Source organism: Lygodium microphyllum, chromosome 28, assembly GCF_053477565.2.
Source record: "Lygodium microphyllum isolate KBCC chromosome 28, Lygodium_microphyllum_v1.1.10, whole genome shotgun sequence".
NCBI lineage: Eukaryota > Viridiplantae > Streptophyta > Polypodiopsida > Schizaeales > Lygodiaceae > Lygodium > Lygodium microphyllum.
Window position 1 is genome coordinate 79,727,545 of NC_141162.1, and position 112,267 is coordinate 79,839,811.

Below are 112,267 nucleotides of genomic sequence, written 5' to 3' on the forward strand. Positions count from 1 at the left end.
TTTTTTATTTTAGCTTGCAGTTTTTATTTTTCGTATTGTGATTAAAAGTAATCATAATTAGCAGCTACTAATGTGTTTTAGGGTTATCATTTGGTATACTAGTGTAGTAGTGTTTAAACCTTTTCATAAGTGCACTAGCCAATGTTCAAACTTGTTATGGCACATCAATATACCAAGTTTGCAAATAGATCAAATTTACAAAAACTTTCAAATTTTTGTATTCCTTTATATTGAAGGTTTTTAAGCCCCTTAATTTAACCCAACTTATATTTTTAAATATACTTAAGACTTGATATTAGTAAAGACAAGCACCAAAATAAATGCTTATATATAGTGTATATCCTAGTAACTCATCAATAATTTAAACCCTTATTATATCCTATAATAATTCAAGATCACCATGTTATACCTTGGTTGCATGAATCATTCTCTTAGATAGAATAAAAAGACTTGTACAAATCCTAAATGTCATTAGCATGTCCACTACCACCTACTCTATATTACCACCTATGAGATCCTAAATGTCATCACCGTGTCCACCACCACCTATTCTACAATCTTTTCGTAGCAACTCCATTAGCTTTGCAATAGAACCATGTGCCATCATTAATTAAGTAGCCTCTTATAGTGTCCTCACCTACACAAGGTCATATAGTGACAAGACCCCCTATCATAACTTCATCAACAAACCTGCTAAGTCATATTTGATAGAGAGCAAGGGAAAGTTAGCATGTCCACCACCACCTACTCTATATTACCACCTATGAGATCCTAAAATGTCATTAGCATGTCCACCACCACCTACTCTATATTACCACCTATGAGATCCTAAAATGTCATCACCGTGTCCACCACCACCTACTCTACAATCTTTTCGTAGCAACTCCATTAGCTTTGCAATAGAACCATGTGCCATCATTAATTAAACAGCCTCTTGTAGTGTCCTCACCTACACAAGGTCATATAGTGACAAGACCCCCTATCATAACTTCATCAACAAACTTGCTAAGTCATATTTGATAGAGAGCAAGGGCAAAAAGTAGCCTTTCATTCTAACTTTGCTAGAAAATATTGACACAAATTCCTATTCACTAGAAGTGGTTGTAGACAATGATGGCACAAAGAAAAAGGACTATCTACAAGGAGACATCAATACCACCATTTTTCTCAAGCACTGTGAGCAATAAGTGCATGTGTACAAGGGAAAATTTTACACTAAGGGTTATGATGTGGTAATAAAAATATAAGTGATGAGTTGAGCACTATCTTTGCACTGGATCACATAAAAAATAGAGTAGAAACTCTTTGAAAAATGTATAAGAAGGAGGAGGCCAAAGCATGCACCATTGGAGGGGGTGCTCCATCGACATGGAAATGTTATTTGGGGGGGAGGGGGAGGGGGAGGTGGGGAGGCTAAGGAAGAGGGAAAAGGGGGAGTGATGACAATTTATTGGTAGGATACATGTGCATGTGCATGTTGGGTATTGTCTAAATAGCATTGAAAAGGGAGGGCAGGGGGGAGTGTGGGACAGAGCTTCCTAGGTGACAATCTCAAAACTCTACTATTATGCAAGGTTTGATTCCTTACAAGCTCTACATTCACTTTCTAAGGTTAATTACTTTGTAAGTTAATAAGTAAAATTGATCATAAGTTCAGTTAGTGAGCAAGTAAATTAATTGCAAGTTAAGAAGTTTGTAATTTACAACTAAATTAGATTGTTAAGTTATTTATTATAGGGTTAATTAATTAGTAAGCCTAATTATCATAGGACTAAAAAGTGTGTAACTTGATTTGTTAGTTCATTAGTCTATACAGTAATTAATATCAAGGTAAGATACTCTAGGCTTAATTAGTTTAATGGATAATTATTATGGGATTAATAAATATATGGACTAATTAGTTGTAAGTTTATAATTGTGTAAATTAATAAGTATGTTTTTTAGGTTAATGTGTGCAAGTTAAATTAGTTAGTAAGGTTATATGGTTGTAGGATTATTAATTAGTAGTTTCAAACATCTACCCAACCATCCATGTGCTTCATGTTGAGGCGAGTCAATAGTAGACTCTAGTTTCTCTCACCCTAACATTCATGTAAAACTATCATGTGTTTCCTCTGCTCCACTTTTGTGAGATTGTTGCCCACCCTCATGCGCGAGGGCTATCTACTCGATACTCCCCCACTCCAATCCTCTCCCCCTTAATATCGAAACACATGAAGCTTGCCATCAACTACTACATTCCATCCCCTACGCATGCCATAGGGCAAGTCCATCACCTTCCTTAGGGACACAGAATTAGTTCACCTTCTAATTAGTAAGGCTAATTACCATAGGACTAAAGAGTGTGTAACTTGATTTGTTAGTTCATTAGTCTATAAACCAATTAATTTCAAGGCAAAATACTTATTGGGGGTAAAGGCACCTCTGCCTAGCCGCCTGTGTATTACTTCTCAACCTCCCAACTTCTCGAGCTTGGTTCATGGCATTCTTAGCTTCCATTCAAATACCTACAGCATTGGGTCTCCTTCCCGACAGCCATAGCCGACCTTCCCAAGCTCCCGTCACTCCTCGGCTTCCCGAGCACCTTCTCGGCCTATTGAGGTACCCTCATGGCATTGCTATAGAGGTATTGAAGTGTTCTTTTAGTGTTTTTCTTCAATTCTTAGGTTGCAGTCAATCAAGGTAGCCATAGCTCAAACCCTTGGAGCTTCGATGTAGCTCCCTCTTGCATTTGGGCACTTGAGACTTGTTGTGGGCCTTCCTGGGCACCCCCTAGAGCCTCTAACCACTACCATTGAGGCCATGTGGATGCACAGGAGTAGAAGAAGGGATCAGCAAATTTGTGCCATTTTTTTGGTTGTTTTGGACAACACACTACAACAGCTTACCTACTCCTCATTGATGGCTATGCAATGCTTCTTCGGGCTTGGCAATGCACTTGGCAATGGTCTCTAATTTCGGTTGAAGCCTCCTTGATAATTGGCATCAAATTTGGGTCTAATCTGTACATTCCCAAGACTATCTACAATAGTCCCACAGTCATGTTATGCAGAAGTAACATTGGCATCTAGTGCTATGCTTGTTTGGGCACTTCAACTTAACTGGTTTGGGACCTATTGATGCCCGATTATTTGGGGGATGCAAGGCACATGTTATGCCATCATTTTGGACTGATTTTCTTGCTGAAATACTCAGTTTTGAACAGTAAATCACTACTGTACCACAATGGGTTGAAGCCTATTACTTCATGTTTGGTTATGCCTATTAGTTTCGCGCTATGTCTTTGGGATATGCAATGAAGTATTGATCTTCAGGGTACGACATCGAGCTTGTCTTTGGTTTCAGATCTTCATTTAAGATTGAGGTCGGTTTTGGAAAGAATTTGATGCTTTGTCTTGGATGTACATATGGCATGTATGTTACCTATGTTTGGCCGGTCTTGGCATGCTTGGCCTATGCCACTACTACATGCTACTTACATTGTTTGGAGCCGATTGCTACTAGTGCCTTGTCTTGGCTTGCATCTGGCTTCTGGGAACTTACTTGGGATATTTCTTGGCTTGCGAGAGTTGTATTTGGGATACAATTGATGTCTATGGATGCTCTAATTGGAGGCTACAAAGCCTATATGCTCATGATGTCTGGTCTTGGATCTTTCGTCACTGGTACTCTCGTATGCCCTTCTTGAGCTTCTTGGCTTGATCCATATGGCTTTTGTACTAGTGGGAGCATCGTTGGATGTTTGACAGACATTGAGTAGGTGGTTTATGTTATTGAGATTTGAGTCTTTTGAGATTGGAATCTTCTTCACTTGGATGTTGCATGGTTGATATGCCGTGGTCCGGATACATGTACTTGGGCTGATTTGGGCTTCATACTCCCTAAGCATACACCTCTTTGTGTCAGGTCTTGCCAATGTTGTGTATACTTTGCCCTATTACACAGAGGGTGTGCCGGCTTACTAACGGATTCGTTTGATATGCTTGGGTGTTTGCTCGATGTCCGTATGATTGTTATACGTTGATTTATGCCCACTTGATGTTGGTTATGCTTTGACAATCTGTGGTTGACTTGGTGCATTGATTTTACCTACAGTTTGCTCTCATTGTACTTGGCTGTAATTTATTACAGCAAGCAATTATATATGGATTGATGTGGATTTTTCATGCTGAATAATCCAGATTTTATGTAGTTTTGATGGTAATTGGTGGGCAACATCATTAGCCATTAGTTCATGGTCATTTTGCCTTGGTTTTAGTGGTATTTTGGCTATTTACAGCAGAAAACAACAAGCAGTTTTGGACTGTTTGCACTGTTTTGGACTGCATTATGGGTTCTTCTTCCACTGATAGTGCTATCTTCAACATCATTAAGCTTGATGGTACGAATTATGCCTATTGGAAGACCCAAGTTTGGCAAGTATTGGTGCAAAAAATCGCAGATAAAGCCACTAAGGATGCATGGCGAGCAGCCTGAAACTATGACTGATGATGAATGGGATGAGCTTGATGAGTTATGTAAGTCCACCCTCATCTTGTCTCTCACTGAACACGTGCATTACAATGTGGTTGAGGAAGCACAGAGTGCTTGGTAGCTTTGGGATAAAATTAAAAATCTATATGACAAGAAAAGTCTAGTAAGTCAGATGTATTAGCTGAAGCAGCTTATGGACCTGCCCATGAAGGAGAATATGATAATTTTTGCTCATTTAAGCCAGTTCCATGTTATTCTCAAAAACTTGACTTCTCAAGGTATTACCTTTAATGATGAGGTTACTCCATTGTTTTTGCTTGGGACTCTAAGTGAGTCATGGGATGTATTCCACACTGCCTTATGTGCTTTGCTACTATTTTGAACTTGCCTGATGTAGAGAGTGCTCAGATTAACCTTAAGAACTTGGATGCCTCTCGTGTGTCACATACTTTGACTGTTAGGGGCAGAGATGATAATAGTAAGAATGATCGTGGGAATGGCCGTGGCAGAGACTCACAGAAGTCTAGGTCTAAGTCACGTGGTAAGTCGCGCAGCAAGTCTTGTGGGAGAAATGCTAATGTGACATGTCATCATTGCAGCAAAAAGGGTCATATATGCCTCCAGTGTCATGAGTTGCGCAATGAGAAGTGCAAAGAGAAGGGGAAAGACAAAGTACAGGAAAAGTCCTCTGATCGCAGTATGATACTTGCGAAATCCAGTGTGAAAATCAAGGAGATAAATGTCATGCAGACTAATGATTCCGATGGAGAGTACATACTTGCAGCTAGTTCTTGTGATGCTACGCCATTAACCGAGGTTCACTCTATGTATGCGCAGTGTTGACTTTTGAATTCTAGTGCTTCATTTCATGTTACACCATGCCGTGAGTGGTTCTACTCCTACCGCACTGTCTCTGGTTCAGTTCGCTTGGGTGATGACAGGTCACTTGTTATTGTTGGCATTGGAGATGTACAGCTGCAGTTCTTTACTGGCAGTACCTTTCTGTTACAAGATGTACGTCATGTACCTGCACTTACACGCAGTCTTGTGACTGCAGGGCAGCTTGATGATGCTGGGTTTCATGTTTCATTTGGGGATTCTGCCTGGAAGATCACCCGTGGTAGACTTATGCTTGCTAAAGGTGCCAAAGCTGGCAGTCTCTATCCTCTTGTAGTTGATGTGCCCTTTGTTGACCATGTTTTGTTAGTGGGTTCCATCCCACATGTATCTCTTTGGCATGCCCATTTGGGCCATATGTCCTTGAAGGGAATGAAAATGCTTTCTGGTTTGCAGTACTTACTACCCCTTGACTACGCATGTTTTGATTCATGTGAGCATTGTCTTTATAGCAGACAGACTAGGAATACACATAAGAATTCTGGTAGGACACGCATGAGTGAGCAATTGGCATTGGTACATTCATATGTCTGTGGGTCCATGCCCTGTAAGTCTATGGGTGGTGCAAAGTATTTTGTGACGTTCATTGACAATTTTTTGTGTAAATTTTGGGCTTACCCCATTAAGCTTAAGTCTGATGTCTTGGCTGTATTTCAAAGATGGCTTGCATTTGTTGAAAACTAGACTGGGCACAGGCTGAAATGCCTTAGAACTGACAATGGGGGAGAATATGTGTCACCTGCTTTTGAGCAACTATGTAACAAGAGGAGTACTAAACGTCAATTAACCGCCCCCTGTACCCCACCCCAGAATGGTTTGGCTGAGCGGATGAATAGAACCATCCAGGAGCGTGTACGCAGTATGCTTAGCCATGCATGCTTACCACAGAGCTTTTGGGCTGAGGCAGTCAGTACAGCTGTGCATGTCATAAATAGATCCCCTTCTAGTGGTTTGGATTTCCACGTTGCAGAGGAGGTATAGACTGGGAAACCTCCATCTTATGCGCATCTACGTGTCTTTGGATGTGAGGCATTCTGCCATGTGCCCAAAGACAAGCGTACTAAGTTGGATCCTAAGAGTGTCAAATGCATTTTTCTTGGCTATGGGGATGCAGGCGAGATGGGTTACCGCCTCTGGGATCCACAAGCGCGGAAAGTCATCCGCAAGCATGATGTAGTCTTCCATGAAGACAAGATGCATAGGCAGTTTGAGAATGTGGTAGAGATATGCATGGTTATATTCCAGGAGGAGCCACGTGCTTCTCCATAGCCAGTTAGACAGTCTGCAGTAGTAGTTGATACACATGGCCAGGGTGTTGGACTGATCGCAGAGCCTGCCATAAGACAATCTATTAGAGATAGACGTCCACCTAATAGATTTGAGCCCTTGAGGCATTATGTCTTGGTGACAAATGCAGGAGAGCCTCTCACCTATGATGAGGCTATGTGCAGGGGTGAGAGTCACTCCTGGGAGAGGGCTATGTAGTCTGTGATAGACTCCTTGCACAAGAATATGACTTGGGATTTGGTTGCACTACCTCAGGGCAAGAAGGCTTTGCCATGCAAATGGGTGTGCAAGTTGAAAAGTACCCCTGAAAACCCCAAGCTGGCTTATAAGGCAAGACTTTTCACTAAGGGTTTTAAACAAGAGCATGGAGTTGACTTTGATGAAGTCTTTTCTCCTATGGTCAAGATGACCACCCTACACTTGGTTTTGGCCTTAGTTGTGCAGCTTGACTTGGACTTGTACCAGATGGATGTCAAGACTACATTCTTGCATGGGGATTTGCATGATGAGATATACATGGAGCAGCCTAAGGGCTTTGCAGAACCTAGTAGGGAGCACCTAGTGTGCAAGTTGAAGAAAAGTCTTTATGGCTTGAAGCAGGCACCTAGGGAGTGGTATCATAAGTTTGATGCCTTTATGTAGTCACAAGGCTACAACAGGAGTGTTATGGATCCGTGTCTTTACACAAAGAAAGCCTGCGATGGCTCCTTGCTTATTTTGGTACTTTATGTGGATGATATGCTGATAGCAGGGACAACTCATGATGAGCTAGATGCTCTTAAATCTCAGCTGAAGAAGAGCTTTGAGATGAAGAATTTGGGACAGGTCTCTCACATTCTTGGTATGCGCATTAAGTGCGACAGGCATCATGGACTACTCTACCTCTCACAAAGGGAGTACATTCATAAAGTCCTTGAGCGTTTCCACATGCAGGACGTAAAGCCTATTGGATGTCCATTGCCTTCTTAAGTGAAGGTTTCACAGGCAGATTGTCAAGAGATGGATGAGCAGAGGGCCGAGATGGCCAAGATCCCTTATGCATTAGCCGTGGGCACTTTGATGTATGCCATGATAGCCACTCGTCCAGATATTGCCTTTGCAGTTGGTGTTGTGGCACGCTATATGGGTACACCTGGCAAAAAGCATTGGGATGCCATAAAGGGTATAATGAGATACCTGAAGGGCACAATAGATATGTGTATTTGCTATGGTAGCCAGGATACATGAGTTGTGGGCTACATAGACTCTGATTATGCAAAGACATGCAGATAGTAGGAAGTCCACTTCCAGCTATGTCTTTACCTATATTGGAGGTGCTATTTCTTGGATGTCCAGGGTTCAGAAGTGTATGGCTCTCTCTACCACTGAGGCCGAGTATGTTGCGGCCATTGAGGCTTGCAAGGAGGCCATATGGTTAGGCCATTTGGTTCATGACCTTGGGATTGATACTATACCTACGCTGCATTCGGATTCTATGAGTGCTATTCAGCTAGCCAAGAATTCGGTCTTCCATGCGAAGACGAAACACATTGAGGTGAGGTATCACTTCATACGTGGGGTTGTGGAGGACAAGTTTGTTGACCTTGTCAAGATCTCTATTGATGAAAATCCTGCACATCTGCTCACGAAAAGCCTCACTATTGATTGCTTTGCCTTCCTTAGGAGATTGATAGGCATTGGATGAGATGGTCTTCTGCATTTCATCCCCTATGCATGCCATAGGGAAAGTCCATCCATGCACCTTCCTTAGGGACACAGAATAAGCCCACCATAGGATTAAAAAGCGTGTAACTTGATTTGCTAGTTCGATACTCTATAACTAATTAATTTCAAGGCGAGATGCTCTAGGCTCAACTAGTTTTATGGCTCATTATTATGGGATTAATAAATGTTTAAACTAATTAGTTGTAAGTTTGTGATTGTGTAAATTAACTAGTATGTTTGTTAGGTTAATTTGTGCAAGTTGAATTAGTTAGTAAGGTTACATGGTTGTAAGATTATTAATTAGTCGTTTTGAACATCCACCCAACCATCCATGTGCTCCACATTGAGGCGGGTCAATACTCTCACCCTAACATTCACATAAAACTATAACGTGCCTTAACTTTCCTCCTCTCCACTTTTGCGAGATTGTTGTGCACCCTCATGCAAAGGGCTATCTACTCCATATTCCCCCACTCCACTCCTCTCCTCCTTAAAATCAAATCTAAGGTGGCTTGCCATCAACTATTACATTCCCTCCCCTATGCATGCCATAGGGCAACTTGATTTATTAGTTTAGTAGTCTATGAAGTAATTGATTTCAAGGTAAGATACTCTAGGCTTAATTATTTTTATGACTCGTTCTTATGGGACTAATAAATATATAAAACAATTTGTAAGTTTGTGATTGTGTAAAATTAGTACGTTTGTTAAGTTAACTTGTGCAAGTTGAATTAAGTGGTAAATCATATGGTTGTAGGATTATTAATTAGTAGTTTTGAGCATCTACCCAACCATCCATGTGCTTCACATTGAGGCGGGTTGACAGTAGACTCTAGTTTCTCTCACCCTAACATTCATGTAAAACTATCATGTGCTCTAACTTTCCTCGTCTCCACATTTGTGAGATTACTACACACCCTCACGTGGAGGGCTATCTACTCCATACTCCCCCACTTCACTCTTCTCCTCCTTAATATCAAATCAAAGGTGTCTTGCCATGAACTACTACATTCCATCCCCCACACACACACACACACACACACACACACACACACACACACACACACACACACACACACACACACACACACACACACACACACACACACACACACACACACACACACACACACACACACACACACACACACACACACACACACACACACACACACACACACACACACACACACACACACACACACACACACACACACACACACACACACACACACACACACACACACACACACACACACACACACACACGCATGGAGAGATTTCAATGTATGTCATGCTATCATGTGTAGATTGTGTGATCCTTAAATGTGAAGAATTATGCTTGTAATAACACAACTGGTGGGCAAGTCGATGAGTTATTGCCAACGAAGAGGTGATATAGAAGGGATGAGGCAAAAGCCATGGGGCAAGTCAATATTGGAGATAAGGGATCCCTAGAAGGTAGCAAGAGTCTTTCTTGAGATGTTCAACACCCATACAATGATTATCAATAGGGCTATTCGTGGTAGGGCATGGGTGCTAGCAAGAAGCACAACAAAGGTAGTTAGGTGGGGATATTGGCATGCAACCATGAAGGGAAGTCATTGATACGTGTCAATGGTGTCAATCAAGGGGTTGCAGTACTAACCCATAGTGTGACAAGACCAACCCAATTGATTATGTCATTGCTCCAAGTGTAGTTGGCACTAGAAATTCAACATTAGCATGGCCCCCTTCAATCTCATCTTTTTAATGGATGACTTGACACCTCCTTGTATGCCTAGGATGTGGGGGATCCTCATGGGTGATTTTGAATGCATCACCTTTGAGAGCTTTAGTATGACAACTTGTTTGCCCTCTTCTTCAACCGATTTTTCATTTGCAAGCACTAGGTTTGTGAGGGGGCTATTGTAGAAATCTTGTCATGGTCCCCATACTAGCCATTGCGATGGTGGGCAATAGCAACAAATCCTTCATATCCTTGGGTTCACCATCTTCATCATCCTTGTTGACACCTCTGTGAGACCTTCAAAATCAACCCTCCTCCAAAAATACAAGTGTATCAAGTGAGTTCATCATGAAAAGTATTTTGATAGATAAAACTTGGGTTAATTTACAGGATTAAAATTGCAAAAGGGGGTAGTTTTATTACAATTTGAAAAAAGATCATGTGAGTTGCATAAGAAAGAGGAATCTTTTAATTACCATATAACATGTAAGTGTAGATAAGTTTTTTGAAATACACCTTGAATGAACATGATAAGCAGGGTTGCTTTTAGGTGCACCCATTAAGGATTGACCTAAACCTCCACGTCCCCACTCTACATGTTGTTGATGCCTCCACCTCCAATTAGTAATAAATTAGCATCAATAATCCTCTTTCTTAGTCGTAATAAAGCCCAATGTTTGACTCCTACGATGATTGATTTATTTATAAGCTTTCTCTAATTTGACATGGCCATGTATAACAAAATCTTATTGTGCATTAATCTCGCTACTATTTCACCATACTAACCTAGCTTGTTGCCATGCATCAAGATGCATGTGGTGACACTACCATTTTCTTCTTACTTAAATAAGGCTCCTTTCAATTTTAGTACCTTACCAAATTGTAATTAACAAGATGTTTCTATCAAATCATGGCAATGATGTTGACCCCCCACCATGAATCATGCTCCTTGCCCCTATTGGACTGTCTACAAGACTCTTGTTTTTTATCTTTGAAATGTCTATACAGTTGGATTTTGTTTTGATAGTAGGAATCTTAACATAGTTGTTTTGAAGTTCATTGTAGATTCTCACATGGTGCAACCACTCTCACTACTATCCCTACTCTAAACATCGTAGGAATCTTAACATAGTTGTTTTGAAGTTCATTGCAAATCCTCACGTGGTGCAACCACTCTCACTACTATCCTTGCTCTAAAAACACATAAATTTGGATAGCACATTTGGCAAATCATTGTTGTTGCCATGTATGCCTCCCCTAGTGCAAGTGCTACTCCTTCCCCCCATCCTCTTGCCAAGTGGTTCCACACCCCTTTTGCGCATTACCTCCTCCAAGTTTAGAAGTGCTCACCTAATGCAATTCTCTTAGCCCCATTCTGTCATCATTAACGAGGTCATTAGTACTCCCCCCCTAGAGTCGTTGGTTGAATAGTTCACAGATCTACCTTTTATGTGTTTTTCTATGTCTACAACTACATTACTGTGTATTTATTTATGTAATTTCTATCTATTGCTTATCCATGTGCACGTCTTAAACTTTGTATGTACATGTGTATATAAAATCTTGATATAGTTTATGCATATCTCATATGTATACATGGGGGAGAGAGAGAGAGAGAGAGAGAGAGAGAGAGAGAGAGAGAGAGATTATCTCTATTAAATGAGATCAGTAACACCATCCCATAGTATCCTCTTTAATGTTCCACGATGGGTCCAGAGGGTGCAAAATCGGTAGATTCCTGGATACACCGGCACCATGAACGGAAGTTTAGTACAATGGGGTGGATAGGAAGTTGGTAGATCTTGGTTTGATCTTGTAGACAAAGATCGCCCTGGAAAAAAGACAGCCAAAATATGGTGATGTCTTATGATGTAGATAGATCCCATTAGACCTTTTACACTAAAGGCCCCTTTCAGCCACTTGATTTTGTTGTGGCAAAACGCTTGCAAACAAATTCTGGGATACTCCACACATCAGCTTTGCATTAAGATCGTCGGCAACACCACTATTTTCTAAACCCATCCAAGCCTTTTAGGAGTGATTTTACAGAATTGCCATACCATGTGATACATGTGATAAGAGGTCAATTCCTCCTGCATGAAGAGTAACATCCCCCACTTCTCCGAGCTGGACATCAAAATCCTCTTTATTTGAATGATTTTACACAAAAAATATTTATCTTTCTATGATTGACTTGTTGGATGCAAAAACGTCGTAACAGGAGAGTAAGAAAACCTATACTATATTAGTAGAAATGCTGTCACAGCTAGAAAGTATGCCCGGCACTAAAGATTTGAAAATCATCTGCAGATAAATCTCATAGCTCATTGAACTTAAAATAAATCTGCAAACAAACTTCAATGCTAACCTACAATCCTGCATTGTGAAACGCTTTCAGAACTTAGATGCGCTCCTCATAGCTCATTGAACTTCTGCACGCAACTTCCCTAAACATGAACATTGACAACGAAGAAGTCTGATTCTTTCAACAGATTGAGACTTCATTGTAAGAGAAGCAGGTAGCAATGAGCTTGTACAGCCAAATAGAGTGGCAACAAAAATCCATCCATGTGTACATCCAGAGCCTCCACATTTTGAAAGGGTGCTGAGTGAGTCCAGCTGTACCCTGACTTCTATATCAGTGCCTTGCCAAGAGCCTGATCAGAGACAGAAAGGACCACCTTTGCCCAGAGGGTTCACTACTGCTTTACAGGCTTCCAGAGACTATATCCTTGGAGTTCAATGTACTGTCAATAGCTCCTGCATGTGTGTTCTCCCTGCTCTCCGATCGTGAAAGGATTTTGTCAATTTGAACATCCTCAACAGGGATCCCATTGCATTTTTCAGATGAATTAGAACTAACGTGTTGGTTTGTTGCCTTCAAAGGTTTTTCACTCTGTTCAACAGCCTTGACAGGCCGGCCTTCCTACAATGTACTTGTCACATTCTCTGGTAAAGACTTGTGTTCAAAATCTTTGCTGCCTCGATAAATAACCTGTGCAAGAATGGAAAAAAACTGGTGATGTAAACAGTCGCACCAGGTTAACAGAATTGTAAGCTCTCAAAATGAAAAGCCCATTGGGTACCTGTAGATGTTGCAGGTGGGCTTGCTGCCTGGCTCTTTTCTCCTGCATAGCTTTTTGACGATTTTCATAAAATTGGAAATCATCCAAAATTGACGTCTTAAAAACAAAGTTCTTGAAAATGTTCAGCATTTCCATGCCTTTGCCAAACCTGACCTGCATGAAACCACCATGTTTATAGTAAAAGACAATTCACTTTGTGGCGGCAAAACATCACACAAAACCACATCAATCAAACACTGAATCAGTTGATGATGCACAAAGAACCGAATCTGAATCAAACACTGAATCAATTGAGAAAGTTTGCAGTGGATCAATGTGCTTTGACTACGTTGGATAAATCCTTCACACATGCGCCTCAAATCAATTGAGGAATTGACGCGCCTCAAGCACGACATACAGGAAATCCTTATAAAGGCACACCTTGATCCTAGCTTGCCTAGTGCTGACTAAAAGTTGGAAAGGGAAGGGGGGGAAGCCACACAAACCAAAAGAAACAAGCAGCAATTTTTTTAAATGAAACATAAAAAAGTTTTTTATAGAAAGAACAAGTTATGAATTGTCTTTAAAAACAATATGTTTATGTACACACAAGCATGTTCATAGCAAGTAGAAGTGTTAAAACAAAGAAACAAACACTACAAAGACAATGATGACGCCTTTGAGCTTTTCAAAGAACATCCATTTGAATTCCAATGAAGAGCATGATGCAAGGAAGCCCTCAACTCTATTATCCACATGCGGTAGATAATTCTTGTGACCCTTGCGAAATTGCAATGTGAGGGGTGTGCATGCGCACGCATCTTGGAATTCAAGCAAGGATTGCAATTTACCTCTGCCCATTACAAGCATTACCCATTAGAATCACAATGCTTCATTCTTAAAGAAACTTGTATGAGCATTTAGAAGACCTAAAATTTTGACATGACCAACACGCTCGTGTTAGTAAGTCCAAAACTATTGCAGCCTTTCATTGTGGAGGTAATGAAATAGTATAGGAGCGATGTTGAGGCAAGAGCATCGCACTCTGGAAATAGTATAGGAGCGATGTTGAGGCAAGAGCATCGCACTCATGCTACTATGTCAAAAATTATTGTGGTCTTTCATTGTGGAGGCAATGGAAAGGTTGCAGCAATGTTGAGGCGAGAGAATGCTATGATTGCATTCAAGTGCAAAAATTCTAACAATAAAGGGCTCACTTATCATATTTGTGATTACGGGATATTGCTCATCCTTCATGCATTCAATAAGTGGCATCACTACTTATACAAGAATGGAATGTACATACCTGGATGAATCCATGAACATGCTCAAATTCATTGCACAAAAAGTTTTTAGTATCTCATGGTAGTCATCCATAAGACAATAAACTATCAACTCCATCATGCATAGTAGGGACTACTACAACAATCCCAAAAACGACATCAACTTCAAGTAGTTATGCACACACACACAAGAGCATCCATTTATGTAAAATGGCGTGTACTAAGTTTAATCAAAGCATGAGGGCACAAGCCACTATGGTCACTCCTCTTAGTCTACCATAGCGATACCTAGATGGGTCTAGGAACATCCCAAATTCATCACATAAACAAGTGCTGTTAATAACCTCATGTTAGTCATCCAAAAGACAATAAACCACCTCATCCCCCATCTCTAGCAGGGGCAGCAAATTCCAGCTGCCCCCCTCCCCCCGCCCAATTCAGGCAGGTATAAGGCCCCTTAGATCCACAACCTCTCCTATCAAACACTGAAAACATGGAGATTGGCATGCTTACTAGAGGACAAAGGAGCCTTGTATCTACTTGGTATACTTTCACCTAGCCTTGGATAGCTACCCAGCTACTTCTGGAGTACGTCTTGGTGATTTTTTGACTTAAAAATTGCAGCATTCAGCTATCTACTTCAGTATTTATCGTACACAGTTTTCAACCTTGTTTCAGTTCAGTTTTAATGTAACTGTCTACAATTGTGCTAAATGATATTCAGACATTGCTGGAGTGTTCAGCAGCCCACACTTTATTTCTTAAAAATGACACCAGTGCACAGTCAAGAAAGACACACTGGCATGATTCTACACCCAAGCCAAATGCATGGTCCTAAAGTAGCCACAGAAAACGCAGTACCTAGTATTATTGTGAATCCTTCCTTGGCAGTGGTTATCTATCCCGCATCCTTTCACTGTTTCAATTTCTAGAGACTAGATCATGATGTACACATTGAGATCCTACATTTTTCCCATGTACTAATTTTTTAAAACATTATCTGTCCCAATAAAATTCAAATTCTTCCAAAGAAAGTTTATGCTGTAACTGCCACTGACCTCCTGTGTGTCCCTGCTATTGGTTACTGGTTTGTTGTCATTGTTCTCAAGAATGATAGGTCAAAACTGATTGTTAGGCACATCCTTAATTATGTGGCATTTCACAGGAAATTTACCAGTCCATTTGTCTTGCTGCCAAAAATCCAAAGTTTTATTAAAATCTACAGGTCCAAGCATCTCAACTACTCCACAAAATTGCCCACTTGCGTTCACCTGCAACAGGTTTTGGCACGATGTTAGGTCCATATGCAACAGTGCATTACTTTGCAGTAGCCATAACGAATTGCCCGTAAAGGAAGGCTAATAAAATCAGCACTTGAAAACTCACCAAGAAGAATAGAAACAATGGGCAGTACCCAGAACTTGCTTGAGCTTCCTGATAGGCTGCATCCAACTTCTTATTTCCATTTGCTGTGCTGGCCCAAACACTATATTTAATGCTCTTATGAATATCATCTTCACTATAGGACTTGATTATGAAAAAGATTGCCTTATCATATTTGACTGCAAAATCTGAACCATTGTACTGATCTTTATCTGCCAGTGCACCTGCAGGTTCAACAGTACCATTTGCACTTTGTCCTCGAACGTACCGAACAGCACCTGGAGCAATTCTTTGATTCCGAATCCTTGTTGTCCTTGGCCCTCTGTTTTGTTCATTAAGGATGTCAGCGCTGGAATTCCCATTACTCACCATCCCATTTTCTCTTCCCCACGGCTTCCCCTTGTCAACGGCGATCCAGTTGCCGCCATTTCCTCGAGGCTCTAAGCCATTGGTTCCAAGCCCTTGAGCCACTCTTCCAGGGGTGACTGTACCTGGGTACATTCTAGCTGAAGGCTGAAAAACCCTGCCAAGAGTTGCAGCAGTAGCTGAAACACCAGGAGGAGGTCGGTGATACTGACTAGAAGGGACATAAGGCTTTGCAGTAAAAGATTTTTGCATGTTAGTACAGATGGAAAATACCATTTGTAAGAGCCACAAATGCTCATAATTTCATACATTTTCAAAACATCAAGCAGCAATATCGACAGGCCAGAAACACTCAAAATTACAATGGCAACAAATGTCCCAGGGCCTGCACTTTTCACTGCACAGGGGCCAGAAATTACATGCTGTCCTGACTTCATAGCCATGAAACAATTCAGAAGTAGGCTCCAAACAAAGGGCATATTAGAAAACCAACCTACTTTGTAAACACATCAATGGCTGGCGACATTACAACAAGACATATGCTACACTCTGGGTTTTGAAGATTCTAGAAACTGATCAAAAGCAAATCTTGAAATCAAAGGTGCAATCAAGTATTCCAGATATCCATCTTAGTTCATAAAAGCACTCACCAGTAAGGGAGCTACAGGTCGCACACTTTGCCCAGAAGCAGATGCTGGCTGGGACAAGCCATGCCTTTGCTTGACTTCTTCTTTGGAAGAATCCAACCAAGAAGCACCTGTCCTTCTTCCTTCATGACTTACCCTCACATCTTGGGACTCCGAAGTTGGTACACTTACAGGAAGTATACCCCGACCATATGGACCAGAAGAGTGCATTGTATGACTAGACCTTGCACCTAAAGGCCCATTATTCCCACTGTTGACTGTCCCGGCTGCTCTATCAGTAGAGGATTCTCCAGCACTTGTTGGGGTATCTATACCAACAGGAGCTGAGGATAGAATGAAGGGAGCATTTGGAGGCATCGACTGCTGGTACACATGCCCAGTATATGAATATCCCTGAGCACCATAGAGTTGACCATCAGACCTCATTGCTGGGATGGGTGTTCCTGGAGTATATGGACCATACAGATGTGGACCATAACCATACCCAGCAGGATGATACAAAATTGGTCCGTTTTCACTGTAGACACCCTGCCCAATTTATTAAAGATGATAGTCCATCAATAAATCCAAAAAAGCTTAAGATATCAGGCTATACCGCAACAAACAAAACTTAGGTGTTGCTAGAACCACTTGTTGCACAGAAAATAACAACCTTCATTTCAGAGCCATTGTACAGAGAGCAAACAATCACTATCTCACCGTGTTTTGAACTTCTACTCCATTTCCACTAACATGACCCATGTACTCCTCCCACTCAGCCATTGGATACTCATAGCCTGTGTAGAACCACATTCCAAGTAATCATCCTTAAAAATGACAAAATCCCACTCAAAATATGTTCAACGTGCACAATATGGCATGGGACAAGACAGTTGATTCTCACCTCCATAATAGTACCCATGAGGAGCAGCAAATCCATTCATAGCATAATACATGCATGCGTCCAGCCCAGATTCATAATCTACAGAGGAATTGGTTGCATTTGCACCACCTGCTACAGATGTTTCTAATGTAGCAGCATGGGTGCTAGGGTCAGGGTTGGAGGGCATCTGCATTGAGTTTGACATGCACAAGTGAGAAATATCTGACAGAAAATACATGACCCTAGGCATGTATCTCAGCGAGAGAATTGAGAAGGAAGCAGATATAAGATCACTGATCTTCAAATAACATCTTCCTAGCATACCCACACAACATTGAAGAAAAGACTGCACAGTGCATTATAAATGAGACAATAAAACGATCTCATGCATGCAACTATAGCCTTTGAACAGTCTGGGTCAGAAAGGGAAGCTCTTTGCAACCATCAGGATGGGAGCTTCTTACCTCTATTGAATCTCCAATAGGTGACTGCGAATCAACCTTGAGATTTTGCAGTAGATCTGTCACTTCTGAGAAAGCAACTAAGTCAAGGCTGGCAAACAAACATACCCCGACTATTGGATACCTTGAGAGGAAAACCAGAAACACAGCTGTGTTCACACATTATGACCTCTGTCTGGTTTAATCCGCAAGACACTTCTTCTTCTTCTTGTTGGGGTAGTCCCAAATATACTGTTTAATTTCCATTTTTGTTGGGGGTAAAGGCGCCTTTGCCTAGCCGCCTGTGTATTACTACACTGACAGTCACCGCCACTGCACACTACAGGTGGCGGGCGCCCGTCACCGTCACTTTATTCTTTATTCTTTTAGTGACAGTTTGAATAAAGGAAGGCCCAGTTACACATTGTGACTGTTGGAGTTCCCATTTCTTGTCTCTCTCTTTCTTGCTCTTGCTCTTCCGCCATAGCTCTCGCGTGCAAGCTTCGATCCTTCTCACCTTTCAACTGGTATCAGAGCTCGGCTTTCCGACTCTTGAGCTTGGCTCGTGGCATTCTCAGCTTCCCATCGACTCCCCACTCGCATTGGGTCTCCTTCCTAGCACCATAGCTCATTCTCTTGAGCTCCCGTCACTCACCGGCTTCCCAAGCTTTTTCCTGGCCTATTGAGGCACCATTAGGGCATTGACATTGAGGTATTGCTTCATTATTTCAGAGATTTATTTCAGTCCACATGTCTAGGTAAATAGGGCAGCCACCATTGAAGCTTCCAATCTTCATATCTCTTTGCCACTGGTTGTGGGCTGCTAGAGGCTTGTTCCAAGGCATGTTTGAGCCAGCAAGAGCAGCAGCATCATCACACTGATTTGCGGCTGATTTTTGATAGATTTCATTCAGTCACACACTAGTTACTTCAGCTCCAGCTCCAGCTTGGCATTAAGCACTTGTTTGGGCTCCATTTCAGGCTTTTTGCACATGTATTGATACTTGGCATTGATCCTTTGAGATTAGGCATTGGTTTGGTGGCTGAAAACAGTGTTTCAGGAATGTTATAAACAGTCTACAGACATTTGATGCTAGTGCTACATTCACAGTTTATGCCTATGCTTGTTTGGGCATGACTACATAACTGGTTTGATGCCTATTGCATCCCGATTGATTGGGGGATTGAAGCTATATGTCATGCTATGATTTTGGCCTGATTAAGGGGCTAGAAATACACAGTTTATAATAGTAAATGCATGCTGAATACTCTTGGGCTGAAGCTATCTTTCATGCTTTGACATATGCCTATTGGTTCCGGGTGTATGTCTTGGGTTATGCTATGATGTATTGATCATTGAGGGACGACTTCGAGCTTGTCATTGGATCCGGATGCTTTTGGAAGCTTGAGCTTATTTTAGCTCGTACTTATTGACATCGGTCTATGCTTGACAGTGGCTAGTGCTTTGACAGTTATATGCTCTTTGGGTACATGCTTACCCGATGCCTACGGCTTGATGCATTTGTCTTGGCACAGTGTACCATGTACTTGTTAAGCTTTAGTGCTCTCTCTAAAGACTTGGCTTGGATTCTCATTTGCTATTCCGGAATTTTGTATTTTTTGGTTGTCAGAAATCTTAATTGGGATGTATGTCTTGCTCATGGATGCTACCTACAGTTGCTTTGTAGCTGTCATGCTCTTGGGATGCTATTGAGGCATTGTCTTGGTTACCTGTCTTTGGTACTTTGACTTGGTTTGATTGAGCTGTTGAGCTCGTTTATTCGCCTTTTGTGCCAGTGGGAGCATCTTGTATGCTTGATCAACATTGAGCAGGAGGCTTATGCTATTTGAGTATTTTGCAAATACTTGAGACTTTGGGATCTCTTACACTTAAATGTTGCATGGTTCATGCACTGATGTCTTGGAGTTGCTTTTGACCTGAGCTTGGGCTTTGCACTCTTGTGAGCATACACCTATTGGTGTTAGGTCTTATCAGTGTTATGTATACTTTGCCCTACTGTCCAGGGGGTATGCCTACTGACGGATGCTTTAGTAGCATGTTTGGGTGTTTGCTCAGGGTCTTGATGACTGTTTGGTGCTGATTTATGCCCATTTATGGCTGGTCATGTCTTGGCTGTCATTTATTGACTTGGTGCAGTGATTTGGTTAGCAATTGACTCTCATAGTACCCTGCTGTTATTTATTACAACAAGCATATAACTCCGAACTGACATGGATTTTTCATGCTGAAATATTATGAAATGATGTACTTTCACTAGTAATTGGTGGGTACACTTTTCTCGCTACTTTCTCTCGATTTTGGTGATTTTTTTATCATTTTCTGCAGTAAACAGCAAGTAGTTTTTGAATTGTCTGCAGTCTTTCAGCTTGCATTATGGCGAGTTAATCCACTGATCATGCTATTTTTAACATTACTAAGCTTGATGGTACGAATTACTCTTATTGGAAGAGCCATATTTGGCAGGTGTTGGTGCAGAAATCGCAAATCAAACCATTAAGATTGAGTGGGCAACCGCCTGCAACTATGCCAGATAAGGAATGGCTTGAGCTTAATGAATTATGCAAGTCCACTATTGTATTATCTCTCACAGACCAGGTTCATTACAATATATTTGAGGAAGAACAGAGTGCATGGCAGTTGTGGGATAAAATCAAGAATCTCTATGACAAGAAAAGTCCAACGAGTCAGATGTATTGGCTGAAGCAGCTTATGGATCTGCGCATGAAGGAGAATGTGACTATGTCTACTCACTTGAGCCAGTTCCATGCTATACTCAAGAACTTGACTTTGCAGGACATCACTTTTGTAGAGGATGTCACTCCTCTTTTCTTGCTTGGTACTCTTAATGAGTCATGGGATGTATTCTGCACTGCATTATGTGCCTCTGCTGCTTCCTTGAAATTATCTGATGTTGAGAGTGCTCTTCTGCAAGAAGAGGTTAACAGTAAGAATTTGGATGCCTCTCGTGTGTCGCATGCTATGACAGTTAGAGGCAGGAATGATGGATATGGAAAGCATGGTAGTGGCAGTGGCCGTGGACGGGATTCTCAGAAATCTCAATCCAAGTCTCGTGGGAAGTCACGTAGCAAATCTCGTGGCAGGAATGCAGATGTTACTTGTCACCATTGTGGGAAAAAGGGCCATATTAGGCCACAATGCGATGAACTGTGCAATGAAAGGCGCAAAGATAAGGGGAAAGACAAAGTGTAGGATAAGTCTTCTGATCGCAGCATAGTGCCTGCAAAGTCCAATGTTAAAATTGAAGAGATCAATGTTATGCAGCTTGAGGATGTTGATAATGATTATATCCTTGCAGCTTCTTCTAGTGCTTCGCAAAGGACAGAGATACACTCTATGTATGCATAGTGTTGGCTCTTGGACTCAGGTGCGTCCTTTCATGTGACACCTTGCCAAGAGTGGTTTCATTCATACCGTATTGTTTCGGGTTCTGTGCGCTTGGGTGATGACAGGTCTCTTGATATTGTGGGTGTTGGTGATGTTAGGCTGCAGTTTCCTTCTGGCAACAGTTTTGTTATGCAAGATGTACGTCATGTACTTGCTTTGACACGCAGTCTCATGTCAGTTGGACAACTTGATGATGCAAGTTATCATGTATCTTTTGGAAACTTTGCATGGAAGATTACTCGTGACAGACTTGTGATTGTGAAAGGTGCCAAGGCTGACAGCCTCTATCCCTTGATTGTATCCGCTTCTTCCCTTGATCATGTTTTGTTTGTGGGTTCTACCCCATATGTATCTCTTTGGCATGCCCATTTGGGCCATATGTCTTTGAGGGAAATGAAAATGCTTTTTGGTTTGCAGTACTTACCGTCCCTTGATTATGTATGTTTTGATTCATGTGAGCATTGTCTTTAAGGCAGGCAGACTAGGTCTACGCATAAAAAGTCTAGTAGGCTACGCATGAGTGAGCCCTTGGCATTGGTACATTCGGATATCTGTGGGCCTATGCCTTGTCAGTCTATGGGTGGTGCAAAGTATTTTGTTACTTTCATAGATGATTTTTCACGGAAAGTTTGGGCTTATCCCATTAAGCTGAAATCCGATGTCTTGGCTGTGTTTCAGAGATGGCTTGCATTGGTTGAGAACCAGTTTGGGTATAGGCTAAAATGTCTAAGGACAGATAATGGGGGTGAGTATGTCTCATGTGCTTTTGAGCAGTTATGTGATGAGAGGGGTATTAAGCGTCAGTTGACCGCCCTCTACACCCCCCTCAGAATGGTTTGGCTGAGCGGATGAGTAGAACCATCTAAGAGCGTGTACGCAGTATGCTAGCCATGCAGGCCTATCACAGAGCTTTTGGGCCGAGGCAGTTAGTACAACTGTGTATATCATAAACATATCACCTTCTAGTGGTTTGGATTTCCAGGTTGCAGAGGAGGTATGGACTGGAAAACCTCCCTCTTATACGCATCTCCGTGTCTTTGGATGTAAGGCATTTTGCCATGTGCCCAGGGACAAGAGAAGTAAGGTGGATCCTAAGAGTGTCAAATGCATTTTCCTTGGTTATGGGGATGCAGGTGAGATGGGTTATTGTCTATAGGATCTGCAGGCATGGAAAGTCATCTGCAGTCATGATGTAGTCTTCCATGAAGACAAGATGCATAGGCAGCCTGAGAGAGTTGTTGAGATCCACAAGGTCATATTTCAGGAGGAGCTGAGAGCTCCCGCACAGCCAGTTGGATAGCCTACAGCTGCAGCAGATGCTCATGGTCAGGGTGTTGGACAGGCAGTTGGGCAGGCAACAGAGCCTCCCGTGAGACGGTCTGCTAGAGACATACGTCCACCTGATAGATTTCAGCCCTCGATGCATTATGTCTTGGTTACAGATGCAGGAGAGTCTTTCGCTTGTGATGAAGCTATACACAGGGGTGACAATCACTCTTGGGAGAGGGCTATGCAGTCCGAGATAGACTCCTTGTATTAGAATGAGACTTGGGATTTAGTTTCCTTGCCTAAGGGCAAGAAGGCTTTGCCATGCAAGTGGGTGTACAAGTTGAAAAGTATCCCTGGACACCCCAAGCCAGCATACAAGGCTAGATTGGTAGCAAAGGGTTTTAAGCGGAAGCATGGTGTGGACTTTGATAAGGTATTTTCTCTTGTGGTTTTGATGGGCGTGGGATGAGATGACGTCTTTCCTCATCCTGTTGTACATGTGTATATGTTATACTGTCTTTTTTCTTTTTTCTTTTCACTCCTCACTAGGGCAGATTTGTCTTTAAGTGGGAGGTTGTTGGGGATAAAGGCGCCTCCGCCTAGCCACCCGTGTATTACTACACTGCCAAGCACCGCCACTGCACACTACAGGTGGCGGGTGCCCGTCACCATCACTTTATTCTTTATTCTTTTAGTAACAGTTTGAATAAAGGAAGGCCCGATCACACATTGTGACTGTTGGAGTTCCCATTTCTTGTCTCTCTCTTTCTTGCTCTTGCTCTTCTGCCATAGCTCTCGCGTGCAAGCTTCGATCCTTCTTACCTTTCAATTTTTTCTAAGCCTTTCATCTATCACTTCCACATATTATTCAATATGAGTTTGCGAGCACATCTTTTAGATATGAGGTAATCAACAAAAGAAATAAAGTACGGCAAATTAGACACTTACTAACAAGGAGCTGAGCATGAGAGAGTTAGTTGGGACACAAAACTATCTAGTATCTTTAGAATCTGACTTTTACTGATTAAGATTGTATCAATAGAACTTCCTATGAGATGCTCATAGATACACACATAGAAAGTTTTTCAAATATATGTAGATAGATACAGAGACATAAAAAGAGAGAGAAAGAGAGCATTATACCTCAACACCATCTAGCTTAAGCAAAAAGTAAGCATTAAGAAACTGGTCAGCAATGATGCTTAAATCTCATTAAGGTCAGGATGAGTCACACTTTATTAAACCGAATGACCGAATGGCACACTCGAGTGTGAAAGAAATGCGGACTAAAGAAAGCCAAAAGCAGATTTCTCACGAGGAAGACGCAGATCTACTAGAGGATCTGTGACATTGCTCTCCATGTTCATAGACCTTGAATAAGATATTGAAGACATGGAGAAGCTACAGTCAGATCCACCGACAACACACTGATTTTTGGTTAAATTTCAACAATCAAACCCAAGGAATGGCACGGTATTGGATGAGTGCGCAGAAAAGGAGTGTACGAATTTCCTCTTTTGTGTCGGACGGCAATCCCATAAAAGTGGGCTTCGAAAACCAAGCCCACCCTACAGGTAACACGTAAGGCGTGAATTATATACACTCGATCAAGGCAAGAACTATAAGGATACTTTCTGTCGCCATTATGGAAAAATCCAACACCAATCAGCTTCTGATGAGTGACAGAACTGCAAAATGTTGTTGCCTACTACGGAAACAACTGTACTTCCACTGAAAGTTGTATGGACGTTTCCAAGAATACGCTAAAGCTCAATATTCCTGCTTTGGTGAGTTTGGTCAATCCTCTAGCCCTTCCCACCAACCGTTAAATGGCATACCAAGATGCAGTGTGCCCTCCAAAAAAATAGCTCTAGAACCTTTAGACAATGACCTACATAATGGCCACAACTAGAATGGCAGGCCACACCCATGCCTAGATTTCCTTTCCGGCGACCATTGAGCACAGTGTGAAGAGGCCCTTGCACAAAATAGGCTCAATGAGATACATAATTCAAATGAACTGAAGAAATCATAACCCCATCCCCTCATACACCATGCACTACTTTAGGGCCATAAGGCCCCCACACCTCAAAACTTCACGCAACAAATGATGCAAGCACAGGCACTGCATGCAATGACAATGCCTACTTTCACACCTACCCCAAACTATATTCAACGCTCAATGACTTTGACATACCATCAAGATTATAGGACCCTCTTGAGACTAGTCTTCAACCCAAGGCTATACGTACCATAAACATGTAGTATTGCCCTTGGCAGTACAGACTCCACCATCAACCCTAGGGTTAGCCAATGGATCAGGAGCCCCTCTAGGCTATTTTCCTTTTGGGTATGTGGACCCAAGAAGCTACCCAACCTTCACATCAAAACCTCCACCAACAAGTTTAGGTGTAAGGCTAATGGCCCCACCCATCTATCATACCGTTGGTCCTACCCTTTTAATATATAGGTAGGACCATCAATTCCACCAAGTGTCCCCTGCCAAGGGGACCAATGGTCCCACCTATATATTATGAAGGTTATGGTCCCATTCCATCCCATCTTGACCATGCTATAGAGTTAGAACCAGGCACACGTCCTTATTGTCGGGCTCTCTATAGATTTAATGTGGATGAATTGAAGGAGTTAAAGCTTCAATTGGATGACTTGTTAAAGAAAGGTTTTATAAAGCCTTGTGTTTCTCCTTGGGGTGCTCCTGTCTTATTTCAAAAGAAAAAGGATGGAACTTACAGGCTTTGCATTGACTACAGAGGGTTGAATCGATATACTATAAAGAATAAGTACCCTCTACCTCACATTGATGAATTGTTGACTCAATTGAATGGTGCCACGATGTTCTCAAAAATTGATTTGCGATCTGGTTACCATCAGATTTGTATTAAGGAGGAGGACATTCCTAAAACTGCTTTTAGAACTCGCTATGGCCATTATGAGTTTACTGTGCTTGCTTTTGGCTTGACCAATGCACCCGCTACCTTCATGTGCCTAATGAATGATGTATTTCGTGAGTATCTAGATAACTTCATTCTGGTTTTCTTGGATGACATTTTTGTATATTCCAAGAATGGAGAACAACATGAACAACATCTGAGGAAAACACTTGAAAAGTTACGCGAGCATAAACTTTATGGGAAAAAGAGCAAATGCCTCTTTGCTTAAGACAAGCTTGTGTATTTGGATCGAGTGATTTCAAAGGATGGTATTCATATTGATCCTGACAAAGCAAGACTTATTTCGGAGTGGCCTAGACCGAAAAATGTAAGGGATGCAAGAGGCTTTATTGGCTTAGCACAATATGAAAGAAAACATATCAAAGATTTCTTAAAGATAGCTTCTCCACTTTACTGATTTGACAAAACTTGACAAACAGTTTATATGGACGGAGGAGTGTCAACAAGCTTTTGATACTATAAAAGACAAAGTGGCTGAAAATTGTATTCTCAAGATACCCGAGATGGGTAAACCTTTCGTAGTGACATGTGATGCTAGTGGTACCCAACTTGGATGTGTACTTTCTCAAGATGGTCGTGTAGTGGAATATGAGTCTCAAAAATTAAGGATACATGAAGAGAACTATCCCACACATGATCTTGAACTGGCTGCCGTTGTTCATGCATTGAAACATTGGAGACACTTTCTACTTGGTGTAAAGTTTGAACTTCAAACGGATAATGAAAGTTTGAAGTACCTCTTCACTCAACCATTATTGAACAATAGGCAAAGAGGATGGATGAACCTTCTTTCCGAGTATGACTTTGAGATTAAATGCATTGAGGGAAAGGAGAATAAGGTGGCTGATGCTTTAAGTAGAAGACCTTTCGTCAATGCCATCACTCTTATCCGTTCCGATCTTGCAGGAAACATCAAAAGTGAACTAGAACATGATGTTTATTATGCACTTATTCTTCAAAAGATTGCTCAAGCTCCTTGTGAGAAAGTTGAAGGGAAGTTTCATTTGGTGAATGGCAATTTGTATTGTCATGATAGACTTTGTGTACCATGTGATTCATCTTTGAGATGGAAAATCTTGTATGATTGTCATGATGCTCCATTTTCGGGACATGTTGGATATAACAAATCATACAGCAAGGTTCGAAAATCATTTTATTGGCCTGTACTAAAGCGTGATGTTTGTTGTTATGTCCAAGAATGCTTGCAGTGTCAACAAGTGAAGGTGGAACAACATAAGATGCTTGGTAAGATGCCGCCTTTGGATATACCTTTCAGGAAGTGGGAATCAATCTCTATGGATTTTATTACCAAACTACCTACAGCTCGAGGGGGATATGATACCATATTTGTCGTTGTTGATCGTCATACCAAAATGGCACATTTCTTTCCTTTGAAAAAGATTGATGGTGCTCTTGAGGTAGCCAAGTTGTTTGTGAAATAAATTTTCCGATTGCATGGGATGCCTAAAAGCATTGTATCTGATAGGGATTCCAAATTTACTTCTAAGTTTTGGAAAGCAATTGGAACGGAGCTTAAGATGAGTATAGCTTTTCACCCACAAACAGATGGCGAAACTGAAAGGGTTAATCACGTACTTGAGGATATGCTTCGAAGGTATATTAATGAGAAGCAAACAAATTGGACTGAATTCCTATCCTTAGCCGAGTTTGCTTACAATAGTTCATGGCATAGCTCCATTCAAATGACTCCATTTGAAGTCATGTATGGTCAAAATTGTTACACTTCTGTGAATTTTACATATCCTCAAAAGTGTCTAGACAGATGCTTGAGAGGATGGATGAGGAAGTGAAACCGATTCGGAAGAGCATTCAAAGAGCACAAGACAGGCAAAAGCATTACTATAATAAGAAGCGTTCTTTCCGTGAATTTCATTATTGCTCTACTCGTGAATTTCATTATTTGATTCAAATTCGAGTCTCCATTATTGCTCTACTTGTGATTATTATCTTGATACAATTTTGCTCGTGATTGTGAAAGAACGGTACGTGACACAAACCTTCAGCATATTGGCAGTAGAATAAATATCAAGAGGTGACAAGTTGATTTAGATTTACTAATCTGTCAATGCTCATGGGAAGATTCATCTTCCATCTCCACATCTTTATGGACATACCCTTGAGTCATGTTGGTAGGAGTGTGCATCCTCAACAAAAGAATCCATATGACAATATCTGACCCCACAAGTTGGTTGTTTGACAGTGGTGCTCAACATCATTAAACCTTCCAAACAATTGACTAATGAATCATTCGGAACAAAAAGCAATTGTAGCATTAATTATGGTAGGCCTTCCAGTGTGTAATCTATGTAATGAAGTAATACAAGCCTCGAGAATGCCCTTTGAATTGTGAGAGCTGGTGGCTAGAAACAAGAGGAAATTCCTACTAGGAAAAGGAAAATTCATACAAATACAAGAAGTTTTTTGGGAAGTGGTTAAAGTGTCCAAGGGATGATACACCCACTTCAAAATATTAGAAGTGTAAGACCATAAAATTTTGACATTAATAATTATTGAAAATATAATGTTTGGAAGGTTCATAAATCTTAATAACTTCCATACAAATCCATCAAGGTTCAAAACTCTTAATGAATTCCATCAAACTCAATTGAGATTTTATGAAGTCAAAAGCAATTAAACAAAATTTTGCATGAATAAACATTTTGGAATTATTTCTTTGCATAGAAAGAGTTCTCATACCATTGCTATGAGTCATCAAAGGCCATGTAGAGGAGTATTGCTTAGAAGCGATTTATTTGGTGGTGTCTATAATGTTGTTGTAGCACTTAGCTCCTCATATAGGCCTCCTGGAGGAGTTTGAAAAAGATGATCCATGTAAGGAATAAAACCATGATTTTTGAATGGAGGCTTTGATAGAAAGAGTTGGTTTCAAGATTTGCTCAGTCAGACCTGCAGGTGGGGTGTGGTTAATATTTTAGAGGAGAGAGGATTGAGGGTTGAACAAGTGAGATTGCACACTTCTTCAACAAACTATTCTTGAAATTAGTGGTGGAAAATAAGGCTTGTCCTTAGGTTCAGAGGAATGAAAGCAACCCAAACAATAAACACATAAATCTGACCTTTAGGAGACTCAAGTTTGAAGAGTCTTTCTAGGTTATGGATCACAAACCAAGGAATTTGATCAAACCACATGATCTAAGAACTACACCCTAACCCATCTCGAGAAGTTCAATGACACTTGATGTAAGGCCTATGGATATTCCATATTTGATATCCCTTTCAATAGGGATAGCTTTGGTGCGAAAAAAATATTTTGGCTTGCCCACTTGGAATGGTAAAAAATATGAAGGGAGAACAAGGGAAGAGTAAAGGTGAGATCAATGGAGTGTGAATGTTTACCATGTCAAATAGGAACCTTTATATTGGTCAACCACATAAGAGGAGAGACTACAAACAGTAATGATGGAATCAAGGGTAAAAGGGGCGCATTGTTTGGTGGCCTCAAAAGTTCATAGTTTGTGAGCAAGTCCAATGGAATCTCACTCAAAAGCAAAATTCTTCATGGAGGGGGAAGGCTTGAGTTAAATTGGCTAACACTTATTTTTCTAAGGCATCGAGACCTTCAATATCAATGACTCAGGTCAAGAGCAACACAAGAACTAAGATCAGGTAGTGATATCAAGGGAAAATTATTCACAAAAAGAGGTCTCTTCACAACAGGAGGGAGCGTCATGTGGTAGAACTCCAAATCTTGTTAATCTCCACTATTGATATAATTGAGTTGTCGTAGGAAGGTGTGCAGAGATGCATTAACAATATGCGGTTTTTTTTGGAATACCAAGAGTAGTTGCAACCAATATTAAGGGAGACAATGATCATGGTTGATGGCATGTCTTTTCCTTGTGCATATTCTTCAAATTGGATCATTTTTTAAATGAAATTCATTATCTAGAATACCAAGAGTAGTTGCAACCAATATTAAGGAAGGCAATGATCATGGTTGATGGCGTGTCTTTTCCTTGCGCATATTCTTCAAATTGAATCATTTTTTAAATGAAATCCATTATCTAGAAAGAAAACGAGTATGGTCTGGATCTTGAGTCAAAGGATTCCAAATGTCATCATTGAAGCCTAGATGTCTTAGGAACTTGTTCTAGTGTTCCTATACACATCAACTCGAAAAAATGAGAAATCAAGGCCGCACGATGTTAATCTAGCCAAGGACTAATGGGGTTAAAGTCGTGTGCTTTAGTTTTAAAAAGGCTTGCAACAACTAGCACATGAATACTCAAACAAAATGAAACTCATAATAACTTGGGAAAAAACTCTCATTTTAGTGTTTTGAGTACAAAATGAAGTACACGAGAGAGCAATTTGCAAATTTGTGAGGTAGCACTAGCTTCAAGGTTAGGATCCACTTACCTACTAGCATCCAAATAAACTAGATGTCATAACATAGTAGCTTAAAATGGGTGGGAATTGAATAGACATGTAATGTCTGTGCACCCTAGTTTGTTACTGCTTTTACCTCAAAGTAAGTCTAGCCTTTCTATAGATGCTAAAAGTTAGAGAAACATCATGACAAATTTATGTAAATTTGTGTGTGGACTAACAAGATTTATTAGGGGGATAGTCCACACCCTTTATCAACAATATATGAATAAGGAGGGTAGTTTGCAACAAATAACAAGGTTAGAGAATAACAAGGTATTAAGAATGGAGCAAGTCCTAAGGGGAGGGAGTCTGCACACCTGAGGGGAATATAAGAGGTAGGGGTCAAAAGTAGGTTAAACTACTTGCTTCAACATTAATCGAGGATAGTTAGGTGGTAGTCCACACCCTTTGTTTACAATTTATGATTGAGGAGGTAGTCCACATCCTCCTGTATTGACAAGGATAGAGAGGAATATTAGAAATACATTAGGAGTGGAGCAAGGTCTAAGGGATTTAGTCCATACATCGACTTAGGGGAATGTAAAGGTTAGGGCCGGCCTAAGGGGTGTTTGACAAACTAAGAGAGGGAAATTGTATATGAATTAAGAGTAAGGCCTAAGTGGCACAATCCATACCCTGATGGGAATAGGCTTAAGAGGGATACCTTCATAATCAGTCAAAAGTGGTAGTTTGCTCCCTTATTTTGAAAAACTAAGTACTGAAAGGTCAATAATTAGTTTAAAAAAGAGGACGCTCTCCTCGGACTCACATGTAAAAGCAAAGTGTTATCTTTTATGAGGGGGATAATCCACACCCTCAGACTTGGAAGTTAAGCCAAGATTAGAACATAAAAGTTAAGTTTAATTACACATGACAACGGAGAAACTAAAACTATGTGCACATGACAAGCTTTCGTCCTCAAAGGAAAGATGCAGTTGGGTCTTCTTCTCTTTTTCGAGATAACACTATGCAAAGCAAGATGCTATGAAAAAGGAAATTAACGATATCCCTTTTGTTGCAATTAAGCCTTAATAGGTATTGTGGTGAAGAATTAGGGGATAAAATGTATCAATACATCCCCTGACACAAGTTAACTATATCAAAAGGAATTGAAGTCCCTCTTTCCCAACCATAGATTTAATTGGTCACGTTGAGGCATGTGACACTCACAGTTGGAAACTGTTGTAAATGTACTTTCTTGCCACGTCACAATTTAAAAAAAAAAGTGTAATTAAAATCAGGTGTTTTGGCGTCAAATCAAATTTGACATAAAAACCTGCCATACTCCGTCACTCTAGCTAGCTAGCAAGATCAGAATGCTGCCGTGCGCTTCCGTAGCCAACAATCTAGAAGAGCAAAGAGCTTTTGAGAACGCCATTGTTTGATCTACATTTTCATCACGCCGGAATCTCGAGGAGATCGATCTGCAGGTGAGCTGCTAATGTTGATCATCTCATGTGATGATCCTACTCCCTCCATGCTAATTCAAGATGCATTTCTCTGTAGAGCTCTCTGTCTCTCATCATCGTCAATATCTGCTCATCGACATCATTCGTTCATCATTTCGAAATGCAAGGTGATCAATTTTAGATGAAGCCTTGAATTCCTCATCTTTCAGCGTTGTCTCTAATCATCTCATCTCATCCTTATCCTAATCCTCGTGCATCATTCCTAAATGCAATGCTAGCATTTACTCGATGAAGCTTTAGAAGTTTTGAAATGCAATGTGATCTACACTATCGCAAGAAGTTTGTTTGTTTTTATCATCATTTCAAAATGTAATCTTATATTTTTTACTTTATGAATCTCCGAAACGCAATTAGTTTTACTTGTCGATGAAGCTTTTCGAAGTTTCATATAAGGATCTACAAAGCACTAATTGTGATCTGTTCGGAGCGGTAAATTCATCATCATGGTTTTGAAACGCAATGTTATTGATGAAGTTGGCGAAGTTTCGAAACGCAATGTTTTACTTGATCCATGGTGAAGCTTTTGCCAAATGTTAGGATTCTCAGAGCACTTGCCTGTCCGGCATCGAAAGTTGAAACTCGATCTAATTTGCTTGTTGCTTCATCAGTTGTTCCCTGCATCCGTTAATATTTCTCGAATCTTGATTCCTTGTCCTCATCAATTGTTGCCATTGTTGTCGGAACGTGGATCAAGGCTCTCATCACTTGTTGAAGTTAAAGATCAATGCTCGAATGCTTTGCGTTTAACATGCATGCAACTTGCTTGCTTTTGTCGTATGCTAGCTTTCGACACTTTTCCAAATTCCCACTATAAATTTGGATAGCTACACCAGGACAATGGCAACAGATTTGTAGCATTTAATGGGCACAGATTGCGATCGGAACATGCTGGCAATCCATGATCATGTCGATGATGAGATGGTTTCCACCGACATGATGTCCTTTACGCCTGCGGAGTATCCACCTTGGCGCTGCGTTGACAAGAGTACTTTAACTATGGTTGCTTGCATTCAGCAATTCTTGCATAGACATGCATCGCTATTAGATGAAGAAAATACCTCCATCAGCAAACAATGCAAGGATGCTGCCATCGTAGACTTCGTATTTACGGTGTGCAGCATTGAAGGTGAAGGCCTAGACTCCGTTGAGCAAACGTGAGAGTTGCTCAATCCTTTAACATTCTGCACCAACGACGCTAAAATCAAATGCGCAGGTCTCCCATTGATGGAGTCCACCAAAGAGGCACTTTTCGCATCAAACTAGATCATTGAGGTGCAACAATCCTTTGATGGAAAGAAGCGATCCACGCTCAATATGTTCACTGCCACCCAGCTTGTTCTGAATAGGTCTCTGTCTATCGGCCTACCTGATGGTACCCGCTTCATCAAAGAGCTGCATACCACCCTCTTCGATAACACTAAGGACTGGTTCGAAGCAGGGAAGTTCAGGAAGTGCTCAGCTTTTACATTCTTGTCAAACGGAGACAAGTTCAGCTATATGTCAAGGTCGCTCTAGAGCTCAATCTGTTGGTTGAGCGTGTCAACAAACTGTTCACTCATATTTTCACCAGGATGGCCGATGAAGAGAACACAACTCTCATTCTCTTGAAGTTGCGAGGGACATTCTTTATGCGATTTGAGACAATACACCCCTTTCATGATGGCAATGGCAGAGTTGGGCGTCTCTTATTGGCGTGTCTGTTGTCCCCCCTCACACCATTTGGTGTAAATACCTTTTATGCGGACGGAGACAAAATTCCTATGTTTGTGGATCGAAGCACTTATATCCAGATATTTGAGAGCGATTCAAGAGATCCTTCTGAGCTCACTGCCACAATCATAGAAGGCATCTATGTAGCTTGAAAGCGTTACTTCAGGGAGATCTACTGATTGGGGCCTCTTGGAGGTTTCAAAATGCTCATTTTCCAGAGTCATTTTACATCCAAGCGGCCCCAATCAATAGATCTCCGTGAAGTAACACTTCAAGGCTACATAGATGCCTTCTATGATCAGGGCAGTGAGCTCAGAAGGATCTCTTGAATCGCTCTCAAATATCTGGATATAAGTGCTTCGATCCACAAACATAGGAATTTTGTCTTTGTCCGCATAAAAGGTATTTACACCGAATGGTGTGAGGGGGGACAACAGACACGCGAGTAAGAGACGCCCAACTCTGCCATTGCCATCATGAAAGGGGTGTATTGTCTCAAATCGCATAAATAATGTCTCTCCCAACTTCAAGAGAATAAGAGTTGTATCCTCTTCATTGGCCATCCTGGTGAAAATGTGAGTGAATAGTTTGTTGACATGCTCAACCAACAAATTGAGCTCTAGAGCAACCTTGTGATAAGACATATAGTTGAACTTGTCTCCGTTTGACAAGAATGTAAAAGCTGAGCACTTCCTGAACTTCCTGCTTCGAACCAGTCCTCAGTGTTATCGAAGAGGGTGATATGCAGCTCTTTGATGAAGCGGGTATCATCATGCAGGCCGATAGACAGAGACCTATTCAGAACAAGCTGGGTGGCAGCGAACATATTGAGCATGGATCACTTCTTTCCATCAAAGGAGTTTCCATCAAAGGATTGTTGCACCTCAATGATCTGGTTTGATGTGAAAAGTGCCTCTTTGGTGGACTCCATCAATGAGAGACCTGTGCATTCGATTTTAGCGTTGTTGGTGCAGAATGTTAAAGGATTGAGCAACTCTCACGTTTGCTCAACGGAGTCTAGATCTTCACCTTCAATGCTGCACACCGTAAATATGAAGTTTGCGATGGCAGCATCCTTGCATTGTTTGCTGATGGAGGTCTTTTCTTCATCTGACACAGCGATACATGTCTACACAAGAATTGCTGAATGCAAGCAACCATAGTTAAAGTACTCTTGTCAACGCATCGCCAAAGTGGATAGTCCGCAGGCGTAAAGGACATCATGTCGGTGGAAAGCATCTCATCATTGACATGATCATGGATTGCCAGCATGTTCCGATCGCAATCCGTGCCCATTAAATGCTACAAATCTGTTGCCATTGTCCTGGTGTAGCTATCCAAATTTATAGTGGGAATTTGGAAAAGTGTCGAAAGCTAGCATACGACAAAAGCAAGCAAGTTGCATGCATGTTAAACACAAAGCATTCGAGCATTGATCTTTAACTTCAACAAGTGATGAGAGCCTTGATCCACGTTCCGACAACAGTGGCAACAATTGATGAGGACAAGGAATCAAGATTCGAGAAATATTAACGGATGCAGGGAACAACTGATGAAGCAACAAGCAAATTAGATCGAGTTTCAACTTTCGATGCCGGACAGGCAAGTGCTCTGAGAATCCTAACATTTGGCAAAAGCTTCACCATGGATCAAGTAAAACATTGCGTTTCGAAACTTCGCCAACTTCATCAATAACATTGCGTTTCAAAACCATGATGATGAATTTACCGCTCCGAACAGATCACAATTAGTGCTTTGCAGATCCTTATATGAAACTTCGAAAAGCTTCATCGACAAGTAAAACTAATTGCGTTTCGGAGATTCATAAAGTAAAAAATATAAGATTACGTTTCGAAATGATGATAAAAACAAATAGACTTCTTGCGGATAGTGTAGATCACAAGCAGATGGCTAACATTGCATTTAAGAATGACGCACGAGGATCAGGATAAGGATAAGATGAGATGATCAGAGACATCGCTGAAAGGAGAGCAATTCAAGGCTTCATCTAAAATTGATCACCTTGCATTTCGAAATGATGAACGAACGATGTCGATGAGTAGATATTGATGATGATGAGAGATAGAGTGCTCTATAGAGAAATACATCTTGAATTAGAAAGGAGAGAGTAGGATCATCACATGAGATGATTGAAGTTAGCAGCTGACTTGCAGATCAATCTCCTCGAGATTCCGGTGTGATGAAAATGCAGATCAAACAATGGCGTTCTCAAAAGCTCTTAGCTCTTTGCTCTTGTAGATTGTTTGGCTACGGAAGCGCACGGCAGTATTCTGATGTCGCTAGCTAGCTAGGGTGACGGAGTGATGGCAGGTTTTTATGTCAAATTCGATTTGGCGCCAAAACATCTGATTTTAATTACACTTTACTTTTTTTAAAAATTGTGACGTGGCAAGAAAGTACATTTACAACAGTTTCCAACTGCGAGTGTCACGTGCCTCAACGTGACCGATTAAATCTATGGTTGGGAAAGAGAGACTTCAATTCCTTTTGATATAGTTAACTTGTGTCCAGGGATGTATTGATACATTTTATCCCCTGATTCTTCACCACAATACCTATTAAGGCTTAATTGCAACAAAAGGGATTAATTCCCTTTTTCATAGCGTCTTGCTTTGCATAGTGTTCTCTCAAAAAAGAGAAGAAGACCCAACTGCATCTTTCCTTTGAGGACGAAAGCTTGTCATGTGCACATAGTTTTAGTTTCTCCGTTGTCATGTGTAATTAAACTTAACTTTTATGTTCTAATCTTGGCTTAACTTCCGAGTCTAAGGGTGTGGATTACCCCTCTCATAAAAGATAACACTTTGCTTTTACATGTGAGCCCGAGGAGAGCATCCCCTTTTTTAAACTAATTATTGACCTTTCAGTACTTAGTTTTTCAAAATAAGGGAGCAAACTACCACCCTTGACTGATTATGAAGGTATCCTTCTTAAACCTATTCCCATCAGGGTATGGACTGTGCCACTTAGGCCTTACTCTTAATTCATATACAATTTCCCTCTCTTGGTTTGTCAAACACCCCTTAGGCCGGCCCTAACCTTTACATTCCCCTAAGCCGGTGTGTGGACTAACTCCCTTAGACCTTGCTCCACTCCTAATGTATTTCTAATATTCCTCTCTATCCTTGTCAATGCAGGAGGATGTGGACTACCTCTTCAATCATAAATTGTAAACAAAGGGTGTGGACTACCACCTAACTATCCTCGATTAATGTTGAAGCAAGTGGTTTAACCTACTTTTGACCCCTACCTCTTATATTCCCCTCAGGTGTGCAGACTCCCTCCCCTTAGGGCTTGCTCCATTCTTAATACCTTGTTATTCTCTAACCTTGTTATTTGTTGCAAACTACCCTCCTTATTCATATATTGTTGATAAAGGGTGTAGACTAGCCCCCTAATAAATCTTGTTAGTCCACACACAAATTTACATAAATTTGTCATGATGTTTCTCTAACTTTTAGCATCTATAGAAAGGCTAGACTTACTTTGAGGTAAAAGCAGTAACAAACTAGGGTGCACAGACATTACATGTCTATTCAATTCCCACCCATTTTAAGCTACTATGTTATGACATCTAGTTTATTTGGATGCAAGTAGGTAAGTGGATCCTAACCTTGAAGCTAGTGCTACCTCACAAATTTGCAAATTGCCCTCTCATGTACTTCATTTTGTACTTAAAACACTAAAATGAGAGTTTTTTCCCAAGTTATTATGAGTTTCATTTTGTTTGAGCACTCATGTGCTAGTTTTTGCGGGGCTTTTTAAAACTAAAGCACACGACTTTAACCCCATTAGTCCTTGGCTAGATTAACATCGTGTGGCCTTGATCTCTCATTTTTTCGAGTTGATGTGTATAGGAACACTAGAACAAGTTCCTAAGACATCTAGGCTTCAATGATGACATTTGGAATCCTTTGACTCAAGATCCAGACCATACTCGCTTTCTTTCTAGATAATGGATTTCATTTAAAAAATGATCCAATTTGAAGAATATGCGCAAGGAAAAGACATGCCATCAACCATGAGCATTGCCTCCCTTAATATTGGTTGCAACTACTCTTGGTATTCCAAAAAGAACGGCATATTGTTAATGCATCTCTGCACACCTTCCTACGACAACTCAATTATATCAATAGTGGAGATTAACAAGATTTGGAGTTCTACCACATGACGCTCCCTCCTGTTGTGAAGAGACCTCTTTTTGTGAATAATTTTTCCTTGATATCACTACCTAATCTTAGTTCTTGTGTTGCTCTTGACCTGAGTCATTGATATTGAAGGTCTCGATGCCTTAGAAAAATAAGTGTTAGCCAATTTAACTCAAGCCTTCGCCCTCCATGAAGAATTTTGCTTTTGAGTGAGATTCCATTGGGCTTGCTTACAAACTATGGACTTTTGAGACCACCAAACAATGCGCCCCTTTTACCCTTGATTCCATCATTACTGTTTGTAGTCTCTCGTCTGATGTGGTTGACCAATATAAAGGTTCCTATTTGACATGGTAAACATTCACACTCCATTGATCTCACCTTTACTCTTCCCTTGTTCTCCCTTCATATTTTTTACCATTCCAAGTGGGTAAGCCAAAACATGTTTTTCGCACCAAAGCTATCCCTATTGAAAGGGATATCAAATATGGAATATCCATAGGCCTTACATCAAGTGTCATTGTGCTTCTCGAGATGGCCCTAGGGTGTACTTCTTAGATCATGTGGTTTGATCAAATTCCTTGGTTTGTGATCCATAACCTAGAAAGACTCTTCAAACTTGAGTCTCCTAAAGGTCAGATTTATGTGTTTATTGTTTGGATTGCTTCTATTCCTCTGAAGCTAAGGACAAGCCTTATTTCCCACTACTTATTTCAAGAATAGTTTGTTGAAGAAGTGTGCAATCTCACTTGTTCAACCCCTCAATCCTCTCTCCTCTAAAATATTAACGACACTCCACCTGCAGGTTTGACTGAGCAAATCTTGAAACCAACTCTTTCTATCAAAGCCTCCATTTAAAAATCATGGTTTTCTTCCTTACATGGATCATCTTTTTCAAACTCCTCCAGGAGGCCTATATGAGGAGCTAAGTGCTACAACAACATTATAGACACCACCAAACAAATCACTTCTAAGCAATACTCCTCTACATGGCCTTTGATGACTCATAGCAATGGTATGAGAACTCTTTCTATACAAAGACATAATTCCAAAATATTTATTCATGCAAAATTTTGTTTAATTGCTTTTGACTTTATAAAATCTCGATTGAGTTTGATGGAATTCATTAAGAGTTTTGAACCTTGATGGATTTGTATGGAAGTTATTAAGATTTATGAACCTTCCAAACATTATATTTTTAATAATTATTAATATCAAAATTTTATGGTCTTACACTTCTAATATTTCAAAGTGGATGTATCATCCCTTGGACACTTTAACCACTTCCCAAAAAACTTCTTGTATGTGTATGCTTTTTCCTTTTCCTAGTAGGAATTTCCTCTTGTTTCTAGCCACCAAATCTCACAATTCAAAGGGCATTCGTGAGGCTTGTATTACTTCATTACATAGATTACACACTGGGAGGCCTACCAGAATTAATGCTACAATTACTTTTTCATGTAGAAACTGACGACTTCACAATAAATTATTGTATATTACACTCTATTTTTCATGTAGAAACTGGCAAATCTAACATTGTCGGCACATCCGGGGTAGGCCAAAACCTCCAAATCAACCCTGAAAACACTCAAAATCGACACCCTGAGACTCGTAAAAGGCTCAAATGTGCCTGATCATATATTGTACAAAAGAATGTGACTTGGGGGCTCTGATTATGTCAAAGCCCCCAAATAGCTTTCTTTGACACACTTTCTAGCATGCCCTTTCTCATCCTATTTTGGGCCTCTTGATGTGAGTTTTGAGTGCTTCTGGGTCCTTTAGGGGGTTTTGGCCTACTGTGGATGCATTTGGTGATGTCAGATCTACCAAATTCTGCTACCCAAATGTATATTTGATCACACATCAAACCTTAAATGCTATCAATATCTCAGAAAGATAATTTTATTTATACTCGATTGTTGTTGATGCATAAAATATTGATTACTTCTCTAAGATTCATGAATATTTTCTATTTTTCTAATTCTCTCTACGTAATGTTGGCCCTCATCCCATTGGTTGAGAGCCTATTTTTCCAAACCCTTAAAGGCTCCAAAATGAGCTCCCTTTTTTTCTAATCCATGTACTTGTATCGGTCACCTAGCCTCATAAAAGAGTTTATATTGTAAAGTGAATTTCACATATCTCAATATGTGCCTAGCTACATCCAAATGTGGCCTCCTCAGTAACTAACTCACCAACCTACAACATAGCTCAAATATGGTCCAGTAATAGTCATGTATATCAAACTACCAACTATGCATCTGTACATAGTGACATGTTGAAGAAGCTCCCTTATTTTGCACTGAGCTTCACATTCGGTTCCAATGAAATAGAGATGGACTAACAACCTATCATTCCATATGTAGACAGCATATCCAATCCATATTGCCTCTACAATAGCCATGTCCCACTAGGGGATCTAATAACTTCAATGCTCAAGAAGTAACGCAGCTCCCCCAAATACTTCATTTCAAATTTCTACTTCAAAAGTAGCTTTACTCCATCAATGTCTACATTACTATCACCTGTAACAATTAAGTCATCCACATAGACGACTATCAGCATAATCCCTCTGTCTGTTCCTTTCACATAAGGTGAAAAGTCTACATTGGAAATATGAAATCCAATCGTGACAAGATACTAGCCTATCTTGTCTAACCATGCCTTGGGTGCTTGTTTCAATCCATACGAGCTTTGCGCAACTTGTAAACAAAATGGGATGCATCACCTTGGTAACCTTTTAGATGCATCATATAAGCCTCTTGCAAATCACCATGCAAGAAGGCATTCTTTACATCCATTTGATGCAAAGACATCCTTTTGCAGCAACCATAGCAATTACTTCTCTCACAGTTGCCATCCTTGCAATTGGACTCAAGGTTTCCTCATAGTCAATGCCATATGTCTATGCATATCCTTTGGCAACTAACCTTACCTTATACTTGCTCACAGACCCATCAACATTTTGCTTCACCTTATACACCCAATTGTAGCCAATCACCTTCTTATCATGAGGCAAAGGCATCAATTCCCAAGTGTGGTTTGCATCCAAGGCTGCCATCTCCTCATCCATGGCTGCCTCCTAATTTTTATTTCCAACTACATCCTTAAAGCAAGCTGGCTCTAGTTGTTCTAGAATTTTGGCCATATATGCATAATGATGGGCTGAAAAATCATCATATCTCAGCCTTTCAACAAGATACTTCACACATGTGGACATGCATGTACCTACATCACCACCAGGAGTCCTAACCACATTCTTGCTTTTTCTTGCACCTAGAGTAACAACTGAAGGAATCTCAAGTTCCTCATCAAGGCTCATTTCTAAGCCACTCGATTCTCCATCAACATAAGAGTGACCACATGAGACATCAAAGATAAGTGTAGGGTCCACCTTCTCCTTCGCTTTACGTGATACCTATATACAACTATTTGGACTGCCTTGAGAAGAGCCACTAGATTGCAATCTCCATATCCATGCATTGGATCCATTGTTTGAGGACTCACTAGGTCCACTCAAATTTTGTGGTTGCTACTCTACATTTACAACAGCATTACCATTTCCTACATCTACATCTTTTGTCACTTTTGCTAGTTCATAAGAACAACTAATTTCATCAAAAACTACATCTCTGCTCACTTGCATCCTGTGAGTGTAAGGGTTATAACAATGGTACCCTTTCTTTGAAGATGCATTTTTCTGCCTTTGGATCCAACCAAGTTCTCCTCTCATTAGGAACATGAACATAAGCTATGCAACCAAATACTTTCAAGTGTGAAATATATGGCTTTCTGCCTGTATACTTTTCCTCAAGCATCATGCCATGGATAGTTGTAGTGGGGGTTATGTTCATAGTATACACAGTAGTTGCTACTGCTTTAGTCCATAAATAATCATCTCATTCAACGTAGCCCTTGCGAGTTCTGTAATGTGCTTGTTCTTTTTTTCTAGAACCCCATTTTGCTAAGGGCTAGATCTACATGAGTACTTTCTTTAAATTCCTTGCTTTTTTACATAATCATCAAATTCGTATAAGAAATACTCTCCCCCTCCATCAAATCAGCACTTTTATATGTGTCCCTTTTCCTTCTCAACCATGGCCTTAAAGGCTTTGAAGTGGTTGAAGACTTCACTTTTTTGCTTCATAAAGTACACCCATACCTTCCTTGTGTGGTCATCAATGAAGATTACATAATAGTGGCATCCACCAAGAGAAGTAGCCTTGGTTGTCCACACATCTAAGTGGATCACCTCCAAATCCATGTTGTTTACTTCAATATTGCGTGGAGATGCATGTCTAGCTTGCTTGCCCATTTGGCATGTTTCACATACCTTTTGCATTCCATCCACTCTAAATTTTGGCAACTTGCAACAATACTTTGCGATAGCATAGATTTTAGTCTTTGTGTATACATGTGCCCAATGCACTTGTGCCACATTTCAATCTCTACAATGACACCTCTTCCATGTGCAAACATAGTAGCCTGCACATCCGAGATATCAACATCCAAGCTAAACATTCTACCATTTCTGTTGCCTTTTGCAACCAAGTGGCACAGATTTTTCAAAATCCTCAACAAAGCACCCATTAGGGTTGAATCTAACCTACAAACCCTACTCAACCATTTGGCCAACTGAGACCAAGTTCTTTGTGATGGTAGGAACATGAAGTACATCTGACAAGTACTTTGTTCTTCCATCCTAGATAGTCAGGTGAGTGTGTGCGAAAAGCAAGTTTTTTGAGCGAGTTTTTAGGCGAGTTTTTTTTTGGCAACCACCTAGTTTCTAGTCCACTTAGTACCCTTATTCCTCCCTTGCCCCTCACCCCCTCTCTCTCTCTCTCTCTCTCTCTTTCTCTCTCTCTCTCTCTCACTCTCTCTTCTTTGTGCAAATATTACCCCACCTGTCTCTAGTATACGTTCCGATGAATCTCTCTCTCTCTCTCTCTCTCCCCCGCGCCCTTCTTTGTGCAAATATTATCCCACTTGTCTCTAGTATATGTTCTAATCTCTCTCTCTCTCTCTCTCTCTCTCTCTCTCTCTCTCTCTCTCTCTCTCTCTCTCTCTCTCTCTCTCTCTCTCTCTCTCTCTCTCTCTCTCTCTCTCTCTCTCTCCGCCCATCACGCATCCGCCACCACAATGAGGCCAGATGCACACATCCCCTGAGCAAGCCCAAGAACCGTGAGGAAGGGATGGGCTCGTGCAAGACATCCCCATCACCAGGCAACCGCACAAGAGGGGAGAAAAATAAGAAATACTCAGCGATTTGGAGCAGCATTGACAAGGTGACAGACTACCACATAAGGAAAGGCATGGAGGCCCTCCGAGATGTATGCAAGGCGCATGACCAAGACATCAACAACATCAAGGAAATCATGGCAGCAATGTGCGTAGAAATTGCACACCAAATCAAGGAGGAAATAAGCACGAAAGTGCAAGACTGGAAGAACGAAATCTACACCGAGATCGCATCACACTTCACCTCCTGGAAGGTGGACATTGAAACGTCCCTCCAGGAGAGAAACAGGGTGATTGAAGAACTGAGGCACGAGCTCGATGAATATAGAAACCAGCTGGATCTACTCAAGAAGGAGGAAGGAGAAATCACCGAAACAATGTCCACCAAGGTGCAAACCGAGATCAACGAGCTGAAGACACAAGTAACGAAGGAGCTCAACACATGGGCAAATATAGTGAAACAAGCACAAGCCGAAGTGGCCGAGAACTCCAAATGGATTGAGGTAGCCAAGAAGTCACCAACAAAGGAGGAGGAGTTTGTGAATGCAGCACTGGAGGAGGAGAAAAGGAGAAAGCTTAGAGCGCTCCACATCCGGGTAGTCGGATGGAAGGAAGGGGATAGCCCCCTGGCAGACGCCAAACAGATATGTGAAAAGCTGGGAGTAGTGGACCCTCAAATAGTGGAGAACGCATGGCGCATAGGGAAAGACCTCACCAAGGGAAGGCCTCTTATCCTCAAATTTGCCAACCTAGAATCTAGACGAGCCTTCCTCTCCAAAAGGACAGCTCTAAAAGGGGAAAAAGTCTACCTGGAGGATGACCTCACACCCGCACAGGTGGCACACCGTAAAGAATGCATGCCACAGATCCTGCAAGCTCGCGAAGCGGGAAAATGGGCAGTATACAGAGATGGTCGTGTCATCATCACAGATAAACGCCAATGACGGGGCGCGGCCTATGAGACCCACCTGAGGTTTGCAGTGTGGAACTGCAACGGAGCTATGAAAACAGATGCAGGATTATTCCAGGAGACCTTCACCGGCAAGGACATCGTCCTCTACACAAAAACCCACCAAAGCCCAGGGACCTACTTACCAGAAGTGAGGGGATATAGATGGGAGATGGCATGCCGCCCTAGAGCCCGAACAAAAGGAGGGACCCGAGGGTCCGGAGGGGTGGCTGTGTTGTACAGGGAGGAGTTACAGCCCAGGGTGCAAGTCATGCGGAAAGATGAGGAAGCCCGGTTCATGTAGATTCGGATACACACAGATCACCCCCGAGACATATACATGGCGGTGTGCTATTTCCCACCAGCACACTCCCCATACGCATCACCAAAGGGTGAGTCACCATACCTACCACTGTACGAAGATATCATGCACTACTCTAGCTTGGGGGATGTCATGTTAGCCGGAGACTTCAATGCACGCACAGCACAGAGGCAGACCCCCTTCTTCGAGAGCGAAGACCACATGTACAAAGAGATCGCACTGGAGGAGATATGACTCAACCGGGCATCACAGGACACAGCTGAATGCACCGAATATGGTGAACACCTACTGGCGTTAGGGGGGGCACACGGACTAGCCATCCTCAACGGTCTCGACAGATGGCCCGGGTCGGAGGCCCTCACATGCTTCCCACACAAGCATGCGGCCAATTGCACTGAACGGGGGGCACATGGAGCACCCACACAAAAACTGGGAGCAAGCACAGTGGACTATATCCTCGGCCCTCTATCACTTATCCCCGACATCCAGTCCTTTAAAATATCACCTCGCCCACTCACAGTGGCTGCCGATCATGCCTACCTGCAATTTGACATAACTTGCAGGTATGACCTAACCACCCCAGCAAGCAACCCCCCCCCCCCCCCCCCCCCAAGGTTCCCCAGGTACCACTTTACCAGGCTAACGGCGAGAGCATACTTCGACCATCTCTACTGGAGCCTGCAAGAACCCACGGACCCCTGGAGGAGGTCACAGCACAGTTGGCGGGCACACTACACACCTCGGCTGCCGAATACTTCCCCCACACATCCCCCCACTCCACCCCTCTGAACAAGAAGGTCCCACAAAATAGTTGGTACGACGCAGAGTGCAGGGAAACCCGGCTCTGTCTTCAACAGGACGAAGCACAGGGAGTCACACGCATAAACAGGCAGCTTGATCTTCCGTCCTCTAGTGCGACATAAGAAATGAGCCTACCTCTCCAAAGTGGAACACAAATTCCACTAGCTATTCTTAGGACAGGACATCAGAGAGGCATGGAAGGCGTTTCAGGAACCTCGAGCCCAGACACCCATCACCTCCCCGGACACTTGGCATGCATATGCAACCTCACTATACCAAGTACCCAAGCAGCCCCAGCTACCCCGGCCCCTAGGGAGCAGACCTAGATCATCCACATTCTTCAGCACGGGGCGGGTTCGGGACACCATTGATAGACTCCAAAATGGCCGTGCCCAAGACCACGAAGGCTTGGTAGCAGAGCATTTGACCCATGCCAGAGACATACTCGCACCTCTCCTAGCACACATGTTCAACAGAGCCCTATGCGAAGGCTTCCCTGCCAGCTGGTCAGCCAACACCATAATACCTATCCTAAAGACCGGAGACCCCATGGTTCCCACGAACTACCGAACAATCATGGTTGGCCATGTACTAGCCAAGCTCTATGGATCCATACTGGACCACGAGCTGAGCAAGTGGGCAGAGCAACACCAACATCGGGCAGTAGGACAAGCAGGGTTTAGGAGGGGTTTTTGCACCCTTGACCATATCCTCACACTGAGAGTCATCATAGAGGAGGGCAGAGCACACGGAAGACGGGTGTACTGCTACTTCATGGACTTCCGCAAGGCCTTTGACACAGTCCCACAAGTGAGGCTCACGCAGAGACTACAGGAACTGGAGGTCCCAACTGAAATGCGATGGGGGATAGTGGCACTATATGAATCGGTAACGGGCCGAGTCCGGGCACCAGGAGGGCTATCAAAGGAGATAACCAGCACCATCGGAGTCAAGCAGGGATGCCTACTCTCACCCACCCTATTTGGCCTCTACATTGATGAGATGTCAGAGTACATAGATAGATTGGGCGAGGAGGGATTGAGCCTGGGAGGGACACTGATACCCATCTTACTATATGCGGACGACATAGTCCTCATCTCCAGCACACCTGAAGGGCTACAGCGCCAACTGGACGCACTACAGACCTTCTGCCAAGACAAAGACCTAACCATGAACCTGGGGAAAACCAAGGTCATGGTGTTCAACACGTCAACCCAATGGCTCCGACGGTCGGTACCCCCCTTCACATACGACGGAGAGACCGTGGACGTGGTCCAAAGATACGTCTATCTGGGGACTACATTCTCTGGACCGAGATTTACCCTGAGAAAAGCAGCAGAAGATAGACTAACCTGAGGCTATGCAGCCCTCGGGTCAATGGAGAACCAATGTGCCCGCATACAGTTTCAGGAACCCCAGACAAAGCTCTGGCTTTTTGACACCTTGGTCACACCAGCCCTCCTATACGGGGCTCCCATATGGGGGTCGAGTCTCTACCACACGTGGAGGGTCCCACAGGACCAGCCACTGCCTAAGGAAGAGGCCACCTATGAGGGATGGGAGCAGATGGAGAGACCCTTAATACTTATGATCTCATGGATGATCCGAAGCAAGCCCTCCGTACCACACGAGATCGTTTGCGCAAAGCTGGGGGCACTGCCCCTCGTGGCTGAGGCCCTCTTCCAGACCGTGACCTTCTTGCACCGAATATGGGACCTGCCTCGGCACCGGTACCCCAGACTCGCCCTGGAGTCATCCAAACAGCTAGCAACACAAGGGGACACTGAGTGCTGGTATGCCCGAATAGAGACTTGGCTACGACTCCATGGCCTGCACATGGACCACCTCCCCCCACTACAATATAGCCTAGACTGCCCACACCTGGAGCTCAGCCGAGAGGAGGTGAATCGCATCATCAGAATAGATATCATCCAGACAGACACAGCCAGGACATGGGTGACCCCCATGTCGGAACTAGGAACCAAGAAGGCTTTCTACCGAGAGCACTTCCTGCACATCTCCCCAGATGGCTTCATCACACGCCCAAGCTACATGGACACACACCTGTCTCACGGGGTCAGAAGTGCCATCGGACAGATCCGCACGTCCTCACACCAACTACGGGTCGAAACGGGCAGATACGGGGCCAACCCCCTCCCCCCAGAAGACTGAATCTGTCAGCTCTGCCATCTTGAGCCAGAGACAGAGGAACACTATATCTGTAGATGCCCAGTGTACTACGAAATCCGAGGATGCTTCCACTGCCTATTCAGCGAAGGATTCGGACCACTCTCCAAGGTGATGGAATTCAAAGACTAGATATGCCTGGGGCTCTTTCTACTGGAAATACGACGCCACAGAGACCACCTCCTACGAACCACGGAGCAAAGACAAGGAGCCACCAACCAACGCACACTCAACGAATTCTACCAAATACCAGCTACCCTCCCCACCACCGAGCCCCCACCAGCCCCACCGGCCTCCCGACCCCGGGGGACCACCTTAGAAATAGCCACAGTGAGAGACAAAGCCCGGCACCCACGCCCCACCGGCCCCCGTCCCCGTAGAAGACACATGTCGAAGATACAAGGGATACTACACTGCCATCGGAGGGCCCTTCCCCGTCGCTTCAGTCTCTCCATGTTAGACCGACCCATGCGGGACATCCTAGGATGAACACTCCAGGAGCAGTTCCACACCGCAATGGGAGTACCTCTAGACTGTATCCAGTCTAGATATCATTTTGTACCCACTCAATTTAGTTCAACATATCATAAACGTTAGCTTCACTGGGACTTTTGAAATCTCCCAGACATTTTGTATGCAATGTTTTGGTCTCATAGGCCAACTTGGCCTGTTGTAGACGTTAATATAACTTTCTTTCTTTCTCTCTCTTCATTGTGCAAACATTATCCCACTTGTCTCTAGTATATGTTCCAATGAATCTCTCTCTTTCTCTCTCTCTCTCTCTCTCTCTCTCTCTCTCTCTCTCTTCTTTGTACAAATTACTAGACCGGATGATTGGCATGGATATGCTTGCACACTCTATGATATTCCTAGCCAAGAGCCTATGCCACTCCCCTCAACCTCAAGACCAGCAAATTGTAGATTTTTCACAGAAAAAAAAGTGAGGAATGCCATATGGAAACTGAAAAATGGAAGAGCCCAAGATCATGACGGTTTAGTGGCTGAACACTTCACGCATGCCTGTGATATTTTGGCACCAACGCTGGCTCACATCTTTAATAGGGCAGTTTGTGAGGGATTTCCAACCTGTTGGTCAGACCATATTATTGTGCCGTTGGAACAAGCATTGAGTGAATGGGCCGAGATGCATGGCCTGAGATCAAAAGGCCAGGCTGGCTTAAGGAGGGGATATACAACTCTAGACCATATCTTTACATTGAGGGCAATCATCGAAGAAGGCAAGGCATTCAAGAAAAAGATCTATTGTTGTTTTGTGGACTTTCGCTAGGCCTTTGACACAGTGCCACGTGCTAGACTCATGAGAAGAATGCAAAACATTGATATGCCCGTAGAGATACATTGGAGTATCTATGCCTTGTATGAGACAGTGACGGGCAGAGTACGAACGCCTGAGGGCATCTCAGATATAGTCAATAGCACCATTGGGGTGAAACAAGGCTGTCCACTTTCACCGACACTATTTGGGCTGTATATAGATGAAATTTCAGAATATGTGGATAGGACTGGTGGGGCCGGAGCCAGCCTAGCTGGAGTGCTGATACCATTACTGCTTTATGCCGATGATATTGTACTTATATCAAACTCACCTGAGGGACTAAATAGACACTTGGATGCATTATCAGCTTTTTGCAGAGATAGAGATCTTAAGGTGAACCTTGGGAAAACTAAAGTTATAGTATTTAACACTTCAGCTGCTTGGGTGACAAGAGCTGAGCACCAGTTTACTTTTGATGGAGAGCCAGTGGAGATGGTTAGGCAGTATGTCTATTTGGGGGTCACATTGAAGGGACCATAGTTCTCTTGGAGAGAGACATCAGAGGCTCGTTTGGCAAAAGCATATGCAGCCTTAGGTGCATTGGAGAGGCAATGTGCTCACATACAATTTCATGAGCCGCGCACCAAACTGTGGCTTTTGACACCCTAGTTACATCCACACTCCTATATGGGGCAGCTATTTGGGGTCCGAGTCTCTTTCACACGAGGAGACAGCCTTTGGGAGACCAGGATGGACCAAAGAAGAAATACTATGATGGATGGGAGCATATGGAAAGACCACTGGTCATGATGATCTCACGTATGATATGAGCGAAGAGCTCGACCCCACATGAGATTATTAGAGCTGAGTTGGGAGCATCACCCATGGTGGCTGAGGACTTGGTCCAGGCAATGACTTTCATACATAGACTATGGGAGCTCCCCCAAGATAGATACCCAGAGCTAGCCTTGGCCTCTTCTAGACAACTAGCAGCAGACGGTGACAGACACTGTTGGTATGCTCAAATGAGTACATGGATGAGTCTACATGGGCTGCAGATTGACAGACTACCCCCCTTTGACTATAGCCTGGATTACCCTACACTTGATCTAAGCCGATCAGAGCTAAACCATGTGATCAGAGCAGACATACTGAAGTTAGATACGGTAAGACCTGGATCCGACCCCCCTCCCCCCATGGCACAAGGATGGCACACTACCAGACCCACTTCCTTCAGGTATTTGTTTCATCACCCGACCCAATTACATGGACACACAGCTGCCTCATGGACTATGCACAGTTATTGGTTAGATCCGCACCTCATCCCACACTGTTTGTTTGGAGAGGGTTTTGGACCCCTGAGACGGATCATGCAGTTTGAGGATCAGAGATGCTTGGGATTCTTCCTCTTGGAGCTCTAGAGGCGCAGAGCAACAATTCTACGGAGTAGGAGGCCCCCACAGCTTGGCTCACATAGACAGAGAGCAGTCACTGACTTTTTCACTGATACACGACAGAGTATGGCAGATACCACTACTACTGCCACACAGCCTACAGGAGTACATCATCATTGGACCTCATCTTTTGTAGGTGTCCCTTTGGATAGAGCAGTGGCACTTAGCCGGTCTAGGCGCCCACGTCCACCCGAACGAAGGCCTAGACATCCACACCACAGACAAATTAAAGCCATCATTGAGCGCCACATGAGACAGATGCTGAGACGCCTCAGCCATGCAGAGATACACCTCCTTAGAGAACATACATATCATTGATGGAGAGTTTTCCTTTCTCTACTCTCACTTTCAGATCACTAACATGTTTCCCTTTTATAGGACACTATTTCATTTTTTTCAGTCTTATAGGCATGTTTTTCATCTTTTTCTCGTTCTAGATGAGAAACACACCATCATTGTATGTATTGCTTTGGTCTCATAGGCCACATTGGCCTTTTAGAGACGTTAATATACTCTCTCTCTCTCTCTGTCTCTCTCTCTCTCTCTCTCTCCCCTTTCTTTGTGCAAACATTATCCCACTTGTCTCTAGTATATGTTTCTCTCTCTCTCTCTCTCTCTCTCTCTCTCTCTCTCTCTCTCTCTCTCTCTCTCTCTCTCTCTCTCTCTCTCTCTCTCTCTCTCTCTCTCTCTCTCTCGGGCGCGCCCCCCCTCTATCCCCACCCCCTTTTATGTGCAAATATTATCCCACTCGTCTCTGGTATATGTTCCAATGAATCTCTCTCTCTCTCTCTCTCTCTCTCTCCCCCCATTCCCTCATATATATTAGATAGATAGATAGGTATATATATATATATATATAGAGAGAGAGAGAGAGAGAGAGAGAGAGTGAGAGAGAGTGTGTGTGTGTGTGTACATATAGATAAATATATAAAGATAATATATAGATAATAACATATATAACATATATAATTTAATCTCTCTGGCGGGCGCCGAGGGGGGGGGGGGGGTGTGTGCAGGGCGACAAGGGGTGTCTGGGGGAGGGCAAGGCGACGACCGGGGGGCCAAGGGGTTGGGGGCAGCAACGCAGTTGGGCGACGAGCGGCGATAGGAACGGGGCACGAGCAAGGCTAGGGGGTTTGACCTGCGAGCTCAGCTCTTTGCCAACACCAAAGATATGAATTCATTGAGTCTGCAAGGCCAATGCAGCAACAGTTAGGGATCATTATCCCTTGCCATTTACTGAACATGTGCTTGAAAGAGTGGCACGCCATGAAGCATACAGCTTTCTAGATGGATTCTCTAGATACAACCAAGTGTCCATCGATCCCAAGGATCAACATAAAACAGCCTTCGCCACAACTTGGGGTGTGTTTGCATACCGCAAGATGCCATTCGTCTTGACTAACGACCCAGTAACTCTTCAAAGACTCATGAGTACAGCCTTTAAGGAGTACTTGCGTGTTTGGCTAGAAATCTTTCTAGACAATTTATGCATATACTCTCGATGGCTAGAACATCTTAAATATTTACAAATGGTCTTTGATCGATGTAGGCTGTATAGGATTTCACTCAACCCACTGAAATGTCAATTTTGGGTGAGACATGGTGTCATCCTCAGCCATGTAGTGTCCAGAAATGGAATTTCTATGGACTTTAACAAGATTAAGTTGATCTTGGAATTACCCCCACCAACGAATTTCAAAGGTGTTCAGCAGTTCACTGGGCACACTGAGTATTATAGGAGGTTCATCTATATGTACGCGGAATTAGCTCATCCGCTGTACAGGTTATTAATTACTTTTGAATGGACAAATGAATGCCAAAAGACATATGACGCCTTGAAATGAGCCTTAGCATCAACACCAATCTTACGCGCACCAAACTGGGATTTAATATTTCATGTTCATATTGATGCATCAAACTTTGCAATAGGGTGTGTGCTAGCTCAGCCTGGTGAACAAAAGCTTTGAGAGTTGCCACATGAATGATGTAGAAAGGAACTATACCACTATAGAGCTAGAGGGGTTGTCAATGGTGTATGCAATGAAGAAATTCGGGCATTACCTATTAGCGAACAAATTTGTGTTTTTTATCGATCACCAAGCACTCTTGTACCTCATGAACAAACCTTGTCTTACAGAAAGGATTACTCATTGGTTGTTGATTTTGATGGAGTTTGACTTTACAATCGCAGTCAGGAAGGGAAGAACACATGTTCTTGCCGACCATATGTCTCGAATTCCCAATGGAGAAGCACCAACAAGGGTGGATGACGATCTACCAGATGCACCCTTGTTCCTAATAGACTTAGTTCCCGAGTGGGCAGATGAAATTTGTCATTACTTAACAAATGGACTTCCCACTGATAGACCTCTAGACATGGTGAGAGCAAGAAGGTTGATTAAGGATTCATCTCCTTATCAACTTATTGTAGGACAATTATATAAACAAGGGAAAGATGGAATTATACGCAGGTGCATCAGAGAAGATGAGTTTATTCTCATTTCGGACGAAGCACATTCAGGGATCGCGGGAGGACATTTCGCAGCCGAAATCATAGCACGAAAGGTACTTCAAGCAGGCCTTTGGTGGCCCACTTTATTTAGTCATGTGGCAGAATTCTTGAAAAGGTGTGACCCTTGTCAAAGGGCCACGAAGCCACAAAATTGGGACAGAATGCCCCTGTCCATGAACCTAGCGATACAACCTTTTGAAAAATGGGGAATTGACTTTGTTGGCCCCATTAGTCCGGCTGCCATTAATAGCTAGGCCAAGTACATGTGGCAGTTCGAGAAAGGTTAACAAAGGAATCCTTAACAGAAAGACTAGTGGATCTAGAGCAACTCGAGGAGACTTGACTCCATGCAGCTTATGGAATGAAGGTGGAAAATCTACAACAAAAAACGTGGTTTGACCGAAACCTTAAAAATAAGGATCTCAACGAAGGGGATTTATGGCATTAGAAACACGAAACGAAAACTAAAATATGAGGTATGGGACCCTATCAAGTGGTGGAAATCACGCCATAAGGTGCAATCAGGATTGCTACTCTTGATGGGGTAGTAATGGAAGGATACATAAACGGGAGTAAGCTAAAAAAGTTTTAAGGACCTTTGACCTTCCAAACACTTCAAACGATCCATAGCAACCAGAGGAGAAAGAATGAGGAAAAATTGGCACAACTGCAAGCTTGCCAGGAAGCAAAAGAAAGAGAGGTGAAGGAAAAGTCCAAAAGGATGACCTTGTACAAGGGCACCCTCGAGGATGAAGACTTAGGGGATGGTGAGCCACAGGTAGAACCTGCTAGAATTCCCTTAACTTTGAAAATCATCAATGAAGCTACATTTGGGTTGGACGCATTGCTAGATCCAGGCACAAGCCATAATTTCACATCATTTGAAGCTTGGCAAACCCTAACAAAAGGAAGCATGGTCCCAACCAATGCGACAATTAGAGGGATAAATGGCACACGAACGAAACCAATAGGCCGTGTGACTTTGGATATAGTCATTGCTAAGAATGTGTTGTAGGTACGCTTTTATGTATTGCCTGCAAGATCAATGGAGGAACATGTGGTCCTTGGACGCACATGGTGCTATTTGACCAACTATAAAATCGATTGGCATAAACAAGAAGCCAAAATGGTGTATAAAGGACATGCAACTCAAGTACCATTGATACAAGGAGAATTACTGACACAGTCTTCAATGCAGAACAGTAGTGAGTCCACGATTGGAAAAGGTAAAGGTAAAATTATCCCATTAAAATATCCACCATCGACAAAAGCCTCTCAACCTCCACCTACATCCTCAACTACATACCTCCACACTCCACAACCACGCTCACGACCAACACCTTGTTCGCGCAATTCCATGACAACATCATCAATGACAAGGTGGGTTCCCACCAAATTGCTACATGCTCAAGGATACTTCCAAGGAGTAAAAAATGTTTGGATACCCTGTGAACCTCGACATCAAACACCAATACTTTCTTCGCATTCCAAACCTCGCCAATCCAAGGTCAGGAGAGTTCAACAAAGAAAAAGAACACATCAACAATGGGTGCCAATAAAGTTACTGAAGGCCAAGGTTTTTACCAGGGTAATAACTAAATATGGATACCCAGGTAAAGGAAGGTGGCTATCACAGAAACATCATATGCAATCGCACCACAACCATGAGCACCACAGAAGACTAAGCTGGTATGGGTATGAAAGACAAACGAATCCATAAGGGAACCATGCCCATCACAAACAATATTTGTACCACGCAAAAGAGCAGAACCAAAAGAACCTACCTGGAGGAAGGTGATTGCAACACCCACACTTCAAAAGGTAGCTACACAAGAACCTGCTCTAAGAGACAAAGGCAAGGGGAAAGAGATAGGTGTTGCCAATATTCCTTCATCATCGACATCTATATTCTTATCACTGGTAACACCCCCAACCACAAAGGTGATTGGACCTAAGGTAGTCACACGAAAACCTACCATGGGTAAAACTAGTCTTCCCGAGGACGACACACAACACATGGGAACGGGAGCAGACACACAAGAACCTACTTCCACCACGGAGGTAGGAACACAATAACCTGTTCTCCACCCTATTGATACAAGGATTGAAGGGCATTCTGAAGCGAGGAAACCACGACCATGCTCAAGAACCTTACAAATTCGGTCATCGCCATGACATCGCAAGTCAAAATACCGCCAGCATTGGGGTAATCAGCCACAAGGTATGCCACTTGGATCTTCAATGCACTACCTTGAACCAAGTGTCTCACCTCAATTGTTCAATTAGATAGGTCAATACTTAAGCTAGGGCACTATCTAATTCAGCCAACACTCTAGGGTCCTTAGTCAAAATACCTCACAAGGGCAGGTACATTCACGCACAAGCACTCACAATTCCCAGGTCAAACCCATGTCCAAGTAAAGGTGAATCACAAAGTTAGGTGCTAGGGGCACGGCACACTCGTCAAAAAGGCTAAGCACTAACTAGGGTCAACACATTCCTAGCACTCACATCTGTCCTAATTAGGTCAATAGAATGAAATGCACACAGCTACAAGTTCAAAATCAGGTATGAAGACCACTGCAGATCAATCGCAGGATTTCAAGCCCTAGGTTATTGCAACATGCTGCAATAATCCATGTCCTCCAATATCAACTCCAACTTGCTCTGACAAGTAAATACGTTGGGAATTGAAGGGCTATCACAATGGAATGTCAAAATCAGCTTAACAGGTGCCAGAATTGAAGGCGCTGCAATAACACAACATTACATCGGGATTATGAAAATTGCTACCAAATGTCATCCAGAGGGCAGGCAAGCCATACACCATATCTATCAAGTATGCCAGGGCCAATCAATCACTAATCTCAGTCAGTTATACATTATGTGTTCATCTTGATGCATTAATGGTTAATGCATCGGCAGGCTCAATTCCACATATCAGAGGGCAACCAAACATCTACAATGGATATACTTCATCTCCATACTGCAATGAAACCACTCAAGAGGCAACAGGGTGTTTGGTGCAGCAGGAAATTAGGGCGTTGCAATAATAGGTTAATGCATCAGGAACCTGAGGTGATTTGAAACCCAATCCCATCTTCCCGGTCAGTCTGCAGACGACGAGGTGCGAGAGATAGAAGAAGCCCTCAGAATCTCAGCGCAGGAGGCAGTCGAAAGGCAAAAGAGAAAGGGAAAAATCACACAGGTGGCACCACAAGAGGTTGGAGAACCCTCAACAGCAAGTGCAATACCACACAAACGAAAAGCTAGCTCCGACACAAGCACATCCAGCCCAATGATCAAAAGAGGAATTACAATTACAATGCATTCACCGTTAGGACAAGAATGGGTGGAACAGTTGGGTGGCATGGTAGTACATTCAACCTACATGCTAAACCCCACCACCCGATTCAAAGTGACCTACCATACATCAGAATGCTACCAAGCACTTTAGGACCCAGATGTTATTCCACATCTAGATGCGTGCGGGCTAGGTAGGATGAAATACAAATTGCCATGCAAACTGGACATGCGTTACATAGTTCAATTCGTAAAAAATTACAACCGGAACACCAAGCAAACAAAAGTCATCTCTGATGATAGACAGGAAAAGGTGCTCACAATCAGTGTGGATGCCGTACAAAATGCTTTTGGCTTGGAAGTGGTCGCGGAACCATACGTGGATTTACGGAAGCTTGGCAATAAGCTAGAAGGGGCCGCAAATTACGAGAGCCACAAACAAAGAGGCGGTGTAAAATTTGTGGACATTACACCACATCTACAAAATGCAGCACGAGTTCTTTGATTACTCACAAGGGTTGAGCCGTCAGATCATCATAATATCATTCCGGCCAATCACTTGTTGAGACTACATAAGCCACTACAACATGTGAAAAACTGAGCTGACTATTTCTATCAAAAACTAGATAAAGTTTGTGCGTAGCATAATAATCAGATCTAACATCCAATGTTGCTAATGCCACTCATATATCACTTGGCAGCTTGGAAATCGGAGAGGATAAATTTTGGGTTCGCAGATAAAAGTAGTGCAGAACTCCAAGAACTGGTACCACAGTGTGAACCAAAGAAGCTGAGAGTGGATCCCACGGGTAGGATGACCACAAGGAGCAAAGGCAAAGGAGAAGCCACAGCAGAAGTGGCTGAGGAATCAAGGAAACAATAGGAGGAAGCAGTAACCCAACAATGGAAAGAAATCACCGAGCAACACCAGTGTGACAAATATTTCCAAACGGTAGGGTTGCAGATTTTCGAAAGAAATCAAAGCCAACTGCAACAACTGCAAGCCCAAGTAAAAAGCCAGGAGGAAATGGAAAGAGCTTTAGAAGTTTCCTTAACTAAGGAAAGGGTGCTGCAAAAACAGGTACAAGACCTCGAGCAACAGCTACAGGAAGTTAAGGAGATACACAATAAGGAAAGGGAGGAAGATAAAGCAGCAAGACAAAAGTTACAAGAAGAAAAAGAAAGAATTGGTCAAGGACAAAGATAGAATCACGCAAGAGCACATCCAGCAGGCTTATCAGACAAATCTGCAACTCCATCGCAGAACAACAAAACTGGAAGGTGCGTTTCAACACAAGGTAAGGTTGCTCAGGCAAAAGGAACAACAAATCCGCGAGCTGGAAGAAATTCCAAAAATTCCAGTCTCGCCAGATGACGAGTTAGAATCATAGCACCAGATGATAATGGCAGCCTCTTCAAACATTGTGGGTTTAGCTCTGGAAAACCGTACGCTGGACCAGACGCTAACCTACTACTTCAACGCCATTACCGCTTCGTCTGTATAGTATTCTATAGACCTCACCCAACCTCTCCCCCCTCTTCAATTCACAACCCTCCTCGAAAAACATACGTATGACACCCATCCAGTTTTTGCTATGTCATTTTTCCAAGGTGATCTATGCCTCGAGGATCAAACAAAGCTCTACCAATTACCTATCCATCCGGTAGTCCTCAATTTCTGTTCATGGTGCCGATGTCTACAGGAATCAAATGATTTCGCACCCTCTGAACCAGTCATGGAGCTGTCTAAGCCTACTGACTTGCCGGAATACCCTTATCCGCAAGATCAGATTTTTGAAAGCCAATTTTGGATGCAGACACAAGGCTCGATCGAGGCTAGAACATGCTACCAATTTTTGGTCCATCGAGGGGTAACCCAATACAATCCAATCGGCATTATCATTTTGTTCAATCGGGTATATGAGTGCCTTAGCACCATGTACACCGACTATACCAATAAATATGATACCTCACACGTACCTTATCCGGAGGGTCAAACATCCGAGGAGCGACAAGTGGAGTGGCAATGTTTAGGACTTGAGTCCAAAAGTTCATTGGGGTTAGGTGGGCCTCCTAGTCATAATTGGCATGAAACAATAGCATCTCATGCTCACTATCTTGTTGCGTCTCTAGCAAAGAGGCCAATCTCTTCCTTCCTCATTGTAGAATTAAGTCCATTCTATACAACTTGAAACCATTTTTACATAAATGAAAATAGAGAGCTTTCTAAAACCAACTTCCAAGATGTATGTTATGGTCCCACAACAATCCAATTGTGAAGACACGAGATTGGCATCTCATGTACTTGCTCTACTACCTTGCAAAAAGTTTACCTTGGCCCCACAGTCACTCACTGATGGTCCTCTTTGAATTAATGCATTCCACATGAAAGTGTCATCCAAATGACCATAATGCATTGAAATTTTCATGCCAACAAAAAGATCCATTGAGAATAAATCAAAAGCGATATAAAATGTGGTCATATTAATATTTGTGGGAAATACTTGATAGAGAAAAATTATCTTACATGCCAATCACATCCTAGTGCCATCTCTCGTTTACAACCGCTTATTGGCTCTTCATTTATTCTAACTTCATGAAGAGCATCTTATTTCCAATAAAGGTCCATGTCCTTCAAGAGAAGAGCAAGATATGCCAAATATAGCTACATTCTGTGGCTCCTTTGAAAAATACTTCTTCCATCTATTCTCTATCTATGTGCTTCTTCATATTTGGCAATCACCTTTGCATGGCATCACTATCAACGATACAAAATTTGTTGATATTCTCCCTCAATGCCTCATCCATCTTGGACAAGCCCCTTTCTTTTCCCAACTCACCTACTATTCGAGGATCCTCTTGGTCATGTCCCCAAGGAAGGGGCATATCACAATCGGTGCGTGCTAGAAACTCTACGATATATACCAATGCCTCATGCACCACCCATCCCTATGGCATGCTACCCTCTAGCCTTGCTTTTTGCCTCACAATTCCCTTATAGATCTTCATGAACCTCTCAAGGAAGAACATCCAACAGCTATGAACCATTCCTGCAATGGCAACTTCACCCCCCTATATATGCGTGTGCCTATCCCCACATGCCTCTCCCCTCCCCTATAAATGCATATGTAGATCCATTTCCCCTTGCCTGTCCCCATGCATATTTATATCCTCTTTCCCTTGCATATCCCCTCCCCTATCCAAAACCATAGAATTGGGATAGAATGCCCTTGTCAATGAACCTAGCTAAACAACCATTCAAAAAATGGGGAATTGATTTTGTCGGCCCCATTAGTCCGGTTGCCTGTAGCAGCCAAGCCAGGTACATTATAGTGATTACTTCATGAAATGGGCAGATGCAAGAGCAAGATGCAAGGAAGACAACAGGTCAATTGCTAAATTTCTATATGAACAAGTGATATCCTGTTATGGATGTCCCTTGGAGTTAATCAGTGATCGAGGCTCGCACTTCTTGAATGAAGTAATTGAGCAATTGACAAGCAAATTCCTAATAATCCATAGAAAATCCTCAGCGTATTATCTGCAAGCCAACGATTAAGCTGAGAGTACGAACAAGACACTATGTCAAATCTTGACCAAAACAATGGAAGCCACTCGTGGTGATTGGGAACAAAAGCTCACAATAGCTTTATGGGCTTGTTGAATTGCATACAAGGTGGCAATGCGTTGTGGTGTTGACACTATAATAGGTGGGGAAACCACGAGACATGCTAGTGTAGATACCCAAGAATGTTGACGCCAGCACAAACTCAGACATATCAACCTAGGCCGCAATAGCTAGCTTTACCAGCTCCACCATTACAAACAAATCAATTTGTTCAAGGAGCTCTTCCAATGTCTTCTAGCCATCTTATGCCTGCACATACATCATCTAGTGATGCTGAGAAGGTAGTTAAATCTTCTAGCACACTAAGTTGAATTATATCCTCCTTATTAGATTTATGGTTGTCTAACAAAATGGGCGGACGGTAGCTTTAGAAGCAGCTGCATGATCATCACTATTTCTACAATGAGGATGCCAACGTTGTTATGCTTTAGCTCTACTCATCATCTTCCTCGTTCTCTCGTCCTCAATTCTTGATCAATTAGCTCCATTTTAGAGCACCTTCACCTTCTTGATTGCTATCCTAGACCCTCTCCATTTCCACCTTCTTGACTGCTATCCTACATCCTCCCCATTTCCACATTCTTGATTGCAATCCTAAACCTGCCACATTTCCACCACCTTGAACTCACACTGTACCTACTCTTCCCTTTGTGGTTCTTGCCCTTTTACCATGGACAATAGATGGGGCAAACATCCTCGCAACACAATCTCCTCATACATAGTTCACAACCCCCAAAATGCACAAGATGATTCCCTCTCTTGGACTTACAGGGTGATGGATTGGATCATGATGCAAACCTCTTGCAAAGGACCATGCAAGGTGCCCAAAAGCAAGAGAGGTTCGCTAGAACATCAGTGGAAAGGCCAAATTCTAGCCCTAAAGATTGAAAAATATCTTGAAACTCAAAGTGCTATTGAGTGCTTACCTTAGAGGTCATCCCCAAAATGCACACATAATTATTTTGGTAATGCGTAAGCTTTGCACAATGATATTCGAAGAGAACCTAGATGGTGCACGAGCAAATGCAATGGCAATGTGTAGTGCGATGAATGATCATTCCAAAGAAGTGTTAGTAAAAAGATTTCATAAAAAGAACTTGTTTGTTGGGCCTGATAGGTGTAGCACTATAGAGCTATTGGAGTATGCGAAGAAAGAAAATGGTTAGAATGGTTTGTAAATTTGCAAAGACATGTATTGAATTTTTAACAACTTTTTTTTTTGGTTCCAAAGTCCTTTTTTTTTGGGTGCATTTTTACAACTTGGGAGGCCATCCCCACACCAAAAATGGCATGAGGGGGAGGAGGCCAAAAAGATCCTTGGCCACTATGGTGTTCTGACCATCTTGATACTCATATCTTGATACCCTTGCAATGCATTATGTTGCGAAAATGATGTCATTATAATTGCGATGTGTGATTGGGACAAAGGATCAAGTGTATGTGTAATTGATGTCAAGGATGCATTGTACGAGTGTGTCGAATTACCTTGAATCACATCTCCATGTATGGAGAATAGAATCAAATGGTTTAGAGGTGAGTAGATGTAAATTGATAGTATCCAAATGATTCATGGTGTCCAAATTAATGGAGTTGTAATATATATACTCTAATTGGAGCATGATGTAGTTCCACACCCTAACATGGTGCCCTACGCTCGATGTGAGCATGGAAAGTGTCGATGAGATGATGTTGGAGCTTTGGAATCTATTGTCAAAGATGAGTGGGAAAGGGATGACGATAGCCCTACGCCCCACGAAGTCATGGAAGAGGAAGTGTTTGATGATATGGTATGGCATCTTTTTAGAGATGATCCCAAAGGTATGGACGACGATGATATGGAACAAGAGCATATTTACAAGGCTTCATCGACACCGGTATTTGAAGGGTGCATATTCTCTATTTTACGTGCTTCACTTGAACTACTCAAGGTACAAATGGTTTATGGATGGAGCAATGCAAGTCTTGACGCATTGTTGAAGTAAGCATTCTAACTTGCAAATTTGAATTAGTGGTTAAGGGTTTCACAATGAATAAAGCTCAATATGTTTTAATCATTAATTGATGATATTGGATGCAGGCTATTATCAAACATGCTTCCAAAGGGGAATAGACTATCCACCTCAAGAGATATAGCAAGGCGCTAAGTGACATCTCTTGGAGGATTGGATTATGATCGCATACACCCCATCACGTTATATTGTGGTGTAATTTTGTTCAGCCCGATTTAGTGGGCGACTTGCAAAATATATGGGATGATCTCAGCCAGGCACTGCATTACAGTTTCTGACTGTATGCTGCCAAGATTTCCACTGCACACAAAAACCTCCAGAATCGCCCTCAAACCTCTGCCCAGGCGCATCGTGACAGCTCGGAGAAAACTCCAAGATAGGTATAGGAGCCAATTATATCAATTGGATCGCTGGCGAAGAGGATAAAAGACCTGAAGTGCATCCAAGTGTCGTTGAAGGCCCACCATGGAGGATGATAGTAGCACTACGTCGTCTGCAAACATAAGAATTTGGATGGTGGCTTCAGCAAGAGAGCAGCATGTACCTCCAAGGAGGAGAGGGAGAGGAGGAGGAGTAGGAGGAGGCATAGGTGGGAGGAAGGAGGGAGAGGAAGAGAAGGAAGGTGGTGGAGGAGGAACAAATTCAATGGTTTCGATAAGGATTGTCAAATAGAGTATTCATGTGCCGTTCAACAATTTGGTAGTACAATCATGGCTATTTTGTGAAGCTATGGAAAAAGATGAATTATGCCATTTTGTTCTCTTGTCCAATTAATGAACATGTGTCAATGTAACCGCATAGACCTTCCTTCACACTTCCGTCAACCATTAAGGACTGTTGAGCTTTCCAACATGGTTGTGCTTAATTACCAAAAAAATTATCATCACACTGGAGAGACACAAGTGGATGCAACCATAGCCTCCCACCATATTTCACAACCACCTACCACTCAAGAACACTTGCCAAGACAAGAAAATGTGAATCAAAAAGTTCTTAAAACGTGTTTCAAATGCCATGAGTTTGGACAAACTAAAAGTAGTGTCCTCGCACAAGAAGTCCACATGTGAATGCATTAGCATATAACTTATGCAAAGTCATCAACATGTAACTAAATCAAAGAACTTGATGGCATTGAAAGAGAAATGTGCAAGAAAGGGATGCCCCCTCCCCCTGGCGGCAACATGGGGGAGGGGGGGCGCGCCGACAGTAGGAGGGCGCCGGCGGCCTCCTACCGGCGGGGATGGTGCCTACTTATTTCCATTGTTAACACTGGCACACCCGACCGTTACTATTTTCCCAAAATAGTAGACTCAAATCCACAGTATTATTTCTAGTTTCAGTCTAATGCAATTTAGTAGACCCTCTTCATGATGCAACATCTCACCAATCCATATATATGCATTTATACATTTTGTGTTTTGTACATTAGTAACAACCTAGGAGAGTTTAGTTCATTTAAGGATCAACACAAGGTTGAGAAACAAATGAAGGGAAGATTCTTGCTCTTCTATTGCCAATAGTGAGAATGAAGACCAAAGACCCAAAAATGGCCTTTATAAATAGACTTTTGGGGTTTAGCCATGTAACACTAACACAATAGAGCACTTTTTTCCAAGATTTCCCTTGAATCTTTCTTTCTTATTTTGGATGGAGGTTCGGTTATCTCTCGAGCCTCCATTTTTCTCCCAAGCCTATTCTTTTTCCCAGACCTTCATTTGAATTCAAATTGCATGCATGCATGGTTGAGGGGTTGAGGTGGCTTTAATGCCCCACGTCCTCACGTCCTCCCTCTCTCATGATGATTAATCTTCATACAATATTGATCGAGATGATCCAGATGATCGAGATGCAAGTGGAGAAAAAGCTTCGTGCATCTCTTGGAGGAGGTTGAGGCTTCATGCATTTCACTTAGAGGAGGTTCATGAGGTTTTGGCACGCTACATCTTGAGAAGGTGCAACTCTCTCTCTCTCTCTCTCTCTCTCTCTCTCTCTCTCTCTCTCTCTCTCTCTCTCTCTCTCTCTCTCTCTCTCTCCCGGCACCTCTGTAGCGATGTGGCATGGTGTGGCGCGGGCCGTGGCGTGTCGAGGAGGGGCGTGGCTCTCTCTCTCTCTCTCTCTCTCTCTCTCTCTCTCTCTCTCTCTCTCTCTCTCTCTCTCTCTCTCTTCCAGCACCTCTGCAGCGATGTGGCATGGTGTGGCGCGGGTTGTGGCATGTCGAGGAGGGGTGTGGCTCTCTCTCTCTCTCTCTCTCTCTCTCTCTCTCTCTCTCTCTCTCTCTCTCTCTCTCTCTCTCTCTCTCTCTCTCCCGGTACCTCCAGCCATGGCGTGGCGTCTCTCTCTCTTGGTGTGGCACCTGTGCGGCATGGCGTGGCACCTCTGCTCTCTCCTCAACTCCCCTCTCTCTCCTCAACGCCTTCGAAATCCACTGCATCATTTGAGAAAGAGGGGCGTGGCGTGGCACCTCTCTCTCTCTCTCTCTCTCTCTCTCTCTCTCTCTCTCTCTCTCTCTCTCTCTCTCTCTCACGCCGATGCTAAGCGTTGGGCGCCTCTCTCTCTCTCTCTCTCTCCTCGACGCCCCTCTCTCTGATCTCTCTCTCTCTCTCTCTCTCTCTCTCTCTCTCTCTCTCTCTGTGTGTGTGTGTGTTAGTATTCATGTTAATGTTAGTGTTAATATTAATATTAGTATTGATTGATGTTAATGTTAATATTAATGTTACAATTATTATTAATATTGATGTTAATTAATAGTAATAGTTTATTTTATGGTATTATTATTATTATTATTATTATTAATGTATCATTAGTAATTACTAATACTAATACTAATACTAATATATATATAACAGAATATAGATAGATTATATTATATTGGTTGCTTATAGAATTATTATTAATGGTTGCTTATTATTATATTGGTTTATTATTGTTGTTGTTGTTGTTGTTGTTGTTTTATTATTGTTGTTATTAATATTATGGTATTATTTAATGTTAAAAATAATTAATTAATAATTAATTGTTATTGTTATATTATATATATTGTATTATACTGGTTTTTAATTTTTAAATATTATTTTTATCATTGTTATTATTATTATTATATTATATGTGTTGTTGTTGTAATTGTTTTAGTATTGTTATTAATAATAATATATATAGAATAGAATATAGATAAATAGATAGATATATTATTATTATTATTATTATATAATTATAATTCATGATTACTTATTATTATATTATATTATATTATTGTTATTATTATTATTATATATATATAATAAAATATAAATAGATAGATAAATATAATAATATTATTATTATAATTAATAGTTGCTTATTATTATATTATATTATATTATTATTATTGTTATTAATATATTATATTATATTATATTTATTACTATAGTAGTTATTTTATTATTGTTAATAATTATATATATATATATATATATTTATAAATAATAAAATATAAATAGATATATATAATAATTATTATATTATATTAATGTTAGTATTGATTGATATTAATGTTATGATTATTATTGATGTTAATGTTAATGTTAATATAGTTTATTGTGGTATTATTTTATTTAGATTAAGATAGGATTCATATATTATTTTATATTATTATTGTTATCATATTATTTTTGTATATTATTTTTTTAATGTTATTACATTCTTATTGTATTATATTATTTTTCTTTTTATTTTTTATTTTTAAATGGTATTATTATCAGTGTTATTATTATTATATTATATTTGTTGTAGTACACTACAACGATTTGGGCTAGTAGCGACGCCGATTAGCGACGACGGGTAGCGGCGTCGCTATTGGGGACGCAAATAGCGTCGCGCTTCACAGGGAAGAAAAGCGGACCGAAACCGAGCGCGGTTTCATTTCGCGTTTGCGGCTTGTGTATTTTGAGAGTGAGAGCGAGGGAAAGAGCGACCGTCGTGAGAGAAGGAGAGGAAGAAGACTTACCGCCGCCGCCGTTGTTCGCGAAGGAGAGGAGGAGCCTTCATCGCAAAGAGGAGCCGCCCCACACTCGCTATATCTCATCGGTGAGTCTCCCTCTCTCTTTCTTTTGCTTGTTTAAGGTTTAAATCACTTTCTCTTTTGCTTGTTTAGGAGAGGAAATGATAGAGAAAGAGAGGGAGAGAAAGAGAGGGAGAGGGAGAGGGAGAGGGAGGGAGAGTGTATTCTCTCTCTCTCTCTCCCTTTTGCTTGTTTAAGGTTTAAATCACTTTCTTTTTTGCTTGTTTAGAAGAGAAAATGTGACAGAAAGAGAGGGAGAGGGAGAGGGAGAGGGAGGGGGAGGAAATGAGAGAGGGAGAGAAAGAAAAAGAGAGGGAGAGGGAGAGGGAGAGGGAGGGAGAGTGCACTCTCTCTCTCCTTTTGCTTGTTTAATATTTAAATCACTTTATTTTTTGCTTGTTTAGGAGAGGAAATGAGAGAGAAAGAGAGAAAGAGAGGGAGAGGGAGAGGGAGGGGAAGGAAATGAGAGAGGGAGAGAAAGAGAAAGAGAAAGAGAGGGAGAGGGAGAGGGAGAGGGAGGGAGAGTGCATTCTCTCTCTCCCTCTCCCTTTTGCTTGTTTAATGTTTGAATCGCTTTTTTTTTTGCTTGTTAAGGAGAGGAAATGAGAGAGAAAGAGAGAAAGAGAGGGAGAGGGAGAGAGAGGGAGAGAAAGAGAGGGAGAGGGAGGGGAAGGAAATGAGAGAGTGAGAGAAAGAGAAAGAGAGCGAGAGGGAGAGGGAGAGGGAGAGGGAGGGAGAGTGCATTCTCTCTCTCCCTCTCCCTTTTGCTTATTAAAGGTTTAAATCACTTTCTTTTTTGCTTGTTTAGGAGAGGAAATGAGAGAGAAGGAGAGAAAGAGAGGGAGAGGGAGAGGGAGAGAGAGGGAGAGAGAGAGAAAGAGAAAGAGAGGGAGAGGGAGAGGGAGAGGGAGAGGGAGAGGGAGGGAGAGTGCATTCTCTCTCTCCCTCTCCCTTTTGCTTTTGGAGAGTGTTAAGATATATTGTGAGAGGGAGAGGAAATGCGAGAGAAAGAGAAAGAGAGGGAGGGAGAGGGAGAGAAAGAGAAAGATAACATATATTGGAATGATAGTATATCCATGATTATGGTAATGGTATCCACTTTACTTTTTTTATGGGTACCATTACATCGACTCCTTAAGAGGGCTAAAAATTAGTCATACACTTTATAAAGTCTAATTAGGAGATTTAAGATGCACGATAATAGACTTATCGATAATGGTATGCAATGTGCTTTGCCATGGGCCACGTATATTGGTGACTCTTTAAGATGGCTTAAAATTGGTCATGTCCTTCATAATGTCCAAGTAGGGGATCTAATTGTGATATGCATAATGATTTGTTTTTGTATTAACTTTATAGGCATAACAAATTAGAAATTATGCCAACTAGTCAACGGAAGGACTAAAAGAAAATGATACCCTAGTTAATGGTCATTATGGTACTTCATCAAAATGAACCCAAAAGTATTGTTATAGAAGAAGAATCCCTTAAATTGAGTATAGGATATTTTCTCTCAGGTCTTATGAATATGAGTAGAATTGATTGAAATAAATTTTATTACTATAGTTGATAAATTTCATAGATGGCATTAATTTTAATACGCGATCCTAGGACAAAAAAACCACATTTCTAAGATGCTTTTTGTTGAGACTGATTTATTATTAGACTAAGAGATCCTCAATGATGCTCATAAATGGATTACTTATACTTAAAGCCCTCTAGTACAGTTTTTTACAATAACAAATAATTATCTACCGGGACAAACAAATCCTTGAGCATGATACAGGGCCGAGATATAACATCAATAAATCTTTCAACTACTATATACAATGCAAGATTTATGGTCAACTTGCAACTTGACATACATCTCCATAAAGCTATCCATTTAAGCCTCGTTTGCTGTAATGTAGATAAGATGGAAAACGAAGAAGGTCTTATTGTTCAAGATCGCGAGATGTATCTTAATCAGCATGTCCCATGTCCTTGCTCTCAATGCAAGTTGGCAATTAGACGAAAACGCCGATTGTCTATAGAACACGTACGACGATTTGGTGAGTTTCAATCTGAGATCATTGATCAGGCAATTGCGGATTTTCAGCAAACGATAATTTGAAGTTAATATTAATCATGCATTGTACTCGCAAGCTAATTGAAAATCATACACAATAAGATTGGGTCTTGTTGGCAAATTTTCTATCCAGGGGGGTGATGTCTCGACCCAAGGGGGAGTGCATCCTTTGCGGCCAATTAGAAGAGTTCGTGGACGTGCGATGGATGGATTGCAAGAGCCAATCCACCACTCGCAAGGCCCATCTATACTACCAATGCCAGAGGAGACAGACAACCTTCCCGACCTACCTACAATCTTAGAGCCTGAGATGGAGGCAATGATCGATGCATTGATTTCCATGGATGTCGAGACATCTGACCCGCTTAGAGAGGAAGCATCCATACCATTATATGATGGGTGCCGAGTATCTCGGTTAAAGACATTGCTTGCACTCTTAAGTGTGCAAGCAAAATACGGGTGGAGCGATACGAGTGTGACCGAGTTATTCAGGTACCTTGCACATAAGCTTCATTGATTTTTTTTTGACACTATTATTACAAACATTTGTGCTTTTTCAAGGTGTTTTATGATTTTTTTAAGGTTATTGAAATATCATATATTACCACCTGCAAATACAATGCCTGAGTCTCGTGATGATGCATGACATGTTTTACAGAAGCTTGGCATGGACTACAATAACATCCATTCATGTATCAACGAGTGCATACTGTTTCGAGATGAATACAAGACTATGGAGACATGTCCAAGGTGTGGTGCTCACAAGTATCGACAGGACTTGCAAGGGCAAACCATCCCTCAAAAAGTTCTCAGATACATTCCGCTCATCCCCCGCATAAACCACATGTTTCGCACGTCCGGGATGGCAAGCTTGACAACGTGGCATGTGCAGAATAGGTCCACGGATGGAGTTCAACGAATATCAGCGGATTCGCGCGCATGGAGGTACATTGACTCTACCTTCCCAGGCTTTGCGCAAGAGCCAAGGAATCTACGGCTCGGTCTCGCAATGGATGGTGTGAACCCATTCGGTCTGCGCTCAACTTCTTACAGTGTGTGGCCTATAGTCCTTGTCAACTACAACATCCCTCCATGGCTTTCTACGAAGAAAGGACATCTCATCCTTAGCTTGCGAGTCCCAGGCCACTACAAAGTAAAAAATATGGACGTGTATCTTCGTCCATTAGTCGATGAGCTTAAGATTTTGTGGGAGGAGGGGGTCACTATGCAAGATATGAGCAGGCACGATGGTCGGTAGTCAGTCAACATTCGAGCCATTCTCATGTGGACGATGCATGAATTTTCGGGATTGGGAGAGTGCTTAGGTGAGCAGACCTCCGTTCTCGCTAGTAATATCTATATTTTATCTCATTCAATCAAGTATTCACTAGGTCGTGGCTTGCCTTATAGGTCTGGTTACCTCGGGTTATCATGCATGTCCATTGTGTGGGCCACAGTTAGACTCCCGAAGGTCACGAACCATGAAGAAAATGGTATATCAAGGACACGTCGCTTTCTTGCTGGAGGATCATGAACTCAGGGAAGGTTTTCTTGGACGACCTCCAACGTGTATGAACGCCGCAAGCTGGTACAAGCTGAAAATGGTAAACTCGGAATCACATCCAAATGGAATGCGACGGTTCTCTGTTTTCTACGAGTTGCCATATTGGACCCACTTACAGGTCAACCACTTGTTGGATCCCATGCATATTTTCAAGAATGTGGGCAGCTTGCTATGGGACCACATCACAGGAAAGAGAGACACTATAGGGTCACGAATGGATTTGAAGGAGGTAGGTAAGATGGAGGCGCTTTGGCTGCAATCGAGTGCTGAAGGGGGAGTGCAGCTTCCTCACGCTCCTTGGGTTTTGTCCACCAAAGAAGAGCGCATTGTGAAGCAAATAATCAAGTCTATCCGCACTCCGACGGGTATGATGCGTTCTCTCAGGTCCGCATTTTCTAAAGATGACCAAGTATCAGGACTAAAATCCCATGATTGGCATAAGATATGGCAGGTTTGTGAACAGAATGGATTGTAATTAGCGTGGTTTTGCAATTTGAAAAGTGGCCATTATTCATAATGGTTTCTCATTTGTGGCAGTTTGTCCTACCGATCGCGATCGCAGGATGTATTACTCCAGAAATTCGTGGGGCCATTTACAAGTTGTCGACTTTGGTGCAATGGATCTCACAAAAAGAGATTAAGATGTTCTCTATTGAATCCGCGAGGCGGGGAGCAATGGAGACGGTCTGTCTCTTTGAGAAATACTTGCCCACTAGCATGCTCATGATACAAGTCCACCTTCTTGTGCATCTTGTGGACGAAGTGGAGATTGCTGGACTTGTCCATACGCGATGGACGTTCTTCCTGGAGCTCTTCATGAAAACCCTGAAAGGCTTTGTGTGACAACGAGCTCGACCAGAAGGTAGCATGGTCGAAGGTTGGTTGGTGTCAGAGGCGTTAGTGCATATCTCACAATGGCTACCAACGATGGAACCAGACAATGAAATGCTATGGACGCTAAAGGACGATGATAGACTGACTGGAGATGTGGTAGTTGGAAATGGGGTAGAAAAAAGAATGGATGCCTCAATGGAAGAGAAAGTGAATCGCTTTTGTATGTTGCACCATGCCTCCATGGAGACGTGGCTCACCAAGTACCAAATTGCAAGGCAAGATCGAGAGGAAGCGCGAGGAATTCCGACGCAGTATGCGTCATCGATCGATTCGATATCCCGAAGGCATGAAGGAGATGCCGCGGTTTATGTCAACACGATGGTTGCATGGAGCCTTGACCGCAACATCCAGCGAAGGGATAGAGGTCTCAATGGAGGAGTGGGAATTCTCGAGGGGATGTAGTCCAAAGGTGATGAGGGGTTTAGAATATGTTGTATCTAAATTTTATATGCGACATCTAATTTGAGTGTTTCAATGTACAGTACAAAATATATAGTGCAGCGTGGTCGCGCGGACGACATTTTTGCGTGGAGCGTATTGACAAAATGCGCTCCACAATGGACTGTGGTGTCATGGCAAGGTTTGAGCAAGAGAGCCGGTGACGAGCAACGGATCCGAATACGGTTGTGAATGAGATGGAGTATTTTGGAAACTTGCAAAGTATTATTACGGTGGATTACCGTAGCTTCTCCATGATACTATTCGATGTGCAATGGTTCAAAGTGGTACTTGGAGAAGTTGGAGTAACAGTTCGAGGAGGTCCATCTGGATTTCTCGAAATAGATTCCGAAAAAAAATGGACGGATTTGCGCGACACCTTTGTGTTGCCGGCCCATTGTAAACAGGTGCATAGAGTCATTTGCTTGCTAATTGTAATATGACATGGTTTATGTCACAATGGTTTGAACTCGCTTTGTACGTGTTTGTGAACAGGTAATCTTCTATCCAAACCCCCGACAACCTCGATGGTGGTATGTTATACCTTCAACTCCTCGAAGTGCGAGAGTATATGATCAAAGCGATGTTCCGGGCATAGATGAAGATAATATGCAAATAGAGGGGTCGATATTACAAGGGGTGGAGGCCGCTGCAAGCTTGGAGCCCGCATCGGCTAACAATAATGGAAATACGGGAGTCCAAGAATTTTTTGAGAACGAGGCAGACTCATTCTTTTGTGGTGACATGTCTATCGACCTTCCAGTGTATGCAGAGTTGTGTCAGGAGATTAACATGGAACCATAGGATACTTCATTCTTGGAGAATTGTATTACTCAATTCGTTGTTTAGATCTCTTATAAAGGTACATAAGATATGCATTTTATGAGAGATTTTTTAAAAATGATTTATATTACTGTGCTTTGTATAATTTAAATTGATTATTCTAACACCATTTTTTATCTATACAGGTGACATTTTCAGGATGAGTTGAGGGATGAGCGATGAGGAGTTTCAAGACATGATGGCACGTATGTCTCCAAACCAGCTCGCGAGATTCAGAGAGATGGCAGACCAGGAGCTGTCTCGTTCTTCGTCAGGGCGCTCTGCTAGATCTGCTTCAATGCGATCAGATGCTTCAGCTTCGAGCAGACGATCTCGATGCCGACGACTTGGGCCAGAGGGAGGGACTGCATCGGGATCATGGGGATGCTGTTGTGGAGACACGGATGTGGTGTCTCCGTCTCGTCGTTCAGCTGGAGTTGTGTCACCTCCAGGATTTGTCACACCTGTGGGGACGTCTACTCCAGTTACTCCGGCTTTTGCGCAGCCGTCAGCAGGTGGCACCCCTTTTGGTGGCACCCCTTTGAGTGCCACTCCGAGAGAGGTTACCCCCGTCGGCACACCAGATGTAGAGGGGTTTCCTGGATATACCCAGGAGCATGGACGGAGATGGAAGAGGACCCATCTTAGGCAGACTCCTAGGGGTTATAGTTGTGCCAACAAGTTTTTCGGCACAACGTCCTGGATCATTGGAAGAACATACCGGAGGGGAGCAAGGACTACATAGTAGCATCCTTGCACGAGGAGTTTCCGGTGCCAACTGCAGTAGATAGATTCTCTACGGGCTGGATGATGGATTGCATGCGTGCATACATGTCACATAGACAATTCGAGGCACGCAAGGCAATTAAGAGTGGGGCTGCAAAGCCGAGTGGTTAGATGCAGACGACTGGCGCCGACTGAGGGAGGAGGCTACAAATTCGCCAGGACGTTGGAGTCAGCAGTGGGAGGCGGCGAGGGCACGACTCGAGCCAGAGTGGTCCATCATCTTGGGAGTGGCGGCCACATGACATATTTGGAGGACTATGTAAGTTTCTCTTTTGTTTTGCTTGTTTGTTTTTTTGAAATATTCTTTGTACTGACAATCATGTTTCTAACAGTTAGCATTTTGTTTTCTTTGCAGCACTCCATTACAAATCGCGATCCGCAAGGCCTTGAGACTGGATATGCAGAGAGGCACGGTCTCAATGCATTGATCGACTGATTGTATAGACACGGCGGCCCTGTAAGTCACTCATCTTTCTTGTCCGTAGTTACCATGAGATATTTGAATGCATTATTGTATGGCGGATTGATGTGTTGTTTCTTTTTCTGCAGAATCCGTTCGATACTCCTTTGCGGCGGGATGAGCTTTCGGGGGATGAGGATTTGTAGCTCGCCCTTGGACCCTTGGAGCTCACACACCTTTATTTTTTAGTCACTTGATCTATGTAGACATTTTCTATGTATTAGTGATATCCTGTCATGATTGTACCAATCGCATTTTATGCGATCATGTATTTATTTCATGTATCAGTTTTATGATTTCAGTATACATTCTTTTTGTTTGCAAACGCTTTGTATACAGTAGTGCAGAAACTATTTTGTATGGCTCTCATACAACACATAGTGCTATATGCTGCCCTGCCACAAATTTTTTTTTCTTGTCACCATCGCTATTTGCGTCGCAAATTTACCGCTCGCATCGCTAATGGTGTCACTATGTGCGTCGCAAATTTACTGGTTGCGACGCTATAGCGACGTTTCTATGGCGTCGTCAATAACGACGCTTTTTGCGACGACGGGGCAAATTTTGTTGTTTGTATTTTCGTCACTTTAAACGTCGGTATAAGGTCTATATCTTGTAATGGTAGTAGTTATATTATTAGTATTGTTAATAATAATAATAATAATAATAATATATAGAATAAAATATAGATAAATAGATAGATATAATAATTATTATATTATATTATTATATGCTATGATAATAATTATATTATATTATACTATGTTATTAATGTTAGTATTTAATTAATATTAGTATTGATTGATGTTAATGTTATGATTATTATTGATGTTAATGTTAATGGTAATATAGTTTATTGTTATATTATTTTATTTAGATTAACATAAGATTTAGTTATTGTTTTATATCATTATTGTTGTCGTATTGTTTTTGTTTACTAGTATTAGTATTATTATTTTATTATGTTATTACATTCTTATTGTATTATATTATTATTATTATTATAGTTTTGTTATTTTGTTAATGGTTCTTATTTTAACTTTATTATTATTTAAATATTTTTTAAATTTTACTTATATAATTTTGTTAATGGTTGTTTATTTAGCTTTGTTATTGTTAGTTAGTTATTATTATTATTATTATATTAGATGTATTATATTATTTTCTTTAGATTTAGATATTGTTTTAGTAATTATTATTATATTATATTATTATAGTTGTTGTATTGTTTTATATTATTATTATTATTATTACCTTATTATTGTTAGTTATTATTATATTATATTATATGTATTGTTAGTTTATTAGTTCTTATATTGGTTTTTAATTTTTATTTTTAAATGGTATTATTATCATTGTTTTTATTATAATATTATATTCATTATTGTAGTAGTTATTTTATTATTCTTGTTAATAATAATAATTATTATTATATTATATTATACTATGATATTAATGTTAGTATTGATTGATGTTAATGTTAATCTTAATATAGTTTATTGTGGTATTATTTTATTTAGATTTAGATATTGTTTTATATTATTATTATTGTCATATTATTTATTATTATTATTATTATTATTAAGTTATTGCATTCTTATTGTATTATTTTATTATTATTATAGTTTTGTTATTTTGTTAGTTTTTTATTATTTGTTATTATTATATTATATTATTATGCTTGCAAAGTATGGACTATGTATATATATATATATATATATATATATATATATATATATATATATATATATATATAATTAATGTATTGTTTATGTATAGTTGACTATGTATAAATACAAATACGGATACAAATATTGATATTATAGTTACAGATAGATATAGATATTGATGGATATAGAGTAATAAATATAGATAATAATAATAATAATAATAATAATAATAATAATAAAGTTAATAATATAGATAATAGATATAAAAGAAGATGTAGATATAGATATAGTTAATAATAATATAGATATGTTTTATATTATTATTATTATTATTATTTTGTTATTTTTTATTGTTATATTATATTATTATGCCTGCAAAGTATGGACTATTATAATAATATCTATCGAAATAATAATAATATCTAATTAATTTATATAATAATAATAATAATAATAATAATAATAATAATAATGATGATGATGATGATGATTGTTGTTGTATTGTTTATTAGTTTATTGTTAGTTTATAGTTTATTGTGGTATTATTTTATTTAGATTAAGTTAAGATTTAGATTTAGATATTGTTTTATATTATTATTGTTGTTGTGTTATTATTTTTAATTTTTATTACATTATTGTATTTTTATTGTATTATTTTATTATTATTATAGTTTTGTTAATGTTTGTTATTTTAACTTTATTATTATTATTATTTTAGTTATATAGTTTTATTAATAGTTACTATTTTAGCTTTGTTATTGTTAGTTATTATTATTATATTATATTATTATAATTTTATATTATTTATTATTATTATGATTAATTTACTTTTATTAGTTATTATAATATATTATATATATTATTAGTTTATTAATTCTTTGTTATTTGTTATTATTATATTGTATTATTATTATTATTATATTATTATGCTTACAAAGTATGGACTATTATATTATATTATATTGATAATTGATATTATATTATAGTTAGTAATAAATATAGATATTAGTAATAATAATAGTATAGTTAATAGTTATTATTATTATTATTATTATTATTTTATATTATTATATAACTATGAATATTATATTATATTATATTATTATTATTAAATATCATTAATAGTGATAATGTAAAAAAAATTAGTTATAGTTGTAGTAAATAGTAATAGTAATTAATAGTTAATAGTTAGTTAGTTTTACTGTTTTGTTATTTTAATTAGTTTAGTTGTTGGTTAGATATTGTTATTTGTTATTATTATTATTATTAGTTTAGTGATTATTGTTATTGTTATTGTTATTAGTTTAGTTGTTATTCAATTTATTGTTATTAATATTGTTTGTTTATTTTAATTAGTTCCTTTAGTTATTATTATTATTTTATTATTGTTATTATCTTACTAATAAACGTTTTAGGATATGTGTTTTAAGACATGGAGTGGATAGAACTATCCTTTGCTTCACCGATTGCGATTCGTGGGGCATTATTAAACTTAGAAAGTTCACTACAAGGAAAGAGAGGTATAGCGACGGCGGATAGCGGCGTCGCAACGCAAATAGCGACGCCCCATAGGGAAAAAAACAGGGCCGAAACCCGAGCTCGTTTCATTTCGCGCATTTTCGTGAGAGAGAGAGAGAGAGAGAGAGAGAGAGAGAGAGAGAGAGAGAGAGAGAGAGAGAGAGAGAGAGAGAGAGAGTTTTGCATAGAGGGTAAGAGAGGGAGAGGAAGAAGAATTGCCGCCGCTATTCGTGAAGGAGAGGAAGAGCCTTTGTTGCGAAGAAGAGCCGCCAAACCCTCGCCATATCTTTACGGCGAGTCCATTCTCTCCTTCTTTTGCTTGTTTAGAGTTTAATTCTCTCAATCTTTTGCTTGTTTAGGAGAGGAAATGAGAGAGAAAGAGAGGGAGAGGGAGATGGAGGGAGAGAAAGAGAAAGAGAGGGGGAGAGAAAGAGAAAGAGAAAGAGAGGGAGAGGGAGGGGGGAGGAAATGAGAGAGGGAGAGAGAGAGAAAGAGAGGGAGAGGGAGAGGGATGGGGAGGAAATGAGAGAGGGAGAGGGAGGGAGAGTGCATTCTCTCTCTTTTACTTTTGCTTATATGATTTGTGTATATATATTGAGAGAGGGAGAGGAAATGAGAGAGAAAGAGAGGGAGAGGGAGAGGGAGGAAATGGAAGAGGGAGGGGGAGGGAGGGAGGGAGAGAGAGAGAAAGAGAGGGAGAGGGAGAGGAAGGAAATGGAAGAGGGAGGGGGATGAAATGAGAGAACGAGAGGGAGGGAGAGTGTATTCTCTCTCTTTTCTATTTATTTTTTGTATAATTTGTATATAATGAGAGAGGGAGAAGAAATGAGGGAGGAAATGGGAGAGGGAGGGGGAGGAAATGGGAGAGGGAGAGGGAATAAGAGAGGGAGGGGGGGGGGGGAGATGAAAACATAATAGGGAAATGAGAGAGGGAGAGGGAGGGAGAAGAAATGAGAGGAGAGGAAGAGAGCAAAAGGAAATGAGAGAGGGAGATGAGAGAAAAAAAAGAGAGAATGAGAGGAGAGAGAAAGATCATTAAACCTAATGGAAAAATAGAGAAAGAGAGGGTCATGGTGAGGGAGGGACAGGAAATGAGAGAGTGAGAGAAAGAGAGAAAGGGAAATGAGAGAGGGAGAGGAGAGAGAAAAATGAATGAGAGAGAGATGAGAGAGAAAAAGAGAAAAAATCATTAAACCTAATAGGGAAAGAGAGAAAGAGAGGGTTAGGGTGAGGGAGGGAGAGGAAATGAGAGAGGGGGAGGAGAGAGAAAGGGAAATGAGAGAGGGAGAGGAGAGAGAAAAAGAGAAAAAAATCATTAAATCTAATAGAGAAAGAGAGAAAGAGAGGGTTAGGGTGAGGGAGGGATAGGAAATGAGAGAGGGAGAGAAAGAGAGAAAGGAAAATGAGAGAGGGAGAGGAGAGAGAAAAGGAAATGAGAGAGAGAGAGGAGAGAGAAAAAGAGAAAAATCATTAAACCTAATAGGGAAAGAGAGAAAGAGAGGGTTAGGGTGAGGGAGGGAGAGGAAATGAGAGGGGAAGAAAGAAAGAAAGGGAAATGAGAGAGGGAGAGGAGAGAGAAAAAATGAGATAGGGAGAGGAGTGAGAAAAAAAGAAAAAATCATTAAACCTAATAGAGAAAGAGAGAAAGAGAGGGTGAGGGTGAGGGTGAGAGAGGGAGAGGAAATGAGAGAGGGAGAAAGAGAGAAAGGGAAATGAGAGTGAAAAGGAAATGAGATGGAAAGGAGAGAGAAATAGAAACGTGAGAGAGAGGAGAGAGAAAAAGAGATAAAAATCATTAAACCTAATAGGGAAAGAGAGAAAGAGAGGGTACCCTAGCACCTGCTACATAGTATCATAGTACTGGGTACTTTGCACTATGATACTAGAGTACTAGGTGCTAGATACAAAGATGCTATTATATTATGTGCTAGGTACTGAGTACTAGGTACTAAATACTAGTGTTCTATGATACTATATGCTAGGTCATAGAAAAAGAGAGAGATGGAAGGAGAGGATAACAATCTAAGAAAAGAAAAGAATGATAACAAAAACAAATTGTTTATTGTAACGTAGACAAAATGGAAAACGAAGAAGGTCCTGTTGTTTAAGATCGTGAGGCGTATCTTAATCAACGTGTCCCATGTCCTTGCTCTCAATGCAAGCTAGCAATTAGACGAAAACATCGATTGTCTATAGAACACGTACGACGATTTGGCGAGTTTCAATCTAAGATCATTAATAAAGTGATTGCGGATTTTCAGCAAACGGTAATTTGAAGTTAATATCAATCATCATTGTACTCGCAAGCTAATTGAATACCATATACAATAAGATTGGGTCCCGCTGGCAAATTTTCTATCCAAGGAGGTGATGTCTCATCCCAAGGAGGAGTGCACCCTTTTCGGCCAATTAGAAGAGTATGTGGGTGTGCGATGGATAGAGTGCAGGAGCCAATCCACCACTTGCAAGGCTAATCTATACCGTCAATGCCAGAGGAGTCATGCAACCTTCCAGACTTACCTACAATCTTGGAGCCTGAGATGGAGGCAATGATCGATGTATTGATTTCCATGCAAGCTGGCAATTAGACGAAAACATCAATTGTCTATAGAACACGTACGACGATTTGGCGAGTTTCAATCTGAGATCATTGATCATGCAATTGCGGATTTTCAGCAAACAGTAATTTGAAGTTAATATCAATCATGCATTGTACTCGCAAGCTAATTGAATACCATATACAATAAGATTGGGTCTCGCTAGTAAATTTTCTATCCAAGGAGGTGATGTCTCATCCCAAGGAGGAGTGCACTCTTTGCAGCCAATTAGAAGAGTACGTGGGTGTGCAATGGATGGAGTGCAGGAGCCAATCCACCACTTACAAGGCCAATCTATACCGTCAATGCTAGAGGAGACAGGCAACCTTCCAGACCTACCTACAATCTTGGAGCCTGAGATGGAGGCAATGATCGATGCATTGATTCCCATGGATGTCGAGACTTCTGATCCGCTTAGAGAGGAAGCATCCATACCATTATATGATGGGTGCTGAGTATCTCGGCTGAAGACACTACTTGCACTCTTAAGTGTGCAAGCAAAATACGGGTGGAGCGATACGAGTGTGACCGAGTTGTTCAAGTACCTTGTACATACGCTTCGTTGATTTTTTTTTTGACACTATTATTACAAACATTTGTGCTTTTTCAAGGTGTTTATGATTTTTTTAGGTTATTGAAATATCATATATTACCACCTGCAAATACCATGCCTGAGTCTCGTGATGATGCATGACATGTTTTACGAAAGCTTGGCATGGACTACAATAACATCCATGTATGTATCAACGATTGCATACTGTTTCGAGGAGAATACGAGACTATGGAGACATGTCCAAAGTGTGGTGCTCACAGGTATCGACAGGACTTGCAAGGACAAACCATCCCTCAAAAAGTTCTCAGACACTTTTCGCTTGTCCCCCGCATAAACCACATGTTTCGTACGTCCGGCATGGCGAGCTTGACAACGTGACATGCGCAGAATAGGTCCATGGATGGAGTTCAACGAATATTAGTGGATTCACGCGCATGGAGCCACATTGACTCTACCTTCCCAGGCTTTGCCCAAGAGCTAAGGAATCTTCGGATCGATCTTGCAATGGATGGCGTAAACCCATTCGGTCTGCGCTCAACTTCTTACAGTGTGTGGCCTATAGTCCTTGTCAACTACAATATCCCTCCATGGCTTTCTACGAAGAAAGGACATCTCATCCTTAGCTTACTCGTCCCTGGCCGCTACAAAGTCAAATATATGAACGTTTATCTTCGTCCATTAGTCAATGAGCTTAAGATTTTGTGGGAGGAGGGGGTCACCGTGCAAGATATGAGCAGGCACGATGGTCGACGGTCAGCCAATATTCGAGCCATTCTCATGTGGACGATGCATGACTTTCCGGGATTCGGAGAGTGCTCAGGTGAGCAGGCCTCCATTCTCGTTGGTAATATCTATATTTTATCTTGTTCAAGCAAGTATTTACTAGGTCATGGTGTTGGAATAGATTTGGTTACCTCAGGTTATCATACATGTCCATTGTGCGGGCCACAGTTAGACTCCCGAAGGTCACGAACCATAACGAAGATGGTATATCAAGGACGCACTGCTTTCTTGCTAGAGGATCATGAACTCAGGGAAGGTTTCCTTAGACGATCTCCAACACATATGAACGCCGCAAGCTGGTACGAGCTGAAAATGGTCCACGCGGAATCACATCCAAACGGAATGCAGCGGTTCTCAGTTTTCTACGAGTTGCCATATTGGATCCACTTACAGGTCAACCACTTGTTGGATCCCATATATATTTTCAAAAATGTAGGCAGCTTGCTATGGAACCACATCACAGGAAAGAGAGACACTATAGAGGCACGAATGGATTTAAAGGAGGTAGGTAAGATGGAGGCGCTTTGGCCGCAGTCGAGTGTTGATGGTTGCGTGCAGCTTCCTCGTGCTCCTTGGGTTTTGTCCACTAAAGAAGAGCGCATTGTGAAGCAAGTAATCAAGTCTATCTACACTCCGACGGGTATGATGCATTCTCTCAGGTCCGCATTTTCTAAAGATGACCAATTATCAGGGCTAAAATCCCATGACTGGCATAAGATATGTCAGGTTTGTACTATGAATGGATTGTAATTGGCGTGCGTATTTTGCTATTTGGAGTATAGCCATTATTCATAATGCTTTCTCATTTGTAGCAGTTTGTACTATCGATCGCAATCGCAGGATGTCTTACTCTAGAAATACACAGGGCCATTTACAGGTTGTCGACTTTGATGCAATGGATCTCATAGAAGGAGATTAAGACATCCTCTATTGAATCCGTGAGGCGGGGAGCAGTGGAGACGGTTTGTCTCTTTGAGAAATACCTGCCTACCAGCATGCTCACGATACAAATCCACCTTCTTGTGTATCTTGTAGATGAAGTGAAGATTGCTGAACCTATCCATACGTGATGGATGTTTTTCTTGGAGCGCTTCATGAAAACCTTAAAAGGCTTTGTGTGACAACGAGCTCGGCCAGAAGGTAGCATGGCTGAAGGTTGGTTGGTGTCTGAGGTGCTAGTGCATATTTCACAATGGCTACCAATGGTGGATCCAGACAATGAAATGCTATGGTTGCTGAAGGACGATGATAGAATGATTGGAGATGTGGTGGTTGAAAATGGGGTAGAAAAAAGAATGGATGCCTCAATGGAGAAGAAGGTGAATCGCTTTTGTATGTTGCACCATGTCTCTATGGAGACGTGGCTCGCCAAGTACCAGATCGCTAGGCAAGATTGAGAGGAAGCGCGAGCTGAATTCCGACATAGTACGCGATATCGACAGATTCGATATCCCAAAGGCATAGAGGAGATGCCGCAGTTTATGTCAACGCGATGGTTGCATGGAGCTTTGACCGCAGCGTCTCGTGAAGGGACAAAGATCTCAATGGAGGAGTGGGAATTCTCGAGGGGATGTAGTCCAAAGGTGATGAGGGATTTAGAATCTGTCGTATCTAAATTTTAGATGCGACATCTAATTTGAGTGTTTCAATGTACATTACAAAATATATAGTGCAGTGTGGTTGCGTGGACGACATTTTCGCGTGGAGTGTATTGACAAAATGCTCTCCACAATGGATTGTGGTATCATGGCAAGGTTTGAGCAAGAGAGCTGGCGACGAGCAATGGATCCAAACACGGTTATGGATGTGATGGAGTATTTTGGAAACTTGCAAAGTATTATTACGGTGGATTACCGTAGCTTCTCCATGATACTATTTGATGTGCAGTGGTTCAAAGTGATACTTGAAGGAGTTGGAGCAATAGTTCGACGAGGTCCATCTGGATTTCTCGAAATAGATTCCGAAAAAAAATGGACGGATTTGTGTGACACCTTTGAGTTGTCTGCCCATTGTGAACAGGTGCATGGACTCATTTGTTTGCTAATTGTATTATAAGGTGGTTTATGTCACAATGGTTTGAACTTTCTTATATGTGTTTGTGAACATGTAATCTTCTATCCAAACTCCCAACAACCTCAATGGTGGTATGTTATACCTTCAACTCCCCGAAGTGCGAGAGTATATGATCAAAGCGATGTTTCGAGCATAGATGAAGATAATATGCAAATAGAGGGGTCGATATTGCAAGGGGTGGAGGCCATCAAAAGCTTGGAGCCAGCATTGGCTAACAATGATGAAAATATAGGAGTCCAAGAATTCTTTGAGAACGAGATGGACTCATTCTTTTGTGGTGATATGTCTATCGACCTTCCAGTGTATGCAGAGTTATGCCAAGAGATTAACATGGAACCATAGGATACTTCATACTTGGAGTATCCACTTACTCAATTCGTTGACCAATCACTTATAAGGGCATATAAGATATACATTTTAGGTGAGATTTTTTTTAAATGATTTATATTACTGTGCTTTGTATGATTTAAATTGATTATTCTAACATCATTTTTTGTTTGTGCAGGTGACATTTTTAGGATGAGTCGAGGGATGAGCGATGAGGAGTTACAAGATATCTTCACACACATGTCTCCAGACCAGATCGCGAGATTCAGAGATATGGCAAACCAGGAGCTGTCTCGGTCTTCATCAGGGCACTCTACTAGATCTACTTCAGCGCGATTGGATGCTTGACACTCCAGACTTGGGCCAGAGGGAGGGAGTGCTTCAGGGTCAGGGGGATGCTGCAGAGATACAAAGGCAGTGAGCCAGCGGTCGACACAGGTTACAGGTGTGACTCCTCCCTCTCATGGCCTTCCAGGGAGCGTGGCTCGGGCTCAAGTGGATGCTGTGGAGGCACGGACGCGGTGTCTCCGTCTCATCGTTCAATTGGAGCTGCGTCACCTCAGAGATTTGTCACACCTATGGGACGTCTAATCCAGTTACTCTGGCTTTTGCTCAGCCGTCAGCAGAGTGGCACCCACAAAGTGCCACTCTGAGAGATATTACCCCGATCAGTATACCGGATGCATAGGGGTCTCCTGGATATGCCCAGAAGCGTGGACGCAAATGGGAGAGGACCCATCTTCGGCAAACTCCAGGGGGATATGGATATCTAGTCGATGGTACTACATCAGGAGCCATCATCATGAATAATGAGAGGAGAAGGGTGATGGCTCGCATGAGAGAGTTGTGCCAACAAGTTTTTCGGCACAACGTCTTGGATCATTGGAAGAACATACCGAAGGAGAGCAAGGACTACATAGTAGCATCCTTGCACGAGGAGTTTCCGGTTCCAGCCTTAGTAGATAGATTCTCTACGGGGATTACATGCGTGCATACATGTCACATAGACGATCTGATGCAGGTAAGCCAATCAAAAGTGGGGCTACAAAGCCCGAGTGGTTAGATGTAGACGATTGGCGCCAACTGAGGGAGGAGGCTACAGATTCTCCAGGCATTGGAGCTAGCAGCACGAGGCGATGAGGGCACGACTCGAGACCGGAGTGGTCCATCATCTTGGGAGTGGTGGCCACAGGACATATTTGGAGGACTTTGTAAGTTTTTCTTTTGTTTTGCTTGTTTATTTTTTTGCAATATTCTTTGTACTGACAATCATGTTTCTAACAGTTAGCATTTTGTTTTCTTTGCAACACTCCATTACAAATCGCGATTCGACTGGCCTTGAGACTCGATATGCAGAGAGGCATAGTCTCACTTCGTTGATCGACCGATTGTATAGACGCGACGGCCTTGTAAGTCACTCATCTTTCTTGTTCGTAGTTACCATGTTTAATTAGAATGAATTATTGTATGGTGGACTGATGTGTTGTTTCTTTTTCTGTAGAGTCCATTCGATGCTCCTTTGCGGGCGGGACGAGCTTTCGGGAGACGAGGATCTGTAGCTCGCCCTTGGATCCCTGGAGCTCACACACCTTTATTTTTGAGTCGCCTGATCTATGTAGACATTTTTTATGTATTAGTGATATCTTGTCATGATTGTACCAATCACTTATTATGCGATCATGTATTTATTTCATGTATCAATGTTATGATTTCAGTATACATTGTTTTTGTTTGCAAGTGCATTGTACACAGTGCAAAAACTATTTTGTATGGCTCTAATATAAATTTTTTTTTCCCTGTTACCATCGCTATTAGCGTTGCAAATTTGACTGCTCACGTCGTTATTGGCGTCATTATTTACATCGCAAACCGTCGCTATCAGCGCGACGCTGATACCGATGCTAATAGCAACGGTGATACCGACTGTTCTATGGCGTCGCCAATAACGACGCTTTTTGCGACGACGGGGGAAAATTTTATTATTTGCATTTTCGTCGCTTTAAACGTCGATATAAGGCCTATATCTTGTAGTGGTTATTTAGTGTGTGAGCTATATTTTTATTAGCATCATACAAACTTAGGTCTAATACACGTGTATTTTATGGAGTGGAAGGTTTTGTAGTAACTTTATAAGATATATATATGTATTATATTATATCATATTACTATTTACTTATTCGTGGTCGTGACTTTCATTATTGAGCGGTACAACTATCCTTCAGAACTCATTGCGATTTGTGGGGTTGGACTGGATATAATAACCCTTCATGGCATTAAAAATCCGTTATTGACATTTTTAAACTTAGGAGATTATTTAGTGTGTGAACTATAGTTTTATTGGCAGGGGTGGGGAATGTTGCATTGTCCTAGGGCATGATTGTCTAAGAAAGAATATTGTGTGGTGTGCACCATGCAACGTTAGGTACACCACTTAAAATACCAACTCACTGGTCATTGTGGCATTGGCTTTGATCCTTGACTTTTCTCATTATGCAAGGGGGGTTTTGCATCATGAAATGGATACATCCATTGTGACAAAAAGCCTAATCTCTCAGCTAGGGAGCCATGAGAATTTGCTTGAAATAATCCAAATGCATCTTGAAGACCCACTTGAGTCCTATGTGTGGGATAAACAAATTGAAACCTCACTCTAGATGCTACTTACTATAGCAAATTCTATTGTAGTCAATCATATGGTCTAATGCACGTATGTTTAAATTTAATGCATTAGAAGTTAATCTAATATCATTTAGGATTTTCTACTGTTTCTAATTTTTAAGATAAGATAAGAATAGTTGATATGCACCTTGATGTTGATGCATGTGTTTTGCACAGAATGGAGGACGAAAATGTGTCTGTAGCAAATGTTGTGCAGTGCGCTCCCAGTGTGCAAATGAATGTGTGCAAAGGGAAAGAGGTTATAAGGAAGAAGGCAGTTCGTCGTGCACTCAGGCATGTTGGAGGATATGAAAGTTCTGTTATTTTTTTGAGAGTCATTCATTGCTTAAATGGACTTGAGAAGCAAGTAAAGGCACTATTTCGACGTGAAAGGGCTTCGTGATGAGAGCATTGATAGCTGTCTACAGAGGATTGAGAGAATTTTGGAGGAGAAATACGAAGGAAACCTTTGTGATGGGGTGAGGATACAGGATCACTTGGAAGAAATCAAGGGTTACATAGGGGAGATATATGACCATGTCCAAAAGTATTGGCCACATATTGGATCCTTGGATGATCATGATGAGAAGATGAAAGATCTTATTGACAGTGCTGGTTGTATGGAGGATGGCGTATATGAGTTAATTGCTCACAAGAATGAAAATGTTTCCCTTGATATGCAACTTACTTCTTTGAAAGTTTCTCTTAATAGGTTTTCAGCAATGTTAACCCCGATGAATCACTGTGTGGGGCCATTCCCTTTCACTCAAGAGCATTGCCCTTGATGTGCAATTTGCTTCTTTCAAAGTTTATCTAGATAGGTTTTTGGCAATGTTAACTTGGATGAGTCGCCACTGCATAAGCACATCCTTGAAAATCTCCATTTTGAAAAATATTGACTATCTCTTTCAAATTGAAAATCGCCACATACTTGATATATATAATCTTTGCAAGACTTTTTAAATGAGTTGTGTTTTATTCGATTGATGAAAATCTCCATTTTAAAAAACATTGTCTATCTCTTCCAAAATATTAAGATTTTTAAATCTCATTTTAATAGTTTATATTTCCATATTTTCACCTTCGTATTCATTCATCTTTGAGCATCGAACATCTTTGGATCTTTAACACATTTGAGCCTTTGGCAAGACCTATGTATGGATCTAGACGAATGAACATCCATTAGTAGGGCTTGCACAGAGAGAGAGAGAGAGAGAGAGAGAGAGAGAGAGAGAGAGAGTCGGAGGAGAGGAGGTAAGACATGGCTATGTATGCATTTGATTATGCGTATTGGGCTTAATACATGTGTATTTTTTCACTTTTGAGTCTAGGATATCATCGAGACTAACATGTCTTCAAGTTTGAGTGATGCTTGTTGGGCCTTTGGTGAGTGTCATGTGCACATGTGGATGAATGGACATCCATTGGAGAGGAGAATCATTAATTGGCTTTTGGCGAGCACTCTGTATGTATGTGTTCATGCATGATTGTTTACACATGTGTTCGTACATTATTCTTTTGTCTTTGAGTCCAAGACACTTTCGATTTAGGGTTTTCAGTTGGAAATGTGTTTGTCTTCAATGGCTTTGAGATTTCTCTATTGGGACTCTTATACTCTATTGAAAGTTTCGTGTAGTCATCATGGAACAAACCAAAGCTATGGACGATGTTCTAGACATAGTGCATTCGACTCCATTGAATGCAATTGATTTGGTTGAATCAAAGAAAACAGCCACAACATCATCTCTTCGATGCTTGCCTGCTTGGAGCCGTTCGCATGGGTATGGGAGATAGTTATTCTAATAATTATATTTTCGCCAAGGTATTGTGTTCTTTTTGGGGAGATAGTCATTTGCGTATTTTGTTGCAGTCAAAATGTGGAGTTTAATAGAGTGAATAAAGTTAATGTGCGAAAAATGAAAGAAGTGGCAAGGTAATAGGGAGGGCATGTTAGTAAATCCACAAGGACATCAACGATCCGAAGAAACACAAAGGCTGCTTCAAGTTCTTTGGAGTTTAAATGCCTCGAGACCAAGATGAATGAGTTGATGGAATTGCATACCAGTTTATCCACACGTGTCGATCATGCACTTGCTATTTACTTTGTAGAGTTGCATGAACAAGCTAAAGGTTTGTATGGTGTTGTGTGCGAAGCACACCCAAAGTGTTCTTCAACAAGTCTCGAGTGATTTGGGTGGTGAAGTGAGGAAACTTTCAGCAATTGTCTCTAAGACAAGTAGGTTGATGAATTTGTTGTTGAATGATATGTGGGCATCGTTTTGGGAGCTTGGAAATGACCACGAGCTTGTGATTTGCCAGAGGAGTTGTCGACTACCGTTTTTGCAGTTCCAAATGAATGTTAATAGGTTCAATGCCTTGCTACAACAATTGAGTTGTCAAATGAACTATCCCAATTGAGGAGGATTTGCTTGGTTGGGGCTTATGATCTATTATCGTCTCGCTTATATCTTACTTGAAAGTGCTTGGACCAATGTTTTTTTGACAATGATGTGTGCTTCCTTTTTGTGAAGCTTATATTGGTTTTAATGCAACGATGTGATACCTCTTTCTTGAGGTTTGATCTGTATAAAGAATTATCATGTCTTGCAATGTGGATACAATATTTTTTATTTTTGTAGTGTAGTGCACGCGAGAGTAATATTCTCTAATTGTATGGTGTAATTATAATTGTAATGTTTGAATATTCACCTCTCTCTCTCTCTCTCTCTCTCTCTCTCTCTCTCTCTCTCTCTCTCTCTCTCTCTCTCTCTTCAACATTTGGATGAAGGTTATGATCTATTGTTGTCTCGCTTATGAAGATATTGAAATGCTTGGGCCACTACTTTTTTTGTGATAATGTGTGCTTTCTTTTCTTATAACAAGACTAAATTGAGTAAACTGTATTGGGTATCTACAGTGTGGTGCGATGTCTCTTTCTTGACACTTGATATCATGTCAAACAATGTGGATATATAACTTTATTCATTTTTGTGGTGTAATGCATGTGAGTTACTTATTCTCTAATTGTATGGTCTAATTGCAATATTCTCTCTCTCTCTCTCTCTCTCTCTCTCTCTCTCTCTCTCTCTCTCTCTCTCTATAGTGTTTGGTTTAATTTATTGGGGGTGATGCATTCTTCTCTCTTTTAAAGAGTCTGTAAGCATTGATCGCATTTATAATTCTATGTATGTGTCCATTGTCTCTTTGTCCAGGTTTGATCTATAGTTTATTTATAGATATAATTATTATGTCTTACAATCTAGAGAGAAAACTTCATTGATTTTTGCAATGTAGTACGTATCAAAGAGTAATATTCTCTGTAAAATACTTGGATATATATATATATATATATATATATATATATATATATCTCCCAATATTAGTTTCAATGTCTAGGAACTTGCTATGGATTGGAATAAGATTGTGTATTCTTTTTCTTTTCAAGAGTTTGTAAATATTAAATACATTTTTATTTTTAAGTATATTGTCTCTTTCTTGAGGTTTGGTCTATAGAACTAGTTATTATGTCTTGCAATCTACAGAGAAGAATTCATTGATTTAAGAATCCTAACGTTTTATAGTTTATTGCGCATTCATGTTGAAGAGTGATGTTTGGGTTTGAGTTATAGGCTTTGGGGGATCGCGCGTCGATTAGATATAGTTTTTTTTTCATTTGTCTTTGGGTTAGATATCTAATTGTATAGAATATATAAGAATATATGATGATTCTAATTTTGACTACTATTGTTCCTTGCACATAGGAGGATTGTGCTAATTTAAATTGTCGTAGTATTTTGGATTATGTGATTCTAGATTGATTCTACTTTTAAGTCTCTGAAAATACTAATCCCAATCAAGTCTCTCCTTGAAAGAATGCATGTTTTCTCTTGATATGCAGGCTTTGTGAGAATCCAAACAATATGGGATTAAATAATCAGAGAACTAGCAGGGATTATGTGTTGCGTATTCATAGGCATAGACTCAACTCTACACGATATAGACGATGACAGATTGCTAGGCTTAAGGCTCAAATGGCAAGACATGACCGGAGGGGGTATAAAGAGATGTGTTCTACTATAGTTGAATCTCGGAACGTTTTGCAAGGAGGGGCTCTAAATCATGATAGCTTGATTCGTGAGAGACTTCACAATTTGATTGAGCAGCAATTTGCTAATGATTATAATTGTGATGCTGAAAATCACCAAAACCTAGGAAATGCTGTGATTAATGAGTCACGGGTCAATAATGCTCCAACCTTTAGTGCTCAAAATGGAGGTTTTTGCTCCATTTTACATGCTTTTCCTGCAATGGATATTCATCTTGCAACTACAATATTGCTATTTCAAGACCCGATTGTGCATTCCATGGGGAGTCTTTCTGAGATGTGTGAGCGATGTTCGGCTAAATTGTGGATATGTGAGGCTCAAGTGCAAGGGTTAGTTTTGTTTGGTAAACATTGTTGTCGAAATGAAAAAGTAATGTTGCCACAGTTGCAATATCCATCACAACTATTGCATGATTTGTTGCATGGTATGCATCCTCAAAGTAGAGTATTTAAAAATAATATACGAGCATATAATAGTGCTCTTGCATTTGTATCACTTTGTGCCAATGTTGATGAGATTTTGTCTGTTGTGGGAAATTCTTATACCTTTAGAGTGCATGGCTCCATTTATCATCGTATAGGCCCTTTGCTTCCTAATGTGCAACGACAGGAAATACCAAGATTTGCACAACTTTATGTTTATGATATTGAGCATGAGTTATCTAATCGGTTGGATGTTATGCCTAATTTATTGCAAAACTTGCTTGGGAAGCTTCAGTCTATGGTACATCAACATAATGCATATGCACAAGCTTTTAGATCCATAGGTATGCAATTGCAAAATAATTTCTTGCATGATTTGAGAATGACTATTTTTGGGGTTCAACATGCTAATAGACAATACTCAGCTCCAGTGGCAACTGAGGTTGTGGCTATCATGCCAGGACAAGGCGATGAGAATACTCTTGATCGTCGAGACATACATGTTTATAGTCGGGATGGACGATGTATTACTATTTCAAACTTGCATAGGGTATATATGCCAATGCTATACGTTCTTCTTTTTCCTCTGGGTGATGATGGTTGGCATGTAAAGGTACCTTATAGTGGTGTTAATGTTTCAATTAATATACATGGATTGTCTAACAAGGATTGTGTTACTCAGATGCAATTTTATGCATTTCGACTACAAGTGCGTGAGGACACTGAGGTGTGCATGTTACGGGGTGGCCGATTGTTGCAACAATTTATTGTTGATGCTTATTGTAGCATAAAGCAATGTAGGTTAGCTTGGTATTGTCAAAATCAATCAGTTTTACGCTCGGAAGTTTATAAGGACTTAGCAGATATGGTGGGAGTGATGGATGATGGGCCGGTGGGGATTATTGGTGCCTCTATTGGTAAAAGGGTGGTTTTGCTGTCTTCTTTCACTGGTGGGCCAAGACACATGTATCAGTTGTATCAGGATGCCATGGCTATAGTGCGAAGTAACGGAAAACCTGCTCTGTTTATAATTATATTTAATCCAAAGTGGTTAGAGATAACTAATTCTTTGTTGCCTGGACAGACTGCTTATGATCGTCCTGATTTGATTGCTCGGGTATTCCATAAAAAATATGCTGATATGATGCATACATTGTTGAAAAGGAATCTGTTTGGGAATGTTGCAGGCTATGTTAGTGTGATTGAGTTTCAAAAGTGGGGGCTAATGCATTCTCATACTTTGCTAATTTTGGAGCACCCTTTTAAACCCTCTGAAGCATGCAATTATGATAGATTTGTTTATGATGAGTTTCCTGATAGAGCAAAGTTTTCAGCTTTGTTTGAAACTATCTCAAAATGCAATGTTCATGGTCCTTGTGGTGTAATGAATCCCAAGAGCCCTTGCATGCACAATGGTCGATGCACTAAAAATTTCCCTCGGAGGTTTGTGAATGTAACAACTGTTGATAGCTCTGGCTATCTTGTTTATAGAAGACGAGATGATGGAAAGACAATCACAATAAATGGTAATACTATTGATAATCGATGGATTGTTCCATACAATTCGTACTTGAGTAAAAATACAATGCACATATAAATGTTGAGGTATGCTCAACGGTGGCAGCTGTTAAGTATTTGTATAAGTATATATACACGTGACATGATCGTGCAACGATTAAATTTTTTGTTGGAAACTCAAGGTTAAATGGTACGACCTTTCATGAAGTGGATGAGATTGAGAGTTATTTAGATGCACAGTATGTTTCTGCTTCGGAAGCGTGTTGGCGAATATATGACTATGCATTGCACAATGAGAAGCCTGATATATAGCGGTTGCAGGTGCACTTGCCTGATGAGAATTGTGATGTTTCAAGATACAAACAATATATCAGATGTTATGCAGAATGAAGATATCAGGAAAACTACTCTTACGGAATGGTTTGTGTGCAATCGTATTCATCCATAGGCTCGAGCTATTCGATATCAAGACTTCCCAGTGTATTGGATGTGGAATGCACAATGAAAGGTATGGACAAAGAGAAAACATGAAAATACATGTGATTGAATATACTTTGTGCCGTCCACATCTGGTGAGCGTTATTACTTGCGAATGCTCTTGACAGTGTCTCGAGGATGTATGTCTTTTGATGATTTGCGTACTATTGGCAACGTGGTGTACAACACCTTTAAGGAAGCCTGCATTGCAAAGGGCATATTAGAGGGTAATGATGAGTGTGTTGTGTGCTTGGAAGAGGCTGCATCTGTACAAATTGGTACCCAAGTGCATGCTTTGTTTGCTGTAATTTTGATCTTCTGTGAGCCTGCGTAGCTTGGTCAGCTTTGGGATAGGTTTATGTCACCAATGTTGGAGGATACTTTGTATAAGTTACAGCTAGAGCCTATGCATATATCTTCTACAATTCTACAACAAGAGGCATCAAAGTGGGCTTTATTTCATCTTCAGGATCTTTTGCGACAGCATGGGCGAAGATTGTCCGACTTTGATGGATTGCTAAAACCTCATCGAACAAATTCTCAGTTGTGTGCTAACCCTCTTTTAGAATATGAATATGCATATGATATACTGGAGCAACGCAGAGTTTGTGTTTGTATGGAGGCAATGTTGAATGATGGACAGAGGGTTGCATATAATGCAGTTATAGGTGCCATTGGTGGAAACATTGGGATGTTCTTTTTTTTGGATGGTCCCGGTGGGTCTGGAAAGACATTTCTTTACAAGTGTTTGCTTGCTAGGTTGTGAAGTGATTGTTATATAGCATTAGCAACGGCATCATTTGGCATTGCTGCTTTGCTTCTGTAAGGAGGTCGTACTGCTCACTCGAGGTTTAAAATTCCATTGGATCTATGTAATCAATCCACCTGTAATATTCTTGTTCAGAGCGATCTTGCTCAACTGTTCAGACAGTCGAGCCTTATTTTATGGGATGAGGCTCCCACGATGCACAAGTTTGCATTTGAAGCTGTTGATAGAACTTTAAGAGATATTATAAGCTGTGATAAACCATTTCGTAAAAAGATTACTTTGCTTGGGGGTGATTTTAGGCAAATCCTACCTGTCATGATGAAAGGCTCCCGTGAAGATATTGCTAATGCGGCACTATGTTACTCTCATTTATGGCAGTATGTTAAGGTGCTAAGGTTGTCTGGGAATATGAGGATGTCAACCGCTGGTGATGTAATGGATAATGGATTTGTTGGTTGGATTCAAGGGATAGGGGATGGAGTGGGTATTATGGAGAATTGTGATAAGTTACATATTCCATCTAGCATGGTATTGAAAGGGCACTCTATTGAAACCTTGGTTAATAGTGTGTACAGTGAAGTGTGTACGGTGAGAGACTTTGGGACATATTTCAGTGATAAGTTACATATTCCATCTAGCATGGTATTGAAAGGGCGCTCTATTGAAACCTTGGTTAATAGTGTGTACGGTGAAGTGTCTACGGTGAGAGACTTTGGGGCATATTTCAGTGAGCGGACTATACTTGCAACGTGGAATACAGAGGTGGCTTCTTTGAATCATTGTGCATTGCAATCGATGCCAGGAGAAGTTATACAATACTATAGTGCGGATTCAATCGCAGAGACGGGTGATAGCTCATTTTTATACTCTATAGAGTATTTAAATACACTGGATGTTGGAGGTGGATTTTCGATGAGCAACCCTATAGTGCAATATACCTAGCTCAATTGATCTAGAAGAGCTTCTCCAACATGCCTTTGATCAAGAAGTAACTGTCAAAGCCTCATCATCAAAACCCACCCGAAAGAGAACCACATCTAAATCCTCGGCACCAACTCCATATTCAGAATACAATCTCATGATTTCACACCACTCCCCCCTCGGGAAAAAATGGCTGAAGAAACTAAAGGATATAGTTGTGCACTCCAACTATCTAATGGAAGGCATAGAGCATTTCAAAATTACCCCTCAAAAGAATGAGTCTATAGGAAGAATGAATAGGAACATCACAAAAGTCACAAGGACTATGCTGAATGAGAAAAATATGCCTGATTATTTTTAGGCTGAAGTAGTGGTCCTCCCACTCCTTTCCATTGTACATGAGCCACCCTTCTCCATGAATGTAGTTTCACACTATTACCCTTTCGTTGTGAATATCCTTTGAGTCACTTCCTATTTTTACATTTGTATCATGTTCCTTCCCTCTCTTTCTCTTTCATTGTAATTTGAAATTGACAGCTCCACATATGCGATGATTCATTATAGCATCTCGAATGTGTATGTTTGCAACTAGAGTGTTGACATTCTATAATTGATGTTCTAGACCCATCTACTCTTCATGTTAAACATTTGAATAGGTAGCTCTTCTTGGTAATTTATTTTATCAATTGCTAACAGTCTTTGTGATGATAAGATAAATAGAGAGCTTGGTTCTATGTAGATCCCTCACAATGGTAGGCTCCAAAGTGCATCCAAGTATTGCACAACCTACTCGAGGTGGCCAGTTATTATGGGTAAAATTCTGCCTCGATATGCGTGCGCTAAATTGTCACTTTTGCACAGCCTCAATATGCGTGCATTGGATTGTGTTCTCCTTCTCACGATCTCCTCTTCTTTTATAGCCTTTCACGACTCCCAAAAACCGGCCCAAAAGCCTCCAAAGTCAGCCAAAAGTAGCTTTTCTCGAAAAGTGTGCATGTGCTTTTCACCATCTTTTAGTGTGCGCTTTTGATAGCAAACCGCATACGGAAGAACCAGAATTGTCTCAAAACACAGGAGATAGATTGGCCGAATTAGCCACATCAGATGCATCGATACCTTTGGCATCATCGTCTAAAAGGGACCAATCTAATGACCATATCCAAGGGATGAGCCATGAAATGATGAACATCACAGCTCGACACAGACCGTCATGCTACAATCTCCAATGATTCAGCTTAGAATCTCAGAGCAAATACCAGACCAGTTCGGAATGCCACCACTTTGTCCGATTGGTCCCCCTACATATTGAAGTTCTTGGAAACCAAATCTCCCCATCATGTTAGTGAATCCTTGGTACAACCTGGTTGCTGCTGATGATGTGGGAGAGTTGTGTTTGCTCTTCTACTATTGTAGAGTTAGGAACAATGTTCACTCTAGCCTCATCTTGGCGATCCATATTATCTGGATGACTTAAGGTGTCCTCGAAGCTAGTCTCCTCAGACCATTCGAGCCCTTGGACTAAGGCTGCATGGTGTTGCACACCTTTCGTTACACATTGCATTTGGATACATCTTTGAAAATTTGTTATATGCCTCAAATGTCTTTGTGGATTTAATTCATTTTAAAATATTAAGTAACTGACGTATTTTGTTCAATTTTTTATTTTGAAAAAGCATGAATTATAAAAGATAATGTTGATCCATATAAAAAACTAAAAAAAACAGGCTCTCCCAAACTATTCACATATTTAATGAAATAATTTGCACAATTATGGATTGCTTTCCATATTTAAACCAATAAAACACTCAAAAAACAACATCAAGGATCATGTGCCAAAAAAAGGGCCCTCGCTTGTGTTGGCATGCAGGAGGGCTAGCATGAGTGGGGCCTCTTTTTTGGGCACCAAATCCATGATAATCCATAGAAAGTCCTCATCATATTATCCTCAAGCCAACGGTCAGGCCAAGTTCCACCCATAAATAATTTGGAATATTTTTCACATTTAGCAAGGAACGAGCAACTTTTGCAGATCTCAATCTTTACCAATGGCATTGAAAATGTCAATATACAAATAAAAAAAGTGGCTGATAACATGTTCAAGCTGGATTATGGTAGCACAAATATAAATAAATATGCAGAGAAGGCTGGTCACGTGTTTCTAATTTTAGTGTATGTGTGTGTGTGTGTGTGTGTGTGTTTACCCAATACCACCATCCAATTGTATTCCAAAGGCTCCAATTTTATCACGGTCAAAGACATCTCCGAGGGCGGTGCATACTTGCTCGAAGCATTCCGCGTAGGTGATTGCATCACCTTCTCCTTGGAATTTTGTGATTAATTTGGCAATGACTATGGACCTATTTCTAGATCCATGATTATCTCTAGTTGCAGGAATTGCAGCTAGCATTGGCACCCCCCTTTCTATAGCTTGCACTAACACTTTGAGCTCTTCATCAAAAAATACCATATGATGAATAGGAGGTGGCTATGGATATGTCACTAGTGGTTGGCTTGAATATGGGTATGGTGGTTGTTGGGGGCCATACGGTGGTTGTGGTGGGACCGGTCTTGAGTATGGCCTCATGTTGGGATCCACGTAGTATGATGTACTTGGTGCTTCATTTTGTGGATTCACCATTGGATGAGTTGGAGTGAATGTTGGTCCTATTGACACCGGGTTGAACCTCGGTGTTGGCCCTTGATAAGCTATTGTCATGGTTGGGGGTCATGGATTTTGAGGTCTACCTTGGAATTGGGGTCGAGGTCTCAGTGGTTGGGGAATTCTCTGAGCAACTGCCTCAGGTTGTTGCATGCTTGGGGCTAAGATGTGTCTCTCTTGATTGCAGTGATTACCCATGACTTTTGAGGGTGCAGTCAAGGATGATGGTGAAAGCGGAGACCATGGCAAGGATCGTTTCCCCATTCACCACACTCACGATTCTCCCTTCTACTCTCCTCATTCCATTTCCCCCTTACGATCATGTAGTAGCACGAGTTAGAATCTGAGGATGGTGCCCGTGACAACACCGCAACAGCTGCAAGTGAAGCAGCTCTCACAAGGAAGTGGCTTGGAGGTTGAGCTCTCTCAAGTGGCTAGGTTGAAGATCCCCACGACACGTTGGTCTCTGTCAGAGAAGACTTAACAAATTTGGCGGCATGTCCAAATCCATCTAAGGCATTGATTGGTTTGCCCAGCATTGCCACCCACTAAGAGATGATGCCCTTCTGCCATCTCACCTGTTTTGTGTACAGCCTTGACGACCTCCACTCCTTCCTCGTCACGCTAATGCCATATCCACAACCACCTCCTATCCATCAAATGGTATTTTCTGATGAAGCACTAAGAGCATTAGTGCAAGCTATAGGAAGGGGGGGACTAGCATTGGCTTTGAGGATGATGAAGCGGGTGGAGACCAAGGTGTGGAAGTGTGTCCTAACAGTCTATAGCTAGACCTATAAGACACACACCAAGAAATGAGAGGGACCTATGGATACCCCATAGAGTGGCCTACAAACCCCCCTTGACGGTATGGGCTTCATGAAGTATCCTAGAAACGTCTCAAGATACTCGAAGAAACTAATGGTGTCATGGCTGCACATGTTCATCCAGAATTGATATAGCAACCTATAAATGCACAGAGGATGCAAATCAAGTTACAAAAGGCACTAAGTTCAAAACTTGCCAAAAAGCCTCAAACTTAGGCCAAGGAAGAGCCTTCGTAAAAAGTCATTGTAGTATGCACTCCCACCAACATAAAATAGCTCAAGGAAAGGACAAAACCAAGGCACACATAGTCAGTTCACCATGCCGGGGTAGGCACATGAAAACAAGGTAATGGTCATCATCTAAGGACCTACAGCAAGGGAAAAAGCTTGGTACGATGTAGATAATGATACCGCATGGGAACCAATCAAGAATCCAAACAAGGTATTCTTGTCATGACATTCAAGCAATATGGTACCTTTCCTATGCACAAGAGGTCACCTATTATAACCCAAGACACCGAGTTCAATCACTTAAACACCCTTCGTATCAGTGCCTTTATTTATTTATGCGACATGGAAAAAAAAACAAAACATAGCAAGCATCTTTCATGTCTTATTATGACGACTACCAAAGAAAATGAGTATTCCGTAAGAAACCAAAACATGATTAATACCAAACCCATTCCATCCTCTCTCACCAAAAACAACACCAGGGCTATACCGCAAGCTAGCAAGGACCATTTCCATCATGTTCACCCATCAATGCACAAAGCAAGGATGTAAGTTCCATTTGCAACCTCCCATACATGACATGTCGGGGACACATTACGTGGTATCCCAATAGGATGAATAGCCATAGTTTCTTGTTGTCTAAGTAAGTCTAATGGAATCCACCAAGTATCTGGCCCAATATAAAGGTAACGTCTCCCAGTTTGAGAATCAATTCTTTGCTGTAGGAGCACTCCATGCACTGGAACACAGTGTTCAGGAGTTGGTTGTTCATCTGGTCTATCCTCAAACTCACCCCACATGTACGCTTCTTAATGTTGATCAATTGGTGGATGCTTGAGTGCAGCTGCTAATGATGCAGAAGACTGATGTATTAGGAAATGAAGTTCTTCAGGTTTCTGAAAGTGAGATTGGTTACACCGCTGAACTACTTTACCCATATAGGAGTTGTACCCTTGCAGAACTCCTTTGATCATTTGTGTAAGGAAAATAGTCCTATAAAGTGAAGTTGCATTATTGTAAATGCCACCTTGGGGCATGACATTAGCAAGTGGGGAATCGACCAGGGTGATCTCAAAGAACATATGTAGTTTCTCCAGCGATCTATGAGAGAAAAGGTGCTCAAAAATGAATGGTGAGAGGCAAATTTTGTAATTAGAATTGGCAAATTTTTGTCATCCATATGAAACATATTTGCTTTAGGTCGGGGCCGATATTCGGGTTGAATATAATTTCATGGCGTAGCCCCAGCTCCTGCTCTTCCAAAATTGGCGATTGACGCGGCATGGTATCCAATAGCAAAATTATGAGTCTGTTAAAATGGCGGCGCCCTGACAGCTGCCTGACGACTGTCTGATAGCCACCCGTCACCCCACCTGCCCCACCTGACTGACACGAGGGAAGGACATGCAGACTGTCCTTGACCAATGCAGCAGTGACACGTGGTCGCCCACATGTGCGGAGCCGCCGCTGCCCCGCCAGTGAGTTGAACAATAAGGGAGACTTGAATTTGAATCAAATCAATGAGATTTTACAAGAATTTCGGAGAAGAATCACTCCGTGAAGGAGCTCGTACCACCCGTCCACCCCCGAGCTATCTCACTCTCACTCTCATTCTCATGAAGATGATCAAATCTCAATCACACTCTCACTCTCACTCTCAATCTCATCTCACATACATGTGAGTGCTTAATATATAGAGAGAAGCTGAACTTAGGGAACCTTTGAGATTTTTCAGCCTGCCCTTGGCAAAACACAGCATCACCTAATCTCCCTCACAGAATTTCATATCCATGCGGTGCTTATCCGCAACCTTTTTCTGCTTCTCTTGAGCCTTGTGAAAAGCAAGCTTAACCTTTTGATAAGCTTCATGTTTCTTGCATGAATCAGGTTTGCTTCATTTCGAAACTTGCTTTGCTTGTGAATGCATAGCTCCACTACCTTTGCTAAAGCTCAAAACATTGTTGGGTCTTCATTAGAGAGCTTAACCTCAATTCGCATAATAGAAATTCTGTCAAAATAGAGCATATGTTGCTATCTTCGGCTGATTCTTATGCCTGGTTTGATCACTCTTGTGATAAAAGCACTAGAAATTTTGATTGCTCAATATCAAACTAGACGAATCATTCACTCCTCCGACCATCCAAGTCTACAAGGTAGCATGGAAGCTTCAGAACCAACTGCACCTGTGCAATTGAAGCGGGTGAGGACAAAGACCACTCCTAATACCCGTAGGGAGCAGTTTGAGAAGGAGAGGGCACAAATAGTTCAGGACATGGCAGAGGAGCAGGGAAGAGAAGAGCACAGAAAAAAAGTTCAAGAATGACAAGAGGCCATGGACCGACACACCAAAGCCACCCCTTCCTCCAAAGGTCAAGACATTCACATTCACAAATATGACTCTAAAAGAAGCATCACCTTTGGATGTACGCGTCCTCATCAAAGCTGAGACACTGGTGTCCGACCATCCATACATGGTCTCGAGATTCAAGATCTGTAGGCATGCTCTAAGTTTCGACATGGAAGCTCTAAATATTCTCAACTTAAAAATGGTCAAACTTGTTGGAGAGCCTTGTCACATGTCTAGTACATTGAGAGTGATTGAAAAGAGTGGGGAAAAGAAAATCATAGAGCTTACAGAGTTTAACAATTTCATTATGGATGTTTGGAAATTACGAATGGCTACTTCAATTCGTGTGGCTTTGGGACAGTTCATTAAAGCAGAATGGAGATAGGATCGGAAGATGTTCTGGGTTGCTTTAAGCCCATATTTAACAGAGGAAGAGGAATCCTTGATCCATCCTCTCCTCATGCTAGAAATGTTGCTTTACTGGAGTAGAGTAAACTCGCCCAAGAAAGAAGCGCTATCCCGCTTCGCGGCAGGTGTGAGGGAAGTGATAGCTACGGCAGCTTCACTTCCCAATCGCACAGTGGGTAATGCTATCACAAAAACATCACATGCTTTACTCTCCTCTACTCACAACCCCTCTATCTCTCATCCCATTTACACTTTCCCCCTCTGTATCCACACTCACTCACTCAATCACTCACTCTCTCTCTCTCTCTCTCTCTCTCTCTCTCTCTCTCTCTCTCTCTCTCTCATGTATAAAAGGCCAAATATGCATTTGCATCAAGGAGTACATAGACTCATATATACATGCAATGACCATGCACCAAACTTATAAACTTGTATCTATACTTGCTCTGCACAACAATTAGAAACAACTTGTATCCTTGGATGCTACAATGAGAAATAACATTCCTACAGTGAAACGAACCACAAACGAAAGATGTATGAACCACACCACAAATTTAAGTTTGTCCAAGCAATGCATGCAAACTCTTAGTATTAATAACCCACATAGGTGAAGCAAAGTCCAAAACCAAAGTTTCTTCTAGAGACTGCACTAATAACCTTGCACCACAATTTCAAGTATCAACAAACCACAAAGTGTCACTCCTTGATTGTGTCTATGCACCTACATCCAAATGTTACAAAAAAAATTACAGTTCCCATAGGGTCTTACCAAAATGAAGCTTTCTTTTCTTTGAGAAATAACTGGGAAATTTTTCACTCTCTAATATAGCATGGCTAGGCGAAGCAAGTCCAATCGCCACTCTTCGTCTTGTTGATGGTAGACGGGATATAATAGTATTTCCTCTCTTTCTTGCACCTAAAATTTTAGAAGCCCACAATGTTAATGTAAGCACATCTAACAACCAACAAAGACTACTTAACATTAAAACAACAATACCTGGCCTAACATCCGCAAACCACTTGGTAGGCTTTGTCATAGCTTGATGCAGGGTCACAAAACAATCAAGGTCCTTAGATTCATACATCGCCCACTCTCTTGGTACTCTATCAATGTGAGATCGTCAAAACCTCTTATCCTGTTCATCTTTACCCATATGCACTTGAAAACGCTAAGTATATCCACAATGTACTCCTCCCTCCCCTAGTCTATGCCTCTCCTTTGTTTGCGACTCCTCTTCCATACAATTTTTACATCTCTCCCTATATTTTCACACACACACACACACACTCTCTCTCTCTCTCTCTCTCTCTCTCTCTCTCTCTCTCTCTCTCTCATGTACACATGCATAAAAGAATAGATATGCATTTGCATCTAGGTGTATAGAGACTCACATATGTATACAACGCCTTTTACACACCAAACTCGAAAACTTTACCCATACGTACTTTGCATGATACCTAGAAGTAGCTCTATACGATCCTTGGATGTTGCAATTGGAAATAACATTACACCAAACCATAAACAAAATGCATATTTTGTATTTTTGAGTGCAAGAAACTATATGCTTCCTTACCATAATATTCTCTTTATCCCCCTCCCTACCTATCTTCACCCCCCCTCCATTTGTTACCGATCTCTCTTTCTCACATCTATCATCCTTATTCCCTCCCTCCTCCCTTGTTATCTTTATTCTTCCTCCACAACCTCTATCTCTTCCTCCCTCCCCCCTTGTCACCTCTCACTCCCTCCCCTCTTTTACCCCTCTCCTCTACTCTCTCTCTCTCACCCCTTTTACACCTCTCCCCTCCTCTATTCACACTCATTCACTCACGCTCTCCCTCCCTCCCTCCCTCCCTCTCCCTCTCTCCCCTCTCTCTCTCTCTCTCTCTCTCTCTCTCTCTCTCTCTCTCTCTTACACGCATGTACAAAAGGCCAAACATGCATCTAGGAGTACATAGACTTATATATATATACATAAAATGACCATGTACCAATATTGCAATTGCATGCATACTTGCTACGCGCAATAGCTAGAAATAGCTCTACATGATCATTCAATGTTACAATCAGAAATAACATTGCTACGCTGAAATGAACCACAAAGTGTAAGCATATCCAAGCATAAAATACAGATAGGTGAACCAAAGCCCAAAACCAAATCTTGCTCCAGAGCCGAAAACTTTGTACCATAAATCCAAGTATCAACAAACCACAAAGTACCACTTCTTGATTACACCTATACATCTACATCCAAACGCCACAAAAATGTTGAAACTTTCCATGGGGCCTAACCAAAATGAAGCTTTCTTTTCTTTGAGGAATCACTAGGAAAAATTCCATTCTCCAACACAGCATGCTCAGGTGAAGCAAGTCCCATTGCCACTCTTTGTCCCAGTGATGGTACAGGGGACATGATAGTCTTTCCTCTCTTTCTTGCGCCTAAAATTTTAAAAGCCCACAACATAAACATGAACATATCCAACAATTAACAAAGATCACTTAACATTGGAATAACAATACCTGGCTTAACACTTGCAAACCACTTGGCAGGCATTGTCATAACTTAATGTAGCGTCATAAAACAACTGAGGTCCTTAAATTCATACGCCGGCCACCCCCTCGATATTCTATCAGTGTGAGATCGCCGAAATCTCTTATCCTGCTCATCTTCACCCATATGCACTCAAAAGCACTGAGTATACCCACAATGCACCACCTCAATAAAAACTGGAAGTAAAATCTCTATGTTGATATCATCATACAAACGCTCAATGACCCTTGCAAGCGTTCTTCTTATAATATCATGCGTTGTCACTGTGCACAAGTTACATTGCAGCTTCTTCTAATACTCAGAAGCTGGATAATAACCCCAGCTTGGAGTAGGCATCTGCAAAAGTCAAGCAAACACTTATATACAGTGTAGGGAATATATACTCAATTACCATCGAGTATATGCCAACCGAATACAATTTCGAGGCTATTTCATATACATACCAAGCAAGGACTACAAAGGCATCAAAATTCAATAGATACATCTCTGAAAAAATGTAAGCATATCTTCCACTCTCCAAAAAATTCATCTCCGTATGCATCTTTGCAAAAAAGCAATGCACCTCATTGCATCTTCTGAAGTACCTCCTTGTACACAATGTTTGTCGTGACATTCACTGTGCTTCCATCCTCATCTAATAACACCCTCACACCGCATGAGGATTTCACCCTTGAAAATGCAACATACAACTGTCCATGTGTAAATACTGGTGTCTTTAAGTAAAGACCAACAACAGACAATGTCTGGCCTTGCGATTTATTGATCGTCATAGCAAACGCCAGTCGAATAGGAAATTGCCTCCATCTCATAGCAAACGGAAATTGCAAGGTGCTAGGAATAAAAATGATCCTAGGAATAAAAACTCATTCCTCTACATTTGTCCCTGTTATTATCTCAGCATCTATATCCTTTTTATTGAATGCCTTACACATCAACCATGTACCATTACACAAACCTTTTGTTGGATTTAAGTTCCTAAGCAGAATAATAGGTGCATTCATCTTTAGCAACAATAGATTGTACTCTCCCATGGACTTGTTCATGGATGATAGAAGACTCTTTTAGCATTCTTGGTAGCTTTAGTTAATTGACCTAGCTCTATTTGTGTGTATCTTAGCAAATAAGTATTTAAAAGGAAAATGGTAGTTTTGTCACTTTCAATTATGAGTTCTTTGAGAGGAGAATCTTGGCCCTGGTGTGTTCCACGTAGTATTCTCCAAGTGGAAATCTTTAGCACTAGCTTGGGAAAGAGTTGTACCTGTTTTTTTTTTTGTGTTTGTGGTGGCATCTTCATCAACTGGTGTGTTCAAATGTGTTGCTCACCATGAGCTATAGAGAGGATGTTAAGAATTAGGGCATCTCATGGTTTTGTATCTAAGAGAGGGCTTTTATGTGGCTTTGCCTGGCTTGTGAGAGGTCTTGGAGGCTATTTCTAGTGGATATAATATTAAATATATACATGAAATATATTATATATATTGTGTGTGTATGTGTGTGTGTGTTTGCGAGTGTGTATGTATATATAGATAGATACATAAAAATAATATATAGATAATAACATATATAATTTAATATATATATGGATTGATATATTGTTATGGGCCGCATGCGCGCTACACTAATGAATTCAACGAGTTTATCGCTTGGGCCAAGAGGCTCGGGTAATCTTTTGTAATTTCATCGTGATGGGGATAGATCATTGCAATTATTGATCTTTAACGAGGAATTCCTAGTAAGTGCGAGTCATCAGCTCGTGTTGACTACGTCCCTGCCCTTTGTACACACCGCTCGTCCCTCCTATTGATTGAATGGTCCGATGAAGTTTTTGGATCGTAGCGACGCCGGTGGTTCGCCGCCGGCGACGTTGTGAGAAGTTCATTAAGCCTTATCATTTAGAGGAAGGAGAAGTCGTAACAAGGTTTCCGTAGGTGAACGTGCCGAAGGATCATTGACACACGTCCCGCGAGAAACACCGCGAACCGTGGAACGTCGATGCGAGGGGCCGCACCCAGAGGCGCAGCCGCTGCTGACGCCCTACTCCCCGTCGGAGCCCGGTGAAAGCGGGTGGGGCGCCAGCCCGGGCAGCTCAAGAGCCGCGCGGTGATGGACTGGGGCGAGCGCCTAGTCAACGCCGTGAGGGCCGCCGCCCTCCTTCGTGCCCCCTGGCACGGGGCTGCTTTGTTGAACCTTCTGCTCCCCCAGAAGCGTGAGGCACTGAAGGAACGCGCCGGACTGAGCGTTCTCCCTCCGGGAGGACGTAACGCACGAAGCGACGACTCTTGGCAACGGATATCTCGGCTCTCGCAACGATAAAGAACGCAATGAAATGCGATACATAATGTGAATTGCAGAATTCTGCAAATCATCGAGTATTTGAAAGCCACTTGCACCCGTGGCCCATCCAAGGGCACGCCTGCCCGAGCGTCCGCACCCCCACTGCGCCCCTCCGTCCCCTCCTTGCGAGGGAGCCGACGAAGCGGAGCGGGCCGTCCACGCAGCCCTTGCCAGCGCGCCCCTCTCCTCCCCGACGGGGGCGATTGGCGTGGGCATCACCGTCGGCTGAAACGCACCAGCGAAACTGGGTGGTGCCTCGCCGTGAGGGTGGTTCGTCCCCCGATCGAGGGGGGTGGCTGTTCGCAGTGCAGCAACGCACGACGGTGCGTAGGCCGACGACAGAGGGCTCACAGGTCCCTGGACGAGCGCTCACGACATGGACCTCGGATTAGGCGAGGCTACTCGCTGAGTTTAAGCATATCACTCAGCGGAGAAGAATAAACTAACGAGGATTTCCCCAGTAGCAGCGAGCAAACAGGAAAGAGCCCAGCTTGAGAATCGCGCTGCGTGAATTGTAGTCTGGAGATGCGTCCTCTACGATGGACCGAGCCCAAGTCCCCTGGAAAGGGGCACCAGAGAGGGTGAGAGCCCCATCGAGCTCGGACCCTATCGCTATGCGAGGCGCCGTCGGCGAGTCGGGTTGTTTGGGAATGCAGCCCTAAGCGGGTGGTAAGTTCCATCCAAGGCTAAATATGGGCGAGAAACCGATAGCGAACAAGTACTGCGAGGAAAAGATGAAAATGACTTTGAAAAGAGAGTTAAAGAGTGCTTGAAATTTCCGAGAGGGAAGTAGACGGAGGCCGCAAGCGCGCCTCGGTCGGATGCAGAACGGCGCAAGCTGGTCCGCCGCTCGATGAGGGGCGCTGGTCAGCGTGGGCCGGCGCGGCGGGACAAGAGCGGGCTCTTGAAGGCCCACCTATATCGTCGCGCGGGCCGAGGAACGAAGTGCGCGCCGATCTTGGCGAGCTTCGCACACCCGTGCGCTTGGAACGTTGGCGCTCTGGGCTTTTCGTTTGACACGTCTTGAAACACGGACCAAGAAGTCTTACACGTACACGAGCCGGTGGGTGGCAAACCCACGGAGGTGCAAGAAACCTGACAAGTGGGATCCCCCCTGAGGGGTGCACCATGGACCGACCGTGATCTTCTGTGAAAGGCTCAAGTGGAAGCATACGTGCTGGGACCCGAAAGATGGTGAACTATGCCTGAGCAGGGCAAAGCTAGAGGAAGCTCTAGTGGAGGCTCATAGCAATATTGATGTGCAAATCGTTCGTGAGACTTGGGTATAGGGGCGAAAGACTAATCGAACCATCTACTAGCTGGTTCCCTTCAAAGTCTCCCTCAGGATAGCTGGAGCTCCCCGCAGTTTTATTGGATAAAGTGAATGATTAGAGGCATCGGGGGTGCAACACCCTCGACCTATTCTCAAACTTTAAATAGGTAAGCAGCCAGGGTTGCTCCGTTGAACCCCGGTGCGGAATGCGAGCTCCAAGTGGGCCATTTTTGGTAAGCAAAACTAGAGATGCGGGATGAACCGAAAGCCGAGTTACGGTGCCAAACTGCGCACTAACCTAGATCCCACAAAGGGTGTTGATTGATTAAGACAGCAAGATGGTAGTCATGGAGTGCAAGGCCCCGATGAGTAGGAGGGCGCGAGCTCGAGTGAAACGGCCCCCGCTGCAGATCTTGGTGGTAGTAGCAAATATTCAAATGAGAACTTTGAAATCCAAAGTGGAGAAAGGTTCCATGTGAACAACAATTGGACATGGTTTAGTCGATCCTAAGAGATGGGGCAATCTTGTGTCAAGGGCACAATGCGCGCCGTGCATCGAAAGGGAATCGGGTCAATATTCCCGAACCGGGACGCGGCGGTGGACGGTAATGTGATCGAATCCGAAGACGCCGGCGGGGGCCCTAGAAAGAGTTCTCTTTTCTTTTTAACGGTCCCCCCACCCTGGAATCGGATCACCCGGAGATAGGGTCTAGCGGCCGGTAAAGCGCCGCCCGTCTTGCGGCGTTCGGAGCGCCCTCGGCGGCCCGTGAAAATCCGGAGCGATTGCCGATCCCGCCCAGTTGTACTCATAACTGCATCAGGTCTCCGAGGTGAATAACCTCTGGTCAATAGAGAAATGTAGGTAAGGGAAGTCAGCAAAACGGATCCGTAACTTCGGAAAAAGGTTTGGCTCTGAGGGCTGGGTCTAGGGGTTTGCGGTCTGACCTCGGAGGCTGTTGGGGATTTGCCTGAGCTGCCTCAGCGACGAGGGCGGGCCCCCACATGCCGACTGGGTGACGAGTGCAAAACGCCGTCCCTCGGGGCAGCCCTCCTCTCTAGGCGGTGAACAGCCGTCTCAGAACTGGTACAGACAAGGGGAATCCGACTGTTTAATTAAAACAAAGCATTGTGATGGTCCCCGAGGATACTGACGCAATGTGATTTCTGCCCAGTGCTCTGAATGTCAAAGTAAAGAAATTCAACTAAGCGCGGGTAAACGGCGGGAGTAACTATGACTCTCTTAAGGTAGCCAAATGCCTCATCATCTAATTAGTGACGCGCATGAATGGATTAACGAGATTCCCACTATCCCTACCTACTATCTAGCGAAATCACAGCCAAGGGAACGAGCTTGGAAGAATCAGCGGGGAAAGAAGACCCTGTTGAGCTTGACTCTAGTCCGACTTTGTGAAATGACTTAAGAGGTGTAGAATAAGTGGGAGCCCCTAGCACAAGTAAAATACCACTACTTTTAACATTATTTTACTTACTCCGTGAGGTGGAGGCGGGGCTCAGCCCCTACTTCTGGCCTTAAGGCGCGTCCACGTGCCGATCCAGGCGGAAGACATTGTCAGATGGAAAGTTTGGCTGGGGCGGCACATCTGTTAAAAGATAACGCAGGTGTCCTAAGATGAGCTCAACGAGAATAGAAATCTTGTGTGGAACAAAAGGGTAAAAGCTCATTTGATTTTGATTTTCAGTACGAATACGAACTATGAAAGCATGGCCTATCGATCCTTTAGTGTTTCGTAACTTGAAGCTAGAGGTGTCAAAAAAGTTATCACAGGGATAACCGGCTTGTGGTAGCCAAGCGTTCATAGCGATGTTGCTTTTTTATCCTTCGATGTCGGCTCTTCCTATCATTGCGAACCAGAATTCGCCAAGTGTTGGACTGTTCACCCACCAATAGGAAACGTGAGCTGGGTTTAGAAGTTTTACCCTACTGATGAGTGGTGCCGCAATAGTAATCCAACTTAGTACGAGAGGAACCGTTGATTCACATAATTGGTCATTGCGTTTGGTTGAAAAGCCAGTGGTGCGAAGCTACCATGTGTAGGATTATGACTGAACATCTCTAAGTCAGAATCCGTGCTAGACACGATGCTCTCTACCTCCGCGGTTGTTACCCGACTGATAGTAGGGGCACCCATGCGCCTCTGAGAGCATGTGTCGAGAGCCTCCCTCGAGGCGGTGGAAGCGGCCGCCCCGAGGACTCCATATGGCAATTCCAGACGATCGGGGAGATGAATCCTTTGCAGACGACTTTAATATGTGGCCGGGTCTTGTAAGTGGTAGAGTAGCCTTGCTACTACGATCCACTGAGATTCAGCCCGCCACTGCACCGATTTGTCCCACCTCGCTCCATGGGAGGGGTTCTCTCGGGCTGACGTCCCGGCTCCGCCGACGTGGGACGCCCCTCCTTCGTTCCGTCTCCTGGTGGCGCGACGTTTGCCACTCGCCGGCGTGTGTGCCGAGACTCCCGGTCGTTTCGTGACCTTCTGGTCTCTTTCCCTCTAAGTAGGACAGTGCTTCCTTCCCTTCGTTAAGTGTTGCTCCGTTGGGCGGCGAGGTGATGATCACCTTGCTCGGCCCAAGTCGCCCCTCAACTCAACGTCCCTTCGAGAGATGGCGGCCGAAGGGATGCGATGGGTCTTGCACTTGCGATGATGGGTGGACGGAGTCCTCCTTTAAGGGGTTCCTCGTACACTATAATTGCGTGGTGCGGTCATACCAGCGCTACTACATTGGATCGCATCAGAACTCCGCAGTTAAGCGCGCTTAGGCCAGAATAGTACTGGGATGGGTGACCTCCCAAAAAGTCCTGATGTTGCATCCTCCGTCCCCCCACCCCTTTTTGGACCGCCTATTCCGAAAGGAGAGGGACCGATGGAGTCACGGGTGGGGGAGACAACGGGAGGACCACGGCAACATCTTCACTAAAAGTCAGCTCCACGTCCTGCCCCGATCGTCTCGTCCCCCAAACATGCTCTTGTCTTCTCGGCCCCCTATCCCGTCCTCCGGTCGACGCGGCGTCCTGGCCATAGGTGGGATTTTCATCGTGAAACGGCCATTGTGTCGTGTTGTGTCGTCCCGTCCCTTCCCGACGCCTCGGCCTTGCGTGGGGTTTTGGCCGCAACACGGCCGTCGCACTGTCTCAACCCTCCCCGGCGCGTCGTCGCGAGGTCTCAACCATGGGTGGGGTTTTCGGCCCGAGATGGCTGTCGCATCGTCTCATCACTCCCCGACGCGTCCTCGCGTCGTCTCCGCATGGGATGGGGTTTTTACCGCGAGACGGCCATCTCGCCCCTCCCCAAAGCATCGTCGCAGCGTCTCGGCCTTGGATAGGGTTTTTGCCGCGACACGGCCGTGGCACCTTCTCGCCCATCCCCGACGTGTCGTCTCGGCCTTGGGTGGGGTTTTTGCCGCGAGACAGCCATCGCGTCGTCTCACCCCCCCTCGGTGCCTTGTTGCGGCATCCCGGCCTTGGGTGGGGTTTTCGGTTCGAGACCGTTGTCGCGTCGTCTCGCCCCCCCGACGCGTCGCTACAGTGTCCCGAGCGCGGATGGGGTTTTCGGCCCGAGACGGCCGTCACGCCGTCTCGCCCCTCCTCGGTGCGTCGTCGCAGCGTCCCGACTGTGGGTGGGGTTTTGGCCACGACATGGCCGTCGCACCCTCTCGCCCCTCCCCAGCGCATCGTGGCGGCGTCCCGGCCATGGGTGGGATTTTGGCCACGTCACGACCCTCGCACCCTCTGGCCCCTCCCTGGTGCGTCATAGCGGCGTCCCAACTGGAGATGGGGTTTTGGTCGCAACACGGCCGTCGGGCCGTCTCGCCCTCCCTAGTGCATCGTCGCGGCGTCCCGGCCGTGGATGGGGTTTTTGCTACGACACGGCCGTCGCGCCGTCTCGCCCCTCCCCGGGGCATCGTCACGGCGTCCCGATCGTGGGTGGGGTTTTGGCTTCCCAAACCATAGATCATGATCCAATTTTATCTCAATACACCTAGGTAGAGGCTTATTGGGGCAATGAACCCCAAACTAGTCATATAAAGAAAAAAAAGCCCCACTTTGGATTTTATATAGCCGCCAAAATTTAACAGCAAATCTACCACCAATAATATCAATACTACCGTTGATAATCATAATATTACCACCAGATTATTGGCTTTGAATATTTGCCTTCTTCTCACGCATCCATTGGCGTCTCCTCATAGTCTAGGTCAGCCATCTCCACTCTCTACATCTTCTTCCTGTTCACTCCCACAGCAATCTGCCGCACCTATTTTTCCCTTTTATGCTACTTCCGGGACCTCATGTCCCTTTCCCTTCACCCAATAGCCCCTCTCCACCCCCCCCCCCCCCCTTCTATACAGCTGGCTTCGGACCTGTCTTCCATCAGCCCCCTACATACCCACACCCCCAACCACACACCTTGACACAAGGAAACATAGATTACATCTTCCTAGAGCTCCACCAACTTCGAAATCACGAGGCGGAGCACACCACACCATTCAGAGCATGAGTCAAAGATAGCGAATGATGGTGCTAGTGGTGGTGGTGCTACTGGCAGACTCCTTCAGAAGATGAAGAGATCTACATCGAGCTTGGTGTGGGTAAAATTCCTAAGGTACTACGCCGAAGGAGACGAAGACACGAGGAAGATGGGAATGCTTGCATATCAACTTAAGTTGCCTGAGAACATAAAAGTGCATCCTGTTTTCCATGTCTGTTTATTGAAATCTTATGTTGCCAACCCATCCCATATTTTGCAGGACAAGTCTGGGATCATGGAGGATGGGACTTTGAAAGTTGAACCTCAATATATTTTGGATAGGAACATGAAGTATCTTAGGAATAGAACAATTATAGAAGAAGTTTTGGTTAAGTGGGATGCTTATCCTATTGAAGATGCTTCATGGGTAGACTTAAACGCTTTACTTATTGAGATTTCTTCATTCAAACTCTGAGGACAGTGTTCCTGATGAGGGGGCGGATGTGACGCTCCAATGTTGTATATGTAATATTTTGGAATGTGTGTGTGTGTGTGTGTGTGTGTGTGTGTGTTTCTTTGGCCTTTTGCAGACATAAATCTATATTTATTTATTTATTTATTTTCGGTTTTACCAAACAGGTAGAAAAGGAGCCAAAAGCGAGTTCTCTTGGTGACATGTATCTTTATTTTCCTTAAGTGATTTGTGATGACAAAGTTGTTTATGGTATTTTTTGTTGATACCATGAGGATTCTTGTATTTTGAGATTAGGCCCTTATATGATCTACAAGAGATTGAGTCAGAGATAGACCCAGGCACGAGTCATAACTTTATATCATTTGAAGCTTGGCAAACACTGCCTAAAGAAAGCATGGTTCTGACCAATGCGATGGTTAGAGCAATTAACGGCACGTGGACTAAACCAATTGGCCATGGGTAACATTAGATATAATCATTGCTGACACGTGGCAAGCTGTGCTCGCGACACGTGACAGATGATGTGGCAATGACACGTGGCAGTCAACAGTCCAGTCAGCAGTTGACCAATTGACTTTAACTGGTTCAGTTGAACTCAACTGGCAATTCACACCCAATTCGATTCGATAACCAGGTTAGCATGGAATCTTTGGAGAATATTCATGGTATATTCTAGAGAATATTCTCCTGCAACCCAAAGGAATCCCTCTTTTCGTACAATGCATGGTCTTGTTCGGTATGTTGGTGATGGAATGGATGGTTTACTTGGTTATTGCAATCGACTAAACCATTTCCAAAGTGCAACTTTGCAAGCATGCGAGTTTCTATTATCCCATATAGTTGGGTGTCATTGTAACACTTGTACTTCACTTCTATATAAGTGAGGTCTCTATCATGAATGAATCATCCAACAAACTCTCAAGTCTTTTCATGAACACAAGTCTCAATCTTGTGGCCTAACTGAACTTGAGTCTATGTCTGAGTAGTTAGCTTCTTCACCATGCTTGTCTTTGTGTTCTTTCCGCCTTAGCTTGGCCTTGCTCAGTTCTTCCTGCTTTCTAGTCTAGCTTCCTAGCTTAGCAGTAGCTTCCATGTTCCTTCAAGCATCCGGCAATGCATCATAGATAGTTGTGTCTGTGGATTTCATGATTGCTAGCATGGTAGCGAGGTATTCCTCAGGGGATTGCTTTGAATAATCCAACATACCAAGCTCTTCCACGCTGGTGTCCACATCAAACCCACACAACACTCCAAGTGCCTCATCCTCCCGTAAGTTAAAAAGAGTTTCAATGTCATGGAGGAAGAGGTACTATTGCCCTTCAACAATTGAGGGAAGAAAGGGTCCATATGTCCATTGAAGGGACTTCAGGGGGGGTTCCTGATATGGAAGCCTCATTGGTGACACGAGCTTGCCCCTCCGAAGTGTGCAGGAGTAGCTGCAGCGCTTGGGATGCATCCTCCTCCTCTCTTTGCATATCAACAGGCAACTCCTCATAGAAGTCATAGTCCTCTGCAAGGACATGTAGTGTAGTAGAGGTAGTGGAAGGAGGTTTTGAGCATGAACCTTCCTCATCCAAGTGTGCAGAAAAATGAATGTCATCTCCCAGGAAAGGAACTTTGTGCGTGTGTTTCTAACAATGCCTAGATTAATGAGGACATCTGGGTTCACATTCCTAAACCCATCTTCAAGAAGTTGCACACAAAAACGTTGCAACCACTTCTCAAATCTAGAGTCATAATCATGAATGAACAAAAGGTAATCTCTTTGTAGACTCATAAAGTTGGTATGCAAAATCCTTGAAGTGAGTTTGCATGTACAAGATGAGTTCCTCAAAGTCCTCCCTAGCTCCCATATATGTGCTGAGAACATCTAAGGTCTTGTCAAAGCCCACGAAGAGCTCATCCTCCCTATGGCTGAGTGGGATCCGGGAGAGGAACTCATGGAAGGCAGCCCTTGCAGAGTC

The 112,267-nt window shown here is 42.1% G+C and overlaps 1 protein-coding gene, 2 non-coding genes and 2 pseudogenes across 4 annotated transcripts; 4 read left to right on the forward strand and 1 right to left on the reverse strand.

The window, feature by feature from the left end:
* Nucleotides 1-12,240: 12,240 nt before the first annotated feature.
* On the reverse strand, nt 12,241-18,316 carry LOC148011650 (YTH domain-containing protein ECT2-like; annotated as a pseudogene). Its single transcript, XR_015689335.1, has 8 exons — nt 18,161-18,316; nt 17,718-17,883; nt 17,534-17,610; nt 16,838-17,362; nt 15,825-16,415; nt 15,497-15,709; nt 13,177-13,329; nt 12,241-13,085 (listed from the first exon to the last, which is right to left on the reverse strand). The product of XR_015689335.1 is annotated as a YTH domain-containing protein ECT2-like (transcript).
* Nucleotides 18,317-27,599: 9,283 nt separating this feature from the next.
* Nucleotides 27,600-110,311, forward strand: LOC148011651 (uncharacterized). The gene is made up of 5 exons (XM_087669878.1): nt 27,600-27,711; nt 35,273-35,286; nt 81,394-81,418; nt 82,893-82,947; nt 109,994-110,311. Exons 1-5 carry the CDS (start codon nt 27,600-27,602, stop codon nt 110,301-110,303), a joined length of 516 nt encoding a protein of 171 aa, XP_087526004.1. The 3' UTR covers nt 110,304-110,311.
* LOC148011652 (5.8S ribosomal RNA) lies at nt 104,006-104,158 on the forward strand. Its single transcript, XR_015689418.1, has one exon. It is a non-coding gene; the product is annotated as a 5.8S ribosomal RNA (ribosomal RNA).
* On the forward strand, nt 104,444-107,688 carry LOC148011653 (25S ribosomal RNA). The gene has a single exon (XR_015689422.1). It is a non-coding gene; the product is annotated as a 25S ribosomal RNA (ribosomal RNA).
* Nucleotides 108,056-108,174, forward strand: LOC148011654 (5S ribosomal RNA; annotated as a pseudogene).
* Nucleotides 110,312-112,267: the final 1,956 nt, after the last annotated feature.

Excerpts from the sequence above, each read along its gene's own strand:
- LOC148011651 (XM_087669878.1), top strand. The coding sequence starts at position 27,600 with ATGGATGAGGAAGTGAAACCGATTCGGAAGAGCATTCAAAGAGCACAA. Across the intron at positions 81,419-82,892 it reads GAAAAAAAATGGACGGATTT|TGGTTAGATGTAGACGATTG; the intron begins GTGTGACACCTT and ends ACAAAGCCCGAG. Across the intron at positions 82,948-109,993 it reads GGAGGCTACAGATTCTCCAG|GAAGATGGGAATGCTTGCAT; the intron begins GCATTGGAGCTA and ends CGAAGACACGAG.